Below are 141,233 nucleotides of genomic sequence, written 5' to 3'. Positions count from 1 at the left end.
TAAAAAATGGCGACGTATGTCCACATGTCCCACTACTGCTGGGACACCGTCCCACACCCGGGAAATAGGAAAATAACTGCAAATCTCCTGTTGTACACGGTTCACATTGCGGTTCGAAGAAAAGAAACCAATTTGTCGCATGTCTCACTACTGCTGGGACACCATCCCACACCCGGGAAATAGGAAAATAACTGCAAATCTCCTGTTGTACACGGTTCACATTGCGGTTCGAAGAAAATAAACCAATTTGTCGCATGTCTCACTACTGCTGGGACACCATCCCAAATGGAAAAAAATACTGGAAAATCATAAAAAAAAGTTTTCAATCCCTTAATGTTGACACACTACTTTGCAGTACGAAAAACAAAAGTTAAACAATGGCCACATGTCGTTAGGCTGTACATATACTACAAGAGAGCTCCCCAAAGAAAGTGGGTAATCCTCGAAGGAATGAAGACGGAGAATGGCGAGAAAACGCACACAATGGCATGTAACATTTCCAGGCACAGCACATCTGGAAGGGATTCCACTGAGAAGCGCACAACCTCCGCACATGCAGATCGACGGTATGAAGTACAGCGATATCCAGCATCTTCACTCGTACCTTTCACTAAAGGACACTATGTGGTGCTGATAGGGGCTCACACAAACACCGGTATACTCAGAGACGTTGTTGAAAATGTCCGCCATTGACTTCAAGACAAAGATGGCATCGGCGAAGCACTGATTGTCTGGTACGTGCAAATACCTCTGGCATGTCACCAATTGTCCCAGCAGCGGCACTAACACGAGCAACGAGATCCTCAGCACTTTCCACAGGGGTTTCATACACGAGCCTTTTCATTTCTCCCCACACAAAGAAATCCAGTGGTGTGAGGTCGGGGGAACGAGGTGGCCACGGTAAAGGTCCACCCCTGCCAATCCAACGATCGCCGAAAATATCGTTGAGTAAGGCTCTGGCTCCCCGGTCGAAATGTGCGGGGGCGCCGTCGTGTTGAAACCAGATACGTTGTATACCTGCCAGTGGCACGTTTTCCAAAAGTTCAGGTAATACGTCATGTAGAAACACCCGATAATTCCCACCACACAAAGTAGATGGCAAAATGTACGGGCCTATCAAGTGGTCACCTACTACGCCACACCACACATTCACTGCGAACCTATGTTGATGATGGCGCACAATGATTGCATGCGGATTGTCCATATCCCAGACGTGGCTGTTGTGGCTATTGAACATGCCGTCCCTGGTGAACATTGCCTCATCGGTCCACAAAACTATTGTTGGGAACTCTGGAATGGAAAGAGTTTGTTGCACGTACCATTGGCAGAAATCCATGCGTAGGGGAAAGTCCGTGGGCAGTATGTGGTGCACCTTATGCAATTTGTATGGGTGCAATCCCTCCTCTCGAAGAACGCGGAACACATTGCTATGGTGGGTTTGTTGAGTACGAGCAATGACACGTGTGCTGGTGTCAGGACGGTCTCGTATCGCGTCCAACACGTCCTCTTCAAATTGCACAGTGCGCACAGTGCGGGGTCTTCCACAATCCCACCTACGGGGTAGTAGAGATCCAGTTTCACGCAGTCGAGCATCAAGTCTTTGAAAGAGTGCATGTGCTGGTAATCGCCTATTGGGAAAACGTTCGTGATACAAACGACGTGCTTCACGGCTGTTTCGGTTTGCCTCTCCATAAACGAGATGCATATCAGCAAGCTCGTGGGTAGAGTACTCCACCATTGTCTTGTTCGAGAACTGCCCAGAAACAGGGGCACTTTCCCTCCGAGTGACGGATCACAACTACCGTGATTAGCACCCACGTAATGTCACACAGGTGTCCACGCAGTTGTTGCAAACCGAGAAAGAACACGGGAATACGTACTCTACGTACAGTATTCCTTAGCGCAATTCAACCATACACACACGCCAGACTAAACTCCACGCTGCGAGACGCAGAACAAGACAGGAAAAACAACGGTCGACTACAGTCTCTACGTAGTATCCACCAACACTAATACGTAACAGGTGACCTACACTCACAGCGCCTCTAGTGGAGCTTTCTGTACCAATTAGCTGAAATCAATCTGAGCGTAATTTGACGGCATAGCGTCATTTTCGAGTGAATTTCCTATTTCCCGAGTGTGGGACGGTGTCCCAGCAGTAGTGGGACATGTGGAAATACGTCGTCATTTTTTACTGCCTACATTCCGATCTCAACATTATGTAGAAAATAGTAGTAAATTTCCTATATTTTCCATCGGGATTCCCCACTTTCTTTGAGAGTCACCTTGCGCAATTTACACTGGGCCTCAATTGCTGCACCATTGTATTCGTCAGGCACGATTTTGTTTGTATTCTTTTATTCCGACATTAATATCTTTCTTCCTTCTTGAGTTATTGTACTTTACGCATGGTGTGAGGCGATTTTCGCACGCCTGTCACTCGCAAACGGTGCCGATTTCGACATTTTTTCACATGACATTTTTTCCTCGTTTTTACTTGTCGAACCACCTCCCAAGCGTTGTAACAGGTATTTTGCAACACCCTGTATATATATATATATATAGCCATACACACATACATACATATATACTCACATACATACATAATGTTGGTTGTTTGTAGTTAATTTTCTTAATGATTTGATCGAGAAATTTCTGACATTTGGGCCCCCGCAAACTGATCAACCTAGCTACGTTCCTGGCAGATGTACATATGTTAAAGTAGATAAATTCCATTCCGAGGTTATAAAGGCATTGGAAAACATGAACTTAAGATATAACCTATTGTTTTTAAAAAAAAACAAAGCAAGCCTCCCTTTAGCGCATGCTTCTGTTAGAAGCTATACTGTAGATAACCTGTCTTCATGTTGTGTACCAATTTCAGAGGGCTTCACTCAGTCCAATCCAAATTGTATGACATGGCAATGTCAAGCGAAAATTGAAGGATGGCACATTTTACTTTGTAACTCAACAAAAATGAGCAAAATGTCACCATGTTTTACACCCGAGCCCTTCAATTAGGAACTTTCCTCATACACAAACACACACACACATGCATGTTATTTGAATTAATATTAAATAATATTAGGGGTGAGCTGATACCACTTTGAACCGATAATAATAATAAAATTTTATTGTCATTAGACCAAGTACAGCAATAGACAAAAGTCAATAGTTAAGATATGCACATAATAGTGTGAAACCTATAGGCTGTGCAAAGCTAGTTAAATTATGTACCAAAACTAAATCATATATCTACTAGACATTCAAAAAACTCATTAATATCATAAAATAGGTATAAAACTAACCAGTTGTACAACTTGTTTTTAAAACCCTGTAACGATTCATTATGCAAGTAGAATGGGATTTTGTTGAAAAGTTTTTGGCCAATTACTTCATAACTATTTAAAGATTTAGACAAACTATGATGAGATTAATAAAGTCCTCTGTTATACCTTGTATTGTAATTATGTACAATTTGTTTATATTTCAATTCAGGCAACCTATTTTTAGTATAAATCAAAACAGAGTAAATATAGAAATTTATTACAGTCATTATTTTGTAATGAATAAACAAAGGTCTACAATGTTCTTTATATAAAGAACCTGAAATCTCCCTGATGGCTTTCTTTTGCAATAGCAAAACGTCATTGACCTGACAGGAATTCCCCCAAAGGATTATTCCATAAAGTATTCATTCATTGTTTTCTGCCTAATTGGCAGGTTTTTCACTGCAATCTCCAGCTTTCCCTGTTCTCTGCCTTACGCTTCGTAATAGCATACGACCCAGTTAATTTAATATCATCCATAAGCTGATATCTCTTTCTTCCACTGACTTTTCTTCCTTCAACCATTCCCTCCAAGGCATCTCTTAGCAGGCAGTTTCTTCTTAGACAGTGTCCTAACCAGTTTCTTTTCCTCTTCTTGATGGTCTCCAGTATTGATCTTTTTTCACCAACTCTTTTCAGTACGGCTTCGTTTCTTACCTTGTCCGTCCATTTTACATGCTCCATTTTTCGCCATGTCCACATTTCAAAAGCTTCGAGTCGTTTCTCTTCATTTCTTCTCAACGTCCAGGTTTCTGCACCATATAGTGCTACACTCCACACAAAACATTTCACTCATCTCTTCCTTAGACCTATGTCCATGGGTCCACAAAAAACATTTTTTCTTCTATTGAAAGCTTCTTTTGCTATTGCGATTCTCATTTTCACTTCTTGGTTGCAGCTCATGTCACTGCTTATAGTGCATCCGAGGTACTTGAAGCTATCCACTTGCTGGATTCTTTCACTGTTTGCTCTCACATTAATATTCCTTGGTTTCCATCCTATAACCATTGCCTTTGTCTTCTTTACATTAATCTTCATCCCATACTGCTCACAGCTGCTGTTTAACTCTTCTAACATACTATTTATGGTTATTTCATCCTCAGCGAATAATGCCATGTCATCAGCAAATCTTATGCAGTTTATTCTTCTTCCTCCTAATTTGACACCTCCTGTGCCCTGGAAACAAGTTTTCACTATATCTTCTAAATAAATATTAAACAAAGTAGGCGATAGGCAGCATCCTTGTCGTACTCCTCTTCCAATTTCACAGCCTTCTGTCATTTCGTCTCCTGTTCTCACTTTAACTCGTTGATTCATGTATAAGTTGCTTAGAAGTCTTCTCTCTTTCCAATCTACACCAATTTTCTTCAGAATTTCTAAAAGTTTAACCCAATTCACTCTATCAAAGGCTTTCTCCAGGTCTACAAATACTACAAACACCTCCTTTCCTTTCTCTAAATATCTTTCCCCAATGGTCCTCAGTAAACCAATTGCATCCCTTGTACCTCTTCCTTTCCTGAAACCAAACTGTTCTTCCTCTAACTCGCCACTGACCTTCGAGTATAGGCGTCTGTTCAGAATTCTTAGAAGAATTTTTGCCGAGTGAGATATCAAGCTGATTGTCCTGTTCTCAGAACATTTTCTGGCATTGCTTTTCTTCTGCAGAGGTACCAAAACAGTCTCCGTGAAATCTTGTGGCCAATCCCCTTTCTCATAAATTTCATTGCATAAGTGCAGTATTTCTCTTTTTCCATCTCCCAGGCATTTGATAAGTTCAACAGGAATTTCATCAGTGCCCGTTGCTTTCCCATTCCTCATTTCTTTGAGTGCTTGCTCAAATTCTTCATTCAGGATATAGTATCCTTTCTCATCGTCAGGCACGTCGTCTTCATTTTCTACATTCAGACTGTCTGGGCGATTCTCTTTCTGGTAGAGCTCTTCAACGTACTTTCCCCACACATTCGATATTCCTTTTTTGTCTGTGATTTCACATCCTTCCTCGTCTTCTATCATCCACATTGTTTTCCATTTCTTCTTTTGGAAGCCCGAGCAGTTTACTTCACGATACATCAAGTCATACCTTCCTCTTTTTTCCAGTTCTTCAATTTCTTCACATTTTTGTTTCATCCATTGTTCTTTTGCCCTGTCAGTTTCTCTTCTTAGCTGGTTATTCAGTATCTTGTAATTATGTCTTCCCTTTTCTGTATTTACATTCTTCCATTTTCTCCGTTCCTCCATTTTTTCCAGCATACTTTCAGTAATCCATGGTTTCTTTGCACTTTTCCTTTCCCTGTAGCCTATTGTTTCATCCACTGCCTTCTGTAAGCAGCTTTTTATTCCATCCCACATCTCATCCTTATTGTTACAACTAGCTTTAAACTTATTATAGTTTCCTTGGAAATGTTCTGCAAATTTTTGTCTTTCGTCTTCTTCCCTTAGCTTCTCTAAGTGGGGTTTCTTGCTCACCTGGTTTTGGGTTATCTTCTTCAATGTAAGATTGATTTCTCCTATTAGCAAGATGTGGTCTGAATTAATGTCAGCTCCTGGCAATGTCTTCGCATTTTTCAAACAATTTCGAAATCTTTCTTGTACCAGTATGTAATCTATCTGGTATCTTTTACAATCTCTTGGACATATCCAGGTGTACCTCCTTCTCTTATGTTGCTGGAACAGTGTGTTTCCAACAATTAGGGAGTTTCTTTTACAGAAATTTACCAGGCTTTCCCCTCTCTAATTTCTCTCGCCTAATCCATATCTTCCTACTGTACTTCCATTCTGCCTTTCTCCTACTACAGCATTCCAATCACCCATTACGATAATGCACGAACCCTTTCTCTCTTTTTCCATCAATTCCTCTATCTTCTCATAGTTTTCCTCCACTTCTTCTTCTGACAACCCACTATGTGGCATATACACTTGAATTAACACTAAGTCTTTCTTCTTTCCTTGAAGTTTCACCATTATAATCCTGTCATCCACATAACGCACTGCTATAACTTTATGTTTCACACGTGGTCCTAGCACTATTCCCACACCACAGTTTCCTTGTTGATCACCTCCAGAATAAAACATCTTGAACTCATCACTCACTATTTCACCATTTTGTTCCCACCTCACTTCTGATATTCCCATAACATCTACTTTGTTTCTTCTCATTTCTGTCCTTAAGTTTTCTAGCTTTCCCGACTGTAACAGGGTTCTGACATTCCACGTTCCAATCCTTAATCTTACCTTCTGTTTGCTTCTCCTTTCCCCATCAGTGTCCTTTGTCATAACGTGTCCTTCCCAGACATCCCCCTCCCGGACATCCGAATGGGGGGCTAGTTTACGTCCGGAATATTTTGCCTTGGAATGACTCATCATGATTGCAGTTTTTCTAGGGAAAAGATATATGCGGTAGCTTCCCGTTGCTTTCCGCACACCACTCTCTCTTTCGCATCTTGAAAGATCCCAGGGGGCCCCAACGAGGAGGTGAGGAGAGTGGATTTGACTAAATGAGCCCTCCGGACTTCACCGAAATTCACTGCACCAAACGTATGGTGTTTGGATATAGGTTGCATATCAGTTCCATCAGGGTTTTTGACTCAAGGTCGAGAAATCCCATTTAGCCTTTGCCCTCCCCCCATAAAGTATAATGCTTTGAAAAAATGAAAAATAAGAAGTTCTAATATTGTCAACAGGTACAATTTTTTTTAGACGCCGTAGCAAATAAATAACTAGACAACTTACTATTAATATATTTAATATGCGGTTCCCACATTAATTTGTTATCAATTTGTATTCCTAAAAACTTAACACTAATGTTGTCATCTAAAGGTGGCTTATATCCTAAACTAAAGATTAATTGCTGTGTTTTATTTTGATTTAACAAAAAGCCATTTGCTCTAAACCAATATGATGCTTCTGATATTGTCTCTTCTACCATAGTTCCGAGATCGGTTAAGATCCTTGCTAGTGTTGAAAAATGTGGTATCATCTGCATATAATGTTGTATGTGTTTTAACATATGATGGCAGATCATTTATCATTATAAGGAACAAAAAGGGGCCAAGAACAGATCCTTGTGGGACTCCAATCTTAACCTGTTTAAAATTAGATTTCTCCTTACCAACACAAACTATCTGCCTACGGTTCTCTAATATTTAGCCAGTTTATCTAGTAATAATGTATGATCTACACAATCAAAAGCCTTACTCAGATCACAGAAGGTGGCCTGAGCAAAGCCCTTGTTCTCAAAAACCTCAAAAATAATTTTAACCAGAGAAACTATATCTATTGTTAATTTCTTCTTCCTAAAACTGTGATTAGTTTAAAAAAAAAGAGTTTGTCTCAAAATATCTAGACATCTGGGAATATATAATAGTTTCAAAAATTTTGCTAAATACGGGCACAAGAGAGATTGGTCTATAGCTTGAAGAACAGTTTTTATCACCCATTTTATAAACTGGTATAACTCTAGACACTTTAAGTTCATCAAGAAAGTACCCTTCAGATAAACATAAATTTGGGCAGTATGTTAATGGGTAGACAATGGAGTCAATTATTTTCTTAAGGTTACAAGAAATATTATATATATATATATCTATACTCCTCGTCCTGATTCCAACCTCAACTTACTTCAAAGAAAGTTCCGAAAGATCAGTTTCCCCCGAACAACCACATGTCAGGTCCACGTGCAGTCCAATAAATCGTCCCTTGAAACCTTTCCCACCAATAGCGTTCGTCAAAGAAATGACAGCTCTCGTCAAGTCCACGTGGACTAAATGAGATGTTGCTAATTCAGTTTCTTTAGAGATTTTTGAACGCGCAGTTGCTAGGTTGTGTTATCGTATTGTGCTACTTTTTTATACAATATAAAGACCTTGGGAGTGTAACCTGGCAGTGAATGAATGGATGTCTAAACACTGCAGGCAAAAATGACAACATCGCTTTACAGAAAAACAGGTGGTGGCTAGAAACCAGATACGGTTCCGGTCAGCTTCCTCCGGGGTTGTGTCAAAGATGCCGAACTGGTGATACATTCAGGACTTCAGCTTTACACTATCTGATGGTTTAAAGTTCTTAACTACATCCACACTGATGCTTGAAAATTATACCATTAAAAGTTTACAAAAATATTGATTGATATTAGTGTTAGTATTATTACACTAATTATTTGCATCAATTTACCAAGATTTTTGCTTTAAAATATCCAATCTCAGAACATCAGATGGTAAAAATTCAACACAGTCCCAACGGATTTCTTCATTTTTACAGAAAAAACTACTCACGGAAATGAGTTTCTGTAGCATTTAGAAGTTCGTGCAGGTATTTTCTTTCATCGTGGAATCTATTTCACAGGGAAATCGTATTTTTCAACCGAAATATCTCTCCAGCACACAATTGCTGTTGCTTCCATTTGCTTGCACTACATGAACCAAATGTTTGAAGACGTAACTCCCTGTCATTGTGTCCAAACATGCTGTTTTTTCGCAAGAAGATGACAATTTTAACTATGTTTGCCTAACCTCACCGAACCAAACCGTGCATGGCTTGTGGGGCTATCCATGAATGGTTTGTGGGGCTACGCGTGCATGGTTTGTAGGGCTATACGTGTATGGTTCGTTGGGCTATCCGTGCATGTTTCGTGGAGGTTTTCATGAATTCGGGGCTATCCGTTAGAGGCCAGCATAGTCTGCCTTTTACCTACCCACTGCCCGCTTGCACGCGATAACAGGTTTACCTGCTCGCCTGCCCACGGCAACGAGTCGACTTGCGTCTTTACCCGGGTTCTTGGTCTTCAAGGTGCTCTGCGCTTACAAGGTACCTGGGCATTCAACAAGACCCGGGCGCCTGCAAAACCTGCTGGAAGGAAACAGCCCTCCGGCAGCGTGTCGCTCCAGGTGTTTCATCACCATGTGGACGGCTGCAGCCAGTGTTGCCTACTTACGTAGCTACTAAATCCTACGAAGTCCTAGGAGGAGCTTCTTCTCCAAGGAGAATTTATATACTTAGCGATTTCAGTTCAGCGTAAGCAGTTTTTATTTTATTGCCAGGAAATGCACGCAATATTACAGTTTCATTTATCTAAATGAATGATCGAGCAAACAAAAATCTCCTCACTGAAAACTAATTGTTTTTCATTGCATGGTGCCTTAACCAGGCACGCAGTGGCGCAACCAGAGGAGGCAGGGTGCATTGCTCACAACCTTGGATGGAAATTGTCTAGCGGAGGGGTCGGGGTGGAAGTCAAACATTAAAGTACAAGTCTCATCAAGTTCAATGCCGTAGCAAAGGGGTAGCGGGAGTCGGCCCTGAGCGCCGAACGATCTAAGTGAGAAAAGTTTTAAAACAGAGAATGCTATGGCGGCCCGTGATATTATTTGCTATTAATGTTGGTTTGTTACGAGTTGGATGAATTAATTATGTAACACGTCACTCCATGTGAAAAGAAAATATTGTAGATGGACATTTTACATGCCATATGTATGTACATTCGGAATGCATTTATCATGCACTTTCTTTCTTTCAAAAATAGTTTGTGTGCTTGTTTTCCATTATTAGCTAATGTGAAATTGACGTGTTGAAAAAAAATATTTCTAATCCTCTGTTTCAACACAAATGCGTGAGAACCGACTTCTACCCCCTTTTTGCGTGATTTATGAGGATAATAATGCCTTTCATGCTACTTTATTACTATTATTGTGATTGTTGTTGTTGTTACGTTTATCCAAGTACTTGCTCCCCCCCCCCAAACGAGGGTAACGGCAATGCTCCTGGCTGGCTACGGCCGTGGTGTTCGCAGTAGAACAGTGTGTTGTTTGACTCGCGACCTCAGCGTCGAACGTGACATGTTTCAGTCCTGCCCTATATCACTATATATATGTATATTGGTTATTTACGACATATACTTATGGATCCTGTGCCACGGAAAACCTATTTCAATGTGTGTGTGTGGGGGGGGGGGGGGGGTAGCAACATTCGTAAATCTAATTTCATTGGTGATGTGGCTTACGAAGCTTTGAGTTCCTTTTTTTAAGCAGTGAAAATCTATTGCAGTTGGCAACACTGCATAACGGTGTGGGCCCGGTGCAGTTTCTACTCGAATCAACTACGTCATGCAGAGGGAGGAGCCTGCAGTTGATGGAAAGAACGAACTGAGACCTACTAGGTATCGTAAGACTGCGGGTACCCGGCGGGTCTACAATGCCTGCCAGGAACGATCTGGGCAGGTGGGCATACAAGCTGCTCAAGCGAGGATGTTGCGCAGGTTGCATGGCATTTCAGGAGCGATGTCTCGCGAACGGGTCTGCTCCAGGTCTTGTGCAGGCCTCCGCTATCCGTGATTGGTTCGTGGGGATATTTCGGTTGACAAGGTTGCAACACTGCCACTGATGATCTACCACATTAGTCAAGCTGTCTCACCATATGGTGGAAGCGAAAAAAGGAAGAACAATAATTACTCCTCATGTCACAAATTGAAATTATTTTCGTGAAAAAAGCAAAATACCACCTAGAAGAATCTTTCGCAATGCAGAATAGGTAAGTACGAACGTTAAAAGTGACTCAATGAACGAGTGAGAAGTGTTGGGACAGTGTCGAACATTTACCCATTAGATTACATGTTATTTTAATCCAAACTTCAGTTTTTCACACAAAACTGGTGAAAAGAAAAATAAACTTCAATGTTTGCATAATTTCTGGGATAATTAGACTCCGCAAAACTGTCGCACGGCTTTATAATTTTTTTTTAGCCTCTCACAATTTTTGGTTTTAACCTTCAACGTATCTGCTTATTGTTCATAGGTAATAATATGAAAAATATCAATTAATTGTAATAATGTTTGTTTAGGATGCCTTTACTTCAGACTAAGAGCGTTTGCACACCTACCGATATTTTGTCGGAGTTGTCATCGCTCATCGGCAACGAGACCACGCCAGCACAAATTTTGCACACGTACAGATAAAATAGGAGTTTTCGCTTGTTGGAGCCGCAAGAAGTTGTGGACAAAGCCTGAGAGCGGATATGGTTCCTACCTGGAGTAAGAGGTTTTATCTTTTGTGTTTGTTATGTCTTAGACTTAAATATAACCGCAATATAAATATATGTATCAGAATGTGATATCATTGAAATAATCGCAGCAAGTTCTCTGGAATAGAAGGCAGTTCTTATACCCTTCCAACTTGCTCTATTCTGTCCATTTGGTGAAAGGTGGGTTCCAAGAAAACAAAATTTCAATTCCAGCCTTTTTGCTTTTTCATGCGACCTTCGAATCGAATCACTGGCTTTCTCCCAAGGACGTGATTTTAAAAACACAACTTCTTCCTTGACACAGCTGAAATTTATGACTGGGGGTCTGTGCCTTTTGCATAGCAAGCGGACGTCAGTTCGGTCCGACCGTCGATTTGTCGAGAGGAGCTCTGGTTGAAACCAACCTGTTAGTGGTCGTTCTGGAAAATGTATCGTGCCAGACCACGTGTGCAGCTGTGCCATTAACCACCATTGATTTCCGGTGCTGACGATGTCGGTTTCGGAGAAGACACCAGTTTTATCGGTGCGCATGCAACCACTCCAAGAAACAAAACTTTGATTTTTCTCATCTCTGAAAATAAATTTCCCCACACCACCTCAAGCTGAGCCTCGCAGTGGCATGCACAGCAACCCCCTAATGGCAACCTTGGGTTATATATGTAAACTACTCAAACCAAGTCATTAGTTCCATTTTCTTGCATGAAGATATGGTGGAGCTGCAGTGGTCCACAAAGTCAACCTTGGTGGTGGGGGGGAGTGGTCAGCGCAGTGCTGTAATGCCATAGGTCTTTGGTTCAAATCCTGGGTAAGACATGGATGTTTTACCTAGGTAAATAAGCTTTAAATAACTAAAAATGCTTCATTAAGATGGAACTTAATCAAACTTTTTTTTACTAGTACATTTTGAAGCACAGATTTTTTAAAAATGTAGCGATATGTACAAAAAAATGTAGAATTATTTGTTGTGCAGTTAAATTTCGGGAATAAGATTTGAGTTTTCAGAGGTTAACTTTGACATTCCATCTCCCAACGAAAGAAGACAAGTGAGGGAATTTTACAAAAAAATCCTCTTTGGCAAGCCTTGTGGGATTCCCACCACAAAGCAAAGTCTAGTTAAAAAATTATTCAAGAGTATATTGTAAAAAATATACAGGGTGTTCCGTTCAAACCTCCCACATTTCAATTCATCATTGCTAAAAGGTTATGAAACATAATGGAATGTGAGTGGTACTAGAAGAAAGGGAACTCAGAATTTTATTGCATGAAGCACTAAACATGAATACACCTCTAAATTGAACTCTAATACACCTCTATGTGTGCACAGTTTGTTGCACAAATAATATCCAATCTCAGAACCTCCAGATTGTTTATCAACACTTCCAGTCGCCAAAAACTTCACACACCATGCTTTGATGGTTTTCCCATCAGGTGCTTCAACTCCATATTCTCTCCGGTAACTTATTTGCACTGTAATGATTGATTTGGTCTCTGCATACCAGAATACAGATTGTGCGCCCTGCTGCAGTGTCACCACTGTGCTTTATGTGATTGTGGCGCTGCATAGTGCGAGAACGGTGAACTTTGAGGTCATGCAATAAAATTCTTTGAGTTTCTCTTTCGTCTAGTACCACTCGCATTCCATTATGTTTCATAACCTTTTAGCAATGATGAATTGAAATGTGGGAGGTTTGAACGGAACACGCTGTATAACATTATCATGCAATATCAGAAAAGTGGTGGGACGTATCTGCTTTGATTTTTCTTATTTAGAGTCGCTTTTCTGCCACTTTGACCAATCATGACAATGAGGATGAAAGGACACCACCCAGACTGGGATTCGAACCCGGGATCTCTGGCATCATAGCATGCTGTACTAACCAATCAGCCATGGAGGTCAACCTACCCAACTTGATTGATTGAGTTGGTGTTTTAAGTACACTTTATGCACAGTAAGGCTAATTAGGACTGGACTTACAGTTTAAAGTGGAATCCAAACCACTATGTGCCTCCATCGCGAATCGAACCTGAGACCCCTTGGTTACAAGGTGACGATGCTACCACTGTGCCATTGGGGAGGTCCTAACTACCTATCTTGAAACACAGGTTCTAGCAGTTGGGTTATTTAAGGTAGGTACTTGAAAGTTCTCAAGTGTTCATCCCTGAAATTTATTGGATCAAGAAGTTTTCCATTCAAAAATTTTGCTCCCTCTCCTCCATTATTACCCTTGACACTTCATATTCCCTTTTAAGTGTCAGCAAAGATCACTGAAAAAATATTGCTTTTGTTGATATATTTAAAAAAATTGAAAAAAAATTGAAAAACATAATTTTGAACTTCGGTTCACTTAGCATACTGTGAGGAAAATGGCATACCTGCTTTTCATTATTTTCTACATCTTCTACTGTTAGTGCACTGAAATATCTGGCCATTCAATTTAGATAATTCATTATTCGCTAATATGAAAGTTTGGGAAAAAACAAGTCACACTCTGGGCATGATTCATAGGCACACCTACAGAAAGTGCCAGGGATACCAGAGTACCACCTAATGGATCGTCAAAAAATAAAAATGCAGAAACTGCCATTAAAATATCCATGATTTTTTTTATGAAGTTAGGAATTTCACTTAATCTGAAATGTCCCTCTCCCCCCCCCCCCCAAAAAAAATATTTACTATTATAATCAGTGAAATCACAGTAAATGATATGTTTTCACTTATAAATTGCACAGAGCTTTTCTGTAAGTCAGCCTACACTTATCCCTCTCCTGAGCACAACCTCGATTGCTAATATAACCTTCAACACACAAGGCTTATTGGTTTATTTACATTTATGAATAACAAGAGGATAGCAGTAGCAATCGAAACCACAACCACAAGAAAAATAAATGCAAACTGACTTATAGAGCAACTCTGCGCAATTTATAAACTGACAATAATAGAGGTTTAATAATGGCAAATAGAATTGTGAGAAGTTGTCTTTGTGTAGTAAGGTGGACAAAGATTTATTTTGACTATTTATCTTACAGTGGACCCCTGAAGTCTGAGGTGGATAATAATATAATCTGTAAGTTGATATTTTATACATAGATAGTTGACACTGACGAACGTATTAGGACATAATCATTAATAGGCCTATGTTTGCTAATTTCAATTATTGTACATTTTCAGGTAAATTAATCTCTGAAGGGCAGTCTTACATATGTTTAAATAAAAAAAAACACACACACACACACAAAAACACAAGTTGAAAATGCTAGCTATAGTGGAACCACGAGCAAAACAACTTGCGCAGACCCATGACTCCTGTGCACTTTACCCCTGCGAGTAGGGGAGGGGGGAGAGTGGACTATGCTTCCTTATGGCCCGAGGTGGAGGGGAGAAGGGAAAGCTGCATGGGGACTTTTTGTCCCAAGGGTTTTTTCCTTGTGGTCGATCTATAGGGGATGTTAGGTTGAGCCTTGGGGTTTCATGGGAGAATGCTCCTATGGTTTAACATGGTCACAATGAGACAGCTGGGGGGATGCTTTGCGAAAATTACCCCTCATTTCAGGTTGTGACAGTCAGATTTACCGTCATTATTATTATCATTATTATTCATGTATGTAGCGGTAAAAAGACGTGTTGATTCAAAGTGTTGAGTGTTTTAATTTGTAAGATTACATATTTGATTTTTGCCAAGCCGACGGGAGGAACGAGACATTCGCTTGTGTTAAGGGTGAGCACCTGAAGGGTCACGCTATGCGTCTAAAGCTTAGGAAATTCGACCGTAATGACAAACATTTAAATATCTCGGTTTCCAACGGTCCGATTCATGTGAAACTTATACCAGCGCAGCGGCATATGAGCAAGGACAGATGTGTGGAGTTTCATCATGATCAAGCGACAATTACGGACGCCAGATCAAATCGGTTCTAATTGATCAGTTTGTGGACAGCGATTGCAATTGAGCTATGGGCGACAGCCAGGCGGAAGCTTAATCCGCGTGAGTCAACTTCGGACACGGTACGTCCTAGTTTGGAGACAATAGAGCAAAGTGGACTGACCTCTTCGGAAGTGTCGCTTCAACGATCGCCTAGCGTCGTTTTTCAAAATCTAAATAAAACGAAGGACATGGTTTTTCCATATACAGTCTTACCGCGATCCTTGTAACGAGAGCAGCTCCGTGCTACCTCTCCATATACAGTCTTACCGCGATCCTTGTAGCGAGAGCAGCTCCGAGCTACCTCTCCATATACAGTTTTGCCACGATTCTTGGAACGAGAGCACTTTCGCGCTACCTTTCGTGTACAGTGGACTTTGTTGTGTTGTGCGAACACCAGTGTGTGTGATAGGCAGTAAGTCTACACGAGTGCGCCTACCTCAACCGCTGGGGGAAGTTGAAGCGAAACCGTGTTTCCGTGATTACCTTACGCCATTTATAATTTTTGAGAAACGAGGAACACCGGAAACTATGGCGGGCTAGAGGAAGAAGAGAGATGGGGGCGTTACGTCGATTCGCCTGATGTCAGAAGAAGCTACGCCGATGATGCCTATCCGCCGCCATGAAGAGAGAGAGAACGTCGAACGCCGCCCTATTGATACGCCAACGATGCCTACCATCCGCCACGTTGACGCCCCGACGACGCTTGTCAGCCGCGACAGAGAGACGTAGAGAGAGATGTTGACGCCCCGACGACGCCGACGATGCCTACCAGCCGCGACAGAGAGATGTAGAGAGAGATGTTGACGCCCCGACGACGCCGATGACGCCTACAACGACCGCTCAGATGCGACGTCCGAACCGCGCCATACCACGGAGATCCACCGATCCCGAGAGGAAGAGGAGCCGGGGAACTCGGTGTTTGAACCCTTTTTGCATCTTCATCGTCACGACCAAGGAAACCTTTCGCATGGATACTGTGTGTTTTCAATCGCCCATAAAGACGCCAGGATGCACCCCGGAAGCTGAGAGATGGTAAAGTATTCATCTGTGTGAACCTTAACACGTGACGGCCCGATTGATTTAGAGAACGCCCTTGAAATTCGTCGACATTTTGAAAACGCCCACTCAACTCGAAATTTTATATCGAACTCCCGTCGCGCTTGTCATTTGTAATCTATTCGTCTCAGGTCAATTTTTCTTATTCCTTGTGATATTTTTTTTATGATCTTAAATTCATTGTTTTTTTGTGCTCCTTTGTATTTGTTTAAAGTGCGTACTATTGGAGTAAAGCGCCGCCCGCTTAATTGCATATTCTACTTGAGGTTTGTTCATTTTTATGTGTGAGCGCTGTGTCGCTGCTAGCTATGTCCGGTCGCATATGTGATTATTTGTTAAAGTACTTGCCTGGTAATGTGAATTGCTCGTCGCGGCGAAGTGTTTAAGTCCCGCCTGCTAGAGAGTATATGTTTGCGCCACTCAACGGAGGTTATTTGTTATGTTTGGAACCACGTGAGGTCTTGTAAAAGGAAAACGTCCGCCCACGTGAATGTAATTGCCGTTGAGACACCTTTGTTTATACTGGTCAAGTAATGTATGGTCACCGCGCCGACTAGTTTTCTTTTTTAAAAAACAAAAGGTGAACTTAAGTAAGGGCTGGCTAGGATTTAAGTAGCACTGGAGCAAAATCACAAATGACCTGATTAGACAAAAAGTAAGATATAATTAATTGAGAATGCAATAATTAGGGCTTGTCGTCATAAAACCTGTACATGTCATGTATAATTTCTTGTGTCGATGACCCCAAGAGGATTGAATCTGAGAGAGAATGTGAGAGTGCAAGTGTGGGGACCTGTAATAATTCCATTTTTGTTGGTTATGAATAGAATATACTTTTTATTTTCATGTTAATTTTGGGCTATATCATTTTCGTATGCATGTCGCTACCCGTGATTTTCAGGTATGCAGCTAGCCGCTTCCCGGCTACAGGTAAAGAGGTGGTAATTTGGAAGTACATATGTCTTTGTTTTTATTCGATATGGCTTATTACTATGCACTGTTGGTCACCGGTTCCTACACACGAACTTAACCTGGACCGTAACGCTATTTCGCTTGTCCGAGGGAGATTTTGCCGCCTCTATCTATGTAGTGGTAGCATTTGTTTTCCCGGGCAAGGGAGGGCGTAGCATACAAGGTATTGACGTTGGTGAAATTCCAATGGCTAAAGTATATAAAAAATACCCATTTTCAGATTTTAATTGCATCTGAAAGCTACAACTCTACCATTTAAAATGATATATAACATGATATTAACTATCAAGTAACAGAATACAATATTATACATCCTAGATTCATAAAAATGGTAAAAAAAAAAGATGTTATCAGAAAAAAATACATATTTAATCAATGAAAATACAGATACAGTAAAAACTGCTTCATGTTTTCAATATAGACTCATTAGTATAATGGAACAAAATTTTCACCACTTAGATTGGAACATAATCACCACAATTAAATACAAAGTAATAGAAAATGAAGAGACATGCAGAAATATAATTTCATTAATAAAGATAGGAAGATAAATTATTACTAACAACACAAAGATTGAAATACATACACCATATTTGTACTGATAACATGTGTCTGTCATAAACATACAAAATTGTCAGTATATATTACATTTTTTTACTAATAACTACACATAAGGATGTGGCGTGAAATTCACCTTCCTGCTATTATTGTAACTTTCATGTTAAATCTGTCATGTAAGAGGACAAGACATTGTATTTTGCTATTGTTTACCAAAAAACATCAGATAAATATAAACATGTATCAGAGACTTCACTTTATGATAAATGAATTAAACAACTTGCACCTTTCTCACAATATACAACGGTAAATGTCTGTTATATCGGAGACACATTAAAATCGATGTTTTGTTTCAGATGGCTCATACTTACCAATTGTGTATTGTGGAACATAGTTGAAGGTGCCATTATGCTTTTTATACGAAAATAACTTCGATTTTTCACATTACGCGTAATTCTTTTGGTTCCTTTCTTCCATTGCAGAACATACAATATGGCATGCACAGCTGTGGATCATCGCGCGTCGTGCTTGTGTTTTGTCGATTTGGAGTGGGTATGCAGTGTTTCAACGTTCTTAACTGAAAAATACCTACTTTCATGTTCATTATGTTATCACAAACCATTGATGGATAGCCCCACGAACCATTGACGGATAGCCCCATTTCCGGCAAGGTTAGGTTAGGTAAGAATAGTTAAAAAAAATTCTCATAAAAAAAGGCACGTTTGGAAACACTGGCGAGACTGCGTGACTTTCGACGCTCGCGCCATCTGCAGGTACATAATGGAAACAACGGCATAATGTTGTCGCTTTGCACAAAATGCAAGTTTCTAATATCAAAAGTACTTATTTCTTGTTGTGCAGCATTCTACGGTGAGAAAATACCTCCACGAACTTTCAAAATGCTACAGAAACTCATTTCCGTAAGAAGTTTCTTCTGAAAAAATGAAGAAATGTATCTCCAATATAACAGACATTTACCTATAAAACTTATCACTATGTTAAAAAGGGCTGTATGAGAGAGATCATTATCACTCTAGACATGAAACTTTCAAGTCATCACTTCCTTCATACTTTTCAATCACAACTTTTGCTATCCATAAGAAACATTCTATGTATGTATATACTAAAAAATGTAATGGTTCTAATGTAATTGAATGTGATATTCAGAATAACTGGACAATATGTAAAAATACAAGTAATAAAAATTTATTTTTATACAGCTATAGCTGATGACCTGGTAGTATGGTATTTAAAAGCTTCATATAACACTGCCATTGTCAGTGTTACCACACTCAACATACAAAAAATTTCAAAAGCACTCTGTACCCTTGACCCCCTATATCCCTTCGAGAAAGTGAAATACTTTGCACAGTTTATGAATGCTTTCAGCCAGAATGCTTCGCACAAGTGAATATAGCACCCAACACAACATTCCACAACAGCAGCAGACTGGACGTCGCCAAATGTATTATATAAAATACAGTAAATCAAACACAAAGGACCGAAAACTTATGAAACCAAAATACAAGTGAAATTATCGTTAGGAGTGTTAAGATTTATTGGTGTTCATAATTTTACGTCGTTAGGTTAGGACTATTAGGTTTAGTGCTGATAGCAATTTAGGTGCTAAGTTTGATGGTGCCATCTTTTGGATGAGTTCTTTAGCTATTTGAGTGTGCATACAACCAGTTTTACTAACAAAAAACCGCAAAAGTACTTTGAGATGGCAAGCTTTTACTTTTACAGGCCATACTTTGTGTTATTAGTGTTTTCCATGTCCTTCAATCAATTTAATATAACGTAAAACATCAAAATTTGTCCATTAAAAAAAAAATCAATGTAATTCTCAAGGGAGAACAGTGGATCAACAGCCCCAAGCACTCCTCCAGTATGGAATGCTAAAAATAATGGTGTCTGCTATTGCAGGAGGTTCTTTATAATTTTATTTATTGAATACATGTCCTACTAGTCTGATCTTTACAGTGGAATTTTTGCAAATATATTTTTATGGAGACCTTCTGTAATACACAAAAATGTAAGCAACTCTGCATTATTATTGAAAGTAGTGCTTGTTCTGAATAATTTGTTATTTCATATGTTGGAGCAAATGTAGAATATAGAGAATATCTCCAATTTCGTTAATATTTGGTATACTAAATTTGGCCTTCTAATCACGAATCTGTTGTTCGCTGGTCATGCTGGAAATCATGAAAAAAGCTGATGTAAGTTGAGATTTTTTTTTAAATGCTGTATCGCATTGTTTTACGAACAAAGTTTTAACTAAGCTTGCCTAACCTAACCTAATCGGAAATGGTTTGTGGGGGTTATCTGTAAATGGTTTGTGGGGCTACCCGTACATGGTTCGTGAGGCATAATGTACTGATCAAAATTAGGTAATTACCAAATATTAATGAAATTCAAGATACTTTCTTCTCCTAACCTTACCGGAAAAAGTTTCGTGGCGATATCAGTTAAATCTTTCACTAGCTTCCTCACTGCACAAGATGCAACTTTTGTAGAAGGACGCTCGATCACCGTTGCCAAACCTACCTCTAATCAAAGTCTGCATTCCACATGCTCTTCTACCTAACAAAGCAACAATTAATGCTCTGCAAGTAACGAAGGAACAGTGTGGCAACACTGTAGACAGTGCAACGAATGCCGAACCTTCCTTGTTCATATCATCAAACATAGTTGTTATGTTTATGTATGGAGAATGATTGCGGTAATGAAGAACGTAATTTTGCAACATATATAGACGTAAGCATACAATTTTTACACGTGACCCCCAAATCTTAACTCCAGATATATTACCAGGACTGCATATTTTGTGAGTACAAGAAGTAGGAAAGGAATTGAAGACATTCTCTATATTCTACATTCATATCCATATGTTTGAGAATATGTGTTATTGTGAAGTAGTAAGTGGTATTAGCATCTCTGCATAGTACATGGTATTCCCAAGTCTTTGCAACTCAATGTACCTGCAAGAATTGTGTATTAAAACTTGCAGCACTGTATTTAAAATATGATGTATGCACCTCACACATAAGCAATGAATAAATAAACATATGTAAAAGTTGTTTACATTTAATTTTGTGCGCACACTGCATCTTGACATATCAAAATCTTTTGACTTGACTTCCATATGCTGAATAATTTTTCCATTCTGCTGTGGGGAGAAGGGGGGGGGGGATATGAGAAAAGTACCTCAAACTTTGGAAATGAGTGATAATATATGTTTGATATTTATAGAACATGAAAATGTCCTTTTAAAGCTGGGGGAACAGTAACCGTGCCAAAATTTTGAACTAAAGATGTAGATTGCGGAGAATGTCATTGTTGTAACTATCTGCTAGAAGTTTTGAAATTTACAAAATGTTATACGAACGTAAAGAAGACAGTGTAACGAAACCAAGCATTCTGGTGTGGGAATAATATTGCACAAAAAAGGGATATGTGAATTAGACAAATTTGATTCTGCAAAATGTAAATGAGCACACTTGAAAAAAAAAAAGAAAAGGTGATCACTGAAAATTCACAATTGCATAAATGTTTCAAAGACACAGGACCCTCCTGTTATGTAGGCAACAATTAAGATATAAGTACATGTAACAGAAAAATCATTCTGCAAGAAAACACAGCAAATATTCATTACACTTCTTCATTGTGTCTACTGATGCAATTAGCAGTCTAGTAATCAGTAGTTGAGTCAAGTTTTCAATAAAAGGTACCAAAACTCTGAGGGAGGCACAGTTAGTCCTCATGAATTTTGTAATTATTCTCGACCTGTTCAGGCATGTTGGTAAATGCACAAGAAATGTTTCAGCTAATCGTGAGTGTAAAAAATATATATAGACTATAAAAAAAGTTTGGGGCAAATTTACAATACCGGACTCCTCCCCGATTTTTGTAATATTTCGCATACTCACTAATTGAGGCCTCCTAATAACAAATTTGAAGTTAAAATTTGGGGGTCATGTGTAGGAATTGCAAAATAAGCTAAACTGAGTGGTCAGTGATCGGAACAGAAAAACTGGATTTCTCCATGAAAACAATGTTTATTGCAATATTTTACGTTTTAGAATGAAATTAATATATTCCTGATATTACTACGACCCCAAATTTTAACTATGCTTCCCTAACCTAACCATGAATGGTTTGGGGCTATCCGTGAATGGGTGTGTGGGGCTACCCGTGCATTGTTCTATGACCCCAAATTTTAACTATGTTTGCCTAACCTAACCTAACCGTGAATGGTTTGTGGGGCACCATAAAAAAATGTCAGTTTTGTAGCACTTGAGCGACAAATTTTAACTACACAATCGTGATCAAGTGTCCTAAATTATTGACTATGCAAAATATGAACGAATGCCCTGTATTATTAATATGTACCCAACTAAAAGAACTTTATTTCCTATCTTCAAAGTTGCCATCTTCCTCACACCATGCAGATTACTGAACAAGTGAACGCTACGTTGAACAAACGTAGTTTCCATGCTTGTATACGGAGAACGATCGCAGTAATTGGAAGCTTATTTTACAACTTCTACACGTCAATTAACAATTTCAACACATCACCACCTCAGATACTTCATCGGGACTACGTATTTTGTGAGTATAAGAAGTAGGATAAAAATTACGGGTGGGTCCGGTATTGTAAAATCTTACCAAAAGTTTTATGCCAACAATTTTTAAATCAACATACAACACTGAAATATTTGTTACAACCAATATTGATCAAATTTAAAATTACTCAAGAGGTATAATACCCATAGGTATTATATAAATATTCTATGGCATTAGGATTACTATTAGTAATCATTCTTCTGCTATCAAGAACATAATTTTGTGAACAACAGAAGAAACTCTTGACCAACAAAATAAAGCTAAACATTAAAAAGAGGCCACAAAAAGTACTACTTTCCAATTCAGAAAGTTATTTTGTCACTCTTAAGTCACAATACAGTGCTCAGATTTGAACTGACTAGAAAAAGTGAATAATTAATAATAATAACAACAAGAATACACAAATTCTAAATAATGTCACTATAGTTCAACAACATAACCATTTATTGGATACTCTAAAATGTCAAACAAAAAATTAACTGGAAATGGAAGAGAAATAAGTGATTACAAACTTTTCATTCTTCTATAATAAATATTGCCGTAAATACCATTTAGCCCTTCACCCCTGTGCATTTTAATCAATGCCTTAGTAACCACTGACAGAGTGGCAATATTTAACACTCACATTCACACTGTTGTACACACACAGGAATATAAAGGAGAGAGGATTTTTTTTTTGGTAATAGCAAATTACCCAAGCAAAAGGAAAATATATTGTATGAATATAATTCAAACAACAGATCTTTGCACAACAAATATGCAATGGATTCTGTAGAATCATATATTATGTTAGGTACCTTATTTGCAATTCTTTACAGGCCTACGGACTAAAGCATTTGGTCATAAAAAGATTATACAAGTAAATTTTTCAGCAGTTTGGTCTGTAGGTCATGATGACCTGCGAGTCTACTACTGTTTCAACACATGTGTATAAAAATTAAAACACATTACAGGATTGTAAATCATGACTTTAATCTGATGATAAACACACTAAGAACCTCTTTTATAGTTCAAGTTCCCCATTAATCACACCTCAGAATCAAACAACACAGCAAGGTTGGTCCGATTTCCATTTCAAGAAATTCAAGTGATGTAGCATTATTTTACATTATAATTTGAGGTTCTGGAACTGAACTTGCAATTGACTTATGCGGGAGAACCTGACCTCCATTTACATACAACTCATCTTTTACAATAACATCTTCACCCAAGACTGTTACATTTTCCATTCTAACCCACTGTCCTACAACACATTTCCACCCTATAATGCAACTATCAAGCCATGAATGTGATTTGATGTGTGCACTCCTCAAAATAGTACATCGTTTAATACACACGCCATCTTCAATGGTCACATCAGGTCCAATTGTCACATTGGGACCTATTCGGCAACCACTACCAATTTTAGCAGTTGGATGAACTAGTACATTACCTACTGAACCAGAGCCTGAAAAAAGTGCACTGCTGTTCTTTTGTCTCACAGAACCTAAGTACAGGCACATTCCTGTAAGAAAATCTTTTGGCTGTCCTACATCCATCCAGAACCCTTGCAACTCAAATGCAAAAAGCTCCCCATCTTGAGCCATGTAAGGAAACACTTCCTTTTCAATACTAGTTGGTTTCAACTCGATTCTCTTTAAAACCGAAGGGTTCAAAATATACATTCCTGCATTAATTTTGTTAGAAACGAATTCTTGTGGTTTTTCAATGAAATTTTCAATTTGGCCTCTTTCATTGTACAACACAACGCCATATTTAGATGGTTCCTCGACTTTGGTAACAACAATAGTACCCTCCTTTCCATGATTTTTGTGGAACACCACCATTTCCTTGAATGGGAAATCACAAATAATGTCAGAATTTAAAACAAAAAAGGGTTCATCACTTGTTCCAAGAATTGATTTTGCCAAAGCCAGGGGACCAGCAGTGCCTAATGGTTCGGATTCGTGTGAAAACACAAGGCTGACTCCAAGCTTTTCAACTTCCTTGCTCAATTCATTTTCCATTTGCTCTGCTCGATAAGAAACTGCTAAAACAACTTGGGTTACGCCTGCTTCAACAAGTGCTTCAATCTGATGCAACAGCATAGGTTTGTTTGCGAACTCCACCAATGGTTTCGGCCGGCTAAGTGTAAGAGGTCGAAGCCTTGTACCGTAGCCTCCTACGAGAATTAAAGCTGTCATTTTCCCCAACTTTAGGTCTCCACACATTGTGAAAATTACTTATTTCACTTATTGCCAGTTTCGAAATTTGACACAAAACAAATGAAGTAGAGAGTGACTGCGGAAAATTACTAATGGAATTTCCTCAGTTATACTTATTATGAAGCTCCTGTCTGGATTTTAAAAGAATAAGCTTCTTTTTGCTTAGATTTATACTGTCACGAAATAAGATATATGAATTTAAAACTAAAATATCGCCTTAACGATCACGCCGGCAGGACTGAAAACTTGCCACAACCATACACACAACAAACAAAACGCCACAATCGCCACGCACACCTACATATGACGTCATCGTCAGGCCAACTCAGCCAGCTCGTATCTTCAATAACACAAGTACGTTGTAATATTTGTATAGACAAAAGACATTGAATTATAACAATAATACTGTTCACGTTTCTCGTTGTACTGTAAACAGTCAATGAGTTAAAAATGAAATACTTAAATGGGTAGATTGTGTATATTGAATGTCAATTGTTTCATACTGTTCTGCTACTTGAACAAAAGACTAGCAAGTAGCGATTACAGAGAGCGATCGTGCAAATAAAAATATTACTGAAAACCTGTGTTGGATGAATATCGATCATTTTGCGAAGTAATGTGTGGAATATTTTGTTCTATAGTTGAGAGAGAAGGAGATATAAAACATATAGAATCTCATGCTGTAAGTTGGAAGAATATCGGTGACATTTATAATGTAATGATGTACAGGTTGCACTAACCTGTGTGCACCGTGTGCGACTTTTTTTTTTAACCCTTTATCTGCAAATGTTCCCAATTGGGAACATCAACCAATTTTAAATTTTGGTAACACTTTACCATTTTTAGTACGTTAGAAATGTAAAAAATTGCGAAATAAATCATTGATAGGTGTCTCCGGTATAGTAAAGTAGTACCTAAATTTTAAATATACTGAAACAAATTTCGGTAAATATGCGATATAGCCCGAACGGATTTCTTCAATTATGCGATATAGCCCGAACACCTCTCACTCGTTTATTTCGTTCATTTTAGCATTGATACTTACCTATTCTGCATTGCGGAAGATTCTTTGAGGTGAAGTTATGTCTTTTTCCATAAAATAGTGTCAACTTTTCGTATTACGAGTCATTATTTGTATTCCTTGTTCCGCTTGGGTACCAGACAATATGGCGTGCACTCGTCATGGATCATTGCACGTCCTGCTTTTGTTTTGTCAATTTGGAGTCGGTATGCAGTGTTTCAACCTTCTTAACCGAAAAATACCTACTTGCATGTTCATTGTGTCATCAGAAACCATTGACGAATAACCCCAGAAAACCATTCACGATAGCCCCACAAACCATTGATGGATAGGTTAGGTAAGCATAGTTAAAAAAAAAAAATCTCGTAAAAAAAAAGGCATGTTGGGAGACACTGGGGTAAAATTTAAGTCTCCCCAAAACGCATTTCTTCAATTTTACAGGAGAAAGTACTTACCGAAAAGAGTTTCTGTATACTCCACGAAGGTTTCGGAAGTGTTTTTTCCCCTCGCTGAATGAATTTTCGCGAAAAACGATATATTTTTCAACATTAATGTCTCTCAGATGCACAAAACCTGTTCCATTGATGTCCTTCTACTAAGTGAACCAAATTTTGCATGCGCTTGATGACGTAACAACCGGTCAGTGTTTCCAACAATGCGGTTTTCCTACTGTGTAACAATAGTATAACGTAAATGAATGTGCATGTAACTGTGGGGCTATTTATGAATGGTTCGTGGGGCTATCCATGAATGGTTCGTGGGGCTATCCCTGCATGGTTCGTGGGGCTATTTATGAATGGTTCTTGGGGCTATCCGTAAATGGTTCATGGGGTTATCCATGAATGGTTTCTGGGGCTATACGTGAATGGTTCGTGGGGCTATTTATGAATGTTTTTAACAATTTTTAAAATGACAATTTTAACTGTTTGCCTAAACTAACCTTGGCGTGCATGGTTCGTGGGGCTATTTATGAATGGTTCATGGGGTTTCCGAACCTGGAAAAAAATACGAAATCAGTAACACGAAACTAGGTATTTTTCGATGAAGAAGGTTGCAACACTGCATAACCACTGATCATCGACAACGCTAGTCAAGATTTCTCCGCCATATTGTGTGTAACGCTAGCAAAAATGAACAAACAAGAATTACTCGATATGTCGAAAATTGAGATTATTTGCGTGAAAAAAACGAAATGGCACCTTCAAAAATCCTTAGGAATGCAGAATACGTAAGTACCAATGTGAAAAAGAAGAAAATAAAAGAATTCCAGCCATTTCGGGGATACTTAACATTTAATTTAATTTAGGGTGTACATTTATTCTAAACAACATTTAATTAATTTTTTCAATAATATCGTCTGGATAGTATAATACAGTATGTAACATTCGGAATGACTGAAGATGATGGACCCCTCTCCGATTTTCTTCATATTTGGCATACTCACTAATTGAGGGCCTCCTAATCATGAATCTGAAGTTAAAAGTTGTCGGAAACGTCTAGAAATTGCAAAATAAGCGTTAGTTTTCGGAATGGAAACCGTCGATTTTTGTTTCATAAGGAAATATATACTACCACGACACCAAATTTTAACTGTTTGCCTAACCTAACCACACATCAATGGTTTATGGGGCTAGCGCCAATGGTTCACGGGGCTAGCGCCAATGGTTCATGGGGCTAGCATCAATGGTTCGCAATTATTTTGCAATTTCTAGATCCTGATACTACCACGACACAAAATTTTAACTATGTTTGCCTCACCTAACCACACATCAATGGTTCGTGGGGCTAGCATCAATGGTTCGCAATTATTTTGCAATTTCTAGCCGTTTCCGACAAATTTTAACTTCAGATTCGTCATTAGCAGGCCTCAATTAGTAAGTATGCCAAATATGAAGAAAATTGGAGAGGGGTCTGGTCATCTTCAGTCATACCTAACATTCTTATTCGTACACACGGATTTTCAAGGAAAATGCTTTAATATCTGAAAGGAAATACACTCTTTTGAAATTGCTTCTTTACAATTCAATAACTAATATCATTAGGAACATAAAATCTTACCTAAATTCTGTATAACCAATGACAATAATAAATTAAACTGAAAGATAAACATGCAATTTTTTGTACAACTTTTCTATTCGTACACTTAATTATATAAAAGACCCCATGCATATGACCTAGATGCCAGCAGCGGTTTGTAACCAAGTCAGTAGTAAATGATTGGCTACTCACAAACCACGAATCACATAGGAAAATACAGAGGAAGAAATAATTTTCCAGAAAACATGCAGTAAGTAAATAAGTCAAGCAATTGTGTATGTACAGACACAATGAGAAATTGAACCATATTAGAAACGTGTGTGAACCATGATTAATTTGGAATTAAACAATCAAAACTTGGGCCTCCCACTTAACTCGCACACTAATCTTCAGTATTCTAAATGCATTCCTCCACCTTCTATACAACTTGTGCCCGTGAAAGTCATTAGACAACCATGGCCAAAGTTTTTAGAGCACTTCAACGTGTAATTAATTACAATTACAGTGTGTTTGGAACTGTGTTTTTTTGCACAACAGGGTGTTAAATGCACATCTTTTTAGTGCAGTGTTCAAGTTGTTGCAAGTACTATCACAGATTTGTAAGTTAAGTCACACACGGGTCAATGGAAAAATTAAGTTTGTTAACCACCTAACCTACTCGCCATACTACTTATCATGACTACCTAATGCATTAATCAGATAAACATGATCTTGTGACAACCTTGTCATTACAAAAAGCAGCATCCTGTGATTGTTAGATCAATCAAGAATATCACTGCAAGGAGCCTACTAACTTATATTTTCCTCTCATGCAGCTGCTTATTAGAATAGTGTCAGCATTTTGTTCTTGACAGTTTTTCATGCACATGGATATGTACTTCATAGTTACAACAATTTATTCTTAGGCACCAGAACTAATCACCACATTTTATTTCATTTGAAATAAGTTATATTTCCTGTTTTTTTAATTTTTCATGTATATGAGAATATCTTTAGGACTTAATTGAACTAAGGTTGGCCATATGGCATTAAGGTGCTATCCCCCAGATCACTGCCACCTATCAGATTCTTTGCAGTGAACCATATAATTTATCCTTATTTTTTTAAAGCAACATTTTTCTTCATAATAATATTAATTGATTGGTCAGAGTTGCTGTTTATTTGATTTCAGCTGTTCTAAATCAACACAAAATTGATATGATTTGATAAATTTGCTATAATTGTACAGTAGCAAAACAGTCTCAATTTCATGCTTTTTCTCAACAGCTAGGAGTTTGCAATGACTGCCTGAAGAGAAGAGGCCCAGACTTGTCTTCTAGCCACACAGCAGAAGTACATCCAGGCTGCAATATTTATTTTGTGGGTCATGTACTGTGGATGCAAGGAAAAGAGGCAGTTATCCAACCTTTTGTAGACTCAGATGGAAATGTCTTGCTGTGGAATGGAGATATCTTTTCTGGTCTTGAGGTATGGCTTCCCATTTCCTGCAGTGTGATTAATCAATGAATACATTTGGGCAATTATAAAATGTGACCAAATGAAAGAGGATAACAGACAGAAAAATCATAGGCAATATTACACTTTGATGCCATAAGAAAGATGGAATATTAACTTAACTAATAAATTAATTTATCTAATTTTCATGTATTGTATGAAAAATGCACATGTTACATACGAGGGCTATTTTCATTTCAACCTCCGATGGTGCTGGCCGGTGAAGCGCTAGGAAGCAGGGCATCACGCAGCATGCTTGGCATTCCCCCTGCCACTACCACCACCACTGCCAAGACCAATGCTCCGGTTGAAGCTGAGCGACGGGCGTGTAGAAATGTCTGCTACAATCGACTCTCCCGCCAAGTGCGAGGTGTGTTACTGGTTGACTTTATGGAGCCTGGGACCACAATCAGTGCGGCTGCATACTGTGAGACATTGCGCAGACTAGGCAGAGCCATCCAGAACTAACGGAGAGGCATGCTGTCTTCGGGCATTGTCTTGCTTCATGACAATGCCAGACTGCATGTTGCTGGGTCAGCCCAAGATCATCTTCAACGATTCCACTGGGGAGTGTTTGATCACTACACCCCAGTCCTGGCGCTGAGTGACTTCCACCTTTTCCCAGCGATGAAGAAGTGGTTGGGAGGATGGCGCTTCCACACTAATGAGGAGGAGCTTCAGGACACCGTGCAGACGTGTCTCAACAGACAGGCGGCACCTTTTTTTGTAGAGGGTATTGGAAAGCTGGTGCATCGGTACGATAAATGTCTGAATCATCTTGGTGATTACGTTGAAAAGTAGATTATACATGTACATAACTTTTGTCAATAAAACCATTTTGCTATTCACTGTGGTTTTGATTTCATGGCCTATCGGAGGTTGAAAAAAATAGCCCTCGTAATATACAGATCTGGTGATACATGCACATGTGTATTAAGTGTACAGAATACTTTGTATTTTGTGTATAATCAACTACACTTTTATGAGGAAAGGGATCATTAATGACCAAAATACAACTTGTTGGTCCCTTGCTTTGAAAGAGAAACATACATTAAGAGTATTTGAAAATAAAATCCTTAGAAAACTATTTGGATGTAAAAGGGATGAGGAGAGTTTAGAAGGTTACATAATTTAGAACTGCATAGTTAGTATTCATGTCATGGAGGCATATTGTTGAGAGGGTCCTAAATAAAATCGGTAAAGATGGAAAAGTTTGGATTGATCTTGCCTAGGATAGGGACAGATGGAAAGCTTGTGTTGCTGGAGCCATAATCCTTTGGGTTGAAGAAGGCTAGAAAGTTAGTTAGTTAGTGGTATTGGCATATATGTGATTATTAATACCTAGTGTTTGAAATGTAGAGAGAAAGGGACTTCAGAAATAACCCACTAATAAAAGTGGGTGCAGATTGTAGGATTATAATAACAACAGTAACAAAATACATTATTTAAGGCATATTCATTAAAAGCAACAGTCCATTTCTTAAAATATTACTTTGTATAACTTATTTACTGATCTATGTTCATCTTAAAGGTTCGCATAACTACTTTTTGTAGATGCAAAATAATCTAACACAGTTATTTTTAGTGGTTTCTATTTTATTTTATCTGTGACGTTTCATTCTGGTTTCCCAGAACTTTTTCAAGCTACACCAAAATATACATACAAGAACACATCCTCACATGGCTAGTCACTCTACACTCTACACAATACAGGTTGTGTTGTTGTATGTATATTTTGGTGTAGCTTGAAAAAGTTCTGCGAAACCAGACCGAAACGTCGCAGATAAAATAAAATAAAAACCACTAACAATAACTGTTAGATTATTTTGCATCTTATTTACTTACACACACACACATACATATCTATTGTCCCAATTGATCAAAATTTGCATTTTTTCCCCCCATATTATTGATAAATAAGATAAAGCAACCATGATAGTATATGTATATTCTTAGAGGCTAGGAAACTTGGGATCCTTCCGCTTTAAATTGAATTTCGTAATTGTACATTGTTTTTCTGTCACTTTTGGCTAATCATGACTACAAGGATGTGTGATGAACTTGATGAAGGATGCTCACGAAGAACACCCAAGCTCATGCTGGGACTCAAACCTGGAAACCTGGTGGCGACATCAAAAGTTAGCCACTGAGCCTGGAACATTGCCAATATCACTCCAAAGAGTAGTATTCAAGCTACACATTACTGTAATGACAAAAGTGGAGAGGTGAGAAAAAGAAGCAATCTGAAATAACAAAAATATAGAGTACACCTTTTTTCCTGTTTCTTTACTAATTAACTAACTCTGTAGCTTTTTTTAACCTGAAGGTTCATAGCTGTAGCAATACGAGCCTTCCATCTGTCCCTATCCTGTGCAAGATCAACCCAATATTTTCAATCCTTACGGATTTCCTTTAGGTCCATCTCAACGTTATCCCTCCATCTTCGTCTTGGCCTTCCTACTAATTAACTATTGCATTGTAACAACAATTTATGACATTAAAAAAACATTGTATGTCACGTGCTGGCAACATTCTTGTTAAAAACCACACAAAAAAATAAGCAGCACGATAAAGGGCAATTTGTCCAAGATTTTGACTTCATCCTGGAGTGGCTTGGGTTCCGAACCTGATGATGACTCCAGAATGGAGACTAAATCTTGAACAGACTTTTAAAGTGTCTTTTATCGTGCTGTTTATTGGTTTTGTGTGGATTTTTAACAAGAATAACAATTTATATTTCATATTCCTTTTTATTTTTTGCAGGTAGAAAAGGGCGCAAGCGATACTGCAGTTTTGTCTAATTCTCTTCATGATTGCAAGAGCAATGAAGAAATTCTTGGTGTCCTCTGTTCAATTAAAGGACCGTGGAGCTTGATTTACTGGAACTGCCAAAGGAAGCAATTATGGTTTGGTCGTGACGTTCTAGGGAGACATAGTTTGTTGTGGTCATGGGGTGGATCTGCCACAGAACAGTTTGTTCTCTCATCAGTTGGAAGAAAAGATTCCGACAGTTGTGATGGTGCGAATGGAGCAACTGCTTGGAACTTCACTGAAGTGCCAGCAGTGGGTGTGTTTGTGTTGGAGCTTAATAGTGAATGTAGAAGCAAGAAATTGACAGTGTTTCCATGGAAATGGAAAGGCAGATTGTTGTGTTGTGAAGATTTGCAGAATCAAGTTTCTATCAATATTGATGCTGATCAAACAATTAACTCTCCAATTGTATGTGATTTTAATATGGGTTTACCCACAGTGGACGACCTCAGTGTTGTTAATCATTTTAACAAAGAAACTCTTGCATCGGCAGTATTGCAGTCGTTGTCTGCAGCGAAATACCAATCATTGCATGTCGAGGAACTCTTGATGGTGTTAAAAGAATCTGTAAGAACTCGCGTCTCCATGCATCCTCTTTTGTGTAAAATTTGTATAGAAAAGTCCAATCAGGTATCGAATGCAAGTTGTACGCATGCAAAGATAGCCGTCCTCTTCTCTGGTGGCTTGGATTCCACCATATTAGCTCTCCTGGCAGACATGTTTGTTCCCGCCCATGAAGCCATAGACTTGTTAAATGTTGCATTTGAGCAGGAGAATAAGGTGATCCTTCCCCAAAATAGAAAACAGAGAAGATGGATGAAGGGGAAAGTGCAAGAAAAGCTGCCTTCGGATTATGAAGTTCCTGATCGCATTACAGGGAGACAATCAGTGGAGGAACTCCGGCAGTTAAGCCCTTATAGAAAGTGGAATTTTGTAGAGGTAAGTGGCATTTGTATCTGGTAGGGACAAAAAAAGAAAAAAGAAAAAAAGAAGTGGGTTGCATTCTTGTTCATTTTCTTAAATTCATATGTAATATTCCTGTAATAAGTATTTGTGTGTAAGAAAAACATGAACTAATGATGTCTTATATTGTAACAATTATTTTAGGTGGTTGGCAGCAGGAAAAGTTTTAAAAATAGTTAAATGGATTGATAAAAGTTGTACATACATTTTTTAAAATCACCTTACCAGTTTTCTTAATTAACTAGAAATGCAACTAGATATAAAAATGAATCCCGACTTCCTCAATTTGGTTTATTTTACTTTGCATTTCTGCCACTTTTGGCTAATCACAAGGATGAGGATGAATGATGGTAAAAAGAAACTTATGAAGGGACACTTACAAAAGACCAATGCCAGAATTCAAACCCAGGACCCCTGGCATCGTAGCATGCTGTGCTAACCACTCTGCCACAGAGGCTGGCTAACTTCGTCAACTTGCAGGCCATTTACTTGGCTATTGAATCAGTAAAGTTATCAAGTTTTGCCTCCTATGCAAGATACTTACATGAACTATATGCAAGGTGCAAGATCTGGGCTGTACAGTGGATGGAGTAAAATCTCATGGAATTTGAGATGCTGCAATGCATCCTGTGTTTGGTGACTCATGTGTGGGCGAGCATTGTCATGTTGAAGAATTTCATCCTTGCCAGGCCTAACTCGCAGTAATTGTGCACGGAGTTTCTCCAAAGTCTTCACGTACCGATTGGAGTTGACAGTTGTTCCGTGCTCCAAAAATTCTGTCGCCTCAGTCCCAAAAGATGGTCGTCAACACTTTTCCTGTGCATCCGTGGCTGTTAGGCATCGTCCACTGCGGACTTGATCATGCAGGCTCGTCGTGGCCGGATTGTCACTTTTACAGATTCCTTGCCCACCTCCCGACAGCACTCACATCCACACAGGCATCGCCATAGACAACACTCTTTCGTCAATGAATATCAACTGCCGCACAATCCTCTGCTGTGAGGAATTCAATAACAGAAAATTGTTTCAACCACACGTCCATGTACGTTGCCATTTTACTCACTATTTTGTGCAAGCGAGATGTTGCAGGTGAACGCTGCTGCTATATGTCACAACAGTCAGTGAATCAGTGATTATTCTCACACCAATTTCACATCTTGCCAGAGTTATTGATTAGGAGGCAAATCTTTTCAAAATGCCCTCATAGTGTGCCTGTATTTACCGATATCACTAGTGTACTATACCTATTAAATATGTAGGTACATGATTAATGTAATTATTTCTAGTTTACGTGTTGTGTGAGTTACTCACTGTATAATACAATCTATGCTAAATTTGTATAAAGTGGTCTTACTTACGTGAGTGGGTATTGAATTTCGAAACTACGTTTCGGGGTTTGACTGCCCCCTTCTTCAGGTTCCTTTTCTTCCAGGCACAAATCCTTTTTATGCTGCGTCAAGAGTGTTAAAAGGATTAGGATCCCGGGAGAAGAGGTTTTACAGAAAATGGGGAACACCTTGAAGCAGAATATTTAGCTGGAGGGTTTAATGGAATTGTGACCTGGTTTTTAACAAGTGTTTTTAACCAATCCTTTTAACACTCTTGACGTGGCATAAAATGATTTGTGCCTAGAAGAAAAGGAACCTGAAGAAGGGGGCAGAACCCCGAAACGTAGTTCTGAAGTTCAATACTCACTCATGTAAGTAAGACCACTTTATACAAATTTTGTATAGATTGAATTATTTCTAGGCAGCTCCTGCGTAGCCAAATGTTTAGTGCTCTTGCTTTTGTTACAAGCAGTCCCAGGTTTGATTCCTGGTGGATTCCATCAAAACTACAGCATTGACCGAGTGTCGTGAGGACAATTGGGGAACTAATTGAAAAGAAGAAGTAGCGGGCTCCGGTCTTGAAAACCAGAGCTCGATGTACAGCAGTTCTCACCCAACAAACAAGCTGCTCTGGAGTCTGGAGTTTAGTTTAATTTATTTCTATTCAAGTAATACTCTTATTATTTGTTGATTTAACAAACTATGTAATAACAATATTCCTTTTGCAGAAGCTTGGAATCATATGCATAAGGACTAATTCTTTCTATGGTGCTTGATTTCAGATAAATATTACCAAAACTGAGTTGGTTCAGAAGCGCCAAGAGAGAATAGCAGATCTGGTGTATCCACTGCAGACTGTTCTGGATGACAGTCTTGGTTGTGCCGTTTGGTTTGCTGCCAGAGGAATCGGATGTCTGTCAGATTTGCAAGAGGAATATATATCACCAGCAAGAGTAAATATTTATTTATATTTATCCAATTTTTATGGTGCACAATATTGGGTATTTCAAAAAATTTCATATCATTTCGTAATCTAATAACTAGGGCTGGGATTTTCATGACTTAGCATATTTCTTTTTTGTTAAGGGTGATGTGTTCCCCAAACATATAGAAATTCATATTATGAAGAAACTAATTAAGTTAAGGTGCTTTTTAAGGGCATATTTTGGCATATTTGGCCATTTTTGCATGATATTTTCGGTCATATTCTGCATATTTTTGCATTTTCAAGAAATATAAAGTCATTTTCGAAGTGGATTCGTTCTTACTCCCATGTTTACTCGAGATATTTTTTTTGGACTGTAGCAAAATCTTTTTCATTTTTATTTGAAAATTTAGAGAAAGTATTCATTGTGTATTACAACTCAGGGCCCATAAATTGAACTAAAAATAGTACGTATGTGAAAATATCTCAGCATTTAGATATTGATGTTTGAAACAGTCCAGTTATAAGGGCATATTTTTCAAATTATAGTGCATATTTTTTTAAATTTTAGGTCATAAGATCATATTTTATTTTGCATATTTTGGTGGTTTTTAGGTCATAAAAATCCTAGCCCTACTAATAACGTTACCAATTCTCGTGCAAATGATCTGGAAATTTAACAGTATGTGTAAAAACACCTCAAAAGTCAATGTGTAATGTGGTATGAAAACAACTTTCATACATGTCTTGTTTTTAGTGATGAGGCCACATTCCACGAGAATGGCAAAGTCAACAAGCATAATGTTTGCATTTGGGGCGAAGAAAGTCCCCCTGCCACACTCGAGCGACTGAGAGACTTACCAAAAGTGGCTGTCTTCTGTGCCATCTCCAAGAATCATCTTCATTCCTGTTTTTCTTTGCGGAAATGTGACCGGCGATGATTATCGGCAAATGCTTCAGACATGGCTCATGAATACACTCATTGCAAATGAACATGAACACTTCCTTTTGCAACAGGACAGGGCACCACCTCACTGGAAGCTCACTGTGCAGGCGTATCTTAATGATACACTGCCAGGGTGATGGATTGGGCATGCTAATGATGAAGATAATTTGCTTTTGAAATTGCTGCCATGCTCACCAGACCTGACCCCTTCTATTTTTTCTCTGGGGCTATGTGAAGGGCCTCTTCTATGTCCCCCCCCCTCTTCCTACAAACCTAGAAGAACTCCAGTAGAGAACCACCACCACACTGGAGGCTGTTACCACAGACATGCTGCAGCGTATTTTGACAGGAGCTGGACTACCGACTTGACGTGTGCCGTCTCTTAGGCGGTGCTCATATTGAACACTTGTTAACAATCATTTGTGACATCCACATACCTTTGAATTTCTTATTCAAATTTTTATGCATAAATCTTATTGAGTTGAAGATAACATCTGTGTAGTTTCCTTTACTTTGACTATGTAGTTACTGAGATATTTATATCTGTAATAATATCAAATTTTTTGAAACACACTGTATATTTAATCTTTATGGTCCCAACAGAGCAAAATACCATAACGGTTTCCCATTTTCTTTCACTTTCTTTCACTTTGGTTCCCTGAAAACATAAAATCAAGTTTCTATTGTATTCGCTGAGTGTATTCTTTTCATTCTAAGGATGTGACATGAAATATGAGTGTATTTACTTTTTAGGTAGTCCCAGTTTCAGCACTTGATGTGGTGCTTGCTAAATTTTGATTTTAAAGTGAAACAGCGCTGTGTTTTCATTCTTCCATGTTTACTCCAGCATATTAGCCCCTCAATGCTTAGGTGATTTGTGCTTTCTAAGAAGTACCTCACCACCAACATGGCACAGGTGGATACATACATTTTCCCTGTAGTTATAAATTTTACAGTTTTCCAATGAATTTTTAATTATGAAACTACAATCATAAAAAATACATGGAAATTGCAAATTATTGTTATTCATTTTCAGTATGACTGCTTTCTAAATAACTTTTTCACTAATTCACAAGACTTATTGAGATACTGAGATCAGCTTTCATGGTATGGGCACTTGATACCAGTCACAAGCTCATTTACGTTCTGAATGGCAGCTCTATTCTTCCCTTTCTCCTCTTCAAATTGCTCAACCCTCAAATCCTACCAGATATCTATTTTTTGATAGTGGGTACCCACCAGTAATGAGACCAATGATCAGAGGCAAAGGGATCAAAGCCAATATTTGATTTGCTGTAGTTATCATTCAATGCTAAAATGTTAATAATAATAATAATAATAATAACCCATGGCTCTACAGCACGTATGGGCCTTGGCCTATCTCCCGACTGCCAGTCTTCCTACCACAATCCTACCAAGAGGGGTGACGTGTGGTCAGCACGTTACAGGAGATATCCATGACCGGGTTATGCTACTCGCTCATAGCGTCCCAATTTCCTTATGATGGTGTGTTGCCACCTGTCCTACAGAAGGTTGTTTGCTTCATATCCGACCATTTTTGACGGGTACTCACCTTAAGAGATACCGCGCCGCCAGCACCGATCATGTTCTATTGGACCCCCAGCATTGTGGACTATCACCTGGCATAGCAGTTTCCATTGCAGCAAGCTCCGGCGCAGGAGAGGCACGGGAATTCTGTCCCACTCCTCCCTGCAAGCTTTCCATAGACCATCCAGAGTGCGCGGGCGGCGATGTTGAAGACGTCGTTTCAACAGTCCAAATGCGCAAAAATCCATTGGACTGGCATCTGGGCTTTTTACAGGAATATCTTCAAACGGAATGACACAATTCCTAATTCCTCTGCCATTTCCTGATAAAAACGTAGTGATGTTCTGGCGGTATGACTCGAAGCCTTGTCCATATGGATCATTACCTGGTTCGCGTCCATTTCATACAATTGTGGGATGTCTCTCTGATAGATAGGTGTCAGAATGGAGTCTTGGAAGTATCCTTCACGTTTTTGTCCACCTTGCGTATCATCAACTTACCCTCATATCCGAATCCCGTCACAACCATAAAGCCACGAGGGAAACTTTCCCTGCACTGACGAACAAAGTTGCTGCGCCCCTTGCCTTCAATGTCACGGTATGTGATCGCCCGAATGTGACCACCAGCAGTGAGATGGCCATATGATTCATCCATTGTGACAACTTTTTCCAATTAGAACCCGCCAGGTACTTTTCATACAGTTTCCTGCCGTTCGTCTTACGTTCGTCAATGTGACGCGGTAGAAGGTGGTGTACATGTGCCTTCCGCACACACTTCAACCTGAGGCGCTTGCAAATTGTTTTGTTCACAGTTGACAGTGCGAGGTGAAATCTGTGGGCCATATCACGTTGAGTTGGGGGATTTCTTGGCACGGCAATCGACGGATCCCCCTTAGCATTACGGGTGACACTTTGCTTGCAGCCCTTCTCCTGGTGGTTTTTGTGGGTGAATGTTTCGCAAGGAGAGCCTGTTGTGTGTAACTTGCCACAATAGCTTTCGCAGTAGTCATCCTGAGTGTTAACCCATTTACCCGACACTGTTTCACAATGCATACGTATGAAAACTTAGCATGGAAAAGGGCCATTATGTAACCCTCCCAATACCGGTTGATTTTCGGCACCATTTGATAACATTCACTACCAACACTCATGCATCTACAACACTGCTCCCGCCAGCAGACCCATAGTTCCAGCATGATACACCAGGTGGCAGCACCGAATCGACAGTGGTCGGATATAAAGCGAACAACCTCTGTATACACAAGCTGAGGAACCCAGAGACTAAACCCAGGTGGACTTGAACCCATGCCGTCCCACAGTCGGAGCCCAAAGCACAGCACCTTAGACCACACGGCCACGGAGGAGGACTATACTAAACATATCTTTAGCATATTTAAACATAAGTTAGCCATTGTATGCACCACTTTCACAAATAATGCATACTGCTTTTATTTCTTGTGGAAGTGCAAAGATGTATAGCTACTCAAATACTCTTCAGTGTAGATACATTTTGCAAATGTGAAATTAGAAACACATCATTGTATGCTTGTTTATTTTCAGATAGTCCTTGTTGGTATGGGAGCTGATGAACAACTGGGAGGCTACTCGAGACACAGGTTCTGCCTTGCTAACGGCGGATGGGAAGCCCTGGCTTCTGAAATACAGCGTGAGGTTGCCAGAATATCAACACGGAATCTTGGAAGAGACAACCGTGTGATTACAGATCATGGACGGGAAGCGAGGTTTCCGTACTTGGATGAGAATGTAGTGTCCTTCCTCAATTCCTTGCCTGTATGGAAAAAGGCAGTGCCCGTTCCTGATCTTCCACCTGGGGTTGGTGAAAAGCTATTGTTGAGACTTTTGGCTTGGCAGCTTGGTTTACGGAAGGTAGCAGCTTTTCCAAAGAGAGCTTTGCAGTTTGGATCAAGAATTGCTAAGTTGGAGAGTAGTCGGGAGAGAGCATCGGATATTTGTAAACGATTATGATAAACATTGTTTTATATTTGTAATGTTTACAATTTTGTATACTTTTCAACATAAATAAATTACTTGATTTTTTTTAAGAGACTGGATAGTGCCATCATTTGTAGCATTTAAACCGTACAAAATTAATACCTCTATAATATAATGGTTGAATATATTCAAGGCTCCCTTGTATTGATATCTTTTCTCCTTGCAAAATAGATCATTAATTTATTAAAATATATCAATTGCCATTTGTGCAGCTTCAGCTTCTAATGTGATTATTATTACTGAACTTATGTGCAAGACTGGTTTTTAAGAGGTTCTGTTAATAGAAATTCTTTTAAAAGTTCTTAATGAAATACTTCAATTCAGTATAATAATTTGCTGCCATGTCTTTCGTTCCCCAAAACATGAATTCTGGTGTGATACTGATCACTTATAGATGATATATGTATGAGGGTGGATCAAATGAAAACAGAACAGTGGATGTATGGACCAAAGCTCTACACCACTGAAGTCCAAGATGTATAGAGTAATGGCAAAGTGATGCTGAATTTTTTTTTTTCCCGATCATGAAGGACTCCTTCTCCTTGATCATGTTCAAATGATCAACGTGCTGCTTGTTACTGCAATACCCTCCATCGTTTGCACACACCAATCAAGGCCAAACGGCCTGGCCTGTTGTCCTCTGGAGTGGTTTTGCTGCATGACAACGCATGGCCACGTATGTCAGCTGTTACAAAGAACACGTTGACGACGTTTGGGTGGACAGTGTTGGAACACCCACTGTATAGTCCTGATCTATTGCCATGCGACTTCCATATCTTTGATTCGTTGAAAAAGGCATTGAAGGGTAGGTGCTTCCACTCTGACAATGAAGTCATGGGCAATGTTCGCAACTGGTTCCGATCTCAGCCAAAGGAGTTCTACGCTTGATGAAACAGTGGGGCAAGTGCTTGTGTAACTTTGGAGATTACGTTTGAAATAAATCTTGTTGATTTCATTCTGTGGCTATGTTCAGTTTTCATTTGATCCACCCTAATACATGGGGTGTCATTAAAATTGCTCCAAAGAAATGTATAGAGGAATCAAAACAAACAACTGGTCTTTGTACTTTTTTTTTGTCCTTTTGACACAATGAATGTTCGAAAGAGGTTGCCTGTATGCTTGGAACCCAATATAACATTTGATCATATTTGTGACACCTACACACTGTATATAAAATAACTTAAATGTCTTTTTTGTTTTTGTCCACTTCTTCAATATCCATGGTAATGTTACCCTGTGCCATGAAAGCAATGTAGAGGGAATGTGACGATAAGAGCTCCACATATGCATGATCTTGACATTTTTCGATGTTATATGTTCAGCACCATGGTCCAGCTACCTTTAACCCCCAGCATTGCTCCCAATTACCCATTTATTAGAGATTTCGTGGACCATTGAGCCACTTCACACAGGGACAAGGTTGGAAGTATTCTCAACCTTTAGATCATTAACCTGAGGCATTGAACATGGATTTTCCACATGGCAGTCAGATACTCTGTTGATTACACCACGGCTGTTCAAATATCTATGGAGCGTGTAATTATTACTGTATTAAGGTGTAACTGGCACTCCAACTTTTGTTTATCTTGCATTGAAAATTCCTCAGAAGTGGATGAAAATGGATTTCTCAACTTGTAGTCAGATTTAAGTAACGCATCCAAATGCCTCAGAAATCCAATTGCTGACATTAAATACAGAGGTCAGGAGAAGCAAACATTTTTTGATAAGAAGGCACTTCACGAGATTTGCTCTTTGAATTATTAAGTGGCATCTTGTCACTCAAATTGTGGAACCCTTTTTACCTGATTGCATTATGAAGAAGACAAAAGTAAGCAATACGCCAGTCTTGTTTTAAGATGCGAGAAGGGCAAGATGACAAAATTCTTTTATACAGTTGAAAATTAAGATTGTTCTCCTTGTGATAGAATGCTTCAAAAGATGGTCCATAGATGGATTATTCTGATGTGCTTGAGTAGCATCACTGAAGGACAACAAGCAATTGAAGAACTTTCATCTGCAGTAGAGAGCTTCTTTGAATCTCGGAGAGTTTCACAAGTTGATATGTTTCTGTGTGGCACTTACGGTAGGTTTATTGTCAATTTGTATGATTTGTAAAAATAGGAGTACTAGTGTTGTGTAAAACATGTTTTTTCACTGAGTCTAAGATACCCCTCTGCATTCCTATGAAATTAGATGGTATATTTGTGGCCATCTACTCTCCACTTATAAATTTGTAGACATAAAGATGATAGATTTTTGGCGTATAAAATATCCCACTTTTCTGAGGTCAGACATGAAATACATATAATGCAAGGAGAAAAATAAAGTTCACATTTAAAAGAAAGACAATATAGAAAATGTGTATTACTTTTTATTAATTTTTTTATGGTATGTGTTTATTTCACAGTCTTATCTGAAATTTATTTTCTGTTTTCATTCTTACTCAACAGATGGTGCTTCTTTTATCTTGTCCTCATATGTTTCTATCCAATGTTTGAGTTTTTTTTTTTTTTTGACAGTACATTAATTATGGAGGGGACAGAGAGAGAGAGTATGTGAGTGAGACTGATTCTCTCTCTCTTTTTTTCTATATTTTCTCACTTTCTCCCATGTACCTTGTTTTGAGTGCAGAAGCCAAAAACACAGTTCAATTAGGAAAAAATATATACTGACATTAGTATGTATGTTCAGAATTAGGTAAGTTTGATTAGGAGAATTGGAGACTTAATGTAACTGAAACAAATGCATATATAAATAATATGGCTCATTAACTTATTAGAGAAGACACATTAATGCAAGTTTTTCAAAATTAACATTTTTCAGACATTTCAAACTCGGATGTTGGTAGGCAAGAGAATCAGAGAAGTAAATATTTACATGTGCATTAAACTGGTTTATTATATTGTATATGGTGAAGTTTGGGGCTATGTCACCAATTTACATTATGAGATGGTGTTAAATTAGGAATGCCACTACCTGATATATTTGATTAATTTTGTTTTTCTCAATGCATTATGGTATAAGTCGATAACTTTTAATTAAAGGTTGTTTCTATTCCAGACAAAAATAAGCTACTGAAGAACCTTTCTACTAAAGGACTTGCGACTAGTCTCCATTTTGGAAAACCCAAGTCTCCTCTTTTCAATGCAGATGTAATTACAGTCGCTCCAAAATTAGGCATATTTCTTGATATGTCTTGCAAATACAGCAGGGAGATGTTAAATTGGGTAAGGCCAGGATGTTAATAACTTGTTGAATTTTAGAAACTGAGTAGCCTTATGTTTTTCATGTTTGTGGAGTCTTGCCTGGAAATTTTAAATGTGGTAGAATATATTTGTTATTGCCAGGCAAGGACAAATAATAATTAGATAAAATGTGATGAAGAGACTGAATGCACACTTGCAAAGAACACTCATGTCCAGGCCAGGGCTTGTATGCAGGAACTATGGAGGCAATATCGAAAGGCTGCCGCAAGCTGTCATCATTTCCCTTTAGATAAACTAAACAAGCTTAGGTTTGCATACATATGTAATCCTCTTATATGATGATAAGAATTTAGTCTAACATTCAAACATGACTAGTCAATTATACCTTAGACACAATAACATGCTCTGAATAAGTCAATGATCCATCCTTTCATTGGCACAGCTTTCTTTAAAAACAAGAATGTCTAATGGATGAAGAAACAAGAAAATATACCACTCACCAGCTAAAAAAATATTCACATTCCACTTAAGAAATTCTCGTGCACTCTTAACATGACTTTTCTGCTCTATATATTGTATAGAATAGTGTATTTTAAACAGTGTAAACATTCTTTAAATACACTTTGAAAGCATTTATGTGCATTGAGATTCTATTATCTCCTCACTCATTTCATTAATGACTTTTTTAGGCTTCTGCTAACAACGTTTTCAGCAAAGGTTTCTGCTGGCTTCTTTACGAAGGAGAAATTACGAGTGGATCCAATGTAGCGAATCATATCAATTTTTCACTTCCATTGGACAGCACCATTTACATTTCAAAGTCCCTCCATCCAGAAGAAATTTACCACCTTTTACCAAATACTGGAAATATTGTAAACCTTAGCGATGATCACCAAATGTCACTAAGAACTCGGACAAGAAGAAAGCACAACCTTCAAAGAATGCCGATCGACATTGTTCTTGAGGTACGTTCAGTATGTTACAAAAACTAAATGTATAGCTGTTAACATCTTTTTGTGTATATCACATTAACACCACCTTTCTCTCTTTCTCACATTACACCTACACGATTTATATTTTTGTTATTTAGCATTGCTTTTCTACCACTTTTTGGCTACTTTTAATGATGAGGATGAATGATGATTAGATGCAATTGATGAAGGGACACTTACAAAGAATGCCCAGACAGAAAATGCAAATACATGTAGATCACTTAGGTGTAGTATGAGGAAGGGAGAAAGGTGGTCTTAATATGATATGCACAAAATTTCTGGTCATGCCACTGGAGAAAGAGAGAGCTCTTAGCTTGTTAATTCTTATGTATACATATTTTGATAATTTTGCTTGTCGAATATTCTTTCTTAGAACGTAAAATGAATCAGTAGGAAAACCTCCTGCCAATGTGCTTCTGTATGTTTGCATAGCATTTTACATAGATATTTATTTATTTATTTATGCTGGTATTATCCTGTTGAAAAACAGCTGATGCACCTTAGTACAGCAGTATGTATCCATGTAAAGATATATAAGTTACAAATTTATAATACAAGATTTGATGATAAAAATGTAAATGTAAAAGATAAATACTAAATGCATTAAAAAGTACATTAAAATATACATGATAAATGCATTAAAGTACACATGATAAATACATTAAAAAAATTGATCTTTAGGACCGGTGAAAATCATTATAATTGCTGACTATAGAGTTTAGAATATCATTGTTTTTATAATCTTTACATGTTGTTAATAACGACCCTTTTGTTCTTACATGATATGGCATAGCTCGTATAGATATTCTGGATAAATGCATTGGGACAGAGAAATAACATTCTAACAACAATTTTGCAACAATCCTTTCTGTTTCTTCTTGATGAAAGAAATTCAAGTTTTAATTTGTTCAATAGATTGTCATAGCTAATTTCAACAATTTAAATCTAAAATATAAGTAGGAAAGAAATTTCTTTTGTATATTCTCAATTATGTCAGTTTTTCCAATACCACCAGAAAAATTCAATGTCACAGTACTGAATTCTAGAATGGGTCTGACGGATGCCATGTACGTACATAAATGAAAGAAGGTGAAAGTTGTTCAGCCATTGCCATTTGTTTATGACCCAACCTGTCATTTTTCTATGTATCTTATTTTCTTTAAAAAAAAAATCAATAATGTACTGCCAAGATAATAGATTTCTATTGTTTTCAGGATGACCTTCTCACTCAGACTGGATCATCCACAAAAAGTGAATATCAAAAGCAATTCGATGCGGCAGTATTTCAGCACATAGTGGAACTAATGAACTTCAGGTCTGTTTCCCATTTAAACCAAGTTGGCCATTCTATCTTTCGGAAACATTATATGCTATAGGGAGCAGAAGTGGTGGCAATTGGGTTCTAAAACTAGGGGGGGGGGGGGGGGCAAGGTGCCAAAACTGGAGGGGCAGACAGTATATTTCCCTTTGTAGATAAGGTTTAGCATTATGCAGGGATAAAAGTGGCAAAAAGTGTGGGGGCAACTGCCACCCCCTAATCGCTGCCACTGGTGAGCAGTAATAAATGAATGTTATTACTAGAGCCCGGAAGTTTGGCAAAATGCCTCTTTTTATCTACTGCATATATTGATAAAATTTTTCCGGATATACATTTTTTATGTTGTTTCGAATGTTTTAGAAGCCTTTTCATTTTGCCTATTTCGGACCCCACTGCCTATTTTTAATTATAATGCCTTTTTTTGCCTTTTTCAATGAAATTTGAACATTTTTTAAAAAATGTGTAAATAAATTATTTTTCTCCCAAAAAACGTTGTTGGCATTTATTTTTCTTCCGTTTATTATGTGAATAATTTTCGCCTTATTTAAGTAATATTGAACTCACGCATGTTTCAACATTGCTGAAGGAGAAAAGTGTGTTTAAAAAAAAAGTATTTCATGCTGAGTTAAGATATTGCCTTTCCGTTAACATAAAAAAAAGTAAAGTGTTCCCCTGTGCATAGCACCACGCCATGAAGGCATATAGGGGGTGTGGGGGTAACGCCCCACACTTTCTTGATCCGGTCGTGAGTGGGGGTGATGTGATCAGCATCACGCCCCTGACCACCTTTACCCCCCAGGGTTTCCCCCAGGTACCCATGTTATTCGACGCTGGGTGGGTGCCGGGGCCGCTTACATCGTTAGAAAAGTTCCCGGATTTGAACCGGCCAGGGATCAAACCCGGGACCTTTAGCATGGTAGTCAGACGCGTTACCGACTGAGTCACCGCGACCGATCCTTTCCGTTAACATGTCCTTGTGAATGATTGACTGCTGAAAACCTGTTGCAGAACACCTGCACAATTACGTCATCACGTCCAGCGTCTGTGTCAGGAGGTTATTGACAAGAAACAGCACTAATGCCCTAGGGCCTTTGCATGGATTCCAAAATCAAGTTCTCTATCTTTAGTTTAGTTCTGCACTTTGGAAGGAAAGGATCGTGTAGTTGTCATCATGCCGAAATTTAGTGTGCTATTAAGTGGTAAGTTACATGGTTACGTGCATGAATTTGGTGAAAGCACATTTTTGACAGATGGTACTATTCTTCTCTGCAAGATATGTGAAAAAACATTCAACCATGAGGAAAAATACTTTATATCTCAGCATGTGTCAACAGCAAAACATAAATCTGCAGTTGCCAAAAAGGTTGGACAGAAGAAGATATCCCTAATTTCAACAGTGGGCACTTCATCCAACAGGCAATCTCAGTTTTCTCTTGAACTGTGCAAAGCTTTCATGGAAGCAGGGATACCTTTCTGGAAAGTGGAAAACAAGTCACTGAGGAAATTCCTGGAGAAATACACTAAAGAAACGGTGCCGTCGGAATCTACGATGCGGAAAACATATTTAAGCATCTGCTACGAAGAAGCTCTGTAAAGAATTCATGCTGAAGTTGGTGGAAAGAAGGTTTGGATTTAAACAGATGAAAGTACTGACGCTATGGGACGCTGAATAGCCAACGTCAGAATATGAACTATGGAACCAACATGCGTCGTCATTCCTTCTCACGTCAGAACAAGTAGAGAGAGCCAATGGTTCGTCAATAGCTCAGTTATTCTCAAATTCCCTACTTCTGCTCTGGCCAGATGGTGTATATCATGATGACATGTTACTTTTTATCAGTGATGCAGCTCCCTCTATAAAGAAGGATGCCATAGCATTGAAAATTTTCTTCCCGAACATGCTTCATATCACATGTGTAGCCCACGCAATGCGCAGAATCGCCGAAAAAGTTAGAGTGTTGCACCCAGAAGTGGACAGGTTGATTTCGAACACAAAGAAGATATTTCTGAAATCTCCCTCTCGAACCCGAACATTTCAGGAAGTTGCACCTGAGCTTAGTTTACCTCCGCAACCAGTCTTGACGAGATGGGGAACCTGGATATCAGCAACTATATATTATGCTAACCACCTTGAAAAAATCAGTGAGGTGATCGATGCTCTTCCAGAAAATGAAGCGGCTTCAATTCGTGAAGTGAAAAAAACTCCTGTGCTATTCAGAACTGAAGAATGAACTGTCGTTTATTTTTGCACATTATGGTGTATTGCCAGAGACAATTACAAAGCTAGAAAAAAGAGGTGAGACTCTTGTAGCATCCATGAAGCATCCATGAAAATCTTCGAGGAATCTATGCAGCAGATGATGGAAGTGTCAGGAGAAAAGGGGTCAGCTGTTGTGGAAAAGTGCAAATGGGTAGTGAGTGCAAATGATGACTTGAAACAATTGAAAACAATTTGTGATATTCTAAAAGGTGAAAATGCTGTTATCGAAATGACTCCAGCTACATTTGCTTGTTTTATGTATGCTTCATTAACATTTTGCCAGAAATTATAGATAAAAGTAAGTGACTTTCAAATGTGCCTTTTTCAGTTTATTTTGCCTTTTTTCCCATTTTAAGTGCCTATTTTCCATATTATAAATGCCTTTTTGCCTGCCTATTTTAATGAAAATAAATGCCTGAACTTCCGGGCTCTAGTTATTACTAAAAGAATGTATCAGAAATCATGTGATTGTATGGAGTTTATTTAGGATTAGGTTTGATTTTCAAAGACACTTATACGAGGTGCATTCACTCTCTCGATGTACACATTTTTCACAATGCTGATGCCACGATAGCCTCTGCAAACGCTTCTTTAGGGGCCTGTTTTGTATACTGAAAAATCCTTGATGAAAGAGCAAAATGGCTTGAAAATGTGAAAATTTGTTTTCCATGAAAAACATGTGAACAATGGCTGCCCGATGAGAAGGTACATTGTCCTGATGAAAGAACATAGCTGCAGCCTTTTCCGGCAGTTTCTCTTGCAATGCTGGAAGCAACGTGGTCCTCAAAAAAGCTTCATAGCTTATACCCGTCATTGTGGTACCCTTAGGATAACAATTTGTGAGTGTAACTGTCCCAAAATATAACTTTTCTCAAAAATGGCATAACTGGTGGCTGGTTCGTGGGCGAGGCTCCTTTGGTTTGTTTTCACGCAACATACGGTCTTCCTTGAACTGTCGCACCAACGAATGCACATTTTTCACATCCATGACACCACCACAGCATGTCTTAGTCATTTGAAGATGAATATCGATGGGTGTTACTCCATGCAGGTGAAGAAAATGGATAATAACAAGCTGTTCTTTTGATGTAAATGACATCATTTCCAGTATCAAGAACATGTCCGTTGTTTGATAGCACCACTAACTTCCTATGAAAATTGGCAAAAGAATCTTTTATGTTTGGAAAAATAACTTGCACTTATAATTAGTAATAAACTCAATTCATTGTAACTCTCACAGCATTTTCCAGTTGTCAAAATTATTGTTATTTTTTAAGAAATGTTTCATTCGTTCCTTTTTCATGCAGCAAGGTTAATTTGGACTACAGATTGTACAGTCAACATGACATCTATATTCAGAATTATTGGATTTTTAGTCTCCTCCCTCAGTATTGTCTTGATATCATTAATTGACTTTTAGGAATTGTTGAAAAATTGTTATACTAATATAACAATTATTTGTTATGGCATTTTATTGAAAAGACAAATATATTTGATGGCCTAATTATTAAATAAGTGCAATTGTCGATTTCATCTCAAATTTCAGGTGTTCTTTCTTGTATTTAGTACATCCTGATAATAGAAAATCGTTCGTCTGGATATTTTTCTCGTCTCTTTTTGAAAGCGAAATGAGACTGGCCTGTCTCAATGGTATACACAAGGATATTACAAAGGTGAACCCAGGATCTGCCTAGGCAACTAGAGCCACTATTTGGATACCAACGAGTCCTGTGTTGATTTTAATTCATGGGTACAATCCAACATGTATTTGTTCCTTTCATTTTCACGTGTTAAGATTTGCATGGAAGCATTCTTTATAAATCTTTTCTAACTTTTCAAGTCATAACGTGTCCATAGTTTTATTACTCACTTATCTTTGAAACTGTTTTTTTCCCCCTCAGTAAATCCAGTTTTGCCCATGAGTGAGTATTTACTTTTAGTGTAATAATTTGCTGCTACATTTTTCATTCCTCAAAATGTAAAATATGAGTAGTTTTATTGTTAATCTGAAAATAATAATATAAATATTCTCATGTACATGACATTATATCATTAATGTATTGTTGTTCTGTTAAAAAGGCCAGTTCCAGTTCAGATGGACACTACAAGATCTTCTGACGAAACCCGTGGGGAATGGATCATGCTAGAGTATATTCTTAATGGAAAAGCAGAATTGGGAGCTTCTAGTGTTACTCTTACAACAGACAAGTTGAGCATCATTGACTTCTCAATTGCCATCACCACCTTCAGGTAGCCGATGCACCTCTATATATTTCAGTATAACATACATTTCTCTTCATTTTATTTAATCCACAATGCCTTCAATTCTTTGTGAACATTGCCGTTTGTCCTTCCTCTCTCTCTCTCTCTCTCTCTCTCTCTCACCCTCTCTCATGTGCATACGCACACACAGAGAGAGAGAGAGAGAGAGAGAGAGAGAGAGAGAATATGAATCATTAACAGGTACAAAATGCACCTTTAATCCAATTTTGAAAGTCTAAAGTATGGAGTAAACAGAATTCAAAATATTGTGTACTCATGAGCATGACATTGTCAGCACAGTAATCGTGATCTTTTGTAATGGAGTGACACAATAAGCTGCACATGTCACTCAGCGTGGGCAATTTTCTCTCAATAGTATCCATTGTGTTGTCTTGTTCTGTTGGTTGCACATGTGCACTGAAAATGGATGTCCGCAGGATCTTTTCCAGGGGAGGAGGAGGGGGGGGGGCAAATGAGGTATATTTTGTAGTTGTTCCTTGTATTAAGTACTGATGCACCAATAATTATTATAATAATTCTGAAACCAAATCAAAACATCATAGTTGATTGAACATGTTGTGTCTTTTAGACCACAGCTGTACTACAAAGTGGAGTCCCTGCGTTCAGCTAGAAACGTTTATGTACTACCATTTTCCCGTGGGGTATGGATAACTATAGTGGCCTTTGTGTGCACCATCACAGTCGCCTTAAGATTCATTCTTACCAGAGAGACACGAATCTTTACCACAGATGTAAGAAAACCTCACCTTCCATGTTGGGAACTGAGTGAAGTAATGCTGATAACCATTGGAGCTCTATGTCAGCAGGGTAAGTGTTGTAAAGTATATCAAATTATATTATCTATTATATGGACTGACATGAAATTTTGGCTCATATTGATAAAGTACCGATAAAATATACCAATATCAATAACCAATATTCTATTGATCTGATATAGAATTCCAGATGGTTCTTAAAGAATGTGAATGGTTCATTAATATCCTTAATAAATGTCTGTTACAAGATGACACCTCCATGCAAAAGAAGCTTTATATTTAGACAATTACTATTAAGAAAGTTTATATCCATAAAAATTGGAACAAAGTGACTGAATGTTATACTAAATTATAAAATTAATCTGTCCCATCTCTATTATTTATACATACTATTTCTCGCTGTTAACTTTGTCCTAGTTATCTGGATTTTCTACTGAAACAGCCTACTGGAAATTAACCTCAATACTTACTGGCCAGCTGATTTCATCCTACCTTAATATTGTTTTCAATACCCATTTGGTCAAATGACAACATTGCTGAGGTTACTTCTACAATGCACTGCAGTATTAAATAGTGTATGGAATGAAAGCTTGAAGACATGTAGGTTTCAAAGAGTTTAAGATTTGTGTTCCAAAAAAATATACAAGGAAATAATGTGAAGAATGCATAGAAATCCATGGTAAATCATGTTATGAGACATCTTATCATATGTCAAGAAATAAAAAATGTGGTAGCAAATTATTATCTGTACAAAACTTTTATTGTGTGTGTGTGTGTCTGTGTGTTCTAGTAATTTCGGTGGCCACTGCCCCCTCCCCCCCAAAACAGATATATACATATATATTTTGCTATTTTTTACTTTCTGCTGAATTAACATCACTAAAGAATAATGTAGTTGAGTTTCATTTATATTTATATACTAAGTGGGCAAAAAATTCTCAACCTCCAAAATTTGTTCTCACATCGTTTGATTTCATAGGCACAGAATATTATATGCTAAATATGACATTTGATATTTATTCTATATCAGATAAAATCAGACCACATACCACACTGCTCTTTCTCAGAGAGAACTGAATTAAACTTACCAAGTATTAGGTTGAAAATTATTCATGTGCAACCAGACTAGGTTCATTAAATACATCTTCATCCGTATGATAACTGACTGGATGATATATATTATAAAATACATTATTGTATGTGGTGAACTAGCAGTTATGGCCAATGTACATAGTCTGTGCATAGCAACGATTATGCATCTTGTTTGTGTGTCTTATGGATGATTTAAGTTTTAATCATGTAATCCACCTTGTTACAAGTTTGAATATATTTAATTATCAAGTTCCAATCTTGAGATGTTTATTTCTGTTTATGTCATTTATATTAGGACATAACACTGGACCAACATCTTTCCAAGAGAAGTTCTACCTGTATATTTAATATAAAGATTTTGTATTAAGAAAATTATATATTTCAATACTGTACCTGAGTTTACATTTTAATTTTTTACTGTTTTATTATAAGAGAAGAACTAATGCTTTTTTTAAAAAAAAGAATTAGGTGTACCAATTTCAGTAACCACTTTCGTCTATTAATCCAGATTAATGAAGTAGAGTTTTTCATGGAGCAGATGGGTAAGGACTTTTTGAGGTTCTTCAGTATCTTTTTCAGTACCTAAGTTATTTACAAGACTGCTGCAAACAACTTTTCCGACAATTTCAGGCACTGCTCGAGATCCAGTAACAGCTGCTGCTCGTATTCTCTTCATTGCACTCTTTGTTCTGGCAGTTCTCCTCTACACTGCTTACTCTGGCAGCGTGGTGTCTCTGCTCTCCGCCACCGGATCAGTCATCAACACTCAGCAGCAGATCATCAATGACAAGATGCCTGTGGGGGCAGAAAGGTCGGATTATTTCCTTAATTATTTCAAGGTAATTTTGTAGTGTGACTGATCTTTTTTCTATTTGAATATAAACTAATTTCATGGTGTAACAGCCCTCTAAGGACCAGGGTGACATGTGGTCAGTGCATTTAGTCCATTTCCACTGTCTTCTAGCTTTCAAGCCTGAAGCCTGCTATTGCTTCTTTCCAAGTAGCTTCCTTATTGTCCTTATGACACTGAGTCAATGTTGAATTTGGGGGATCCCACCAGGAATCAAACCTTGGACCACTCACATCAAAGGTGAGAATAATCATTTAGCTACGTGAGAGCCTTACATGGAAAGATAAGTAAAAAAAAAATATTGATGATAGTATTAAATCTTAAAATGGTGACTTAAAAACAAACAGGATACATGCACTGATTTACGGAAGATCTGATATAAGAGAAATAAATGAAAGGTTGGATAAAATGCACAAGGACCAAATGTAAGAACAATTAAATGCAACATTGAAACAATTATACAAATAAGTGTGAAAAGAATATTATTAGAAATAAAGATTAATTGCGACTCTGTCAGTATTGACTGAAACAAGCATATTATATATATATATATATATATATATATATATATATATATATATATATATATATATATATATATATATAACCTCGAATTTTGTTTTAATTTTATGTATAAACACACAATTCATATGACTAGTTTTGTAAAGTGAATGTCTAAATATGCAATTTCCAATTTAGGCATATCAGTGTATCAAGAAAATTACCAATAATTTTCCTGATCCGATGTAAATAGTTTGTACTTTAGTGGAAAGTTCAATATTTCGTTATTATTTCTATGAATAATTCATAATAGTACCTAAGGCAAACACAACTTATTGCAATCCATATCATATCGGTCTCTCCCTACAATAACTTATTCAAAATTTTCTTGGAGATTGCTTTTTTTTATTTTTGACACTTCTTCTCTTCCCCATTAGAATGAGACCAGCGAATTTGCTCATGAATTATATCACAGGAAAATGGAAACAAACCTCAATGATGTTTTCTATAGAAAGGAAGAAGGGCTTCAGTCAGTTCTTCAAGGGGATATCGCATTCATTGCAGACACCAAGGAGGCGGTTACTTTCCTACAGGAGACATTGACAGAAGAGGAGAAGTGCAGCATTGCCACGATCCCTATAGTTCAGAAGAGCTACTACCGTGCTGTTCCCATTCGAAAATCCTCACCATATAAAAATGCCCTGAACTATAAGTAAGTTCACATTCAACGTTATATAACATGTGCATTGTTTTGTAGGGTTTTTCATACAATAGCTAGCCAAGGCCACTACTAGAGTACTGCATGGACAGGGGCACCGACTTGTCAAAATTATTGGAAGGGCTCTGATCACTGAAATAAATTAATGAATGACTCACTCTCTCCCTTTTTTAAGTTTTGGCCTCAGTGTTCGGAATCTCATAAAAAGCCCATGAATTCCTCAAAAATATCAAAATTTTTATTCACAGTTCGAATGCAGAATATTAATTGTCCACGGATGTATATTTAACAAGTTTCGTCAACCATAATAGCAAAATATTCCCAACTTTTAATATCTGCTACCACGGAGCGCAAAACAGATCTCCCTAATATATCAATGATCTCGTTCTGAATGTCATGTTAGAGCCATTTGTAGCCCGAACGTCCCATCCACTACCCTAGTTCATGCACATCGTCTTTTGAAACTCTTTTTAGTAAAAATTTTAACAATACTCATCATTACATACTTAGTATATATAATAAGTCATGTGGTTTGCTCTCTGGTCATAGCCCCCCCAAAGTTGATGGTTTGGCGGTCTCAGCCCCCAAATTGATGGTCTAGAACATTTCAATTTCAAATGTGTATTTAAAGTTAAGTTCATGTGGCACAATTCAGAGTAAACTTTACAAGAGAAGCAAAATAATACATTAGATCCTCTTAAGCAAAATTATTAGGAGGGCTCTGCCCCACATCGTTAACACTGGGGGGGGCTCGAGCACCCCCAAGCCCCATGGAGTTGGGGCCTATGTGCATGGAACAACTTTTGCTCACTCATACTCATTCGAGTCTCCCCTAATCGAGCGCTTACAATGGAATATAATTTTAATGTGACAATAATTGATGTAAAATATCCATCCAGGTAGTTTCAGCAGTATCAACTGCGTCTTTCACCTCACAACCCATATTTGAGGCCCCTTTACCACAAATTATGGTTATACGTATACTACTGGATTTCGAGTGTATACCTCTCATTTTGCCTGTTCGAGCATTATTCACTTGAGCGAAGAAGCTCTTGATTTCGTACTCTTATCATCTGAGCAAACTATTTGGCACTAGTCACATAAATAAAATGTGAACTTGCATGCAGACACCCAGTAGACTGGTAAAGATTATCCTTAGCCTCTTGAAATCACTAAATATTACTGAGAGTGACCTCAAAATGGTCACAGAACAGTCCTGTTAAGTTTTTTTTCTAAAATATGTAATTTACTCCACCACTTCGTATTGATTTGGAAACTCTTTCATTCATCTTATCAAATTAATTGAATTAATTTCTGAAAGATAACTGTCACAAAATCTTAAGAAAGTCAGATAAAATGTCATTGCATTTAAACTGCTATGAATATCTAAATGAATTTCTATTCAATTGTTTTAATATAAAAGTACCTACACGACCTACTTGCAACATACAGCTCTTTTACAATGCCACTACAAGGCTCTCTCTTTTACAATGGTATCTTTTCTATAGTCTTTTCCACTTATAAAACAGCCTGCCTCCAAATGTTGCTTTTCTTGCCAGAATACAGTTTCTGACAATTGTTAACAACTGAAGCTGTTTAATTTTTTCTGTGACATCTTGTATTGTTTTTGTTTTGTTGTGTTTGTTTTCTGGCTGTTACAGCTTCAATATAAAATGGCCATTCAGTACTGTGTTTGGAACTTGAAGTAAGTAAATACAGTGGTACATAAATCACAATTGCATATTTTGTCTCAGTAATGTTTGCACGAATCACCACAATGTATTGTGATGGCTACTCATGACATTATGCAACCAGCAAAAGAGTACTGCATGCAACTACTTTCACTCACTTGTACTCGTTTGAGTCTCCGACCGCCGAGCGTGCTACGCTTGAGCGTTTACAGTGGAATTTAATTTTTAAATGACAATAATCATAGACAATATCCATCCTCACAGTTTCAACCTACAATCATCTGTTTCATTTTCATATATCAATGTATTGATAAGATAAACTAAACTACATTTTAACATGCAGATGATGACTATATTTATTTGAGTTTCAATTTCACTGTGTCTTTCATCTCACGATCCATATTTGAGACCCTACTACCAGAGACAAATTACAGTTATACCTGTACTACTGGGCTTCGAGCATATACTGCTCGTTTTGCCTGTTTGAGTGCTATTTGCTCGATCAGAGAAGCTCTTGATTCATTACGCCACATGTAGCGTCCTCCGTGCAAATTATTTGGCACTCAAGCGAAATGCTCTTCCTGCAGCACACTAACCAGTATAGAGTTTGAATTTTTCTTTTTAAGTCCACTTTATGAATAGATAGGCTAATCGAGACAGGACCTACAGTTTGAAGTTGGATCCGAACCACTATGTGCCTCGACTAGGTATCAAACCTGGGATCCCTTGATTACAAGCTGACAACGTTAGCACTACACCATCGGAGAGACAACCAGTATAGAGTACCATTGTGATGGATTCACACATTCTAGGAAACTTTTCAATATTTGTGTTTTTTTAAGTAATAAAAGCTGTTCCCATTGTCGTATTTTAGAATACATTCATAATGTTGTTTATTCTTTTTATTTTTAGCATCTTACTTTTGTTGGAGGCTGGTCTTATCAACAGGGAAATGAAGAGATGGTTCATCTTGAAACCTCTGTGTGAAATGAGGGATGCAGCAGTTTTCAACAGCATTGATATGGATGATATCTATCCTGCACTTTATCTTCTTGGAGGTGGGGCCCTTGCTTCACTCGTCATTTTTCTGCTGGAACTCTTTGTGTATTACAGGTAAAATTATATTACTTCGATGACATTTCATACTTTAGGTCTACTGAATTGTAGGGCAACAATTGGTACACAGTTTCCATCTCTGTGTTGGAGATTTAGTAATTCTTTGCAATAAAGATTCAAATTTATTGTGTTTGAGCAAATATATAAATAATGATTGATACTGGAATGAACTTGATATCAAATACTGAAATATGTTTACATGCAATAAAGCATCTTTGTAGTCATAGGCACAGCCTCAGAATTGGCACATATTATTATTATTATTATCATCATTATTGATGACGATGGTGATGATAAAAGAAACTTTGAACTTTTTGAATTTACCATACCAGTGGTGGTGATTAGCGGGGGGAAGGTGGGCAGTTACCCCCTCAGTTTTCGCCACTTTTGCCTCGCACTATGCTAAATCTTATCTACAAAGGGAAATATACTGTCTTTGCCCCCCTAATTTTTGCACCTTACCTCCTCGGTTTTGGGACCCAGTTGCCGCCACTGACCATAACCATATACTTAAACACTCCAAGCTTTGAATTTTAAACTCTCAAAAATGTATTTCACATTTCTATTACTTTTGCATTGCCTTTCTGCCACTTTTGACTAATCATGACAATGGGGATGAATGATGATTAGGTGAAATTGATGAATGGACACACAAAGAGCACCCATGCCCAGACCAGGACCCAAATGTCCGAATATCAGTGATGAGTTCGAAACAATTAATGTGTTAAGTCAGAGTCAGCGACACAAAAAAGTGTAACCATTACAATCTCCTCTTCACACAAGAATCTAAGCTGCAGTGTTTGTTTTTAGCGAATGTACTTTTCAGTTAGTGACTCAGCTGCTTCCAACTTTGGCGGAGGCATTTGAAATGATAGTTTATGCACTGCTGAAATCAGGGGCGTGCCGTGGATTTTCGTGATGGGCAAGCGATGGGTCAGTTTTGAGTTTCTCATTTTGGCTAATTATAACATTTTCAAGTGCAATATGGGGGGGGGGGTGCTGTAAGGTTAAATTTGAAACCAAAATTACCAAAAATTGGGTGTTGGTGAAAATTTTTAGGAGGGCAGAGGATTTTTTTGGGGGGTGGGGTGTGTGTGTGGATAAATCACTGGTATACATACAGGAGGGAGCTGGAATTGTAAAGGGGACTCTTGCTCCCCTCCACTAACCTGGCCCCAACAATGTGTATTTTGTCATATTTTTCGTGCTTTTAGCCTTTTTTTTTTTAGAAATACTGTGCCAACAGAGGGGTTATGACCCCCACCAATCCCCCTTTTGTATGTTACTGCACGAGTGTGATTTTGAGAATGTTCATGTCTTTGCACTGCATTGTGGAAATTACTGAAGTCATTGTGGCCTGCATAGTTCCATGTTGAAACAAAATGATTTATTAATAACATTCCTGCTACATAAACACACAATACGTAACATGATCTAGTCTGTGATACGTAACGTTGTTGCCTTGTAATGAAGGGATTTCGATACTCGGTCAAAATGGTTCGGATCCCACTTTGACCTGAAAGTCGAGTCTCAGTTAGCCTTTCTGGCATAAAGTAGACATATTTTTTTTACTGAGACACTTTTAATTGCTTAATGAAAACTTTCCCGTTTTTCTTACTTGTTTTTGTTATGCATAGTTCAAGACTCAGTCCCTGATGATTCACCACCTTCAACTTTTTGGTAGAAGTTCTTTAACTGAATGGTTTTCAAAGAGATCCCTAATTGAGTATTTACCTGCACTACTCCAAATCGATGGCTTGTCTCGTTTGTCAACCCTGGTGTTTTTTTTTTTTCATTGAAGACCACACTTTAACACAAAATAGCAAAAACACCACACGAAAGAACACACGTATCCGCATTTCCCATGCTTCCTCACCCTGTTTGCAGTGTTACGTACCCTCTATATTTCGGAGTTGCTGACCACATGGTGGATATGTCCAAGTATTCGCTGATGATTTTATTTCTTATAAATACCATACGACCAGTACTCATTGACTAACTTTATAAGTTAATTTGTTCATTACTGTTAAGTTTCACATGTGAATAATGTAATCGTACCCAGTTAGGTGGTGATACGGATGCATAGAAAATTCTGGAAGTTAGCAACACTTATGGCCAGCGCAGGCAAGGTCTTTCCAACACCCTTGCCAAAGATGAAACTAGTCGGGGAGGAAGGACTGACCATGCAAGAACTGGGGCGAACTCAACAAAACGTTTGGGAATCATGCAGGAAAACTCTCCGATCTACTGTTACGACGTTTTTGTTGTTTTTGCCCTGGACCTCACAACTTGAAATGCATTTTCCTGGAAATGTACGTTTGTTGAGTTCGCCCTTCGTATCCCCAACGGCTCATATGTTGTACATGAAAGTTGCACATGTATCTTCGGAATGCATTTATCATTTATTTTCTGCCATTCCAAAATACAGTTTGTGCGCTTGATTTCCATTATTAGCTAATGTGAAATTGACGGTGTTGAAAAAATATTTCAAATTGTTTGTTCCAAACAAATGGTTTAGCGCAGACTTCTACCCCCCTTTTTGCGTAATTTACGAGGATGATAACGTCTTTGATACTACTACTACTATTGGTAGTAGGGGATGGGCACCTCTGCTTTTGAGTGAAAAACTAAATATGCTGACCAAGGCAGTAATTTATTTTATTAAAAACATAAACTAACGTAACGTTTCAACCTTCTAGCAAGGTCTTCTTCAGACTCTGTATCAAGTACAAAAGTAACCAGATACAACAAGAAGGGTAATATATATACACAAACATTACTCCCTCCAGACTATTTAGAAAGTTGTTTGGAACTTTCTAGCAGATGACTTTCACTTTCACCTAAAAGGCTAAACACAATTACTTCCATATAGAATGTGTTTGGACTTTTTAATCTCACGCTCTTTTCCCTTCATTTTTCTTCCTTCTCCTCTCCTCTTTTTCTCTTGTCCTTTCCACTCTTTCCAAGGAAGAAAAATGAAGGGAAAAAAGCGTGAGATTAAAAAGTCCAAACACATTCTATATGGAAGTAATTGTGTTTAGCCTTTTAGGTGAAAGTAAAGTTGGAAAGTGAAAGTCATCTGCTAGAAAGTTCCAAACAACTTTCTAAATAGTCTGGAGGGAGTAATGTTTGTGTATATATATTACCCTTCTTGTTGTATCTGGTTACTTTTGTACTTGATACAGAGTCTGAAGAAGACCTTGCTAGAAGGTTGAAACGTTACGTTAGTTTATGTTTTTAATAAAATAAATTACTGCCTTGGTCAGCATATTTAGTTTTTCATAATCATGGAAACAAGGCTTAATGGACTTTTGAGTGCTGTTATTTCAGGAGAGTTTGTGTGACTAACTTTTGTGGTAACCAGCTGTGCCTTAATGATCAACGTACCAATTTGTATTAAGCTTTAATGCCAGTTTCTCATTTGTTTCTTTCTGTTAGCCTATTCTTACGTCAATTGTGGTGCTGCAAGAGAAAAACTTCTACGTGCAAGAAGACAAAGAAAATTGTGGTGACAGTATCCCAAAAGAAAACAAAGGCTCGAACCAGACATGGAAACAAAAGCAAGCCAAAGAAAACAATAAAATAAAAAGATGTATTAAGTTCTGCATGTACTGTGCAATTTTATACCTTTGTGCAGTTTTGCTTTCTTCTTTTCAATGGCTGTTTAGTATATATTCGTATCATATTCTGATAATGTTGTTTTCTGTTAAAAACAGCATTACTATTATATACACGACACACACACACTGTTAAAGTAATATTGAATGTCAATTGCAAGGAATATACTAATCATGGCCATAGCTGAGTTGTTTGGTTACTCATTAGATTGATTTTCTACTGAGGCAGATAAGAGCCTTTCCTGCATGTTGCAACATCTCATGAAGACACGTAGGAGAGGTTTTGAGACATGTGATGTGAAGTGATGTGATGTGAAAGCACTAATAATTATAAAAAAAGTTCTCTGCTTTTTTATTTCTGTAAAATTACAAAAACCAATTACAGAAACAGTGTGAACATCCAATATGGCATCAAGTTTTTGATGACAGAAAATATATAAGCTATGCATGGTAGTTGTGAGCCAATTTCCCACTTTCGACCTGCTCCCTCATGGGAAATTGGAATTGTTCATCAAAATTAGGAAAAAAGCGAAAAACCTTGTTATTCCGATGGCAATAACAAAAATTAAAGTTCAGTTATTTAGCATTTCAGAGGAATATCACCAGGACTTGCTCGAAAACTTGAGTGTAGAATGCAAGAACGTGAGTTTTATGTGGGAAGTCCCACACGTAGATTTTATGATAAAATTAGCCCCTAAGCTCCAAAAAAAATTCTTGAATGAGGTCGTAAAAATTAATAACAAAATAGGATGACTATTAATGTCAGTATATTATGGTACAAAATGTGAAATTAATAAAAATAATTGCTATGCTGGATATTCATTTATCCTGTATATTCAAGGATTTATTATTATTAAAAAATATGTAATAAAATTATAATTTATTATATTATAATAATAATAATTTTGATTATTAATTATTCTTTCTTTCAATTTATATCAATGGCTACTACCCTTCCCTTTACAAAAATTTCTGGCAATGCCCATAGCTATATTCTACTCAAACTTATGTACCTCTTGCATAGAAAACTGCCTGCAATAAATTATAAACAAGAAGCTACTGAATCTTATTCAAGTTTGTTACTTCAACTACAATATATAGCCAAAAGTCACTGGACACCCAATGCTGTTCATTCCAGACACCAGCCAGGTAACTAATAAGATGCCGGACCTCCCTTCGCTATTATTACAGCATTTACTCTTCGGGGCAGGCTTTTCACTAAGTTCTGGTACATTGCTGGTGTTTTTTTAATATTCGTCCTGTAGCCTCGTGAATGGTTAATGGATGGTTTTCGGTCGAGTGGGTCTGGAATACAACCGATGCTCCAGTTCATCCCAAGGGCCATTGAGTGGGCCAGCTAAGCAGATACACCTCATTGTCCTCAAACCACAATGCTATGGGCCTTGCTTTGTGGACAGGGGCATTATCGTGCTGATAGAGAAAAGGGCCCATTCCAAACTGTTGCCAATGCTATTGTCTGAAATGTCCACTGTTCATGTTGCCATTGACGAAAACTAACGGCCCGGGGCCCAAACAGAAAAACCGCCCCAGACCATGACACTACCGCCACGTTCACTGAGTGTCTGGTGGCTTTTGGCTATATAGTGTATTTCTAGGCTATGGAAGAACTAGTATCCCACAAAATGTTGAACCTAATCTGAACATTATTTCCAAGGTAAACATGACTACTACTTCTCCTTTGTCACTGTAGGAAACTGAGGGTGTACATGATCCTTCGAAGCTGTGGAGACTATGAGCTTCTGTGGTACTTCAAGATGGATGAGTTAATAATAAGAAGGAAATCCATGTGGAAGCTTCTTGTTAGAAGAATCACACTTCTTACATCCAGGTTACACAAAGTTCAGTATACGGAGTGAGCACCAAATTTGCAGCGATAGCAGAACATCTTCAATTCTTTAACTTGTTATGAGAAAGAGAAACCTTGGTCATAAGAATGTAATGTTGGAAAAATAAATATATTTTTAATTTAACTGAAATAGCATATAAAAAAGCAAGTTCTCAGCCATTCATTTACCATGGACCTCTATAAATATATCCTGTTGAGATGGAGCCTTAGGACTTATGGCTCCCTTGGACCTTTGGTCGATGACAGCAAAGCAATTTGTAAAAATTCCTCTCCTTTCAAATAACCACTATAATCCAAATTCTGAAAAATTACATCTGCCTAGAATTCCTGCTTATAGGCCAGTCAACAAGGGATGATTTTTGGGACCCAATAAAGAAAAAAAATCAGGGAAAACTGGAACCAATTTTATTATCATCCTAAAAGGATTCGTAACAACATATTCATTTTGCACCCCTATACAACCCTGGATTTGGCCGCCATCTTTGAAAAATGGCGCCCAAAATAAGTTTTTTGCAAATATCTCACTTGGAATGCACTTTACAGCAAAAGAGGTTATGAAGAAAAATAATCTATATAAAATTCTCTACATAAGAGGTTCCGTGCATTTTTCTTCTAGGAAGCACCGTTAGGGTGCTAGAGGAGTGAGTAATTTCACTTCTTTTTTTCCACTCCATTTTGCAAGAGCGAAAGACAGGGAAACTTTTTTGCAAGGTAACTTCAGGGCATATTTCTTATTAAAATACCTATTCTAAATGTATGAGCACCAGTAGCTCAGTCCTGTTAACATCTGTTGCAGAGTGGTTAGCAGAGCATCCTGCAATGCCAGGGGTCCCAGGTTCTAATCCCGGCTAGAACATGGATGTTTGTGGATGCCCGTAATGAAAAAAAAAGAATGTTAGTAAAAAGTGCAATGTGTGAAAGTTGAGAAAATGGTGAATGACGCAGAAAAAAAATAGTCTGGATGTCTGGCTAACATGCGAGAGACCCGGTTTCGATCCCGGTGGGGGAGAAGGAGATTTTTTCCATCTGTTCAAGTGGCTCCAGCGTCCATCAAGCATCCTATAAAGTGGGTACCTGGAGGAAACTCCTGGAGGGTAAAGGCAGCCAGAGGCATGGTGCTGATGACATCATCCTCAACTTCGACCATGCTCAAGAACTCCACACCCCCTGTATGCCTTTATGGCATGGTGCAAAGCACAGGAGTGCACTTGACTTTTTCTTTTTTTTTTCTAAATGTTCTAAGAACTTTTCTTGAAAATGTATTTTCAAGTGATAATATATGGATGTTAATTAAACAATACTTTTTGTAATATTTAATATAAAACAAATGAACATAATGTCTGAATTAGAAACCAACCCATCCCTTGTCTTCTACCAGCAAGAATTCTTGTAAGTATATAATGAACAAGATCATCACAGTTGTCCTGAGCCACAATCTACGAAAGGATTTAAAACCAAAGTGATGACATGGCCCCCATTAGTCTAAAAGAAAACATTCACCATGCATGCACGAATAACAAAGTGCTAAGATGCACGCTATTGCGAACACGGTCCAGTTGGAGCAACACGTGCAGCTTGCCGTGTCTTCCGTCTGGAAGCTCCTTTCCTCTTCTACACTCTGTCCCATAAATCTCTGAAGCGAGCAAACAAAAACAGGTTTCTGTGTAGGTAGCGACTCAAGAAGACTCGACCAATGAACACAAGAGACGGAACAGAATTGCATGGCTGGGGAAAAACGACTGCAGTTACTAGCCGTTTACAGGAGCTTGTACTGCTTCGCTCCACCTACTCGATTTCTCCCCTTCTCTACTGTAAAGTGCTCCAGTGATTCCTTAGACAGAGTATAGAACAGTGTCAGGTTTTGAACAAGTTAATCTTTGCAATGTTCACAGATCACTGAACACTTTAGCCCACTTTGCCTACAGCTACAAGGCCCCTTGTTAAACCTTGAAGGTGTTTACAGAATATAATGCGAAGAAGCTCTGGTGGTGCAGCTTGTTTGTCTGTTGTGATACTTTCAAAGAGGATCATAAGAGAAGGCTTTTTGGTTTTCCACATCCCTACCTCATCAGCTACAACGAGTATGAGACAAGTTTATACTCTGAATAGATCTTGTGATTTTTTAGTAAAATATCATTTTAAATAAAACCTGTGAATAAACTGGATACAATACATTTCTGATTTTCACTTCAGAAGTGACTGATCCAGTGATTACCGCTCTTATTTCATTCAAACTTGACGTTTGCCAAGTATTCAACATTGAAGACATTCCAATATCATGAGCAGTGGAAAGGTTTGTTTTCTTGTTCCCTCTAATTGTTGTGTTTTTACCATCAAAATCAGGGAATTGTGGATGAGATGAGAATCACTGGCAAAGAAACTGAAAGCCTTTGCTTATCCCTTGATATAAGAGACTTTCGTGCATCGACATGTAGATCATCTATTTTATCTGCAAACTAGTAGGCATGCCAAAAATCCACTTAGCATTGAGTCGATCGCTTCTCTGCCATCCCCCACAACTCATGGAGCACACCATGGCATATCTGACCAGATCAGAGACCAAAACTTTTCTGATTGTGTTATTGTGGTTTGAATTGTTGTTTTAAGTCTACTTTATGCACGAATAGGCTAATCGAGACTGGACCTACAGTTTAAAATGGGACTCCAAACCACTGTGTAATGTGTCTCCACCAGGTATCGAACTCGGGACTCCTTGATTAGATTGGCATTTTATTGTTAAGAAACCCTTTTGGACAAAGTCAACATCTTCCTTTGGAGATGACTTGACTTTCAGACCAAACATATTATCCCTCGCACACAGGTGACACTTAACCATTTCCTATGAAGTACTGCATGCAATGATAAAAGCAATTGAACCATAAATTACATTCTTAAAAGAATGAACAAATATAATGAGTCCAGTTTTATAGAAGAGATATACTGCAAAACATCATGTAAAAGGTGCTTCAGTGAGTTCCACGCTTACAAAACAGGGTGGGGAAAATAACGTAAAATTTCTCGCTCTTCTAGCACCCAAATGAAGCATTCTATAAGAAAAATGCACAGGACCTTTTTTGTAGAGTTTCATATAGATTATTTTTCATCATAACCTCCTTTGCTGTATAATGGTTTGGAAGCAAGATAATTTCTCAAGATGGCGGCCAAATCAGGGGGGTACAGAGGTGCAAAACTAATATGTTTTTAAGAAACCTTTTAAGATGATAATAAAATTTATTTCAGCTTTCCCTGATTATTTTTCCTTGTTGACTGGCCTGTTAAGCATTCATGTGATTTACTTTCGTTGTCTAGATATTCGCAATGGTTTCATGGCTATTTTCCATCTCAGATATCTAGATAACAGCAAAAACAAGTCACACGAAAATTGACGTGAATGCTCTAGAAAGAATTCTAAGTAGATTCAATTTTGAATTTGGAATATCATAGAGGTTTTTCGAAAGGATATACATTTTTGAAAACTGTTTGCCTGGCATCAGCCAAAGGTCCATCAGAGCCTTAACTTAATTTTTGAAGTTCTCAAGTTGGCCAGGAAGGCTCTCTTCTTATCATGTTGAATGTAGAAAATCAAGCAGAACACTGCTCGAAGTGGAAATTGTTAGGTGGGGGATGTTTTTGAGTCTTGGTGCTAGCCATCCACTTCAATCGCCGAGACAAGAAAAAATGTTATGAGGTTCACTGGGAGTGAGTCGTACATGCCACTCATTACCCATTGCAATGTCTCCCTGTGGATGTTGCTGCTGTTGGTTAGCAAATTCCTCAATACTATAGTTGCCTTCATGTATTGAACAGCTGTTTCACAGTACAATAAACTTGAAAATAATTGTGCTATTCTTTATCATGAAAAAATACAAGATTTTGAGAACCACTGTTGAATACATAAAAAGAACTGATAATGAGAATTCTACCACCACTAATCATTGCAGCGACATCTACAGGCAAGTGTTTCTCTGGGAAATTGTCCACATTGTTTATGTAGTTAGAGATACATGAACGGAAACAAAGTGCCATCTTAAAGTTGAGAAGCTTTCACTGTAGAAACAAATAGGATGTACAAAAGAAAAAAAATCATGAAAATACCTATGGACAATTTGCCTGGTAATTAATTCTTCTATGCACCATTGCAGATACCTCTAGGAAACAGGTTTCTAATAGTAGTGCACTCAGATTCTACACTTCAGTAGCTATGCTCAAGCAGGCCTGTTACAAAGACAATGTAATGTGAAATGTATTTATATCAGATCATGTTATGTTACTCTGATAGTAGCTTTCACACAGAAGAGAGACATGTCAGGCTGGGTCATTTTCTATATACTGTGCAGTGTGTTGCCTCTGTTGTTCTGCATGCACAGTGAATGCTTGCTTATAGACTCGAGAGGCCTGTGTCGCTTTGACCTGAAGTCTCCCATACATATCTTTGTATCAGGCTATATCATGTAACCGGTGTTACCGCAGGTAACAGAAAAATGTAAAGAAATTAAAAAGTTATTTTTCTCAATAAGATAACAACATTGTTAAATAAGTTAACCGACAGCGTTGCAGTTGAGTGTATATTTCAGAGGACATTTTTTCTGCAGCCGACAAAAGCTAAGAGACAGGCCGTTCCGCTATCCTCAAGAGGCAACAAGAGAAAAGGGCACCCGTCAATGCAAGGGAACACCGGGGAAAGATTTGGAGGCAAGTGTGCTACGGGGTTATTCATATGCCTGTTTAGGGGCCCTGTTGCCGCTGTGGCATACCGGATCTGCAAGTGTTGTCACATTGGTTTTCCAGAAAAGAGCTAAATCCCACCTAAAACGGGGATACTATTTCTCTGAAGCAACAAGAGCTAGACTGCAAAGCCAAAGCTGGATTTAACTACAACTGAGACTGTTTAGTAATAGACGAAAATATAAGTACTTGATGCGATTCGTGAATTGGACAAACCTTGCTCCAAAAAACTAAGTTGGCAACAGTAGTACGTACATCTGAACTTCCTCCCACCGCTGGAGGAGAGGAATTCTGACGTCTGCTCAACACAGAAACGTCGAACTGACCCGAATGTGTGGTGGTTCTTCCCCTTTCCACCTCTTTGCAAAGAAACAGAGATGGTTTAAAAGGCTCGACTACTATTCACTGGATTTTTGTGGTAACTCTCTCATGAGTGGTAGTTTTTTCTAGGAGTGATTGTGGCTAAATAAATCACTGAGCAGATTGCAAAAAAAAAATCCAGATCAAAGGCGTTTTTGGGGGGAGGGGGTAGGGTGGAGATGATAACGTCTGATGGATGGTAACACTTTTGAAAAAGTCACGCCCCGCCACTGATACATACATACATTTAGATAAAAAGTACCAATTCAGTAAATTTGATAAATATATTACTGCAAAGCCTGAGCTACATGGCAAATTGTTACCACATTCAGGAAGAACTTCAAATCTGGTGATCTTCAATCTGCATTTAGGCAACAAGTAGGATAACTTGATAGGGAATTGTATTGTGAGTGAAAGCAATAAAATAAAAAAATATATGAATTTCTCTCTAAATTAACAATGAAATCATGCGATTTCACTCTCAATACCTCTATGTTCATTCATTTCTAGCTTTTTCTCTTCTTAGTTCACATCCCAGGTAACAGGTTCTCTGTAGCTACCACTCTCACCCTGCTTCCACTTAGAAATCCATGTGCCAAAGGCCCCATCTTTCCAGTGACAGGCCCCGGGTATGAATCCCAGGCTGAGCATCGGTCTTCTTTGTGTATGCACCTTTGCAGAGGCCTTCCTTCATCAATTTCATTATTCATTCCCATCTTCACAATTAACCAAAAGTGAGAGAATGAAGGGAATGAATGATGATGTGATTAAATTTATGAAGGGACACTCACAAAGAAAACCCATGTCCAGGTTGGGATCCCTGCCATTGTAGAGCGATGTGCTTACCACTTCACCACGGGGGCTAGCTGAAGTATTTTAGAATACTGGAAGCTTGGAGAAACTCACATTTAAAAAGAATCCATGAACTGTTACTTAGAGAAATAATGATTTGAAAATTAGCTTGCATGAGCATCGGATCTTGGTATGATCATCTGGCATGGTATACAAGGAGAGGCTCAAAGGAGGTATCATGCTAGAGCCCAGATATTATGAGATCAGGTGTTGGATGCATTTATGGATGCTAAGAGCTCTCACCTGACCTGCCTAAACCCAGTGGCGTCGCGTGCGGTTCACATACGAGTGTTCAGTTTCACAATAATGTTTTTGTACTGAATGCCGATTTACTCCTCTCCCTTTTAACTTCATCTTGAATTGAAAAAGTGAGAATAACAGTTCAATATATATTCAACAATTTCCCCCAAAATCACGCTACATTTAAAGTAATACAAGAAGGACCTAGGGGAAACTGTCCCTCTCCCCCCTTAAAATCTGCCAGGTTTAGAGAATTCTCGCGAAAGTTTGCAACTATGTAGCACAGACATTTTCGAGTCCCCCTAGACATGCCTTGTATATGCTGCACTCTGGTGCCGAATGTAAGAAGTATTGTCGCTTGCATCAGTGTTCGCACAGCGAAGTGAACATCTTTGGGGTATAGTGGCCAACAGCCCCTTAGCTGTCAGCTCTATGCAACACGCATACCAATTGTGTTCAACACCCTCGGTGGAACACTGTAGGAGTCAGTGTTACCAACTATCTAGAGAAGTTATCAGATGTGAAAGAAGTCGTGTCAAAGTAAATTGTGTGTATACTCGTACATCATAGTATTTCTTTTGAATAAATATACGTATGTGTGTGTGTGTGTGCATTTAATATGCACATAATTTAGCTCATGAATACATGAGTGTTCATGTGCTCGTGCGAACATTATCAGGCGACGCGCCTGCCCAAACCAATAGCCACAGCAAATTTAATAGTCCTTCACACCTCACATTATGTGACATAATAGCCCAGACTTTTTTTTTTTACACTAGGTTCAGTGCAGGTGCATCCCAGTGCCGGGCTGGTGCATAGAAATTATGTTTAACCAAGTAGACACTTCGTGTTGAAGTACAAAAGATTCAACAAATGCCTAACTGCTGCTTTCAACCTCCATTTGATAGGTTAGCATGCATCACATGCAAACATCAAATATGCTTTGTGACTACATGTTGCACTTTGTAACCAACTACATGTGCCTGTAAAGTGTCAAAAAAGTGCAGCGAACTAGACGGAGCTAGTAGCTGTCTGCATCCAAGATGACAGTAAATAAATGGATGCTAGCAAACAAATATGCACATAGGAGTATACAAAAAAAAAAAAACCTCCATAAAATATGCAGTTGGTAACCATTATGAAATATGTGTTAACAGAAAATAGAAATTGAACTATGTATAAAAGTGCTTGTGTACCTTGATTAGTTAGAAATTCATTAAAAAATCAGAAACTGGGTCTCGGTCACTTTTGCTAATCAGAAAATCAGGATAAGTGATCATGCCATGAAACTGACAAAGGGACACTCAGAATACCCAAGCCCAGGCTGGGACCTTCAGTGACAAGATCGAAAGTCTACCACTAATTGCCACAACATGATTATTATGGTGCGAGGGAGTGGAGACTATGAGTATTCATTGTCTTCCTGCCAATAAGTAATGTGGATGCCATTGCCAATGCACTCGCATCATCTGCTGTTGTAGCAGGAAGGCAACAGAGTTATTCCTAATCAGGCGATACTTGAAAAAGAAGAGAAACTACATGTTTACAATTTACATATCCTGATGTATGTTTCAAGAGAAGTTACTGTGCCTAGTTTTTTTTTTTTTGGAGGAAAGAACAGTGTACAGTTCGATCAAATGGAACGTGCACAAAATAAACAAATTTATAATTGTACATTGCTCCATGCATGCACTTGCATTCATCATCTATTTCTAATAGGGAATTAAAATAGGAAAACAGCATACCAATAAAACAACTTTTTTTTATTCACATTCCATTTGAAAACGGACTTGGATGTTGCATGGAATTGTTCCAATTCACAACAGTACTAGACCGGCTTTCGCTGCTTCATTTCCATTATAAATTATAAATAACGAGCCAAATGTTTAAAACAAAAACAATATGATAGATACATACAGGAAGCAAATATACATGCAAAAAAAAAAAAAGTTCGTTATATCTGAAAATGGTTTTGACTTAAGATTTTCAGGGAACTGTAACTGAAAGACCATTTCTAATAGCCCTCATCAGTCCACTTTACTTCGTAATCGGGAAAGTGTTTCTTCAACAATTGTACTGTAATTTCATGGTTTGCTTTTCCAAAACCTTGAGAGTAACCATACACAAGGATGTTCTTCTTATCCGGGTCATGTATGATACGACCTCCACCTTGAACATTGCATTCTAAACCTAGTTTCTTGTACTTTTCGTCAACATGCTCCAATATGTCCGTGTGAAATGGTGCCCATTTGTATCCCCTTACAATTGTTTTGATTTCATCTGGTCGAGCTTCTGGAGCTTGAACCTTTATCTGAATATACTTGAATTTACCCTCAGCGTCAATGTCAACCTCCGGTACACTGCTGAGTTTTTCAGTCCACTTAGACGTAGACGCCATGTTCTTCTCACACTTTACACTAGAAAATCCAGGTAGAATCGCTAAATTCGATCGCCTTGCAATTGAAACACCACTGGCGTACAATTTCACACACCTTAAAAGAAAACGTAGATCCGTAGATCTGGCAACATTTCCAATCAGCTGTGGCATCGGCGAGTGTTATGTAAATAGTAATTTTGTAAGAAGTTAACCGGTGTTTTAATTTCCTTTACACAGTTTGATTGATAAAATAGGTAAGACATATATTGTTCTTACATTTTTGTAAACCCAATCTGTTGAGTTCCAATCGTGAAAAAAAAAAATGCATAACATAATTCTATGTTCAAGGTCGATTTTTATTTTTGCTCATGATACGTCCGTTTTCAACGTCTTCAGGTCAGTCTGACAATGAAAAGAGTGACGACCTGATAAAATAGATGATGAGAAAAACTTCCACCCATATTTTGTCCAGGACTCCAACCTAGGACCCATGGAATTGTGGTGTGTTATGCTAACCAGTCCGCAGAGGGATCGACATCGATACAGCCGTGTTTAATATTATGTACAAGGGAGCCTTGCACAACTTCAGCGTGCTCGGAAATAAAGGTTAATCAGTGGCGTGCCTGGGAATTTTGTAAGGAAAGATGTCACAAGAAGAGTGTTAAGGTCTGAAAGTGGATGCTAATATTTTCATTATACATGCACCTGTTCTACATCATAACAGCTGGTTAAAGACCAAATGCATGTACTAAAGAGCAGTAATGAATACATAGTGTATATTTTTGCGGAACGATTTTTCTGTCCCATAGATTTACATGTGTGTGTTTCGCAGCCAGTAGCCATTTGTTAACTTTTACATATAGGAATGAAATCCCAAGTTCCAATTGTTTAATTCCGAACTGATCATGGGGCGTGATGCTGATCATATCACCCCCACTCACGACCGGATCAAGAAAGTGTGGGGCGTTACCCCCACACCCCCTATACACCTTCATGGTGTGGTGCTATGCACAGGGGAGCACTTTACCTTTTTTCATGGTGTACACACAATTTTTACATGCTTCATTACTACTTGGATCTAGTCAAAACACCTGTAACTCATTTATTTCATCCTTTTTAACATTGCTACTTATTTATTCTGCATTGCGGAACATTCTATAAGGTGTAATTATGAAATTCTCACGAAAATAATTTCAATATTTCATATTACGAGTAATTATTGGGAGCAATTTTACAATACCGGGAATTTCTTCATTTTGTTTGAAATTCGGTATACTCACTAATTTTGGCCCCGTAATCACGAATCTGCAGTTAAAATTTGGCGCTCACATGTGGAAATAGCAAAATAATCTCAATTAAGTTCTTATTTCCACACCCTCGATTTCCAAATTTCCCGCCGATTCCGGGCTCCGCCCCTGGGGTAATTGACCTACCGCCCCCAACCGCTATCGCGACCCCGCCTCCGCTCCGTCTATCCGCCTATATCTATAGAGTCCCTGTTAAAGGCATGTTAGAAATTGGCCGGATTCACCTGCCCCCAAATAAGCGCCAAATTTTAAGTGCAGATTCGTGATTACGAGGCCCAAATTAGTAAGTATCCCAAATTTTAAACAAATTGGATAAATTCCCTGTATTGTTAAATTATACCAATTATTGTTGTTCCTTTTTTTTGCTTCCATGACACAATATGGCACGAGCATTCTGGATCATCGTGCATTGTGCTTGTGTTTTGTCAATTTGGAGTGTGGTATGCAGTGTTTCCAACCTTCTAAACCAAAAAATACTTACTTCTGTGTTATTAATTTTCTATTTTTTTACCATGTTTGAAATTATGCTAATACCTAAAATTTGGGGTCGTATAACCATTGACAGATAGCCCCACGAACCATTCACAGTAAGGTTAGGTTAGGTTAGGCAAGCATAGTTAAAATTTTGGGTCACGTCATCATCTTGAAAAAACATGGGGTGGTTGGAAACAGTGACAGGGGATTACGTCATCAAATGCACGGAACATTTGGTTCTCATGAAGGAATGGCAATTGCGAGTTTTTTATACATATAAACATGAATTATCGCTGAAAAAGATGAAACGATGACAGAAAATACATTCGGGAACTTCAACAATGCTACAGAAAGTGATTTGCGTTAGTAGTTTCTTCTGTAAAAATGAAGAAATCAGTTTTGACTAGTTCAAAGTGTTACCCATGGTTCAATTTCTATTCATGTTTGATAATACATACTTGAGAGTCTTGCTGGTTACTTATTACTTATCATTAATGAAATAATTACTTGTTTTCTGGAGAACAATTATTAATTACTTGTTTTCTGGAGAACAATTTTCTGTAACAATTCCGATTGTTTTATGATTTTTTCAAATTCTCCTAGCAGAACACTAATTATTGTAGAATTTTGGAAATTATTGTCACAAACATTTGAACCTTCCTTAAAGTAACGAGCAGTATTTGGATTTCGAAAAAAAAAGTTATTTTTTGTTGGAAAAAGAAACTCAAATATTACTTTACGCAAGCATGCGCTCTCCCCAATGACAAGGCATTCTCCATTGATAGAAGCGACAGTATCATAGACTAGTGGGAACGAATGTAGAAGTAATTTAGAACCTGTTTTTTAGAAAGCATTTAGGGATATTTTAATGCTAAGAGAAGTAAACCTGACCTGCCTAACCTAACCACAAAAGCATTCAGTCATACCCAAGATAATACTAAACAAATGGCTGTTGGCAAGGACAGAAGTACATGGAAGTGAAAATCCAGTGGCAAGGAAACGCACAGTAAATCAAAATCAAAACATGTAAAAATTGCATACGAAGCATGATGAAATCGCAATAGAGGAAAAGCTACTTCTGCCAAATTTTCCCTTTCAGCTACTCCTATATGGTTGTGAGCAGCCATTCGTTTTCTGCCATATCCTTCACATGTGTGGGGGTGTAAAGAAGTATTATGTTCATAAATGCTTTTGTTGTTAGGCAGGTCAAGTTTAAGGCTCTTATCATTAATGAAGCGTTCCTAAATGCTTACGTTGTTAGGTTAGATGGTGCTCTTAGCATTAAATTAAAGTCTATGAATGCTTCCAACACCAATGCTTCCAACACCTGATCACTTAATATCTGGCAACAAGCATGAAACCTCCTTTGAGCCTCGCATATGTGGATGCTTGTGTAATAAACTTTTAAAATCATAATTTCTCCAGGAAATAACATTTAGTCAAGCTTTTGACTGTGTTAATTAGTTTGGTTCTTTATTATTGTAGAGACTACCTCATTTGTCTATGTTAAATTACAGTCCCCTCGCAAATGTGAGTTATTCGGTTAGGTTAGGTTCCATAAGTGGGAATCGTGTTTGGTGAAATACGATTTAGAAGTAGTCTGTATAATACTAAAGTACCATTAGTTTTTCCAAGCTTCAAACTTTCTTCCACGATCATTTCCAGTATTCTAAAGCACTTCCTAATACTACTATAAAATTTGCAAAAAAGAATCATGAAACATGCAAAACCGTTACCAAATGAACTAGTGCTGCCATCCACGGAAGCACGTTCACTTACGTTTTACAGAATTAAATAGGATAAGGTGGCCAAGCCCCCTCCTCATGAAATTTTCCAATTGTTGCATTATACAGAGCATTCCCTGACATTCGCTACGAGACTCGGCCGCAAGCTTCCCGGCATCAGCACTTGTCTTTCCCGGTGAACAGGTCAGCGACAGTCGCTAGAGTCGGCTATTAAAATTACAGTTTTCATATTGTGTACTAACCTTGACTACAAAAGGTGTTGACAATGATGTCCCTCTGCTGCAACACATTCCTGGCAACTCCGAAGGAAATTGGCATTTACACTAGCAAGTTTGTTTACTGTAATTCTCCCGATTTTTCGTACAATGCTCTCTTTTAACTCACGGATGGTGTGCGGATTGTCTTTGTATACTTTACTTCCCCATTTTTCTTTCCACTTATTCAGAACTGACCCTGTTACTCTAAACTTTTTTACGAGGTTTAATATAAGCGATTGTCATGGACCCGTTCACCGGGAAAGACAAGCGCTGATGCCGGGCCGCTTGCTGCCGAGTCTCATAGTGAATGTCAGGGAACGCTCTGTAGAATATCTGTATCTGCTACACTACATCTGGAAAAAAAATGTCACTGTTGTATGGTTTTCAGAAGTTGCAAGGCTTTTTGTAACAGATATGAAAAAGTAGCAGAAGTGTAGTACATCCTTTGACATTGATGATTTTTTTTTACAGACATTAATGCAAGCTACCAAAAAAAAGCAGTTTATGTATTCATAAACTAAATACTACAGAACATGTATTAAGATGATCTTGAAATCTGTAATGTTAGTAGTGTTTGATATAAATGGTGTGGTTCAGTATTCCCATTGCAGGGCATGTGTACCAGCACTATGACATGGGTATGTGGCCAGGTATATAACAATTGTAAATTGGTTCACAGCAATTGAAAAATAAATTATTAGAGTCAATATGACACTGTTGATCTTGATACTTGATTTGATGTGACACTTGGTTTCACAAATCCATAACAATGTTTTTCCAGTTGTAATTTTGACAAAATGGATGTTGGATTAAGTTACACCTCATACTCACACTGATGCTGTACAACAGTAGAACTCATTCTGGTAACCTTGATGCTTTGTACAATTGTCTTTGCCACCACAATTTATAAAGAGACACTTGTAGTGGAAATTCTCCTCATCCAGCATCGGTGTAGTTGCTAGGATATTCACTGTGGATACAGCCACCGAAAACAACTAAAACTTTTTTTTTTGGACACAGTCACTACAGATTTTTCCATGTAGTTTTTAATACCATGATCTATTTTGGCAGCTTCATCAGACTAGTACATGGTGAAGTTGCCAGAAATGTAAAGAAATCGATCAGGGTTCAAGAAACTGTGGAAAAATTAATATCGACTTATTTGAATAGATTACCGTCATCCACGTACACAACAAAGGGATATCATTAGATATACTGTATTTGCCCATAGAAATCCTGAAACAAATTTCATAGTGTGAAAACAGTGTATATGAGACTGAAACACCATTCAATCTGGATTGAACTTTGCACTTCTACAACATCATCTTTTATATTATATATTTTCAGAGATAGGATCTAGTTAAAATGCTTTAAGGATGGAAGTATTGCCAGTTTTCAAGCCCTAGGAAAACTCTGGGGAGAGACATGTAATGTTTGTTCAAAACTAACCACACATCAAAATATGTAAGTTGCACTGTTAATTCATGTATGTATGTTCTTATTGTTCTAATTTGGAAGTTATAACTCATAACTACAGTGCCTTGAATAACGTAGTGTGGAAAACTGCACAGTTCTGCACGCTCTGGCTGGATCCACTCGAAAATTATCCGCTAGAGCCGCTGGTGTTGAACCCGGTGCTTGGTATTCGTCTGCTTATAATGGAAGTAAATGGAGTTTTCGCTGCAACGTCTGATTCTTTTACATGAAGCATTTCTATGAATGTGATAATTGCAATGATATTTGATACAGTGGTCGCGAAGATATTAACGAACATTCTAGACAGTGGACCACGTCCTGTTATCATCATACTTTCGTTAATATCACGGGAGAAAAAATATGCGTGGAATGATCTTGGCAACTAAGTTTTTGTGTATGAATTAGGTTCATTATTATTATCATCATCATTTCTTTTAAAGATATACACACACTGAAGCATTTGTATTTTTGATATTTACTGTCTCTTTTCTTCCGCTTTAAACTAATCGCGGCAATGATGATAATGATGACTCCATGAAATGACAAGGGGAACCCCACAAAACTTTCTTAGTGCCATCGACATGAGTGTAAGGAAACTTTCAAACCAATGGGACAAGCGACACGGGATGTTCACACTGTCACACTAGTGACACACACTACCAGACTGTAAAATAGCATTTATTGCACATGGGGGTCCAAACAGCAAACAACACGTTCATATGGAGTATTCGCGTGCTACTTGTTACTTCAGTCGGAAAGCTCCTTAAAGGAAGGGTGCTCAGACTGAAGCGACGTGCTACAGGGGGAGTTCCCAACATGGTGCCTATTGGCAAGCGTTCGCTGCTAACTGTGCGAACAACAGATAGGCGACACGAAAACTGACCATTTTTTTTTTTTTTTTTTTACAACAACAGATCTAGGCGACACGATAAGTCACACTTGTCGCTTGTGTGTCGCTCAAACTGGGCCATTTCCTCAATAGCTTGCAACATGTTGCCGTGGTTTGTTGTTCGAGCATGCACGATGCAAGGAGTGTCTTGCTTTAGGGAGATTGCGCATAAAAGCGGCAAGGGGCACGTGACACTTATCGCTTGAGGATTTCACCAACCGAACACTGGCCTGTGCTTCCCATCATGCCGCTACGATATAAAATGTTGCTCTTGATTGGCTCGTTTCCAAGCAACATGTGTCGCTTCGTTGTGGAAGTTGCCTTGGACCGAAGGACCCGTGTCGCTTTGGTGTGAAAGCCTCGTATCGTTTGTCGCGTGTCGCTTTTGGTGTAAAATCTCCTTGAGGAAACGGTGCAGTCAGAGCTTGTGTCCCTACGGTTCGAAAGGCTGCATTGATTACGGACTGCTCGTTTCCAAGCGACACTTGTTGTTTGTCACCTCAGTATGAAATATCTCTTAGGATGCTATTTATATTCTAATAACATAGAAAAATGAAACTCTAGTACACAATCCAACACCTGACATCCGGAATCACATTGCCATGTTTCTTCTTGTGTTACGCATGCTATTTATTTATTAATTTTATTTTACTTTTCTTTCCAAATTAATGTCATTTCGTGACTGCAAATCACTCCACAAATATAACTGTTTCCATCAATTCACGTACCGCCTTTCAAGACAAACAAATCTACATAATATATTCCAAAAACTAACAAAGTCGCATTACTTTCATAAGAAAATTAGCACCGACATTGATCGCACTGCCATCTATGTTTCTCATCCGCCTGGAGAACCAGTTTCTTGGGTCGTTTTCCACACTACGTTATTCAAGGTGCTGTACTCATAACTAAAATAGTAACTCATCCTATTTTACATTGTAAATAAACTTAATGTGTATGACTGTTTTATTTCGTTGTCATTCTAACTGTTTTTTACTGTGAAAATATATTTATTTTATTATTTTCTTTTAGTTTTAACATGTTTGATTTCCTCCCTTGAAATATATTTAATTCTCATTGTTATCAGTTCCAATTTTAATTTATAAATAACATTAATTAAAACTATCTAGTAAATAATCTTACTTCTGTATTCTCGTACTACATACATTAATCATAACGACAGAGATTTGTATAATATTGAGTGTCAATCATAATTAGCTAACCTCAAATGGATACAGTTGTTTGAATATCAAATTGTGATTTATTTTCTTTGGACATTAAGTTTCTTCTCTGACTTTCTGATTATGTTTGTTATTTATTGAACTTTTCTAACGGTGGAAGCGGCCCCGGCGCCTACCCAGCGTCGAATAACATGGGTACCTGGGGGAAACCCTGGGGGGTAAAGGCGGTCAGGGGCGTGATGCTGATCACATCACCCCCATTCACGACCGGATCAAGAAAGTGTGGGGCGTTACCCCCACACCCCCTATACGCCTTCATGGCGTGGTGCTATGCACAGGGGAATACTTTACCTTTTTTTTTTTATTTATTTAATTGATTTTTTATTTGTCAGTGTTGTACATTTCTCTTTGATGTGCCTAACAAGATGCTCTGTAAATTCTTTCAGTAAGAGTGTGCAAAGCTTATGAAGTCTGAAAAACTCATCCCTTCATTTTAACAAGCATGTATGCTTTAAGGTAAGTTAATTTTTATTGGCTTAAGGGTAGGGAATGGGTTTTTTGAGCTAAAAATAACAAGAATGTTAAATAATAATTCCCTCTTACCAGAGTCCCAATAACTGATAACCTTTAAGCAAACTTTAAACAAAGTTATATTTTGCTGAAGTTTGGGAAGATATGTTTTTGTGTGGAATAAAATTTGGTACTTAGCCTCCTCAGGATGGGTAACTCAATTGCAGGCTCAATCTAAATCCAGAAAAAAAAAAAAATAGTAACCTATAAATCTAAGTGTTAAATATTGGAAATGTGAAATGCATGGTATTAATTGGAATTGTTTCTTCATTGTAGCAGATGGAAATAGGGCATTAACTTAATTTCTTCCATCTCTTTTATTCATATCTGTGTACTCTGTAGCTACAAATTTCTTTTCTCTCAATAAAGTTATAATTCCACTTTGTTAAATTTCTCTCATTTCATAATATTGCAAAATTATTATTATTTATTTAATTTTTATTAATTAGAACCCATATTTTGTTTGACATTTTCTTTAGTTCATAATTGAAAACTGTAACCTTGTTCACTGATTTTCCACCCCCTCCCCCAAGACTGGAGAGAAACACATTTATATGCACAAAAAAGAGAGAGATATGAGACAGGGGTCTGTGAAGGCAGGGCCAATTGTAGAGAGGTGTGTGATCTTTCTTTCTTCCCCCCCTGTTTTGTCTTCCAGCCATCTTTCTCAACTGTCAACAGCCGGCCCTCATGGCGGAATGGTTAGCACATCGTGCTATGATGCCAGTGGTTCTGGGTTCGAAAGTCTGCCTGGGCATGGATGTTTGTGAGTGTCCATTCATCATGTCATCACTCATCCCCATCTTCGCAAATTAGCTAAAGGTGGCACAAAAAGCGAGGTAACATAAAGCAAATCAATCAATCAATCAACTCTCTAACTGCTCAAAGGGAGGGGGGCACAAGCACTCAAAGAGAGAAGAAGAGAGATATGACCATTCTCTCTCTCTCTCTCTCCCCCCTCCTTCCCTGTAGGTAATGTGATTTTTTATTATGCTGTTCATTTGTTTTGCATTGTGTTACACTAAAATGTCTGTATTCACTTTTCCCTCTCCTTGAAATTAAGGGTGAAGAATTGACTCGGTTCAACTGCTATTTGCTTTTTTCCTAAGTGATTCCACAGAAATATTTCTGCAGTTTGCCTTTCCAGTAACTCTTCTAAGAAGTCTTCAGGCCTTCCCGATGGTGCAGTGGTAGCATCTTCTCCTTGTAATCAAGGGGTCCCACGCTCAATACCTGGTTGAGGCACAAGTGGTTCTAATCCTACTTTAAATTCTAGTCCAGTCCCAATTAGCCTTACTGTGCATAAAGTGGACTTAAAGCAACAAATCAACTAACCAACTAAGAAATGTTCACAACATACTAGGAATGGAGATTTAATATATATTGTTATTTTACTTCCAGAGACATGAGGCATGGTAGCATTAGTGAGATAGACGTAGAAACCTGCTTTAAAATATCAAATTATGAAGCTACAGTACGGCAGCTGGATATTTACTATGGCATAGGTAAGTTTTCTCTGACCAGGCAAAAGGATGTCGATGTCAGATGTGCAAATCATTTTATTTATTTATTCTCTTCTGTCTTTGGATGCCATTTATATACGAGGGTCATCCAGAAAAACGAGGGAACGTTTTGGTGTAAAACACAAACGACAAATGATTTGTGCAAAAATATTATGGTACAGAAACTGCATACCTTACTCACTTTTCCACATATTCGCCTTACCCATTCAGTACTTATCATAGCATGATTCCAGTTTGTTGATACCACCATTGTACTCAGTTGCCGCCAATGTATTCAATCATGTGTGACAGCATCTTTGACTTCATCAGCCTTGCCAAAGTGCTTTCCGGAAAGAATGAACCTTCAACTGTAGCACACTCCTCCTACGTCCCCTCAGTTTGAGCCAAGCAGGGAGTCAATGGAGTAGCACCATACCGAATCAAGCCAATAGAGGCCAAACAAATACTCAGCATGCGAAAGTTTCTGGCAACTGTCTTTTGGGACAGGAAAGGCATCTAACTCCTTTATTGTTTTACCACGCAGATCAACAGTCAATGCTAAGGCCTACTGTCAAGCACTTCAAAGGTTCCATCGTCACTACATGATTGAATACATTGGCGGCAACTGAGTACAATGGCAGTATCACCAAACTGGTATCACACTGTGATAAGTGCTTGAATGGGTATGGCGAATATGTGAAAAAGTAGAGAAAGGTGTGTCGTTTCTGTACCATAATTTTTTTGCACACAAATGATGTTTTACACGAAAATTTTCCTTTTTTTCTGGATGTCCCTCATAGTTTGCAGCTAAAATTACAAGCATATTACTTTTTTCATTTGAAATTTATAGTTAAAGAATAAAATTGTTTGCATGCTACGTTCCTAACATTATTGATTGTGATTTTTCAAGTATTTATATCTCAAACTGTACCAATGAAAACGATTTCAAATTGAAGTAATTTCATTACAGTTTTGTTTCTTTTTCAGTTAAAAGGCAGTTACTCAGATATCAGAGCCCAACAACTGGACTCTTTCCAGTGTTGTCATCTGATGAGAAAGTAGCCAGCATTAGGGATAGCATATATTGTGCTGCTGCAATTTGGAGTTTATACCAGGCCTACAGGTAAACTATTCTGTGTGAACTCCATAAATATTTCAATGCATATTATTTAGGAAGGGGCCCAACTATCCTCTTGTTGAGTATGAGGAAAAATCATATTTGTGAGAATACAATAATTGCAAGTATGCAACTGTGATTATAGTTAGTTTGAGGTCTGAATTTACACTGATGCATAACTTTGACTGAACTGAAGCAATGATATAAAAGTTATGAATTCTTTGTCAGGGATCTAACCTACTCATCTTAGTCAAACCATCATTTTTGCTACTGTTCTATTAGTTATTTTAGTTTTTTATTAACTGTTATAGTTTATTTTTTTCTGCATGAAACAAACTAACAAATATAAGACTTTCAACCACTTAGTATATATTTTTTTGTTTTAGTAGTCTGGTCTAAACCAGGGGCACCCAAACTACTGCCTGTGGGTCATGGTTTTTGTTATGTGACCTGTCACAGTACTTATAGAAACCTCTATTTTTATTTTGAGGCATTGCCTTTAGTTTAAGCAAAGTGCAGTGTATTTCATGATCTATCTATCACTTAAGTAGTTACTGGTTCTGCATATAGCAAATTTGGGCACCTGTGCTCTAAGCACTGACTTCTGGATGAGATGCATTGATTTGATAAAAGACCAAGTCTAACAGAACAATTTTCAAAATGGTGGTTTAGTATTACTTCTGGCTTGGTGACCAGACCAAGTGGCCAACTTTCAATCTTGCCACCAAAGTTCCAGGTTCATGATCCAACCTGGGGCATGAGTGTTCATTGTGTGTGTCCGTTCATCAATTTCATCTTATTATTACTCATTTTCATCATCTCAATTACCCAAAAGTGGCAGAAACATGATGTTAAATAGCAACAGTATTACACTTTGAATGCATTATGAAAATATTTATTGTGTCTTAATTATAAAGACTTTACACCTGTTTGTTTATGTGTAATCTGAATTATTCTTTTGTGATCTTTTTATATTGTGTTTCTGATGTACAATTTTTAACATACTCTATGTGATCAGAACTATCCAGACACCCACCTGAAAATGAAGTACAAGTTTGGGCTGCTCTCCATGTGGAACACTGGCAGTCAATACGGTGTTAGCCAACCCTTAGCCTTGATGACAGAATTCACTCTCGCAGGTATACTTTCAATCAGGTGGTTGAAGATTTCCTAGGGAATGGGATTCCATTCCTTGCGGAGTGCCGAGATGAGAAGAGGTATTGATGTGGGTCAGTGTGGTCTAGCATGAAGTCGGCTTTCCAAAACATCCCAGATATGTTCTAAGGGATTCAAATCAGGATTCTGTGCAGGCCAGTCCATTGGTGGGATGATGTTGTCACCAGGCATTTGCAACACCCACACCCTACCATCGGATCACCACATTGTGTACCATGATTTATCACTCCACACAATGGTTTTCCACTGTTCTATGGTCCAGTTTCAATGCTCCTTGTACCACTCGATGTGGTGTTTGGCATTTGCCTGTGTGATGTTTGGATTATGGGCAGTTGCTCGGCCATGGAAACCAAGTTGCTGCACCTCGTGCCGAACAGTCATGGTGCTTGGAGTACATCTTGATGCAGTTCGAAATTCGTGTGTGATAGTGGCAATGAATGATTGATGATTACGCTGTACGACCCTCTTCAACAGTCGACAGTCTCGGAAGGTCGGCCTGCATGCTTTTGGGTTGAACACATCCCTACACATTTCCACTTCACTATAACAGTGGACCTAGGGATGTTTAGGAGGGTGGAAATCTTGCGCACAGACTTCTTACGCAAGTGGCACCCAACCACCTGACCACGTTGAAAGTCTGTGAGTTCCTCCGACCATCCCATACTGCTGTCTTGTGCTGTCTGCAGACTACTGAGATTGCTGGCTATGTTTTCCATGCGGTAGATGGCAGTACTGTGTTGCACTCTATGATAAATACACATTTCGCGGTGTGTCCGGATACTTTTGATCACATGGACTATATGTACAGGGTGTCTGGATTGTAAGTGACAGTTTTTAAATAGTTATTACATATGAAGAAACCGAGCTTTTTGTTAACAAAGTATTGAAAAAGCAATAGTGCATTTGGGTTAGCAAATTTTCATACATGTGCAACTGGTGGTGGTGGTGCTAGTGTTGCTCAAACAAAAATGGCATCAGTACAGGAAAAAAGGAATAGAACATGGAAGTCAATACGGGAGGTGAGCAGGCAGCTAGGAATTCAAGGTCCATTGTTCATGAAGTTGTACACAAAAGTTTACGTTTGTACAAGGTGCAGTTTTTGCACGAAATTAAGCCACATGACAAGCTGACTAGACATTCATTTGCCATTGACATTCTGCAGAAGATTGACGTTATCCCTCTCGACATCTTTCTTTGGGGCTACATCAAAGACATGATGTATTCTGTCCAAAAGATAAATAATATACAAGAACTGCAGACCATATTTGGAATGCTCTTGCTTGTGTAACCTCTCAGATGCTACATAACACGTGGAGGGAGATTTAATACAGGCTGGACATTCTCCATACAACAAACGGAGCTCATGTGGGGCTACACTGAGCTGTAACTGTTTCCAATAAAACTTGACGAGTCTGCCTTCAAAATGTATTGAATAAGTTTTGTCTGGCAATCAGCCAGATGATTTCCGGATAGGCTTCTGAGCTTTCGAGAGCTAACATCACTCTCATCTTCAGGGATGAGAAGATGAAGATGAGAGTGACGTTAGCTCTCGAAAGCTTGGAAACCTATTCGAAAATCACCTGGCTGATTGCTTGAGAAAATCTCTTTAATATCCGCTGCCAGGAAGGCTTCAAGAATTATTTCAAAATGTATGTTTTTGTTTCTAGCTACTCCTTACCATATTAAAATAACATGCTTTTAAAAAAAATGTCAGTCTCACTCCGGACACCCTGTATAATTTACAGACATTCTGGCATTCTTTTGATATGTTTTTATAGGCGCATCGATGATGATCGAGGGAAATCTTACGAGCTCGGCCAATCAGCAGTTAAGTGCATGAGAGGAATTTTAGAATGCTGGGTAAAGCAAGCAGACCGTATTGAGTTGTTCAAGAAAAATCAATGTAATAAATTTGCACTCCACTCCAAGTTTCACTTGGTCACTGGTGATATAGTTTTTACTGATGACAACTATTCTCACCTCCAGGTAAGAACGCAGGTGAAATTATAATGAAACCTTAAAACATATTAAATACCACTTCGGCATATTTAATTTTTAACCTTTAAATGCCCACTTGGCATTACAGTATCCCAGCATGTGGCTTAATTATAGAAGTGACTTTGGGGAATGTACTGAAGCATATATAAAGTTCTGGAAATGTATGTTTGCATGATACATGAGCTTTAAAATTGTCACTAATTTCATTGTTGCGTTTCCAATCCACATGTCCCAGCTTTTCCTCTGTGGAATGGAGGCAGAAGTTATTTTATGCTGGAAATAATAATTTAAAAAAAATTCATCTTCTTTTATTTGCTAACTCATAAGAGCATTTTATGAGCATTTTATTCTGTAGTTATGCATTATCATGTGGTTATTCAATTTTATGCGATAGTTTATTTCTACATGAAATTTTGCCTTGGTATGTATTTAATTGTAGTTGATGGCATGTTTGCCTTTTTTCTGTTTTAATCTGAAGTTAACACTGTGTGTACCAGAAATATTACAATAGTGAGAGGAGAACGGGAATAATGTTTCTTAAGTAGCAATAGCAATTTTGCTAACAGCATGCAATTTTTTTATAAGAAACAAATTTATAATCATTTTTGTGCAAATGTTTGCCTTTGCACCCTATAATACCTGAATAAACTCTTGGCTGCATGCAGTCATGGGTAGAGACCGGATTTTAAAGAGAAGTCCTTTTTTATTTTTCAACATGGATCATGGAATAAATAACAACAGTGTTAATTATCTTCCACCAACAAGATTACATGGTTTTGACTTACCTTTTTTTCTCCTTTTCTGTCTACATTCCCTTTTTTAAAACATTTTCCTTTCTGCTCCCTTTATTGACTAGTTTTCAGCCTACATTCCTTCCCCTCCTCCTTTATAAAAAACATCTTCCTTGGTCCCTTTATTGACAAGATATCAAATATTTTGTTCGACTGTTTTTTCCTGTACAAAGCATTCAACAATTGTCTATTTGGTGCAGTTTAGAGGAAAGAAAGAACAAGCGCCTTCTACCTTACTTTCCCTCCATGAGTGTTGGGAGTACAGTGGGATCCATGAGTATTACCATGCAAATTGTCCATGACCATGTTCATGCACTTTATTTGACCCAATAAGAGCTTCAAGAATTAAAAGAAAACTCAAAACAAGCTATTGACAACTTCTGCACCAACATACATATAAATCCATCGCTTAAGAACGCATAGGATGTAAGAGAAAAATTAATGAAAATAATCGTGGACAATTTGCACGGTAATACTCATGGATCCCACTGTACGTTGCTGTGATTGTTGAAACAATGTGATCTGGACTTAAGCAGCAACAAATGCATTGTAAGCGGCATGCCTGTTGGGTTGAAAGTTAATTTAACGGCTAGATTTAGACTTTTATGTGAATTATTTTGGAATAGTTTTAACTTAGCTGTGTGACAAGTGACAACAGTCAGTGAGATGGCGAAGCCAGGTACAAGTGGCTAGGTCCGTACCCAGGATTTTTTTGAGGGGGCCAGACTCATAGACGAATTTTAAATACATTTTCTCTCATATTATACACTATATTATATATATATATATATATATATATATATATATATATGTGTGTGTGTGTGGGGGGGGGATGTATAGGAGAGGGTGGGTAGAGAAATTTGCTCATTTTGTTGCAAAATGTTGTAGAACAGCATTTTCTAACCTATATGTATCCAACCATGTGACAAATATTTGCAGTTGACACTTACATTGTTTCTGTCAGAGAGCGAAAAAAAATTGTATGATAGGGGTATAATTACTACATGTGTGCATATAATGCAAATAATTCAAATATCCTAGGAAAAGCAACAATGTGTGTGGAGTTGATAGATAAGGGTTCACACCCACTTTGCTAAGTCCCGGGCTTTTCTAGGTATTTTACATAACTGCGTAATGATTTAACATGCTAAAAAATAATGAGTTCCACTTCAACTTTGTAAGTTAATCAAATGAATCACGTATGTTGAACATTTTTCAAAATAAATGAAAAATAAACTGAAAGAACGTTTTTATAAGCAATATTACCCAAAAAGAAAGATTGTTGGGAAGATAAAATGGAACGGGTTTCCAGTTACAAATTCTGCCAAGCAAAAATAATTTAATTCCCCTGACTTTTCCAGGTTTTGAAATGTTTTTTTAAAAAAAATCATTTGTTTCCAATGACCTCAGTCCTAGCCTTGTTTTCCTGACTCATCCAGTTGTCCAGGAATTTGGAGTCTGTGCAAATCCTGTAAATAAATTATCTGAAGGGAACGGCTAAGTGACGTCACCCTGGCAGTGTGACTGCTGGCGTAATATTGTTTCTATGGTGTATTTTCACTTTTAGAATCTTATTCAACAGTAAAAATAAATGCCAGTGGCAACCAAGAAGCTATTAAATGGGGATGCATACATGTGGGATAGAAAATGTCATTATCAATGGCTCGTAGCATCGAATTTTTTTGCCTTTATGTCCTTTGCACACTGTGAAAGTTGTCTGTTGTATGGTCACACCATTGTGTATTTATGTATTTAAGACAATTACAAGTATTTGGTCTAGGAATTAATTCGTGCGGTTGTTACGCACACATTGAAGCTGTAGTTCAAACACAAAATACATAAATACCTTAAGAAAAATATTGTCCATCGCGAGCCACCACTTTCGCCCATCTGTCAGGCAAGTTACGGATTCCGTGGCGAAAGAAGTCCTCATCCTTTGAAGCGATCCAGTCAGAGACCCATTTTTCGATATCTTCTGAAGAAGTGAACCGCTGTCCAATCAAATAGTTATTCATGCTATCAAACAAGTAGTAGTCCGAAGGAGCAACGTCTGGTGAATACGGCAGGTGGGGTAAAACTTCCCATTCGACATTTTCTAAATAGGTTTTGACCGGTTTTGCGACATGTGGGCGAGCATTATCATGTTGAAAAATAAGTTTATCATGTCTATTTTCCCATTCTGGTCGTTTCCTGGCCAGAGCTTGCTTCAAACGCATTAATTGTAGTTGATAACGTTCTCCATTAATAGTTTCACCCGGTTGCAGCAGCTCAGTACACCACACCTTTCATATCCCACCATATGCACAGCATAACCTTTGCACAGTGAATATCTCGTTTCGGTTGTGATGGACCTGGTTCACCTGGCTTCACCCAGGCCTTTTTTTGTTTCGGGTTCTCGTAATGGATCCAATTCTCATCGCCAGTATCAATGCGATGCAAAAACCCCTTTCTTTTCTGTCTTTGAAGCAGCAATTCGCAAATGGTTTTTCGTCTTTCAACTTCTCTGTCTTTCAATTCATGTGGAACCCAATGTGACATCTCTTGAATCATTCCCATGGCTTTGAGGCGTTTGGAAACTGTTGTTTGATCAACGCCTAATGCTTCTGCAAGTTCTTCCTGCGTTCGACACGAATCCTGATCGAGCAATGCTCTCAATTCTTCGTCTTCAAATTTTTTTGGCTGTCCAGGTCGCTCTTGGTCTTTCAGGCCGAAATCACCACTTCTAAACCGTGCAAACCACTTCTGACACGTTCGCTCAGCTAGCGCATGGTCACCATACACTTCCACCAAAATACGATGACTTTCGGTAGCACTTTTCTGCATGTTAAAGTAATGAAGCAGAACACCCCACAAAAACACTTTATCTGGCACGAACTGCGCCATGTTCAGTTGACTACAAAATGCTGTTGTTGACGCGTCAATCAACTGCCCTATACTACGAACGATGCGCGCTGACAGGAGTTTTCAACGCATGTGTGGCTACACGGAACTGTGGGTCGATACGCTCGTTACGCCATCTCTTGTCCGGACGCACGAATTAATTCCTAGACCAAATAGAAAAGAAGAAAAGTTGCAGTAAAACAAATTCCGATTGACATAATTTCGTTAATAATAATGTACTTAATTTCTTGAGTGTTTTGGACAAATAACAATATATATTAAAAGTACTTCAGGCAATTTTTTGCCCCAAAAATCTAGCAACGATTCTGCTGTGAAGTGGATTCTCCTATTTACATAATATTAATTAACCCTAAGTCATTGAGTGGCAAAATGGACATCAGTTTCAGAAAGACCCCGATGTCAGGGAAAGAAATAGGTTTTTTTTTATCCTTCTGCTCAGTGGTGGCGAAAAGGGATCACAGACCTTGCGGTTTGGGTGGAGAGCTAAATGCCCCTTATATGGTTGGTTTTTTATTGCAGTCATTGAGGAACCTTTCTTCCATAATGTAAAGCATATAGAAAATTCCCCTCTATTCTAATTATGTGAAACATTTGTGACCGAGGCAAAAAGGTCGGGACATGGATTAAAAGGAATGGACTGTCCCAACTAAATCGGAACATCTGATAGCCTTGCATCAATGGTTGTAGAACTAAAATAGCCCAATATTGCAGACTGCTGACTTCTAGAGCCTGCCTCTGTCCAGAAACAACCTATTAATTTGTGCAAGGACAAAACCAAAATTCATGCAAAATTTGAAAAAGCCCCCCCTCCCTCCCCAGCCTTGGGTATGGGCCTGCAAGTGTCAGCAAGCTATGGCATGCAGTAAGCTGTTGCAAGGAAGATTTCATCGAAATTGATGTTAAGATTATTCGCTGTACTTTACCTTCAAAAAAAGGAAATGAAAAAGGACTATAGTTTATTTTTGCACTCCACTAAAAATATTATTTTAAATGAAAGCACAATATAAAACATTCATATATAAAAATGGATAAATGAATATGAAATTTAATGTATCCCTTTTATATATGAATGGTATATATTGCACTTTCATTTAAAATTGTATTTTTAGTGGAGTGCAAAAAAACTTTAGTCCATTCCCCCCTTTTTTTGGCAGTAATTTTCCCCCTTTTTTTCTTTTTTAGAGAAGAATTTTTCCATTTAAAATCTGGTCTCTATTCATGAGTTTCACTCAAAGTCAGAACCCCAAAATTTCATTTTTGACTGCATCCTTGGGTGTTTTTGGAAGCTATTTGAATTGAAACAGTATCAGGTTCACCCTGTATGTTGTTAGCTGCTTGATAGATCTTACTCCTCAGAGAGCTGTTGTGCTTGTAAGTGTATAGTAGTAAAAATTTTAGCAAAACAAATTGAAATAATTACTTTCGTTGATTGATTTGTGTTTCATGACAGATAGATGTTGTGTCGCTGTACCTGATCTTCTTGGTTCAGATGATTACTTCTGGCCTTCAGATTATTTACACACAGGATGAAGTAGCATTTGTTCAAAACCTGGTATACTATGTAGAACGAGCGTACAGGACTCCTGACTATGGCATGTGGGAGAGAGGAAGCAAATATAATGATGGGTCACCAGAAATTCATGCAAGGTAAAATTATTCCATATTTTTTACTGGCATACTTACAGTCCTCTTCTATCTTTCACATTGTTTAAAAATGCTTCAGTGCTATTTTATGCATTTGTCAAACAATTGCTATTGTCATGTTATTGGTATTACTGATTCAATAATCATTAGGAGTATGAATTTAGTAGTGTTGGGGACAACGAAAATTTGGCCGATACTAAAAAAGTAGCAATATAAAATTGCAAATGGTTCATTAACCTCCTTAATAACTGTATGTTATCAGATGAACCAAGCTTGTGCAATGCAATAGAAGCTTTATATTTAGACACTTTTTAAAAAATTGCAGAATGGAATTATTTTTTATATGCGTAAAAATTATAACAACACAGTATTACACTAAATTGTAATTATTTATAGATATATTGGATTGGTAAAATTATCAGTAATTTTAAATGATCAATAATTTTACCGATACACATATATCGGCCAATATCGATAGTCTGTCCCATCCCTAGTATTAAGTATTTTGTAAAGTATATTTTATACGGGGTTAGTTAAAAAGAACTTCTTCATTTCATGATTTTATTGTGGGGAACTTATGAAATATATTGTCATTATATGGGTGTACATTTGCGCCTGATGTCCACAAATTTTTATTCGAATCGTCCCACACACCTCTGGCTTCACACTTTGCTGCTAGGATTGCGCAATGCAACATGGTGGCATCTGAAGAGGAGAAGGCATTCTGTGTCCTGCAATTCCATGAGACAAATAATTTTAAGCTATCTATGGCTGTCTATGCAAAGGCAAATCCAATGGCTGACCATTGGTGTCGAAAGAGACTGTGAACCAGGTCCCGATGTGATGCCTGTAATTTCTTCTTGGGGGGAGTATGTGAAAGATTGTGTCTACCTGATGCCATTACCAGCCACTTTAAATGAACTACAGGATCACATTAACACTGCAATCACCACCATTGGCTCGGACGTACTGTGTCATGTTTGAGGAGAATTAAAATATTGCCCTGATGTCTGTTGTGTGTCATTTGAGGAAGTCACATGTACCTTACATTGTCTACAATAAACATAATATTTTTTTTTAAAACCGGGGAGTTCTTTTTGAATAACTCTTTATTGTTAAAGTGTATTGCAGGAAATTAAATAAGAGTATTTATGAATCCAAACTTCATTTAAAAAAAAAAGTGATGTGATGAAGTCCAGAGATAATCAGGTTGTGAAGAAATTATTTACTTGCTTTTGTGATTAATCTTAATTTTTTTCTAGCTCCCTTGGCATGGCTAAAGCAGCTCTCGAAGCTATTAATGGCTGCAACCTATTTGGTGACAAGGGAGCATCTTGGTCAGTAATTTATGTGGACATTGATGCACATAATAGAAATCGCAGTATATTTGAAACTCTACTTCCTAGAGAATCCAGCTCCAAGGTACATACACATATCTTATTTATAGAGAAAACTAGCAACAGTAATGGATGGATTTTTTAGTTACTTAAAAGTCTTTCTTCAGATATTTGTATTTTTGGGTCAAATGTGTGAGACTGGAAATATTTTAAAAAAGTAAAATAGGATGTTTTAGATTTTAGAAAAATAATATTTACGAGCAAAGTTTCTACACTATTTCTTAACAGAATAGTTCACCAAATTTTAATAAACTGCAATGTTTTAAGTTTTCTGAAAACAATTAACAAAGAGCCTTGCAAAAAAGTCCAAATTTACCCTTCTAAATCATGTTGCAATTAGAGTTTTTTTTTTCTGGATTTAGGTTGACAATATCATGCCTATTTTATAACAACTCTTAAATCACCTGCTTTCTTTTAACAATTTCTAATTACACTTTTTCCTATCTAGGATGTAGATGCATCATTAATACCAACACTTTCCTTTCCGGCATTTTCTACCCATGATGAAATGCTGTACCTAGGAACAAAAACGAAAATCATAGATCAGCTGAAAGGCCAGTATGGATTCAAACGCTTCAACCGTGATGGTTACAAATGTGTGCTGGAAGATACGAATAGAAGATACTATGATGATGGTGGGACAAAGGTAAGGTATGGAAGATACTTTATGATGCTACAATATGGCAATACCGTAAGATATAATATCTCAGTTAACATATTACAGCCTAAGGTTAATTACATATACCCTACTACATGTAACTTTGATTTACTGTTGGTTATGGTATGATCACTGCTGTACCTGTAATACACCTTGTTTATTTTTTTCTGATAACACTACAATGTAGAGAATCTTCATCATGTTGGTATTTAACTTTCACTTGAAGTATGTACTGTCTTGTTTATGTATTTTTGTTATTTAGTATTGCCTTTCTACCACTTTCATCTAATCATACAATGAAGATGATTGACGATTAGATGAAATTGATGAAGGGACACTCACGTAAAACACCCATGCCCAGGCTGGTACTCGAACCTGGAAAGTTTGGTGACGAGACTTATTTACTGTCATATGTGTGTTCAAGTAATTAATATCATATCTTATGAATTTTAATAATTATTCTCTCTCATCAGGAATTCGAAAACTTAGAATGCGAGTGGCCCATATTTTATGTATACATGATTATAGATGGTGTGTTTAAGTCCTTACCGGACCAAGTTGAACAGTATCAGAATTTGCTGAAGCAAAGAATGCGTAAAGATGGAAATGGAGGTGAGTGTAAATGATGTTATGTGAATTAGTAATATTTCACATATTTGTCAAGTTAACTCTGGTATTTTATGTTGAATGTGAAATAGCTATTGATCAGCTCTAAATCTGGAACTTTACATTTACATTTTTGCATTTATATGGTATTTAGGACCTGCAAAAGTATCATGTGGCATTTTTAAAGACTCTGATAGACAGTCGGACAGTTGGGAAAATATCATATGGTATCAGTATTTAAATCCAAACTAATTCTTTCAGATCGATATATCAGTATTGGTTCAACTAATTGGTAGTGTGGAAAACGGCACGGTTCTGGACTCTGTGGTGGGATCCATTTGAATATTATACCGCTAGATGCGTGGGTGTTCGCAACGCTGCGTGGTATTTGTCTTCTTATAATGGAAGTAAATAGAGTTTTTGCTGCAACGTCTGATTTCTTTTACATGGAGCATTTCTAAGAATGTGATAATTGTTGATATTTGGTACAGTCATCATGAGGATATTAATGGAAATTATAGACAGTCAACCACATCCTGTTATTGTGACTTTCATTAATAATACGGGCCCGACCCTGTGGCCGAGTGGTTAGCACGTCGCGCTGCGACGCCAAGGGTCCCGGGTTCGAATCCCGGTCGGGCTTGGTTGTTTGTGAGTGTCTAGTCATTAAATTTCATCATTTCATCACTCATCCCCATCTTCACAAATTAGCCAAGAGGCACAAAACGTGAAGTAAAATAAACTAAATCAATCAATCAATCAATTAATAATACGGGAGAAAATATACGTGTGAAATGCTCTTGGTAACTAAATTTTTGTGTATGAATTAGGTTCATTATTATTATTATTATCATCATCATCATTTCTTTTAAAGAAATACACACGAAGCATTTGTATTTTTTATTTTTACCATATCTTTTCTTCCGCTTGAAACAACTGATGATTGCATGAAAAGACAAAGTAAAAATCCACAAAACTCCCTTAGTACCAATGGGACAAGCGATATAGGATGTTCACACTGATGTGACTAGTGATTGTAAAATAGCATTCATTGTGCATGAGGGTCCAAACAGCAAACTGTTCAGCACACGTTCATGTGTCGCATTCGTGTGCTGCTTGTTACTTCGATGGGAAAGCTCCTTAAAGGAAGGGTACTCAAGACCGAAGCAACGTGCCACATGGAGTTCCCAACGAAGTGACAAGCAACATGGTGCATTCAGTCTGTCAGCAAGTATTTGCTGCTAATTATGTGAACATCAGATCTAGGCGACACGTTAAGCCACATGTGTTGCTTTGCACCTAAGTGACTTAGGTCGTTGAAATAAACTGAACCATTTCCTCAACAGCTTCTAATGTGTTGCTGTGGTTTGTTGTTCACGCATGTGCTTTAGGGAGATTGCACACCAACGCTGTCCTGTGCTGCCCATCATGCCGCTACAGTGTGAAACATTGCTCTTGATTGGCTCATTTCCAAGCGACATGCATCTGATAGTTGCCTTGAACTGAAGGACCAGTGTTGCTTTGGTGTGAAATCCCCTTATCGATTGTCGTGTTCCACTTTGGTGTAAAATCTCCTTGAGGAAATGGTGCAGTCAGAGCGTGTGTCCCTACGGTTCGAAAGGCTGCATTGATTACCGACTGCTTGCTTCCAAGCGACACTTGTGGTTTGTCGCCTTGGTATGAAATATCTCTCAGGATACTATTTATATTCTAATAACATAGAAAAATAAACTCTAGTCCACAATCCAACACCTGACATCCGGAATCACATTGCCATGTTTCTTCTTGTGTCACACATGCTATTTATTTATTTTATTTTAATTTTATTTCCAAATTAATGCCATTTCGTGACTGCAAATCACTCCACAAATATAACTGTTTCCATCAATTCACTTACCTCCTTTCAGGACAAACAAATCTACACAACATATTCCCAAAACTAACTAAGCTGTATTACTTTCATAAGAAAATTAGTTGCGATACTAATTGCACTGCCATCTATGTTGTCATCTGCCTCGGGAACCAGTTTTCCGGGTCGTTTTTCACACTACCTATTCAAGGAGCTGTACCCTAGTGCACTCTTAATTACTGGTATTTGTGTTGTCTATATTTGCAGATCCGGCTATACCAATGTATTTTTATGTGCCTGAAGATCTGATCGAGTATGAGAGACAAGAACCTGGGAGCCAAATTAGAGCTGCGAGCGTAGAAGGAAGCGGAAAAAGCCTTTTCCTGTGGGGACAAGCAGTTTTTGTGATATCGCAGTTACTCACAGGGCAGCTGTTGCACATCAATGAGCTGGACCCAGCAAGACGTTATTTACCGTCCTACAACAGGCCTCGTAAAGGTGGAAGATACTCAGCCTTTCAGGTAGTAGATGTGAATGAATACCTTTGAAATTTCTCATTGGGTGGAAATTTTAATTACTCTCTGCTGCTTTGAATGTGCAATAACTATAGATCAGCCCTAAATCTAAAAATGTGAAATATACATGATAGTCATGAAAAGAATGCATTGATGGACTTGCGAAGTAAAAGCAATATAAATTTTAATATATATGTGACACTGTCATAATATTCTTGACTTTTAAGTAATTAAAGATGATTCAATACCACTTTGAACTTTAAGCAATGCCAACAGTAGCCAGCCTTTATGGTGTAGTGGTTAGTGTAGTGTGCTATGAAGCTTAGATTCAAATCATGGATATGGCACGGATGTATCATTGAGTTTGTTCTATCATCTCTTTCGTCAATTCACCATTTCTACTCATTATTGTGAATAAACTGGAGAGATAGAATAGCTCCAAGTGGTAAATAGAAATGTATATTAAAGAATGAGTGTCACATTGCTAGGGTTTGATTTGATTTGATTTGATTTGAATTTAAAATTTTGGGAGCGTCAGCACTTAGGCTATTTTGCTCCTGTCACATTGTATGGGGGCCAGCCCCTTACCATTACAAATAACAACTCTAACGTTGCATAACTAAAAAATTTAAAATGTTCTGACTTCTGTTAAAAGCTGAGGCTGTAAAGGGGCACTCAGCACACATAAGGACAAAAGAACAGGACAATACAAACAAAATTATACTGACCATGGGGCCAGTCGCCAGAGCCTCGTTAGTCTTCAGTACAGGGTGTACTAATGTGGAAGTGAGGTTGACATTTGGGTGTACTATGTGGAAGGTCACCCCTTACACCCCCACATTGCTAGGGTATACTTTCAAATATTTATGAATTCATTTATGAGTTGTAGATATTATTTCACCCCAGAATCCATTTTTTGTCACAAATTTATAAGAAATATGCAGTTTGCATAATATTCAGGAATTTTTGACTGGAAAAAGCATCTGCATGTCGGAGATAAAATCAACATGATATTTTTCAATATAGATGTTTTCTGTTACTGACAACTCATACTGATATATTAATATTCATTTCAGTTTTTCCCTAAAATTCGGTCTCTCAGTAATTACATGAGCTAGAGTTTTATAATCTTGCAAGTTAAAGTTACTGATTAGCTTTTAGCTGATAAGTTTATATACAAAGCAGTATTTGGTAAGCAATAGTTCAACATAGGATTTGAATTGTAGAAATTTTATGCAATAATTTTCGTGTGTCATTGAAGATTTTACGATGGACACTTGGAGTGAAAAGGTTTTAAAATTTCAAACTTATTTATCCATTCAGAAATTTTGTTTTTTCATGAGAAATGCAGAATAGGAATATATTTTGATGCTTAAAATGGTTATTTTCGTCATAAAAGTGTTACTAATGGGAAGGTTAAAGTGTATTTCAACATTTATTTGTAAAAAAGCTAATTTAAAAAAGTAATGTTTTTTTTTCTTACATTGTTAACTATAATAGGGTGTATTTTCCACATAACTATATTTTCAAATATTCTTTGATCTATTGATGTATTATTCTTTAGAGTTTTTACTAATTCAGCATTTGTGGATTTATTTTTGTGCATGGCATTACTACAACTAACTTTAGATTTACAAGAATAGTCAATAATTGTCAATAATCTTTATTCTTCAATTTGGAAAAGGTTTGCTGTATCTTATGTGATGTGTTTACGTAAATTCAAAACATATCTGAAGCCCAAGAGGGATTCCATTTTTTAAAAAAATAATATAAATTACAATTCATATATCCTGTTCAATTTGTTGGAAGTATATTAGGATTATGATTAATTTGAATGTATAAAGTCACTGTCCACTTTACAAAAAGTGATGTATTCCTTATTGCTTTAACTTAATAATTTCATTAGCTGACCCCTGTGGTGGAGTGGTTAACACGTCATGCTATGATGCCAGGGATCCTGGGTTCTAATCCTGGCCTGGGCATGGATGTTTGTGAGTGTCCATTCATCAATTTGATCATATTATCACTCATCCACATCTTTGCAAATTAGCCAAAAGTGGCACAAAAACGAAGTAAAATCAAGCAAATCAATCAATCAATTAATAATTTCATTTGCGTAATGAATGAGAAATATACTGTCCAATATTTGATTTAGAATATTGTATTGTATTTGAGTAAAATTTTAGGAAAAGTGTTGTTTCTTAAATATGTACATTACACACAAGGTGGAGCAAACCTATTATTTATTTCTGTTTGCATCTTGTGTGTGGGTGTTATTAATAATTTTTGTCTACTTTCTTTCAAATAATATTTTCCAGGGAAAATCATTTCATGTAAGTAAGATTGGATCTCTTAATATGCACTGTTGCATGTAGGTTAGGTGCAGATTGCATGTATGCATTGCAACAAGAGAGAGAGAGAGAGAAAGAATGGTTTGCTTTTTATTTGTATGGTGCTAATTCCTTTTTCTGTTTGTACATATAATTAGCAATAGAGCAAATTAGTGTTCAGAGGAGAAATTGAGCGATTGAACTAGAAGTTGGTTGGTTATATCTAATTGTAGTAATCATGTGTAACATCTCTTCTGTTTCTGTTATATAGGGGAATAATTTTCAACCAAATAAGCTATAAGGGAGGATGAATCGAGACTGTCAGGTTGATAAGCTTTTGGCAGCTTTCTGACCAAAGTGACACGTGTCACTTGGAAATGATCATCAGATATAAGTGCAACCTTTTGTATCAATAAGCTGCATGTATTGCTTGTCTATTGACATGTGCATGCCACTCGAACTGGGCCTCTTTCTCAATAGCATGCATCACGTTACCTTCTGTCTGTTGGTCGTGCAGTGAATTTTTGCACTCGTCACTTCAGTGCAAAAATTAGTGTTACTTGTCTCTTTAGTCTAAAAACTGGGTACTAATTGTACAGATGAAATGCCTGCTAAAGTAAGACCTCTAAGTTTTACAGTAGAAACGATTTATGGCATGTATTTTACTCCAGCATCAAAATTAGTAGTCACAAATTGTAACATGTGACTAATCCAATTTGGTGGCCCTGATAAGAAAACTTAACTGATAGAAATGCAATGCAGATAATGAATCTGGGAGGTTGCCATTTTTAGGGGCAACAGTTCTGATCCTCACAAACATGATGGGAACATTTGCACATACTCATTTTTCATTTCAGTAGCATGGAATATCTGATGTTTTCCATTAGACAGTGGGTAACTTCATTTACATTTTTTGTGGCCAATCAGTTTTATATTTCATTAGCTTAATTGCTGGTTTGACTGTAAATTAATTCTTGATTCATTAGAAACAGTATTGCTTGTCATATTATGTTATATTTACTTTCTTACTCCACACTGAAGAGCTTAAGTTTGGTCGGATAAAAAAAAAAATGTTCAAAAATAGATCAATAACCAATTTTTGCTTATTTTTGCATGTTTCTTTTTCTTTTTCATACGTGTTGCTGCTTTGATAAGCATGTTGTAATCATTGTACGTGTTTCGAAGTCCTGAGCAAATACTAAAATTCTTTCTGCCTTACTAGGAAAATCTTGAGAATAAAATGATGCTGCTTTTATTGAAGCTTGATAGCATTAATTAATGTAATAAGAAAAATAATTAATGGATTTTATAATTTCTAGTAGAATGTAGTGTATATATATTTTATATATTGTGCTCAAAATATAAAATTTGCCGTATTCATGCTAATTTAGATGTTTTTGGAGCATTCCAAGGAAGCCTTGTAATTGCTGAAGTAGAAAATACCTTACCTTACCAACTGGCTCTACAGCTCTGGGTGAGCTTTGGCCTCCTGTACTATCAGCCTCCAAGCATCTCGGTCCAATATCTTCTCCCTCCATCCATGGACTCCCATTATTTGTAGATCTTGTACTACACTATCCCGCCATCTTAGTTTGGGTCTGCCTCTTCTTCTTGTGGAATATATTCTCTCATACATGATTCTTCGAGGCATTCTATCCTTATTCATAAGTTCTATGTGACCCATCCAACTAATTCTTCTGGCTTTAATAAATCTTACTATATCCTTTTGTTTTAAAATGGAATTTCTCTCTTCATTGTTTTTTGTATATCTGCTAATTAACTTGCTTCTTAGTAATTGTATATTGGCATAATATGCTTTGTTCCCTGCGTTTATTCTTTCTGCATATTTTTTTGGTCATTTATCGTCATTCCAAGATACTTGAAGTTTGTTACTGCTTCGAATTTCTTATCATCTATTGTAAATTGGTGATAATGTTTTTTACCTTGTTTTGGTGTCAGTAGTATGAATTTGATTTTGTTCATGTTTGTCTGTAACCCAATTTTATTTGCTTCTTCTTCTAATATTCTATGTTCTCTTTAATTCTTCTTCTGTTCTGGATATTATAACTACGTCGTCGGCATATGTGTTAATTTGGTTAAGTTTTGTGAATATTGTTCCTTTTTTGTCTATTTTGCTTATTATTCCATGTAGTGCTATGTTAAATAAGCATGTAGATAGTCCATCTCCTGGTTTTACTCCTGTGTTAGTTCACCCATATCGCTCCATATTTTGACCTTGAAATATGTGCGTTGCAGTGTCATGTTTGTTAATCTAATCAATTTCTTAGGTATTTGTAATTCTATCATAGTTTGCATTAATTTATGCCTTTTAATACTATCAAAAGCACTACGAAAGTCTATGAATAACATGTAGAGATTTGTATTATGTTCATAATGTTTTTCCATTATTTGTCTTATTGTGAATAATTGATCTATGGTGCTTCTTCCTTGTCTAAAGCCTGCTTGGTATTCTCCTATTATGTTTTCTGTTGTTGCTGTTAATTTTCTATGTATAATGCTAGTCAATATTTTGTAAGTTGTATTAAGTAACATGATACCTCTATAATTACTACATTCTGTTTTGTCACCTTTCTTGTGTATTGGGCACAATATTCCATTATTCCATGCTTCTGGTATGTGTTGTTCTTGCCAGATTTGTTTTATCAGTTTGTATATTTCTTCTATCATATTTGGTACATATTTCAATGATTATTTCTACTTATTTATGTACACATTTCACACATTTCAGTTAAACAAAAAATCAGGTCTTTAGAGTAAATTTTAAAGAGAAAAATTGTCAAATATGGAGAGGAAATTGTTAGAATCAATGTAATTCAACTTAAAACCTCTGTGAGCTATGTACTCAGTGTATCTCATGTATTTTTGCATTCATCTTACTCCTGTAAAGATCTCCCCTTATTTGAAAATTGATACTTCCTTTAACATGTTAACTGTAAAGGTGGTTTCACCAATTTTTCCTCCTGCGCCAAACTGGTTATTTAACTTTATTTTGCAAACTCGAAAATTTCGCTTTTTTCCTTGTAAAAAATAGGACAATCAAAAACTTTTCATGTGGACTCAACTCTCATGCCTTATATGCATCATTGTAAACTCATGACCGACGGCACCCTAGGAACAACAAAAATTAAACAACATGTTTCGGTCATAATAAACAACATGGTGTGATTGGTGCAGTTTCGGACATTATGACTGACGTGGCAGTTAACGTGTCAAGCGTTGACATTCCAAACCCCTTTCTATTAAGAACGTACATGTTATGCCCTGTGTATGCCCAGCTTATGCTTAATTAAATTCCATTCAGGGCACAGCAACAGATCTCGTAGTGCAGATTGTCTTAATAGCAGAATCAATGAGACTCCAGGCAATGATGGGTACGTACGGAATCCAAACACAGACACCTCACGAAGTGGAACCTGTCCAAATTTGGTCTTCTAATGAGCTTGTCAAGGTATATGGCCACCTTGGAGTAAACAAAAAACTTAAATTAAAAGGGCGGCCAGCACGGCCAATTGGAGCCCTTGGAACTAGTAAGGTAGGCTAACTTCTCTCTCTTATTTTTGTGTTTGTTTATATCAGCACACGTAGTCATTGTTCCTAGTTATTATTCAGCACTTGAAACTCTGGTCACCACATGCTTTTTCGTTACATCTTTCTTCTATTCTGTATTTATCAAACAATGTTTAGTTGTGCTATTATAACACCATTAAGCCTTGTTTTCATGATATGAAAAACTCAATATGCTGACCAAGGCAGAAATTTATTTTATTATAAAACATAAACTAAATGTAACGTTTCAACCTTCTAGCAAGGTCTTCTTCAGACTATGTACCAAGTACAAATGTAACAAGGTACATGGAAAGGATGATATATATACACAAAAATACTCCCCTCCAGACTATTAGAAAGTTGTTCTGGAAATTCTAGCAGATGGCTTTCCCTTGTCAACTTTACTTTCACCTGGAATGGGGGACTGATGATAAACAAAAAATGGAAGAAGGTGTTAGAAAGAGTGGAAAGGACAAGAGAGGAGTAGAGAAGAAGGAAATAGAGCCTGAGATAAAGAGTCCAACCACATTCATTTTCAGGTGAAAGTAAAGTTGAGAAGGGAAAGCCACCTGCTAGAATGTTCCAGAACAACTTTCTAATAGTCTGGAGGGGAGTATTTTTGTGTATATCGTCCTTTCCATGTACCTTGTTACATTTGTACTTGGTACATAGTCTGAAGAAGACCTTGCTAGAAGGTTGAAACGTTACATTTAGTTGTGCTGTATTTTGTTGTAAATAACAATTTCATCACTTAGAGGGTTTAATTTAGGGCTGAGTCGATGCCAATGTATCAGTAATGGCTTATATCATTGATATTAATTCAAATTTAATTGCCAGTATGAGGCAACATTTTGCAGAGTATGGGAACCCCTCAGGGTGTGAAAAAATAGTGAAAACAGTTTCACAGAGTCCAAATATCCAGGAAATTGTGCCACCTGTGTAATTTTCATAATTTTGGTAACAACAATGCAGGAGAAATGGATCTTGTGATTAAATAATTATGATGCTAAATTATGAAAATTTTGAAACAAAACTCTAGAAGATTGATATGGTATACTTCCATTTAAATCTTGGTGGGGGAGAACCGGGAATTCACCCCCAACTTTGGCCGTAAGGCCCTAACTCCACACCCCCTATATGCCTTCATGGCATGGTTCAAAGCACTGGGGAGCACTTTACTTTTTACTTTATACTTCCATTAAAAACTACATTGTAAATATTTTGAATTATTTTTAAATTGTTTCAATGTCAAATTATCAGTGTCTGGGAATTAGTGAGAATATTGGCATTGATTTCAGGTCAAGCTGGTAATGGCTCAGCTGTAGTTTCATTATTTTTCTGATACAAAATTTCCAAAACTTGGTTTAATTTACAGCTACAAAGAAGAATCTGTTTAAGGAGTATAGACATATATTTGTAAAAAATTACATTTTGGATATTTTACTTTTATAGAATTGATACTATATATTTTTAAAAAACTATCTTTCATTGTAACTTTGGGAAATTAATCTGTATTATTGTTATTGTTTTACAGATGTATCGAGTCTGCGGTATGACAGTTTTGTGCTACCCTCTGATATTTGAGGTGTCAGAGTTCTATTTGTACAGAGACATGGCGTTGTTAATATCAGACATAAAAACAGAGTTGCAGTTTGTGGGTAGATATTGGAGGCTATCAGGAAGGCCCACAGTTTGCTTGCTTATTCGTGAAGAGCATATGAGGTTAGGATTTTTTATTATTATTACCCATGATTTTTTGTGCTTTTACTTCTAATATACCGGGTGTCCATAAAATCCCTTTACAACTTCAAAAAATCACTACAAATGCAAATGATGAGATATTTGAGTGATTTTTTTTTATTGTACTCGTTTACTATTAAAGTTTGTACTAATAGTCAATTTGTGTATTTCCGGTAACATTGTGAAGAAAGAGAGGTCCTCGAAAGAAAAATGGCTACTCCGCAAGAAAAGGCACAATGTGTGGCGTGGTTCATTGAAACAAAATCTGACACTCAGACTCAGCGAAACTTCAGGACTAGGTATGGGAAACAACCACCAGCACGTCCATCAATTTGTGAATGTCACAGTAAATTCATGGAGACCGGTACAATTTTGGATAAAGCAAGAAGTGGAAGAAAACGAGTATCAGAGGAAGATATCAAACGTGTAAGACAAGTCTTTGTTAATTCTCCAAAGAAATCCATTCCCACTGCTGTCAGACAGTTACAGCTACCACGATCAACAGTGCACAAAGTCCTACACCACAACCTGCGATTGATTGCATATAAAGTGCAACTGTTGCATCCCATCGAGCCCAATGATAAACCGAAACGCAAAACATTTGCAGTGGAAATGCTTCATCGAATATCAGAGGATGCAGTGTTCCTCAACCGAGTGTGCTTTACTGGTGAGGCAACATTTCATGTTTCCGGTAAACTGAACACGTACAATGCGAGAATCTGGGACTCAAAAAACCCCCATGCGACAATGGACCTCAAATGAGACAGTCTAAAGGTGAATGGGTGGTGTGCACTGATGTTCAATCGAATCATTGGTCCATTTTTCTTTGCGGAGCAAACAATTACTGCAAATCTTTACCTTGACCTTTTGACTGAATATGTGACACCACAACTGGCTGACCTTCAACCAACCGTCTTTACCAACAGGATGGTGCACCACCACATAGGTGATTAAATTTTTGTGACTTCCTGGACCAAACATTTCCCGGTAGGTGGATTGGACGGGATGGCCCTATTCCCTGGCCACCTCGTTCACCAGATATAATGCCCCTAGATTTCTTTCTATGGGGCTACGTTAAAGACACTGTGTATCGTACAAATGCACGGAACATTACTGACCTCAAACAAAGAATCACTGATGCCATTGCCACCATTGATGAGGCTATGCTAGAGTGGACATGGTGCGAAATCGATTTTCACCTTGACGTCCTTCGTGCAACCAATGGTGCCCATATTGAGGTTTAGTAAATTATGAAAAAACTTCAATATATGCTGCTACTATGTGACAAATTTCATTTAATTATCTCTTCATATGTGTTTGGAATAAAAGATTGAAGTTGTAAAGAGACTTTATGGACACCCTGTATGTTAAGGGTTGATCAGTATGAAAATTTTGTTAGTGCAAGTATAAAATTTATCAAATCATTTGAATTCAACTGAAATAATTCATAGAAATAATAACAAAAGGGCTATTTATGTAAATATAATATTGGTAATGATCAGGGCTCGAAAAATCCAGGTCACCATAGCGACTAAAAATTTCAGCTTGGCAACTGTGATCTCTTGCTGTAATATTGCCGTTTTTTTAAGTTTCAATGTACGAAACTTTGAAGATTCTAAGTTCAAATTGCAGTACAGCGTAAGCTAGCAAGTGATTTTTTATCAACGTTGTGAACATTCCATAGAATCAGTAACAATTTCTTACTCTTCGTCCCCAACCCCCCACTTCCCACTTTCTCACATGATTTACCGATGTTTTGAATACGGTGATGCTCAGCTTCTTATAGATTGATTGATTTGCTTTATTTTACTTCGCTTTTTGTGCCACTTTTGGCTAATTTGCGAAGATTGTAATGAATGATTTTATGATGAAATTGATGATGAAACATTCAAAAACATCCAAGCCCAGGCCAGGATTCGAAACTGGGACCCCTAACCACTCCCCACAGGGGCTGGCTCAGCTTCTTATAGTATCCACAATTGCTAGTAGGTGGTTTCCTGGCGCCCAATTTTCACAGCTGGCGCCTAGCTCTGAAGAAGATTTTTCAAGCACTGGTAATGATCATGGGTAATTTTGCTGATAACCTGACACAGTTATGCCTGTATCAGCTAATACCATTAGAGTACTAGTTAATGTTTCCCATTAGCATCCCATACATGTGCTGTTTTTGTTTCTGAGTCAACACCCATCAAGTTATCAGCTGTTATAAAAATTACATGAATACATCCTGACTTTCTCAAAAGTATATGAAACAAAACAAAGGCCTCCCTGAAGGTGCAGTGGTAGTAAACAAGTGGTCTTGGGTTCGATAACCGATGGAGGCACAAAGTGGTTCGGATCCCACTTTAAACTGTAGGTCCAGGCCCAATTAGCCTTACTATGCGTAAAGTGGACTTAAAACACAAACTCAACCCAACCCAACAAAACAGAGAAACCTCAATAAAGTACCTTACATGTATAATCTTCTGCTGTAGAATTCATTTTTTTACTGTTTCATGTGTACTATCCAACATGTTCTGCTGCATGTATGAATATGTGCTTCATATATAATCTCAAGATACTGGATTTGTCTTTGAGAATGTTTATTTTTGTAACTTTTATTTTAGAGATCCTCAGTTTAAGGAAATGCTTGACCTGTTGGCGATGTTAAAAAAGGGTTATTGTGATGGAATGAAAGTGCGAATAGGCCGTCTTCAGAATCTCATTTCGTCGTCATGCATTGGTAAGTTTTTTAACTGATTAGTTCTCTACTCTACTGGTCTCTGTTGAACATCTAGGGGAATAGTCTTGGACATTTTTAGAATGAAGAACGAAGATTATGTGTCATTTTTTTTTTAAAGTTTTCTAAAAGCATTACTCCTTTTCCTCATTTCTCTTGTAGATAGAAAGAGTTTTGCAGGCATGATATAATCTGAATAAATTCTCTCGTGCTATCGACCAGGTCAATTCTGGAAAAGTTTCCGAGCTTTCGAGAGCTAACATCACTCCCATCTTCAGGGTAGAAGTCAAGATGAGAGTGATGTTAGCTCTCGAAAGCTCTGAAACTTTTCCAGAATTGACCTGGTCGATAGCTCGAGAGAATTTATTCACCATTCGTCACCAAGAAAGCTTCAAGACTTACTTCATAATATAATCTGTTCGTGCCTGCAGACAAGAGTGGCACACATATATTATAATATGTAGGAACTCTTTTGAACCCTTCAGTCCCCAGCATTGCCTCCGGGGCAGGACCACAAAATAAATATTTTTTTACATTCATCTTTTTCTTCTAAACTAAAATTAATTTTTATGACCATGTCCTTAAGCTGACATGTATTAAACAAAATATATGATTTGTAACTCTACTATTCGTAGTTTCCAAGATATTAAATTATATTTTAAGCTGCACAGAATTTAAAATTTCATTGTGAAAGCATACTGGGCATTGAGGCTAATACCACAGAAAACAGCCTTTGTATTAAAATGTTAATAACAAAGCAGAGGAAATGGTAGTGTACATATTAAGATGATGCCTGTGAAATGCAACAATAAAAATACCACAATGAAAGTGCAAAAATTTTCTTTTTTTAAATATTCCAATCTTCATTCTTTAAAATCCAGGAATTTGACTTATTTGAGGGCCTAGGGCATTCTACTAATTTTTTATTTTGATTTTGATTTGGTTTATTTTACTGTGCTCTTTCTGCCACTTTTGGCGAATCATTAAGATGAGGATGAGTGATGATGATATAATGAAATTGATGAAGGGACAATCACAAATAACACCCATGGCCAAGTCAGGATTCGAACCCAGGACCCCTGGCATTGTGGCACAGTGTGCTAACTACTTTGCCATGGAAGTCAGCTACTCTACTAAATACAATAATTTATTGTTTATTTTGTTATGTTGTGCTTAAATGGACATTGGTGTTGTAGATACAGTGAACCCCAGATTAAGTTTTTCTTCATCAGACAATCATTCTTTATGTTTCCAATGGAACAAAATGCTATATAATTTTCCTGCTTTTTTTTACTTTGGCTCCCCTTAAAAATGTAAAGTCGATATTTCACTGCGTATATATGAAAGAGGATATGTAAATGGTTGTGCTTCGGAGTCAATAAAGTAGCAAATCATTAATGTAGATTAGAGACAATAGTTACAGTTTCTGCACTTCTTTCACAGTGGAAATGCCAGTATTTCATGTTTGAATATTATTTGTGATTTACTTTCTTTACAGAGCATCTAGACTTCATGCACTTGGTTGATACATCTACTTTGGAATTTACACAATTCAAGCAACTGGAACACGAGTACATTGGATACCAGTCACTAACAGATGTGCCTAAAGCAATAGCATACAACGAGCCATTTAGGAATCTCTCCGTGAGTTATCTTGCATTACTCTTAGCAATAACTTTTTATTCGGTATTTAATTAAATACTGATTAAATGTTATTTTCCAGATCAAGTCACAAGACTGTATCTAGGTAGAAAGAAGTAGATAGTACTACTTTGAAGGGTGAAGTAAAAATAATAAATGTTGCTTATTATGCTTTAGAATCAGTGGCGTACGCAAGGGGGGGGTTACGGGGTTTAAACCCCCCCCTTGAGCTTGTGAAATATTATGAAAAATGCTGTGGAAAAAAAAATGGCCAATTTTTCACAGTCAAAGATCTGGGACAATAATATTACTATTACTACTTCTACTACTACTACTACTACTACTACCACCACTACCACTACCACTACCACCACCACCACCACCACCACCACCACCACCACCACCACCACCACCACGACTACTACTACTACTACTACTACTAATAATAATAATAATAATAATTTGAATTATTATTTCCATGCAGCATGGAGAAAAGCACAACATTCCAAACACACGCGTCTTTCAAAGTTATGCCTTGAAAATAAACACGAGTTTATGAGGTTAGGTTAGGGTAACTATGATTTAGAAGAGAAAAAAGTTGTTTTGTATCTCAGTTTCAACAATGTTCAACACACTGCCGTACGCAGATTTTTTTTTCGGGAGGGACTGGAATAGTAAATGTGGATAGCACATAGCTTCGTTTTGGAGGGCAGGATGCATAATAAAATATTTCGTATTTTTGGAGCTTTTCAGTCTATTAAAATTGTATTCAAAGACAAAAATGGTAATCGGGATTCACTTTAAAAGAGGTTTTGCATTTACATATTTTGATTTTTTAAAGTTCTTAACGGATTTTTTTTTTTTTTTTTTTTTAAATTTCGATTTTCTCAAAATTTCGGTAGGGGCTGGAACACCACCGGCCACCCCTGTACGTACACTAGTGTTCAATGAACATGTATTTTTTTGTGTGAACAACGAGAATTAACAAAATAAAGTTGTTGGTTCGTTGTAAGAGGCTAATGTATAGACAAAGGCTAGGCGGACAAGAATAGTCACCAGTTCGCCTTCCCATTGTATTGTTTACCGCAGCACGTTTGAATGTCTCTCTTTAAAATGTGTCACCTTGTTGACTAGACAATTATTGAAACGACAATAAGCTTAACTATTTTAATTTTTTGTTGTTGGTAAGAACAGCGAGACAATCCAGGTGTGAATTATCGGGGACATTTATGCGGGGAAGAAGTCGGAAAAATTCCAACCAATTTCGGGAATCGAATCCGGATCTCCGGCGTGATTGTCACTTGTCAGACGCTCTACCGACCAGATCACCGCAGCTCCTTGGATGAGTTCCATACTTCGATTATTTCAATTTATTTTAATATATTTTCTTGTATTTATGGATCTTCTTCACCCTTGAAATGTCTCACCTCATTGACCAGACAATTATTTCGTAACAAAGAAACAAAAAAATGCTCCAAGGATTTGATAAAAATCGAATGACTAGAAAGTAATTCCGTTCTAATGTTTTCATAAATACTATACTAAAACAGCGTCGAATAACATGGGTACCTGAGGGAAACCCTAGGGGGTAAAGGCGGTCAGGGGCGTGATGCTGATCACATCATCCCCACTCACGACCGGATCAAGAAAGTGTGGGGCGTTACCCCCACACCCTATACGCCTTCATGGCGTGGTGCTATGCACAGGGGAGCACTTTACCTTTTACCTTTTTTACTATATTTATGTAGATCTCTACTACTTAATAGTAGTAGTAGTGGTATTAGTAGTATTATTAGTACTAATTTAGCTAATTAATTAATTATAAGTATTATTAATTAATTGTGATTATTATTATTTAATTAAAGTATAATAAAACAATGGTAATGTGAATTTGGAAAAAAGTTTTAGAAATAACACCCCCCTTGATGAAATCCTGCGTACGCTACTGTTTAGAATGAATTACCAATTTCGTTACAGAACTTTGAGTCCAAACCAATATGGGATGTGATTGAAGCAGTGAGAAATACGGAGGCCCTGTATGCCAGGGCACAGCTCATTGGGATCTTACTCAAAAGAGAAGGACCAAACTACCAGCTGTGTGGATCAACAGGTTAGAATAGTTGACTGTAATTTTATGATTAACCGTTAAGGATGATACATGCTGAATACTATAATTTTCTTTTCATGCAAAGGGTTAGATTTTCAATGTTTTCCTCAGCATTTTCTTGATCTTTGAAAACTGGTATTGAAGAAGCAGACAAGATAGTTTTTCACTGTTGTTGTTGAATATACAGGTTCCAAATACAGTAGACTCGCGATTAACCGAGGCTCTAGGTTAACCGAGGGAGTGGTTGGAAAACATCGTGCTTCATAACCACCCACTGTTTGTTTACTAGTAAGTTGGAGTCAAGTCACCGTCCTCACTGCACGTGTTCCATTACATCTACTCTCCCTACAGCGTTGCCGTTATACATCGCAGCGTCGAAGAGAGGAAAGGGGTTAGTCCAAAAAACTATGAAAGACTTTTTGAAAAAGTAATCTTCTCATTTATGTTGTACTAGTAATAAATAATTACTATACATTTTTAAGTGTTGTTTCGTCATTTACGACCTATTAGCACATTTTCTCCATATTATCCAAGTTTTTCCATATCCGAGGTAGTCTCGGTCCCAATTAGCTCGGATAATCGCGAGTCTATTGTAGTCTAATATTCATGGTCTTTGCCATCCAGCCCCAATTTTTAACTCAGATGTGGGCTGTCTTCATGCTATGAAGGCATGATTCCTTGTTTGTTTGTTTGAGGTTTTTGTTTTAAGTCCACTTCATGCACAGATAGGCTAATTGGGACTGGACCTACAGTTTGAATTGCGATCTGAACCACTATGTGCCCCCACTGGGTATCATCCTTGATTACAAGGCACCCTTGGAAGAACTTGAAACAGCTTCCAATAGACTGTTACCAGCATACTTCTTCCTCACCCAACTCACTTGCAAATCCCAGAGACAGGATTACAGCACATTGATTTTAAATGCATCTGTTCCCATACTGTGTTTGTTTTCCTGATACAAGGTATGGGAAAAATAAATTGACTTTTAATTTAGGGAGATTTTGAATAACTGTAAATTGCTACAATGTTCAAGTAGAAATACCAGCAGGAGTCAGGAAGGGTACTTACATCACTATATCCAATATCACTTTGAACCAATAAGGGTATCAATATTTGTATTTTTGTTATTTTAGCATCACCTTTCTGCCACTTTTGGCTAACCATGGCAATGAGGATGGGTGATGATTAAATGAAATTGACGAAGGGCTACTCGCAAAGGACACCAATGCCGGTACTTGGATTCGAACCTGGCACCTTTAGTGGTGAGATCGTAAGTAATGCTCTTAGCTACTGAGTTCATAGGCACCGCCACATAAGGTCAAGGGGGGGCATTTGCCCACCCTGGCTTTTTTCAGAATATTCGTTCTTGATTCTTCAAAACAGGGTAAATGCCGACAGCAAATTTGCAGAGAAGTACGTTCTAGTTCAATAAATTTGTGAGCACACTGATGAGGTATCAACATGACCTCGCTGCACTTCAGGCCAACAGTATCATGAAAATGACCCATCAGAAAGTTTAGAAGAATACTTTCATTGGAAAGTTCTCTTACTTGTCATTTTCATCCCAAAATACCTCAGACTATTGTCGTTTGATGAGTACAGCAAGTTGATAACAAAATTGACAACTGTGTACTCCTATATACTCGATACCTGGAAGCTGAGACTACAAGCTGTTTTTTAAGTGGACCAAAGCAAACAAGATTCCCTAATGCTGTCAACATTTGAAAATGTTATTCATATCCCTTCAATGAATCCTTCTGTAGCTAGCTACTGATACAAAGATTGCAGTAACTTTACCAGCTACAAGTTGCTCTATCGATAGGTCTTTCAGCACAAGGCGACGTGTGAAGACATGTTTAAGATCAACCATATCCATGATCGACTTTCAGAATTGTGTGTTAAGCGTTCACCGACTAAAAGTGCAAAGTGATTCGAATTTTTATTCTAGAGTGATTGACTTATTTGGCAGAGCCAGTTTTTGTTCAGGTAATTGCTGTGTTGTGTCGTCTTTTACAAAGTGAAGGAAATGGCAAGTGCTCATATTTTTACAATGTGTTAATATATTTAGCTTTGTGTTTAGTGTTTCATACCTGCATTTCCCCAAGTGTGCCCCCTCCTGCCAAAATTCTTGGCGGCACCCATCTGAGCCCACTATCGGTAAAGTAAAATCAGAGCAATTATTATTTTCCATCATTGAGTATTATCGCTAATGGATAATGGAACATGTAACTTAAAGCAATTTACAATTTAAGTGGTAAAGTAAGGTTTGTGGGACATGTGTTGTTCCATTGCCTTGAAACATGGATCTACTCGGATAATTGCCATTTGTTTTTTGTCTTCAGTCCAGGAGCTCCTCGTAGGACTGTATCACCATGCTGGACTTCTGCGGTTTTGGGCTGCAGTGAGGTACTGCAGTAGCCTTCTTCATCATACAGTGGACAGTATCAGCCCCTTTATAACTACAGTATTGGTGAATGGGAAGCAGGTGAATATTCTGTTTATTTGTAAATGCATATGTGAGATTTCTAACTTACTAATACTTGGTACCATAATCTCAGCATATTGAAGAAGGCATATGTAGCTTATATTTAAGATGTAACATGCAATATATTGGCCAAATTAAAAGAGCAAATATATAATCTCAGAACATTATAGAGATATTACTAATATGTTTCTGGACATTATGGAAAGAAAGCACTATACCTGAAAAGGATGGCAGATTCCTGATAAATGCTAAGAACATAGATGAAAGAGACATTAAAGAAGGGATGGATAATAAAAGCTTCAAGCAAAAATAATAATTTGAATTGTTGTAATCTTTATTTCACTTGGCAGATCACAGTAAAGGCAAAAAGTTTTTCAGAATTTCAACAAATAGGATATATTATGGCCTACGTTTGTCAGGTGGTACTGTCATATCCTTCCTGTGCTCTTCCTGCATTTGTGTTGAACATCCCCGATACAATTTTGGATGTTTTGCATTTTTATATTTCCTCATGTAACATGTGATAAGGGCAAGAGTAATGTAATTTTATTGCACAATAGAAATGTTTGTCTGATATGGATGAGTTTTCTCATATTCTATGGGTGTAAATAGTCATATATTTTACATATAGTATATTTAAACAAGGATGAATTATCATGTATTTTGGAATCTGCAAGTTTTTAATGTGTCAGTACAATTAATTTTTATACTAGAAGCAAAGTGCATCAATTTCAGAACAGAAAGAAGATTAAAATATACATTACTTGTATTTAAATAGCGTAAAAATTTTGACATGTTGCTGTAAGGTTTGCAATATCATTTCATTTCAGTTGACTGTTGGAGTTCTTGGGCATCAAGAAACAGTGTTCGATAAACCAATGACCCCTGCTGAGATTCAGTCTGTCATGTACACTACTGTTCAGCCACATGATGTTATCCAAGCTGTCCTTCAGCAGGAGGTGGTTCTCTATTGCGGAAGGCTCATTGCAACGAGTCCAGAGTTGTTCAGGGGGATCCTCAAAATTAGAGTAGGGTAAGTAGATGTGTTTGAGTATAATGAAAATGATTACAAGGACAGACTATCAGTGCAGCAGTGTAATGCAACACACTCTCATCTGACAACAGCCACCAAGAACAAATTGTGGAGCATACTCACCGGCGGGATCATTCTTCTTCATGACAATGCCTTGTTCCCCTTGGCAAAGGATACTGCAGGTTTGCTGAAACAGTTTTCACTAGCAAGTGCTTGAACCATCCCACCTACAGGCCAGACTGGTTTCATTCCTGGAGCAAGAGCTTCTTTGAGGAAGCCATTCTTCGCCCTGTTTCTCAGTGCTTCACTACGTGTGATTTTGGGTAAATCTTTATGGGAAATAAACATATTTCATGTGTCTCCTTTCCACTTGTATCTATCTTGTATTAGAATTGAATTAAACAAATAACACTGTGAAATTAGCAGCCTATGTCATTATTTGTTGATCCACCTAATAATCTAGATTTAATCCTAAAGTATATTAAACCTCAAATTAATTGCCAAATTACCCAAGTTGTGTTTGGTAGTTTATGGATGTACATTGTCATCCATATTACCATGTAAATTAATGCAAATTAAAACGTGCTGGTTAAAACAGTTTCCTTTTTATTTATGTCAATTTGAATTACAGTAAACTTACAGATTTAGTATAATTTGGTTCAGGTCATTTGTCATATCCTAATACCATTTGTTGAATGTGGTGTTAACCATATGGAGTGGAATTTAAAAATAGAGAGAGGAACCATGCGGAGAAGGAGGAGATTTTCAACTTTTGTTGTTTTGACATGTACATAAACATTCTACATCAGCTACACTTGTTTTCTCCCACAGGTGGGTACTAGAAGCAATGCAGCTCTATCTGCAGATGAGCCATAAGGAATCAAAATCTTTGGCAGCTCTGAGCCCTAGTGACGTGAGACATCTCTTGCATAGAATTCTCTCTGTCAGAGAATGGGCAGCTCAGGAGAAGTAAGTACATTCGAGGAAAGTTGAACTTTGCATTATTGCTGTATGTATTGTAATAATATGTACATGATACAAAAAAAACTGATATTGTTTCTGAAGACATTCATGTTTGTTTTCTTTAGATTAACCCCATTTCAGCGCCGTCAGCTGGAAGGATGCTTGTGCCGTGTTCCTACCAACTTCTACAATTACGTGTGGGACGTCCTGAAGAGAACTCCCAAGGGCATCCAGGTGCAAGGCCAGACGCTTCCCCAGCAACCAACCCTCTCCCATATGACAAAATATGAGCTCAATTTTGCTCTGCAAGTTGAACAGATGCTACATCACATACAAAGGCCCGAATACAGGCAGATTGTTGTAGAGGTAAGTAATGAAATTGTGTGTAGTAATTTAATACAGGCTGCAGTGGCGTATTCTCCCATGGTAGTAAACCAACTTTTTCTTGTCTGTTTTTGTTGTACTTGCATACCTGCATTAGTTTTTTATTTCTAATATATCTATCTATCTATCTATCTATGTAATTAAAATATACAGGGAGTCCATAAAGTCCTGCAAAAAACTAAAACTCTATAACTTTTTAGCTGTTGCGTTTAACAATACACATTTTTTGGGTGAGAAGGGTGGAAGTTTAAAGTTTTGTTCTGGCCACACTTCTCAGTGACGCTTGCACTGGTAATCACGTGATCATGTGACTTAAGATGGCGTCCATCCAGGAAAAGGCACAGTGTGTTCTGTGGTTTGCAGAGTTAAAATGTTGCGTTTCAGTGCGGAGAAAGTTCCAAACAACGTATGGGAAACCACCCCCAGCAGACACAAGTATCAAGAGATGGTATGAAAAGTTCAAGGCAACGAGAAGTATGTGGAAAGCCAGGAATAAGTGACAATGTGATGCAGACAGTGCAGGACAGAGTAGGCCGGAGTCCAATGAAGTCGCTTAAACGAAGATCCTTTGAACTGGGAATACCGAAGTCAACGTTACACAAGATTGTACGCAAGAAGGTGAAGGCCCGGTCCTACAAGTTAAAATTTGTACACGAGCTGATAGACGAAGACTGACATGATAATGGAATTTTGTGAATCAGGAGAGATGGATTGGCCGAAGAGGACCCACACCTTGGCCTGCAAGATCACCAGACTTGATACCTTGCGATTACTGGCTGTGGGGACATGTAAAGACCGAGGTGTATTCATAGAAACCAGCTAATCTGGAGGACCTGAAGGACAAAATAAGAGATGTGATTCTAAATATCCCAGGAGAGCACTGTCAGCACGCAATTCTCGGTTTCACAAAAAGACTGCAACAGTGTTTGGATGTGAATGGTGCACAATTGGAGGTTTGGTGATGAACCTAACAAGCAGGAAATAAACTTTGAACCTTGCTGTAAGTAGACACAAAATATTTTGTTAATAAACTTAATAGTTTTCAAGTTATAGAGTTTTAGTTTTTTGCAGGACTTTATGGATTCCCTATAATAACCCATGGCGCAACAGCTCTGAAGGTCAGGGCCTACCTACCGACAGCCACCTCACTCCCACATGCCTCAGCAGAGGTGGGAGATTGTCCAACCAGCTATGGGGTGACGTGTGGTCAGCATGACGAAACCCCAGTGGTTGTTCTAGGTTTCTGTGACCGGGTTACACTACTCATTCATAGCTCTCCAATTTCCTCACAATGGTAGGTGGCCAGCAGTCCCATACACAGGCCGAAATCTCAGGAGAAAAGTTGTTACGCTTCCCCCAGGAGACTCGAACCTGTGCGTGTCCCATTGCCATAGCCCAAAGCATGATGCTTTAGATCGCACAGCCATGGTGCATGACAATATGTAATAAATGTGTACAATAAATAAGAATTGTTGCTGTAAACCACGTCAAATTTTCAGACGCGAGTTATTGAGGTATACATTTTCTGCATGTCAGTAGTAACACAATTAATGCTAATTTCCTTGGGTAACACATTCACAGAAGTAGTAAATGCTAGTCTTAATCTTTACAATGCGTGTTAATTTGAAATATTTTCCAATTGTTATTATGATGGTCATTATTTGAGGAATATTGTCCTTGTTTGAACTTAATTGATTTATACAATGCGATGATGCACTAGCTGCCTAAGTGGCTGAGGACATTCATTTGTCAACTTTTGATCATTGGGTTTGAGTACAAGCCTTGGCATGTTCTTTCTCTCTCTCTCTAATCTATATACTGGTATCTCTATCTCTTTTGCGAGTAATGTCTCTTTGTCTATTTCATACAACCATCATCATTATTATCATTGTTGCAATTAGTCAAAAATGGTGAGAAAGAGATGCAAAATAGAAAAATAAATAAAAATTACTGATATATTGTGTTCGCAAATATTTTATTGACTGAATATTGTTTTCCAGCTGTTGTGCATTGTGTCCACCATATTAAGCAGAAACCCAGAGCTTAGCTTCCAGAAAATGCTCAACTTAGATAAGTTGGTTTCAGAAGCATTTCAGATATACTGCAAGGTAAGCACAAATGCTATTTACTCCTATTTGTATAATTTGTATGAATAATTAATTTTGCTATTCATTACAATTCCAATTGCAAGCATACTTCTGTGTGTATGTGTGCATTTATTTAAATAGCATTGCATAGCCAACAAATGAATATGCAATGGAACAGGGTAAGAAGACTTAAAATGTGGGAATGTATAATTGTGGAAAATATAATATCCAGGAACATGAAACATGTTTCCGCTGTAAATATATATCATAAATTTTAATAAGTTACTCCATTTATTAAATTTTCTGAATCCAAATGTTCTAAACATATTCAAAAGCATTTTTATAAATATCTTGCATTTAAAATTCATATACTTTTATAACTAGTAGTTCTATTGGAAAGACCAGTATGAAATTTTTGCCAATACAGATAAAGTGTTGTTAACCAGCATCCAATATTATGTTTGATATGAAATTAATAATATTAAAAAAAATATATTTTACAAAGTCGATGTAGTTGAATCTAGTTAATCTGTTCTGCCTCTTTCATCAGAACTATTTGTGAAAAGTTCATGCACAGCTGTAAAGATGATACAATATCATTCATATTTTTCATGATTTATGTGTTTAAAATAGGGATGGGATCGATTAATCGGTACTCTATCGGTATCGGCCGATATAGGCATATCGGTGTATCGGTTTATCGGTAAAATTACCGATTATTTAACCGATCCGATATATCGATAAATATATGATAGTTTAGTGCAAAATTCTGCCATTTTGTTTTAATTTTTATGGATAATCTCCATGCCCTACTTTTTTAAAAAGTAAATGTCTAAATATGCAATTTCTCTTGCACTGCAGTCACTTTGAAACACACATTTTTTAAGAAGGTCAATGAACCTTTCATGTACTTCAAGGACCATTTCTAATTTTATATCGGATCGGTAGAATATCGGTTATCTGTATCGGTAAATTTTATATCGGTACTTTATTGGTATCGGCCAAAATTTCATATCGTCCCATCCCTAGTTTAAAATGTCTTTATTTTAGTCTAATTTCCTGTAAGTTCTCAGTCTCTAAAATGTCTTGAATTCTGTGTAGACTTGAACATAAAATATATCCATGACTTGTAGCGAAATGTACATTTTATTTAGCATAAATAGCACACAAAACACCCTAAAATTGGTGTTAATGAATAATAAACAAGGAAGTGTTGCTGCAGCGGAGCTATATACAGACTCTCTAAAATTGGGCTTTTTTTGCGGAGCGTCTATATATAGACGGTATTTGAAAATTAATGTTTCTTGAATTGCGGCAAGTCATTTTTATAGACCACTTTTTCGTGCTATTATTATTCTACATGGGCTATTGTCAATCAAAAATCCATTGTTGATGCTTTCTTTGTTCCTGAAAAATATATTTTTGCAATGTGGAATTAGAGCCACTGTAATCTAGTTGGTCGAGTGTCTGACTGCCATGGAGGAGACCCAGGTTTGATTCCTGCGGTGGGTGTTTGAGTTCGGAATTTTACTGGCCTAGTCCCTGCATAAATTGGCTCTGGGGCTCACCCAGCCTCAAATCAATGTGTAACTGGTGCAACCTGGAGGGTAAAGGAAGCTGGAGCATGGTGCTGATCACATCACCTCCAAAATGGCTAAGATAGAAAATATATAGTGGGGGTGTAGGTCGGTTACACTTCCCTTCAAGGTCGCCGCAGGGAAGAGTAGAGCAACCTACGGCTGAAGCTCGCCCGCTAAATAAAGGAATTATTATTATTATTTGCTGATTGCCCAGGTATTTATTTATCCCAATCTTCTATTAGACAAGAAACTAATGAATTGTAACTATAGTGTAAAATTAACTTGGAGTTGATCGGCATTGGGAGTGTCACTATTCATCTTATTGACCCTGAAAACTATGGATTCTACACTAATATCGGTCGTTTTCGATTATTTTTACATGCCACCCCTTCCCACCCCCACCCCTAAGGGTGCCAGGGGTGTCTTATCCCCACAATATTTCATTCCAGATTGTAAATGATACGTGTTGAAATTGCTCGAGAATAGCAATATCGCACCTTCTGTGTAGGCAACCAACTTTGCTGTGTGGTATTGCAGGAAGCATAACGTGCAGGATGTGACACAAAAATGCCACTCAACCGAATGCTATTTTATGTCCCCTTCCCACCCCCACCCCCACCCAGGGGTGCCGGGTGTGTCTTACCCCCACATTATTTCTTTCAAGATTGCAAGTGATACGTGTACCAAGTTTGGTTGAAATTGCTGCAGGCGTTCGAGAGTTATTGTTGAACAAACACACACAGATACATACATACATTTTTATATATAGATAGATATATTCAAACTTATTTGAAGTTAATTTTTCTTGTGTCATGACAGGATGTTGGAATGGATAAATGTGAAGACTTGACATCATTCTATGCATTGTCAACTCAGACAACAACAGGTTACTTAGCTCGTGCTGTAGTGAACAATGTCCTGCAAGGAGGGCAACTGGAGACCAGCTCAGACCAAGATGATGATGCAGTCCAAGAAGAACCATGCCGAATATCATGATGGCAGATGAAAATTAACTGGATAGATAGTACTGTATTGTACATTTGTAAAGCATATTTCATATAGAAGAAAAAAGTGGAGATCATAGAAAAAATAGCAACATTTATTTTAAAGTTCTTACCAACACCAGCTGATATTTTCCCATCATTGATTCACAGAGCCTGCAAAAATTCTGTGTGACACTTGTGGCATCTAATTATCCTGGAAGTTATGCAAAATGTGAACTTTCCGTTTAATTTGGAACAATATTTTGTGGAAAAATTGTATTTAGTGATTGCATAATATATTTTTCCATTCTGATGTAATTCTTCAATATTTTGTAGCAATGCTCTGGTAAATTTATGTTTATAATTGGAGTGGACACCCACTAATATTACTTAATATTTTGAACAGCTTTTAATTATTACGATTTTCAAGCATTGGTATTGGTGGGAATTGGCATCGATATGGATATCGGTTCAAAGTGTTTATCGGCTCAGCCTAGTCAAGTTACAAATTCGTCAGTTCCACATTTCATGGAAGAACTTTTAAATTATAGCATCACAAAAAAAATTATGCTAAAGTGTCAAAATGTCATGGTCAATCTGCCAGCCATCCTGACTCAAGAGTTTTCCATAATTTATTTTAGTCACTCCAGGTTAATGCTGGATGATTTTCCTCCCATTTCCTTGACCCTTATAACATTGTAAATTAGCAACGTTAATGAAATCGTTCATCCAGGATAAGTTTTATCTTCATTTCACAATGATTTTCAATGTGTTAAGAACAGGCCAGTATCACCCATTGAGTTTAGTTTTACGTGTAGCATGTAATGAATTTTAATGTAGTGCTTCTTGCTTCCTACATTGTTATTATCTGTGTTCCCCACTTTACATGGATTGTTTATATTTGTACAAAGAGTATTTTGCCATACGCACATGTTAAAGAAAAGACATGATAGTTTGTTTATAGTTTTTAAGAAACAGATCTTTGTTTTGAAAGTAGCAGATTTGTGCGAAATATGCTCAATCCTTATGTATTTATGTAATTTAGTTTTGTGCAGTTTGTAATGATAAAAACTATACTGGAATATTTTTATAAAAAGCTGTTTTTCTTTTTCAAATGCTTCCTAAATATAGTAGATATTTTTTTCTTTTCAATGCTGTTAAAGTTGTTTAACATTAGCCAAGTTCATCTGATTATTTGATCTGATATAGGTTTCTGGTAACATTTTTTTGTAAAACGTTGGGTGGTTATGGTTAAGTCAATGCTTGAAGTGGTTGGAAGTATCCACCAGTTAAAGAAATTTGCACCCCCCCCCCCTAATATAATTTGCATAAGCATCCCCCACCTGCTTCATTGCCTCCATGTTGAACTCAAACTCAACCAAGCATTCCCCACTTAGGAATTTCTATTTTGATCATGGGTTGAAGTATTATGCCTAAGTCTTCAAGGTAATTGCAGTACCAAAGAATGTATATATAGTATTACAATGCTCCGAATAGATTGGAAGAATATCCAGACGACAGCAGAGGCTGCAAAATTAAATATACATATTGACTCCTCACAATAAGTTTGGAATATTGTTACGTTAGACAATAGGTGATAGACATGCCCTTGGACTGCATCAACATATGATATCTGTCTGGTAGACGTTCTCGTCTTTTCGCCGACATATGCCACTGTGCGTATCACTTATTGCCTAATATAATAATATTCCAAACTTGTTGTGGCTAATGTAAACTACTGAAAACTTTTTGTGAGAAGTGTATATTTTTTAAAAGAAAATAGCATATTATAATAGGGAACTGTATGAAAGAAACCACTATTTTTAGTATTATTAGTGACTTAAAAATGGCAATATCCTGCATTTTAACCCCTTCCATTCCAAAATTCATCTCACTGGTTTAACATTCTGCACTACTGTGCATAGATGCTTAAACCACACACCAAAAGGTCATCAACACAAAGGAACATTTCACACCAAACCGACAGGGGACATGTGTTGCTTGAGTATTTCACCAATCCAGTGCATACTTGTGCAGTCTGTCATGTTGTTGTGTGAAACATTGCTGTTGATTGGCTCATTCCCAAGAGACATATGCTGCATGTCACTTGAGTTGGAAATCTCCCTAAAGCTGGATGCCAATAGTGCTATGTAAGCCTATGCTGACAGCTGAACTTTTCAAGAAGGTCAAAAGGAATAGAAGAGAAAAAATATCATGTAAGTAATATTTAGAAGATGTATATAAAAAATAACAAACAATTATGAAAGCAATACTATATTTTATACTGAAATAATTACAAATTAGACAACCTTCTGGTAAGGTACTCAAACAACAATTTCTCTTCAATGTAGTACAGTGGGATGCACAAGTATTGATCAGCAAATTGTCCATGGCCATTTTCATTATATTTCCCCTGCATAAAACATATAAAAATATGCTCTGCATTTCGATGAATGGGGTCAAAGTGGCAGGCTTATATCCCAACTAAATATTTGTAGAATTTAGGGGAATTTCAGTCCCCCTTTCCTTCCTGGCTACATGCCTCTGAGGTTTGTGTGTAATCAAAAATCAATCCGTGCCATCTGCCATGTGATATACACCAGTAACCAGAGGAGTGGCAGTCAACCAGACTGCCCGCACAGCAATAGATAAAAACTAGATACATAGAAAATAAAGGGGGGAACCCCGTGACAAGCCTGCCTCCACCCGCATACATCCAGGGGTATGCACTTTATGCCTTTAAATAAAAACATCAGTTTTCTCAGAATTACGGTTCTCCTGTTTATTTATTCACAAACTTTATTTAAGCTTACATGTGAGTGAATACAATATATTACAAATACAATTATTCCTGGCCTATTCTGGTATCCAGAAACAGGTCGGTTATACACACAGTTTGTACTACCTATTACAGTGTTATTATAAATGATGGACCCATTTTCAAAACATCATATTTATTGAGGTATAAATCCAAAGTGAACAAGCTATATACCAATGGGAAGAGGAAGGTTCAAAGTTTGTTATCACAATGTTTGTAACTGTTATAAATGTTCAATGTGGCCACCATTGGCTACACGGCAAACATTGATGCGGTAGCCAAACTCGTTCCACACACACTTAAGCATATCTGCTGACAGAGACGGTCCTCTCGCGAATTCTACCAGCCGCTTCCGCAACCACCACAGCCCGCCAGAAACTTTGAACCTTCCTCTTTCCATTGGTATATAGCTTGTTCAATTTGGATCTGTACTTCCCTACCTATGATGTTTTGAAAATGGGTCCATCATTTATAATAACCCTGTATTATTTTATCTTAATTCTAATTGTAAACTGGAATTTGAGATTATGAGTTAAGTATCTGGGTTTAGTTTTGTTTCAGTTCTAGCAATGCATATTTAGGTTTATTTAAGGTTATTCGTAAATGAGGAATTGATGTTCTGTTTGATGAATAAGACATCATACAAGTTACTGTAAATGGTTCCGTGTGTGAGTGATATTTATTGGGGTCATGAAATTAAGTAGAATAAGATGGATGAACTAGAATAAAGTTATTTAAGAGGTAGGGTAAAATTTATTTTAGTTTGGGGATTCAGATTAAGTGTGAGAGTAGTTTGTTTATTTTTTTTTTATTATTATTATTTTTTTTTACATAGACATTCTTTAACCTGAATTGAATTTGCATATGTGCCCCAGGGGTATAGTGCAGTTATCTGTGTCCCTCTGCAAATAAAATATTGGGGGCCACGTAGTGAAAAAAAATGTCGAGAATATTATCACTAGGGCTCGGAAGTTGAAGACCTATAAATTGCCAAAAAAAAGACCTATAAAAAGACCTAAAAATATTTAAAAAAAAAGGACCTAAAAACGGAAAAAAGGACGTATAAATGTGATCCAAATTAATTAATAACTTCAGTTTTAATTACATATTTAATGAATAAAAAAAAATACAAAATTCTGGTGGTATGGAACACAGTGCGAAAAAACTGAAAGCTTCAAAACAAGAGAAAGTTGCCTCTTACAGCACGACCTTCCAGACAAGTTACGGTTAAAGGACCTTGTACCGTACCTGCTTCAGTCGTCCAAAAATTATTTTCTCTCGTTTCAGGGATGGTTCAAATATATTTATTTATTTTTATTTTATTTTTTATTTCTTTACTACAGAAAGGATGTTTAAGAGATAATGAACTGATGATGATTCGAATTGAGAATGGGCAGTAAAAACGTAGTCGAAAGAAGGTGAAGTTGCAAAAAAAAAGCCGTTAAGACCTGAAAATAGGCTAAAAAAGGACCCATAAGCCAAAAAAAGCAAAAAAAAAAAAAAGGCAAAAAAGGACAAATAAAACCCACCTTTTTCTCGCCTACAATGACCCAAAATGAACATATGTTGGGCATTAGGAAAAAAAAGGAACCATCTGGACAACAATTTAACACAGTATCCCTCCCTGCCAGCTTCCGAGCCCTAATTATAACATATATACCATTGATAATGCCAGAGGGAGATGGGCGTACAATAGTTAGTACCCCACCACACTACAAGCAATTAACTTTTACGCCATATACCATGCCTTCCTTTTTCATCATCATCAACTTACGTACAGAGGTGCAACCATGATTTTTTTGTCTTGGGTGGGGGAGGGGGGTCAAGTACCAGGAGGATAAACAGAAGGACCCATATTTGTCTTTGTTAATTTGCGTGCCTTAAGAGAACTTATTCCTTTTGACACAAATGGGAAGAAAGAGAAGAAAACTAGTAACCTCCTGTCTTCTACTGTCATTCATGTAGAAGAGAACCGTGACAAACAAGTGTTGCAATCCCCCAGAGCTGAGAAAGTCAGGAAAAAGAAAAGGTTACCGCCGAGGAAAACAAAAGAAAGACAAACTCATGCAGGAAATATTAGCCCCGGTATCCATATACATATGGATCTGAATTCCATTTATTTCTCCAAAAACGAAAGGTTCCTGAATTTTAGTATTTGACATCTTTATTGTCGAATTACAGGCACGTCTCACTGTCACGCCCTGTCCATGACGTTCTTTTGACTCTGAAACATTGTCTTTCTTTGCAGCTCTGTGGAAACTTGCTAGATGTACAGTTGATTGACAAACATAACACTTGCGTTCTTTGCCAGACATTCCTGGGTGGTCAGTAGTCACTTTTGTCTCCCTCAAAACAGCAAGGAGTTCCTTCCCTAACCTAGAATATTTCGCCGGATCTCTCACGATATACAGGGTTACATGTACGTCGAATAAAATTAACCTTCTCTTCGACTGTAGCGGTGGATTTTGCCCTCTCGAACCATCTATCTATCGAATATAGACTGCCAATGACTCGTTCTTTAGCTGAAAGCTAGAATCCAAGAATCGCTCTAATTCTCGTTCGTGATCCAACCCATGAAATTTCGATTTTCTTCTGAGCACTTCTTACCTATATGAAGATGGGATTCTCTACAGAAACATAGAAGAAAGGAAGGGGATGTTTCCCGTGTTTGGACAGCAGCGAAAGATTTGGACACCGGATTCGTTGAAATCGGAAGTGCTGTGAATATCCCATGACGAAGTTCATGCCGCACATCCAGGGGCAGCTAAGATGCTCTTCAAGATTTTAAGAACAGTTTACTTGGAAAAATGTTTACTCTGATGTTAGAGATTACTGCAGATCATGCCTTACCTGTTTGAGATACAATCCAGATTCTTCTAAAAAGATGGGATTCATGAGAAGTCGCAATCAGCCACATCCAGGAGTGAAATTGTAGGGAGATTTGTTTGGACCATTTCCGACCAGTTTCGCTGTAAACAACCAGGTGAAAAGATGCTCGAAGTGTGACGTATGGTTTCTGGTGGAAACAAAAGGTGCTGGGAAGAATGGTCAGCTGACCCAGAGACAGCCTATGGAGCTTCGGGGGAAACAGCTGGGTAGACCATCACAAACCAGTCATCTTTCTTTTGCCACATCCCTTAGAAAATAGTTTCTTTAAAGGGACAGTTCTAATTGAAATCTCCATTAGTTAAAAGTTTCTTTTTATTCGGGGGCACATATTTACTCGCGAGTGTTTGCACTTTTTGTAGTAATTAAGCAGAGAAGTGCCACGAATTCACGTGCTGGATATTACTCCTACCCTAGGAGTAGATGGGAAGAGCTTTGATCCCAGAACCTCACAAGAAGGAAGCAGCCTGGAAGAAGCCGTCCTTGCCATAGATGTCAAACCACCCACACCTGGAAATGGACTTCACGACGATTAATAGGATGTCACCAGTCCCAGAGATCACAGGATGCAGTGAGGAACAATGGAGAGAGAGTTATTCCGGAAAGTGTAAAGTGAGTGAAGTGAAGTGGATCGTGTTAGTGTTTTTTTTTCTTTCAGGCAAACCTCACCAGGACATTGAACACAGAGACTTACTTGGGGTAAGCCCTTTTTTTTTTTTCGGTGAGGGGATTATAATACTGTTACAAACAGTATTTGTTTTTTGTTTCTTTTTTGTTTGTGTATGATTCTGTATGCTTGGGTTTCTTCCTTGGTTCAGTGTAGTTTAAAAGAGCCAATAAGATTTGAACTTTCAGCCCTCCCCTTTGCGACGAGGGATTAAGTATAAATAGGGCCTCTGACAGAGGACAGGACAGAGAGTGTTTATGAACCGGATAGCAGAAGGGAGAGTGATCTTTGGTCTCCAGTGGACTCCCATGAGAAAGAGCTTCCCGAGGTGGTTCCGCCGATGCTAGCTTCCACTTGGCAGTTCTGCCGTGAGGCTCAAGTTAGAGGAATGTAAATAATGTAAATTAGAGAATTATTGGAAGAATCCGAGCCTTGTTTGTTGAATTGTAAATAAATGTATAAAGCCCATTTCTGCGAGTTTTCAGCCATCACCCTGCAACATTAATTCAGTAAGTTCTTGCCTGTGATTGATTCTTTGATTTTGAGAGCTCTGGTGAGGAACGGGATGGGACCCAGGAGTAACGAGCCTATTTAGTTGTTTATTTGGGTTTTTCCTGCCAGAAGCGGCCCGGTAAGGGTGGAGTGTTGCGGAACAAGTGGTAACGTCGTCGCCCTGTGATCAAGAGGTCCTTGGTTCAATACCCGGTGGAGGCACATGGTACAGTGGTTCGGATTCCACTTTAAACTGTATATCCAGTCCCGATTATCCTTTCTGTGCATAAAGTGGACTTAAAAACATAATTCAATCAATCATAATATTTAATGTATCTAGTATATATATGCCCCTTTACTACTTCTTTAGAGTAATTGCAACAATAAAAATGAATGATGAAGTGATAAATTTGATGGTAGTGTTGGCGAGTTATGTGGGTGGCAAGGAGGGTAACTGCCACCAAGACATGGGAAAATTGTAGAAATAATTACCTTCCATGCACATTCAATCAAGGGTGTATGGAAGAAAATACATAAATAAATACATAATTCGCTGTTTTTTAAAAAATGGAAACTGAAATTTTTTTTGGAAGAATCAAAATAATGTATGCCATTTGATATATATATTAATAGGAATAAATCGAAAGTGGAGAAAACATTACCCTAATAAAAGATTACCCACCCTTTCATTTGTAGATTAAGTAATAATAACCAAGAAACTCACGGCACCTAAATAGCCAAGCGAGTTTAGTGTTCAAACTTCGATCTAGTCACTGATGTTCTTGGGTTCGAGTTACAGCGTGAGCATTATTTGTTATTTGGGTTGGGATTGTCTTTCCATCGATCTAATCTGATCATCACTCATCGCCGTGATTAACCAAGAGTGACAGAAAAATTACGTCAAATAACAAATACATAAACAACCATCATGGTCTATACCTGTATTTCACAATTTGATTTGCTCATCATTACACGACGCAGGCCGACAAAATTGTTGTTCTTATTGGTGGTCTTTTAAAGGATGCACACACACACACCAGGCCCGTAGCCAGGCAGGGGCCAGGGGCGGGGCTCAGCCCCCCTTGACATTAGGTAAACTATTTTGCATAATTTGTTTGCAGTGAAAAGTAAAAATGTAGACAACTCACAACCCTAAGGATAAATCCACAGAATATGAACAGCATCTATTACATTTGCTCATTTTGATGAGCAGAAGTAGCTGCAAGTAGCTATTTAGAATATTCTCTAGACTTCAGAAAGTTCTTTCATAGGAAAGCTTCTTTATCTGTACCTTAACTGTCTCTGTTGCGACCTCCCGTGTAGACAGAAATCTGTGACTTTGATGTCATCATGCAAATTCTCTTCGCATCTGCGTCAAAGGTCAACAGCTCCCATGTTTTGGGAAAGAAGGGAAGTTTAATTGCTTCGGCCGGGGGTGGAATATATAGTGTAGGCACTGTGATTTAATATTTTGCATTTCTTTGTGTGTGATATAAATATCTGCATCATCTAAAGTAGTATGGAGTGTGTAAGGGATGATATCAGTACCAGTCAATTAACAATTGAAGAGATGTTTAAAAAGATGTAGAAAAATGTAGTATTTGTGTAGTATATGATATTTGTAAATAAATGAACACATAATTTATCTTAATTTAAAACTATTTTTTTAAAAAAAATGGACTTTGTTTACGAAGCTCCCCTCAGGCACGTATCCAAGGGGGGGGGGGCTCGAGCCCCCCAAAAGGTTTCGTTTTACACTAGATAAAATGAGGTTTTTGGTTTCTTGTGGTGTGAAATAAGATAATTTGACGATAATTTAAGGAGAGAAATAATTATCGAAGCGTTACGGAGAATGTTCTGTATCCCTGTTATTGTTAATAGTGCGTATCCAAGGTGGAAATCAGGGGACTCGAGCCCCCCCCCCCCCTTTAGGAAATTTTTCTGTTTACACTACATAACATTAGGATTTAGGCTTCTTGAATAATGTGATGATAATTTGAGAGAAATAATTATCGAGAAAATATGGAGAATATTCTATAACACTGTTATTGTTACTAGCGCATATCCAAGGTGGAGATCAAATGGCTCGATCCCACCCCAGGAAATTTTTCAGTTTACGCTAGATAAAATTAGGTATTTGTCTTCTTGAATAATATGACGATAATTTAAGGAAAAATTATTATAGAGGCAAGACGGAGAATGATCTATAACCCTCTTATTATTAATAGCGCGTATCCAAGGTTGGAATCAGGGGGCTCGAGGCCCCCCCCCCCCACCATCAGGAAATATTTCTGTTTACATTAGATAAAATTAGGATTTTGGCTTCTTGAATAATGTGATGATAATTTGAGAGAAATAATTATCAAGAAAAGACGGAGAATGTTCAATAACCCTGTTATTGTTACTAGCGCGTATCCAAGGTGGGAATCAGGTGGCTCGAGCCCCCCTCCCTCCCCAGGAAAGGAAATTTTTCAGTTTACACTATAGAGCGTCTCAACCTTAAAAGTCAGTATGGGTTAATTGGAGCGAGGCGTTGCCAGATCAACAAACTGAGGAGCATCGTGTCGCTGTTAATCGCTAATGATTGGGACAAATTTACTTCCTTAATATCGTATAGGAAATCTTCAAAATCTATGTATTTGATGCATTTTGAAAAAAAAACGATAGTTACCTCAAGATTTGCATGTAAAAGTTTATATTTCGACGTAACTATTTACTATTTTACATTTGCATTATATGTGTAATAAACGCAACTATTGTTACTTCTTTGGTTGAATGTTGTATCCTTTACATAAACTAAATTAAATAAATACAAAAACAAGATATATTTTTTTCCGGAAAATAAAGCACAGTGCACTTCCTACGGACCGGGGTACATGCCTGCAACTGAATTGTAACCTTGGTGGCGCGCAATGAATTTGATACGCGAGACAGCCCGCGTAAACAAACTAAGATTGCGGAATAAATAACGGTGCTGTGGAGCAAGGTACCTTTATTAGGTAGGCCATTCCCGAGGTTCGGAGATTTTCTCCCATGATTCTGTGTCATTAAGAGGACAGAATGGAACTTACTTCGTTAGCGTATACGGAAGCTTGAAATAAATGGGTCGTTTTTTTTTACTTATACACACCTTTTCTCGAATGCCGTTAGAATGAGTAGTACAAATCATCCTATTTGTCCTCTTGCCACTTGCAATAATCACAGAAGAAAATCACCTGGAATAAAGTAACCATCTCTTCCCAAAAAACACGTTGCTGCAGCAGGATTGATTCAATTTGTTCCTCCAAACTACCTACTTCCACATTCGCCTTCCGCATCATCACGTATGCAACTTTCAACTTTCAATCGGAACTCAGGTTCCAATTATTACTTTATTGCATACTTAGAGCAAGATAAGATCTTTTTAGCTTTGAAGTTGAAACATCGCCCGCGAAAATATTACTTTGAACATCTCGTAGGTAGCCAACACTAATTGACAATTTCATTGTGTTACTTTACTTTATGTGCTGAAAGTATAATGTACGTCTTACGGGACAGACGATTTGCCCTTGCACATTCTTTCAACCTTCTCGTCAAACAATGAGAACAGCTGTCAGGTAAATAATGTAACGCATGCTTATGAAAGCAAGGAAAATTGTATCAATGACTTTTGTGTTATCAGTATAATATATTGTATTATATTATAATTTAAAGATATCGTACAAATATAATACTAATTTGTTGGCTTTAATTTATTTCATACGTGTGGTGGTTCAGTCTGTAAATAGTTGGAGGATTCTGTTCCCTGGGTGGTTAGTCTCAAGGGGGATTTTCTCAGCAACATCCTTGCATCAAAACTGCTTTGAGATTCACCAGGGGTCTAAAAAAAATAGTATTTTTGGGGCCGAAACGTGATGCTAACACCACCTTCATAAATGGCCGAGATTGTAAATCATAATGGCCACCCACCAATGTGAGAAAATTGGAGAGCTATGAATGAGTAGCGTAATCCGGTCATGGAAACTTACAAAAATGACTGTGGTCTCTTCGTGCTAACCGCACGTCACCTCGTAACAGGGTGGATGATCTCCTGCCTTGGCAGGTGGAAGTGAGGCCGGTAGGTAGGCCTTAACCATCCCATGTATTAGTAGTACATATTTGGATACATGCCGCGAGAATACTGACACATTAGGAAACTTTTTTGACTCAACTCAATCACGCTGCAGAAACTCTTTTCATGTAGATTTAATAGCCTACCTCCGTGGCAGAGTGGTTAGCACATCGCACTACGATGCCAGAGGTTCCAGGTTCGAATCCCAGCCTGGGTATGGATTTTTGTGAGTGTCCATTTATCAATTTCATCTTATCATCACTCATTCCCATCATCGCAATTAGCCAAAAGTGGCAGAAAAGTGAAGTAAAATAAACCAAATAAAAATAAAGAAACTAGATTTAATATTTCATATTTGCGTTGCTTGATTGAATTGAATTCCGCTTTGTGCACAGAAAGGTTAATTGCGACTGGACTAACAATTTAAAGTGGGATCCGAACCACTATATGCCTACATCGGGTATCGAACCTGGGACCCCTTGATTACAAGGCAACGTCGCTACTACTACGCCATTGGGGAGGCCATTTTTGTGTTGCTTCACAAGACTTATTTTCTAATTGCGCACTACTAGGTCTATTAGTATTAGTAAAACACTTTTCATGTGTGTGTTGGATATGGTATTACATTTAATTAGGAAAAGCAATTGATAATGTAATATTTATACAAACTAAATTAATGTATATTAAGTATGGTCTTACAACAAATGTAAGTATTACTGAATGTGATAGGAAGCCAGTGCCGAAATTAGCCGTGAGTTTTTATAATTCCTCGCATTAGTAGGGGAAGGTGGGGTAAGATCGGGTAGTGGGGTGAAACCCGGTACCTTGGTTCTGGCGTCATGAGTTATCCTTTCTAGCGGAAAGATTGTGAACTACACTCCACTAAAGTGAGAATCATAGAACTTAAGACCTTCTGTAAACAAAAGCACGTGTACCCTAACAGTGTTGCAAACTTATGGAAAAAAATAATCCACATAGCCTACAAGGTGTAAAAACATTCCATTTGTCAACAGATGCGGAATAAGCAGTGTATCACTGAGTGATGGCCTGTTGTTGAAAGTTATTGAATGTATGTTAAAAAAAGTTTAAAAAATGTACATCTTGCCTGGTGGCCGACTTTCAGACTCATCACCGAAGTTCCCTGTCTCGAATCCCGGCATGGGTGTTATTTGTGAGTATCCCTTCATCAATTTCATCTGACGATCACTCATTCTCATCGTCGGGATTAGCCAAAAGTGGAAGAAAAGCAACGGTAAATTAAAGAAATCAAGTACATCTTATCCCCCAGAAGTAAGACGATTCCGTACCAAAGGATTAATTTTCTCTCATATTTTACTAAAAAAACCTTGCTAGAAGAATGTGACACATGAGATAAATTACGTTTTGAAACCGGGGTTTCTTCATTAAATTTATTTGATGTTGGAAAGTGTTATGATTTATTATTATAGATAATGAAAGTAAGCTAATACATATGATTTGATTGACTAAATTAATAATTATGCAGCAAAGACACCAAGGGAAACTAAAACGGCAACTTAGAGAAGCATAAAAGTGGGGAAAGAAGACTGTAGAATACAGAAATATTTTGAGGCAGTCACATTTTATTGTGTGGCCGCGGTGGCTCAGTCGGTGTCGACCTCCGTGGCGGAGTGGTTAGCACAGCGCGCTACAACGCCAGGGGTTCCGGGTTCGATCCCCGGCCGGTTCAAATCCGTTAACTTTTCTAACGTTGGAAGCGGCTCCAGCATCGAATGACATGGGTACCTGGGGGAAACCCTAAGGGGTAAAGGCGGTCAGGGGCATGATGCTGATCACATCACCCCCACTCAGACCGGATCAAGAAAGTGTGGGGCGTTACCCCCACACCCCCTATACGCCTTCATGGCGTGGTGCTAAGCACAGGGGAGCACTTTACCTTTGTTTTTTATCACATTTTATTGTACGCTACATATAAAATAAAATGCATATTTGGGGGTGAATTTTTAATTATAACTCCATTAAGCCTTGTTTCCATGATTATGAAAAACTAAATATGCTGACCAAGGCAGTAATTTATTTTATTATAAAACATAAACTAACGTAACGTTTCAACCTTCTAGCAAGGTCTTCTTCAGACTCTGTATCAAGTACAAAAGTAACCAGATACAACAAGAAGGGTAATATATATACACAAACATTACTCCCTCCAGACTATTTAGAAAGTTGTTAGGAACTTTCTAGCCGATGACTTTCACTTTCCAACTTTACTTTCACCTAAAAGGCTAAACACAATTGCTTCCATATAGAATGTGGTTGGACTTTTTAATCTCACGCTCTTTTCCCTTCATTTTTCTTCCTTCTCCTCTCCTCTTTTTCTCTTGTCCTTTCCACTCTTTCCAACATCTTCTTCCATTCTTTGTTTAACTTCAGTCCCCCATTCCAGTTCATTGTGTCTTCTTCGCCTTTCTTCTCTATTTCCTTGGCTTCCTTCCATTTTCTCACTAGCATTCTCTTCTCCCTTCCTATCTGCTTAGCCTCATCCCACTCTATGTCATGTCCTGTTTCTCTCGTGTGTTTAAATATTGCATTTCTCTCTCTCTTAAGTCGTACATCATCCCTATGTTGTTTCAACCTGTCTTTGAGCCTTTTTTTCGTTTCTCCTATGTACACACACTGACATTCTTTACATTTTACTTCGTAGATAATCCCTTCTTCTTCCTCTTCTCTGTTTTCCTTTTTCTTGTTAGCATTCCTCGCTATTCCTAAGATGCTTCTCCCTCCCTTCCTGTAAGTTTTAATTCCTGCTTTTCTAAGCACTTTGCATATCTTTTCTGTGGTCTTCCCCATACTCCTTATTCCAAACCTTCTCTCCTCTTTTTCTTTCTCTTCCAATTCTCCCCTGCCCGTTTTCTTACTTCTTCTGTTTATGTCCAGTCTATCCTGCTTTTCATAGCCATTCTTTTCCAGCTGTTTCCATAGGCTATTTATTTTGCCTTCTTTTTCACATTCTTTCATGCATATTTTCTTGATTCTGTCCTCCATATTCTTTATAAAATTTATTTTTGTCACCTCACTTACATCACTTCTTTTGTGGCAGAATACCCCTGCTGCACACTTCTTCTGATGCCAAGCGGTTTCAATTTCTTGTCCTCTTTCCCCTTTCATCAATATATCTAGATAGCTTAACTTGTCTTCTTCTTCTATTTCAAGTTCCAATAATATCCCTCTTTCTTCATCTTGAATTTCTTTGGCAAAAATGTCAAGCTGCCTCTTCGTTCCCTTCCAAATGCCAAAACAGTCGTCCACATATCTGCAAAACAGAACCATTTTGTCACCTCCCTTTTCTATCACTTTCTTTTCCCATTCATTCATAACCAATTCAGCCAATGCTGGGCTTAGACTGGAACCTATATTTAGTCCTTCACTCATTAACATTATTTTATCTCCCATTATACTGTAACCGTTATTCCAAATGGTTTCCAGCGCCTTCACTACCCTTTCACTATCCCATTCTCCTATAATTTCTTGTCCCATTCTCTTTTTAATAATGTCCAAAACGTGTCCCCTCTTGATGCTCGGGAACATACTTTTCACGTCTAAGCTAAACATTGTCGTCTTCATCTCATTTAACTTAAGTCCTTTTATGAGGTCTACTACTTGTTCACTGTTCTTAACTGCTCTGCTTTCTTGCTGTGTTACTAACACTTCAATAACTTTCTTTAATTTCTTTTCTAAGGGTTCCAAAATATTGTTTCTGCAGTTCATTACTGGTCTTAACTTTATCTCCTCTTTGTGTATCTTTGGAAAGCCTTTCAAACTTGGTAGTCTTCCTGTCTCCTTTATGCATTTCTTGAATCCACTCCTCCTACAGTCTTTAATGATTCTTTCTTTTATAGTTTGTTCTTCACCTGTTCCACAAATCTCCTCATATCCATTTTCTTTTAGGTCTTCAAACTTCCTCTCGTACCATTCTCTTTCCATCACCACAATTGCTCCACCTTTATCTGCCTGCTCTATCACCACATCATTTCTTGTTTTGATTTTCTTCATCCCTTCCCTTTCTTTTTGACTCAAATTATCTACTTTTCTTTGTTTTCCCATTTCTTTCTTTAGTATGGCTGCTGTTCTTCTTCTAATCTTGTCTCTTTCTGGTTCTTCTTTTATATGGAGCACTGCTTCTTCAATGTCATATATAACTTCCTCATAATCTACATTTCTTTCTTTAACTTTGAAACCTCTGCCTAGTTTTAAAAAAGCTTCCTCTTCTTTTGTTAGATCTACATTCCCTATTACCACAACTCTTCTTCTGGTATCCTCTTCTTCTTCCTCTTCTCCTCTTTCTTCTTTCCATCCTAGTCCCTCTCCTTTCTTCTTCAATTTTATTTTCATTTTCTCTCTAAATTTCTCCTGCCAGATTTTCATTTCATGAAATGTATATTCTCTCGTAATTTTTAAATATTGTCACATTTTTCTTCTCTCTTGTTGTGAGGTGTTCATTTTAAATCAACCTCCCTCACCCTACGGCCTGCCCTCCTTCACCCGCAAAAGTATTCCGGAGTGTGAGGATGTCACCATCCTGATGGTGAACACCTCTGGATTATAGATCGACTCCTTCCCCATCCCCGGAGGATCGTCACTGACAATGTGAAATCACACCATCATATGCCGACAATCGACATACCACTTCCGTTTCTGTACTTGACTTAGTGAGAAGTATTGCGGTTGGCAACAGCCTAATAACGGATTTCTTCCGCATCATGTAGTCCGTCCTATGAAAGTACGCTAATGGAAGAAAAACGTGTAAATTACATTGGATTATACATTTTAAAATATATTTTCATTAAAGGTTTCTGTTGATAATAATAATACGTGATTATTGTATAAATTACAATCGATCACGTGAACAGCAAGAAAATAGCGCCAGTTTCGAACATGGCGAATTCCATGCGTGCAGGAAGGTCTCCCGTGTTTTCAGAGTAGTCTTTCGGAAATACAGCCGTTTGAAAAGTGGCAAGAAGCAGGTTGTTCTTAACGTTTATGTGACGTTGTGTCGGTGTTATCCTGAGCAAGCAGTGAAGTTGGTGTCCAAGTGTAATTGTGTGTCTGCGTCTTTGTGTTTTCGGTGTGGTGAAAGAAAGGAAAACGACCGGTCAAGTTGTGAGTCCCGCGAAAAAAACACGTTGTTGCTCGTATAAACAAGTACATCGATTTTGAGATAAGCGCAATACAATGCGAGGTGCTTTCGTATTCTTTCAATCAAAGAGCCGTCCTGTCCACTGTGGAGAAGATGTTGATAGTGATGATTGATGACGATCTCCCCAATTTTAGCAGTCGACATTATATCGCCTCTTGTGCCACGTTGAGTTCCTTTTCGGCAAGCAAATTTGACAGACCGTACTCTCACAGGATGATGTCTAGCGCCGAAAATGCCTCAAGTTCAAAAAGGAAGTACTGAATCAAGGTAAGAAAATACATTACTTGCATGAGACGTGCGTAAATAATGTGCTTATTATCATCTTCTTATTTTGTAGTGTACAAGAAACCGAGAGAAAGATAAACAATCTCTTTTTATTCCCCGGCTTATCTTTGTTTAGCTTCTGCTAAAACTGGCGGTATATTTGTTGCACAAAGGAGAAAATAATACTCCACATGTCAACAATGTTGGGCAATAATTTGGTGGAAATAAAACCAAAAGGCTTGAATTACTGAAACGAATCTCTTTCTCTCTCTCTCTCTCTCTCTCTCTCTTGTATAACTTTGGCGCTGTCATACTGAGAGAGGAGGGGGGAAGGGGGATCTGTTAACCCAGTGTCAGATAAATTGAACTTTTGGCGTAGAAAAATTAGTTCATTCTTGAACAAGAACACGTATTTAAACACTTGTAGAAAATGTATTATACTTCAATGTGTAGATTATCAGTTAAAATAAGAATACGTTTTTCCATGTTACGTAAAATTAAAGGTTGCGAGTGAGCAGGATATGATGGCCGCACCATTCACGAACAGCTGGCGCGGAGTGATACGTTACTCGAAGTGAGATGGTTGTTTACAGAAGGTCGAAAGGTTCGTGATTCTTACTTTAGTCAAGAAGAAGCAGCATGTTGGCGTGTTGTTTTTGTTGAATTCACGGTGTCTGTGTAGGTGAGTTTGTTTTACGATGTCATCTCTCTAATGTTCTTTTGTTTTTAAACCATCTTTATTTAATAGTCATTTCATTACAGTTATAAAATGCTCTTTAGTCCAGCTTATTATATGTTTACTAAGGATTTATACCCTAACAAACAACACGGATTTAGTCCAAAAGTAGCGTGGTTCTGTTTAGTTTTTATTACTTCTGCACTCGGGGTAAGACCGGCTACGCCAAGCGGGGCAAGACCGGGCACTACCCATCATTGCCCCATCATTTAAGACTAAATTATATTTTTTGTATTGATGTATTTTCTAACTCAGAACAAGGAGAAGGGTGGATCCAATCATCCAATGTGGAAAGTGTCTTGGCTGAGCCCACGAAAGCTGCAGTGGAGTGGAGGAAGAAGACAACTACTTTACTTGCGATTTCTGTAACTAATATTCTTGAATTGTTCAGCTAAGGCATGAACCAACTTGTCATAGGCATAAAATAAAAAATTCTGCTACTTTTCCACTGAAAATCTCGTTTTTCTATTTTCCCATAAAGTTAACATATGCACCCGGTATTACCCCACCCGGGTGATTTGACTTTTTTCAGAAAACAATCATAGATAAAAAAAAGTAGTGCAACTATGACTTTTCAGGAATGATATAATTTATAGTGTACTCAGTTAAACAATGCATATTTTACTTAAATCTGACAAACTCTAGCTACCCGGTCTTACCCCCACTTTCCCCTATTTACCTTAAATTATCGTTACAAATAAAATCTAAAAATTAAGGTCCTCAACTCAGGTGGATAAAAGACAAAATTATAATTCTGAGCTTGCATTTACCTCCCATTATTAGAAGAATCATTGGACCGAAAAGCAACCTCTGACTCTTGGCTGATTAGTGCGACGTGTCTAAAATACAGGAAAACGTAACAGCCATGGCCGTATTTAGAGGGGGGGTTTCTAGGGTTCAACCCCCCCCCCCCGAAACTTCTGACATGTTGGATTAATGGATGTTCAGAAACCAAAATCTGTAACAAATTTTCAATTTTTTTCGAAGCATCACAAGAATACAAGGAGACAATGTTGAAACGATCGAGCTAGAATTTTCATACATTTGGAATTCTGAAAGTTGAGTGAAACAGGATTTATTCCCAGAATCGTAGCCAACCCGCGACCTCTCCATTATCACTTCTGCTGTCATCTTTCCAGTGTTGCTCCTGCGTCACAAGGAATATAGACTGAAGATTCCCTTATGATTGTCCCAAAATTCCCTTTCCAGCTTTTAAATTCCCCGTCCGATAAAGTCGAAAATAAATCCCCCTTGATAGGAGTTCAAACCTAGTACCTCCAGTTTCGTAGCGCATTACGTTGGCGATTGAGGTTACAATCCATGCACCAGGCTAAGCTTTTAAAGAGAATGGCTGCTTCCATACTTTTCAAAATTCCAAAAATTTAATTTTAAAGTCAAACAACAAAAACTTTATGACTAAAATTTCCATCTAACTTTTAAAGTTTTTAGTATCTAAAGTTTAATGACGAAGTAAAATAATTGTGCATTTCAGTACACACTGTATGAAACGTAAAAAAAACAAAAAGGAACTTATGCTGGATATTCACTCATCTGCTGGATTGAGTAAGCCCCCTCAAGGATATAACAATAATATAATAATAATTATTATTAGTATTATTATTATGGAATAAAATTGTTTTATTATTATGAAATTTTAATTATTATTGTACAATTATTATTATTATTTCTATTATTCAAATTTCTGGCGACGGCCTGGGAACAATTATGAATGACCCCCCCCCCCGAAAATTTTTCCTGCCTACGGCCATGGTAACAGCATAATCGTTCCATTATTTTTATTTTGTGTTTGTATTGATTTTGTTTCATTTTACGTATAATTTACCACTTGGCTAATTGCAACGATGCAAATGAATGGTGAGTAGATGAAATTGATGAAGGGAAGATCACAAGACAAAAAACACAAACCCTACAGATTAATACACAGATTGTTGGCCCACATGGCAGAGCCTAGTAAGCCCGCAAGAATGAAGGTCCTAGGATATATTATTACGTGGAAGACGTTTGAATGTTTTCCGAAAAGACACCCTTTATGCAATAGCCATCATCCAATTCATTCACCGGCTCGATAGCCGAAGGCGTTAAGTGGTAGACTTTTGTTTTCGCCTCCAAAGATCCCGGGTTCATGTCCCAGCATGGGCATAGGGGTTCTCTGCGAGTGTCCCTTCATCAAATTTAACTAATCATCGTTCATCCTGTTCGTCGCGATGAGCCAAAAGTGGAAGAAAAGCGACGCTAAATAACAAAAACACTAATACAAATTTATCCTCATCGTTACTACGGTTGACTTGGAGAATCTGAAAAGTAACGTAAAAATATTAAAGTGATATTCCAGGATATTCAGGAAAAAGTCATATCGGAATATGCCAGCACAAGAACTTTCCTTAGAATTACACATTTAAAATAAATGTAATAGGTTAGCTGGAAAGAAAAGCAGCCAGTGGGCCACGGCCTACAGGGACAATATATCACACAAATAATGTCTGAAAAATAAACTATGCATTGTTTCGGAATAAATGTATTCTTCTATCGCGTATTTCATCTCTTGTTGTCAAATTTAATTAACACGTTTGGTGCATAATATCAAAAGATGCATGAAAACACAGCTATGACACAGCGTTTCATGGGCCATCTGATACATTCTCCGCATAGGTTTCTTCCGCTCATGTCCTCTTGGTGACGTCACAAGCTCTAGCCAATAACGTGCAAGTCGCGGAGTAGTCCCCTCTGCTGTGGAGTAACAACTGTAAAATAAGGGTCTGCACGTGTATCGCGACAAACCGAAAAGTTTCTCCCTAACCAACTTTTTCGTGTTCCGGCTGATGATTTATACAAAATGTCCAAAACTCTCCTCGTAAGCAAATTAATTCTCTCTGGCGAAGAATATCATATCTACAAACACCATAGATCCCATAGAAAAAAACTGTCGAAGGACAGAGCTATTGGCAAAACTCATGTATTAGAGAGACAGGGACGTAGCTAGGTTGATCAGTTCGGGGAGGGCCCAAAACTTAAGATTTTTTTTCCATCAAACCATTAAAAACTAACAAACTACAAACTATTAATATACCATATAGGCATACATAAGTATATGTACAGTATATGTACAGTAATGCAGAATGAACTTATTAACTTAATGGCATCTAGACAGTCTTTAAAAATCCATGTATTTTCTCTTATGTTAGATTTTTGAGACACCAAGAACAATGTCATTAGTCCTTACTCCTTAGATTTGTAAATTTGCTCGAAGAAAATTGAGAAGTAGAGAAAACCCTCTTCCGTCAGTTTAGATATAAAAAGGTGCTGGAATCAGGTGCACAAGTATGACAACGGTGCGAAAATGAAATGTTTGTGTAATGAGTTCAAGATAGGCATCCCATGTATATTGTTTATACCAGAATCGAATCCGGCGGCCTTTAGTGCAAGGTGACACCCTTAACCACTATTCAATGGGACATGCACGAGTCTTTTGTGGCATCGTACTGTACACATTGGAGAATGATGACGATACATAAGATATTTTATCACACATCTAATTTCTTAAAAGTAATCTTCTTTGTACGTGCAAAACTGAATATATGATGGCAATAGAAATAACAAAATTCCCGCGCGCTAAAAATATTGCGCTCTCGTCTTTAGTACGACAGATTCAAGGTTCGATCCCTGGTAGGAACTCCAAAATTTCTGTGATGGCCTAACATCGTGAGGACAATTGGGAAGCTACTTGAAATCAATATGTAAGCGAATTCCACTCTCAAAAATAGATGGGACTCGATGTGATGACCACGCGTCACCAAATGGAAAAACACTTCGGAGGCTTTGTCCTTCAAAATTAATTTTACTGAATAAATGTAGTTTTCTTTAGAGGACCTAAACATGGCAATGTTGTTTTCTTTCACCTTACTTTTATAGTTTTTCATTCAAAGGATTCCACTCCCGAAGCATGAGCATGACACACTACGAAACCAGAGGTCCAAGGTTCGGACCTTGGATAGGTGTGGTTGCATCATGTCTCGCATTGCTATTCCTTCGGATCATCACTCAATCTCATCGTCGCATTTAACCCAAGAGGTAGAAAAGCGGCGTAAAATAACGAAATAGAAATTATTGATTGACTTGGTTCATTTTACTTCACTTTTTTTGACACTTTTTTGGCTAATCGTGAAGATGAGAATGAGTTAAGATTAACTTGATGAAAGGACCATCTCAAAGAAGACACATTCTCAGGCCGGAATTCGAACACGGGACATTATGCTTCGTAGCGTAACCTGCTAACCATTCCACCACGGAGTTGTCGGCCCAAATAGAAATGAAAATTAGAAAATGCCGTCTTGAATTTGCAGAAACCGAGTTCACCAGAGTAGTATAATTGGTGATAGAACCAGCACCACTTACAAGTGTACAAATGATGAGCTCATATAATTAAACAGCCCGATTTGCCCACACTTAAAATTATGCCAAGATGCCCCTTATTCCCCAATTCTTTAAGTGTAATATGCTCTTAATTCTAAGAATTTTCAATCCTAGTGTACAAATGATGAGCCCCCTCAGATTGATTTGCATACACTTATAAAAGGCACTTCTGTGAGATTGTTGTCCATAAATTTGTTAAAAATATGCCCTTCTTGATATTTTTTTTGCCCACACCTAAAACTAAGCAACACACACACACACACACACACACACACACACACACACACACACACACACACACACACCCATACACATATTTACTTCTGGCTTAAGTTCAATTGGATACCAGGTTCAATTTGTTTATCTAATATTAAAACAATGTAATTTTTCTAGAATTGCTCTGTGACTCTCTCATTTCTTACATTATATGTTTGCATGTTTCAAGTGATTCTCCTCTGTGTTAGTGTTTGTTTAGATCAAAGTGATTATGCACAATTCCCGACACGGTAGTATTGAATTTTTGCTTTGCATGTTTCAAGTGATTCTCCTCTGTGTTAGTGTTTGTTTAGATCAAAGTGATTAATGTGCACAATTCCCGACACAATAGTATTGAATTTTTGCTTTGCATGTTTCAAGTGATTCTCCTCTGCGTCAGTGCTTACAGAAATTTCCGAGTATTGAAGCTTTGCGTGCAAACAAAATTGCATCAGCCAGTATTGTGAGAGTGGTTGAGGAGAACAGATGTGTTGTTACAGTGCTTCTCATACTTACAGGCCTGTTTGGTTTAATTCTTATTATTCATATTAAATATATTTCTGGTATATTGAACAAAAGGGCTTATATTTTGTATAAAAAATCTGATATTTGTTGCATCCAGCTTGTTTGTTGTAATCCACTCTTATTTAGAGTCAGGCTTATATCTGTCCCAGCCTGTTATACAAAAAATCAATACATAACACAGCGCTAGGTCATTGCCATTCTAGACATGCATGTCCGTGCAGGCATTTGCGGAAGGTCAGTTTAGATCAATATTTAATCTTTTTTTCCACTTGTGGGCTATTGGCTTTACAACCTGTCATAATAAGCATAGAGTTTTGGTTTAAAACCCAAAAAAAATTATATAATAAACCGAGGATAAAAATTAACATTATTAACATATTAAATATACACAAGAAATAAACAAAGCACACAGCTGAACAAAATATATATATATCTTAAGTACAAAATTTTGAATTGAACCCCAGGAAATCTTATATAATAAACCAACAACAAAAATGCCAAATCAAAAATATTGCAATCAGTGTAATAAGAATATATCCAGCTCCAATTGGGCCAGACACCAAAAGAATTGTAACCCAGGCAAATTCAGAACTCCCACTAAAATATGTTCTAAATGCAATAAAATATTTAGCAAGG

At 37.6% G+C, this 141,233-nt stretch overlaps 4 protein-coding genes and 1 pseudogene across 8 annotated transcripts; 3 read left to right on the top strand and 2 right to left on the bottom strand.

Annotated features, from left to right (window-relative positions):
• Positions 1-20,020: 20,020 nt before the first annotated feature.
• On the bottom strand, positions 20,021-24,965 carry Gmppb (GDP-mannose pyrophosphorylase B). Its single transcript, XM_083139219.1, has one exon. It carries the CDS (start codon positions 24,686-24,688, stop codon positions 23,582-23,584), a length of 1,107 nt encoding a protein of 368 aa, XP_082995345.1. The 5' UTR covers positions 24,689-24,965; the 3' UTR covers positions 20,021-23,581.
• Positions 24,966-25,235: 270 nt separating this feature from the next.
• LOC146001250 (asparagine synthetase domain-containing protein 1) lies at positions 25,236-39,821 on the top strand. 2 transcript variants are annotated; one of them, XM_083138552.1, is made up of 5 exons: positions 25,236-25,364; positions 29,007-29,207; positions 31,998-32,984; positions 35,119-35,289; positions 39,315-39,821. In XM_083138552.1, exons 1-5 carry the CDS (start codon positions 25,299-25,301, stop codon positions 39,738-39,740), a joined length of 1,851 nt encoding a protein of 616 aa, XP_082994678.1. In that variant the 5' UTR covers positions 25,236-25,298; the 3' UTR covers positions 39,741-39,821. The 2 variants fall into 2 exon arrangements, with proteins under 2 accessions (XP_082994678.1, XP_082994679.1); XM_083138553.1 differs by lacking the exon at positions 29,007-29,207.
• A 4,093-nt stretch (positions 39,822-43,914) lies between these two features.
• Positions 43,915-62,043, top strand: LOC146001343 (ionotropic receptor 75a-like). Its single transcript, XM_083138658.1, has 8 exons — positions 43,915-43,938; positions 45,180-45,280; positions 49,623-49,793; positions 50,395-50,633; positions 52,304-52,512; positions 53,462-53,736; positions 56,346-56,546; positions 61,878-62,043. The coding sequence occupies exons 1-8, from the start codon at positions 43,915-43,917 to the stop codon at positions 62,041-62,043; spliced, it is 1,386 nt and encodes a 461-aa protein (XP_082994784.1).
• Positions 62,044-69,956: 7,913 nt separating this feature from the next.
• LOC146001638 (14 kDa phosphohistidine phosphatase pseudogene) lies at positions 69,957-70,758 on the bottom strand (annotated as a pseudogene).
• LOC146001637 (putative phosphorylase b kinase regulatory subunit beta) lies at positions 70,729-118,573 on the top strand. 4 transcript variants are annotated; one of them, XM_083139214.1, is made up of 23 exons: positions 70,730-70,841; positions 75,718-75,834; positions 78,363-78,432; positions 79,888-79,991; positions 80,976-81,111; positions 84,060-84,267; positions 89,422-89,618; positions 90,878-91,037; positions 91,461-91,658; positions 92,144-92,282; positions 94,393-94,646; positions 96,959-96,973; positions 100,293-100,523; positions 102,072-102,259; positions 104,884-104,999; positions 106,495-106,640; positions 108,615-108,747; positions 111,088-111,230; positions 112,061-112,263; positions 113,095-113,232; positions 113,352-113,592; positions 115,611-115,718; positions 118,097-118,573. In XM_083139214.1, exons 3-23 carry the CDS (start codon positions 78,419-78,421, stop codon positions 118,271-118,273), a joined length of 3,249 nt encoding a protein of 1,082 aa, XP_082995340.1. In that variant the 5' UTR covers positions 70,730-70,841; positions 75,718-75,834; positions 78,363-78,418; the 3' UTR covers positions 118,274-118,573. The 4 variants fall into 4 exon arrangements, with proteins under 4 accessions (XP_082995343.1, XP_082995340.1, XP_082995342.1 ...); XM_083139215.1 differs by lacking the exon at positions 70,730-70,841 and adding an exon at positions 71,209-71,253; XM_083139217.1 differs by lacking the exon at positions 78,363-78,432 and having other exon boundaries at positions 70,729-70,841.
• Positions 118,574-141,233: the final 22,660 nt, after the last annotated feature.

This window comes from Lepisma saccharinum, chromosome 17, assembly GCF_977018435.1.
Source record: "Lepisma saccharinum chromosome 17, izLepSacc3.1, whole genome shotgun sequence".
NCBI lineage: Eukaryota > Metazoa > Arthropoda > Insecta > Zygentoma > Lepismatidae > Lepisma > Lepisma saccharinum.
Note: the sequence above shows the minus strand (reverse complement) of the source record. Positions and strands in the feature narration are given on the sequence as shown.

Coding starts and splice junctions, on each gene's coding strand:
- Gmppb (XM_083139219.1), bottom strand. CDS start 24,688: ATGTGTGGAGACCTAAAGTTGGGGAAAATGACAGCTTTAATTCTCGTA.
- LOC146001250 (XM_083138552.1), top strand. CDS start 25,299: ATGTGTGGAATATTTTGTTCTATAGTTGAGAGAGAAGGAGATATAAAA. Junction 25,365..29,006: donor AACATATAGAATCTCATGCT/GTAAGTTGGAAG, acceptor TTTTCTCAACAG/CTAGGAGTTTGCAATGACTG. Junction 32,985..35,118: donor GAAAGTGGAATTTTGTAGAG/GTAAGTGGCATT, acceptor GCTTGATTTCAG/ATAAATATTACCAAAACTGA.
- LOC146001343 (XM_083138658.1), top strand. CDS start 43,915: ATGCCGATCGACATTGTTCTTGAG. Junction 53,737..56,345: donor AAAAATGCCCTGAACTATAA/GTAAGTTCACAT, acceptor TTTTATTTTTAG/CATCTTACTTTTGTTGGAGG. Junction 56,547..61,877: donor GAACTCTTTGTGTATTACAG/GTAAAATTATAT, acceptor TTGTCACTGTAG/GAAACTGAGGGTGTACATGA.
- LOC146001637 (XM_083139214.1), top strand. Junction 100,524..102,071: donor GAGCCCTTGGAACTAGTAAG/GTAGGCTAACTT, acceptor ATTGTTTTACAG/ATGTATCGAGTCTGCGGTAT. Junction 112,264..113,094: donor ATCCTCAAAATTAGAGTAGG/GTAAGTAGATGT, acceptor TTTCTCCCACAG/GTGGGTACTAGAAGCAATGC.